Source organism: Adiantum capillus-veneris, chromosome 3, assembly GCF_014529385.1.
Source record: "Adiantum capillus-veneris isolate H3 chromosome 3, ASM1452938v2, whole genome shotgun sequence".
NCBI classification, from domain to species: Eukaryota; Viridiplantae; Streptophyta; class Polypodiopsida; order Polypodiales; family Pteridaceae; genus Adiantum; species Adiantum capillus-veneris.
This window is the reverse complement of record NC_140933.1, coordinates 169,049,345-169,193,523: the sequence shown is the minus strand read 5'-3', so window position 1 is coordinate 169,193,523 and position 144,179 is coordinate 169,049,345. Positions and strand designations below refer to the sequence as shown.

The 144,179-nt window shown below is 43.8% G+C and overlaps 2 protein-coding genes across 9 annotated transcripts; one reads left to right on the top strand and one right to left on the bottom strand.

Moving 5' to 3' along the window:
- Positions 1–45,283: 45,283 nt before the first annotated feature.
- Positions 45,284–138,095, bottom strand: LOC147462162 (zinc finger protein BRUTUS-like). 8 transcript variants are annotated; one of them, XR_015187677.1, is made up of 15 exons: positions 137,350–138,093; positions 130,606–130,827; positions 130,067–130,261; positions 129,567–129,970; positions 95,324–95,561; positions 95,060–95,228; positions 93,190–94,864; positions 92,877–93,101; positions 92,655–92,792; positions 92,318–92,552; positions 92,176–92,235; positions 92,005–92,076; positions 91,800–91,911; positions 90,855–90,999; positions 45,284–45,908 (listed from the first exon to the last, which is right to left on the bottom strand). XR_015187677.1 is itself a non-coding variant. In XM_086509576.1 (15 exons), exons 1-14 carry the CDS (start codon positions 137,614–137,616, stop codon positions 91,810–91,812), a joined length of 3,933 nt encoding a protein of 1,310 aa, XP_086365702.1. In that variant the 5' UTR covers positions 137,617–138,092; the 3' UTR covers positions 45,284–45,908; positions 91,800–91,809. The 8 variants fall into 8 exon arrangements, 3 of the variants coding, with proteins under 3 accessions (XP_086365702.1, XP_086365698.1, XP_086365699.1); XR_015187676.1 differs by lacking the exon at positions 90,855–90,999 and adding an exon at positions 46,371–46,539; XM_086509576.1 differs by lacking the exon at positions 90,855–90,999 and having other exon boundaries at positions 93,190–94,574; positions 94,644–94,864; positions 137,350–138,092.
- LOC147462163 (uncharacterized) lies at positions 86,455–89,835 on the top strand. Its single transcript, XM_086507152.1, has 5 exons — positions 86,455–86,655; positions 86,803–86,938; positions 87,431–88,045; positions 88,157–88,395; positions 88,567–89,835. The coding sequence occupies exons 1-5, from the start codon at positions 86,455–86,457 to the stop codon at positions 89,833–89,835; spliced, it is 2,460 nt and encodes an 819-aa protein (XP_086363278.1).
- Positions 138,096–144,179: the final 6,084 nt, after the last annotated feature.

Here is a 144,179-nt window from a genome sequence, read left to right as displayed (position 1 = left end):
GCATTGGCAGTTGCGAGGAACCCAGTTTTTCATGCTCGCACAAAGCACATTGAGGTGCATTACCACTATGTCAAGGAGAGGCTCTCAACAGGAGAGATCAGCTTGGCTTATGTGCCAACACAGGACAACCTTGCAGATCTTTTCACAAAGGCATTATCTCGTGAGAAGCTTGAAGCTTTCCTCAAAGCTTTGGGCTTACTCCCCTTTGTGGACTGATCCTGTCCTCAGGGCTTGGCACTTCCCTTTACTCATGTGCCAGCTCTCGTTCACCGCATCACTCCAGGGGGGATTTGTTACCATATACATGTGGTAGTGATGTGTGTGAACACACTAGGACCGCCGGGGCATTTTTTCCCTCTTTAGGAGTTTTTTCCCCCCGTGCATTGTATATACGCCCATCACTCTAGGGCTATCTATCTTTCCATTGCACACTAAGTAATACACTCTCTATTGTGTGCCTTGAGCTTCCTTCGTCTTCTCCAAGCTGTGTGTGTTTCTCTGCAACCCTAATTCCAACAAAAACAAGCTTTTGCTGATGGAATATCTTCTTATTAATGTACACGTTTACATACATGTGTTGCAAGAAACGAAAAGGAAAGACTTATGGCTGATTGTTGTTATCCATGTTGGGTGTAGGGAAAGGCTTTGACCACTAGAGTTGCATACCTTAAATGTTGACAAGGTGACACCTTCACCACATGCCTCTACCTCTTGTTGAAGTCCACATGATCCTCCATATTGGGTTCAAAACAGACTCGGCGAGAAGTTGTTCGCACAAGCAAAACTCACCGTTCTTTCTTCACCTCCTTTGTGGGCACTCTTTGACAAAATTCTTTGGTTGACAACAGTGATGACATTTCATAGCCCTCCCTCTTGATGCTCTTGATTTGCGATCAGCACAAGCAATGTGACATGGGGAGCTTACCTCTTGGATATCGACGACGCTACAACTTGGCAGAAGCACTTCAATGAAGGCCTTGAGTGCTTCTACAGTCTCGTCTTCTTAAGTCCTCTAGTTTGAAAAATCTTGTAGCCACTCGTCCATGATTGATGGCATGCATGGCTAATCTTTGTTGACTGAAGGTCTTTGCAAAACCCTCCTCCATTGGGGCACCAACGGAAGCGCAAAACATACCCGATGGCCTCTGCACCAAGACTATGCACAATGGCCTCATCATGGGAGGTACACAATAGGGGAACCACCTAGCAAGATATGCGGCTAGGATGCATACATATACACAATCAAACATGCCATGGAAAACAATTTCAAGATCCACGCCCAAGTGTGGGATGCGGTGGTCAGAAAACAAGATGAGAGGAAGAGTGAGTGAGTGAGAATGGGCTTGCTACTCGTGCATGTAGTAAGGAAAATAATATGCTCACTTCTCATACCATAGGTGGCGAATCCGCACACCTCAACATAAGCAAAATGGAAAGAAACAAGCATAAACCATACTCACAATGAAGTATATCCCAAACGACACAAGGTATGGCACCAAGATGGAGTGTGTCGATTGCTTTCAAAAGATGAATACAATAGGTAGCATAGAGAGAGAAGATGAGAAGGGGACAAGACCGTAGGAAGCATAATGGAAGGATGGGAGTTGATGGCGAGGAATATCATGAGTGTAGCCGTCATTCTTCTTCTTGAAATTGTGCCTTCAATCCTTCATTACAAGTGTGTGGAGATATGGTGCTCATTTTGTGCATGGTGATGGTATTGTGATTATGTGATTAGGGTTCATGCTACTAGCATGTAGCGCAAGGGTGTGTATGTGTAGGTGTGTGGGTATGTGTGTATAGTGTGTCCATTTACAAAAGAAAAGGCCTCCTTTTATAGGCTAAGAGAGTGATTAGGGAAGAGATTATGAGCAAGAGGCGTTATTACAGAGTAACCTCAATTAGAGGCATTCCCCCAATGAGAGAGCTCTGTGTGCCTTGCTTATTGACCACTTTCCTCCTAATCACCTTCATCATGGCAAGCTTTGTCTCCCTACTACCTTCCATAGCTTGAGTCCAAGAGAATCTTGATAAAATAAGAAAAAAATACAACAATAATGGAGAGAAACCTATAAGAAATTGTGTGTGTGGAGTTGGATAACCATTACTTTTTCCAAAGTGGACAGATAGGCTCCACCATTCCAGCCATACCTCCCAAACCATAGCTCCAAAAATTTTAAAAAAAATAGGGACTGAAAGATCAGCTCAACGCCTACAACTTTGCTGTTGAAAACTTTTTCCAATTTGGAATGGAAAAAATAGAGAAAAATCCCACAAAAATATGTGTTCGTCTTTTCCTTTCCAAAAGTCTTCCCGGTGGTCCCCTCTTGACTTCATGTGCAAGCCTTGTGTCCACGAGTGAATTATGCTTGAATTTGATAATATTTTGTTAACTCCAACTCCATAATGCATAAGATTCTCCTCCCTTTCACTATTGACTTTTACACTTCACCTGTAGTGACCGTCAGGTAGTGACCATCCGATAGAGTCAGCATCTAGTGATTTTTTCTTTTTATAGGGTTTGTTCCTACCTCTCCTTATTCCGAGATCCAAATGTGTCAAAACCATAGCTATGCACAAAATAAACACATAGGTTTTTTTTGTAATTTTCATGCGTCAAGTGTATAACAAGAAAGAGGTGGAATAAAATTTGAAAAATGGCCCTCAAAAGCAAAAGGGACACTTGTCAAGTTCCTCCTCATGTTGCCCTTATGGTGTGCATGAAGCCTATTGGTTGGCCACCCAAGAGGTCCAACGATATTTTAAAAATTTTACATTTATCAAGTCCTCTCTATCAAAGGGGAAAGGGGGACACTTGTCCCAAGGCTACCCTTGTTACTTGATTTACCTCCTGCTTGTGATTGGCTAGGCCTGGAGGGGTCTAATGAGCTTCAAGCATGAGCTACAAGGGGGGGTCGACCAAGGAAGCTAGGGGCCTGCTTAGGGGGTATACCTCCCACACACACTCACACACACTCTCATTGTGTGAAGTGCAAAGTGCAAGAGCTCCCTCTCCTTCTCCAAGCAAGTAGAGATGTTGAGAGCCTACACCAGCACTCTTGGCTATGGAATATAAGTCCAACCAAGATCCATGCTTCAATGCTTAAGCTTGCCATTTTCTCCATCTTCATTACTATGCTATTATGTATGCTAGCAAGAAGAGTGATGATAAGTGAGGAACTAGTTCTTTCTTCTATGAAATGTTTCTTCTTCCTCTTCCCTACCCTCATTCTTTGCTAGATCTCTCCACCTCCTTTGAAGGTGTTTGAGGTCTTGAGACTAAGGCTTGAGATAGTTAAAGCTTTCCACAAAGTTTATGTTATGCTTGTGACGCATGAAGCTTTCCATCTTCATTGCATCACCTAGGTCACAAGGAACACAAAGATTGTATTGTAACAAGTCTCTCTTGATGGGAGAAATCATAATACAAATGCCTATTGGAGGGGGGACGGGCTCCACATAAATCCAATCCTCAATTGTTGTCATGTTCTCTAAATTCTCTCTCTTGCAAAAGTATTGTTCATGCCAAGTTAACTAAATGCTATGTTTATGTTGCTACCATTAATTATGTTCACCCGCTATGCTCACAAAGCAATTTCACAAAAGTACTCTCTTTAATTTTCGCTACTCTCAAGTTCATAGGCCAATTTCATTACATCTGATTGGAAGAGGTTTGTCCCTTTTTAGACTACAATTACTGACCATCTCCTTAAAAAACTACAAACACTCAATTGAAAATATAAAACTATTCCCATTTTGGGTTTAACACCTGGCACAGCCCGATGGTAGAAAGTTTTTCCCAGCAAAAACTTTCGACTTGATTCCCACAAATCCCCTGTTTAAAAAACTTTGTGCTAATAACTATATAGAGTGCAACGTGAAGTGCCTGTATAAGACCTAGGAGACTGAGATGCCGGATCCACCGCCCTACCCCCCTATATATAGGCCGACTCCTAGCCCTAGCCATAATACGGATCCCCAATCTCCACTGGTCTAGTCCGAGCCCCTGGCTCAAGTCCCTAACCCCCTAGGTCAAGCCTTGCTCCTTAAAATCCTTGTCCTTACATTACTCCCCCCTTGGAGAAGCGTTTTCGTCCTCGGAAACAAGAGTGTTGATACACTAATATTTTCCACCTATATATAGGCCGGCTCCTAGCCCTAGCCATAATACGGATCCCCAATCCACAATTGTTCAATCCAAGCCTTGGCTCAGATCCCTGACCCCCAGGTCGAGCCTTGCTCCTTACACTAGTACTATTTGTACATTGTCCAGCTAGTGAGCCACTTTTATCCTGATTTTGGCAAAAAGGGACATGGATCGCGATCCATGTTGGGATACATTTTTGAAAATCCAATCATAGGAGTTTGTTCTTGGCCCTCAATTGTTGCTCCTGTAGAAATTGCCATGATTTTAGGGTTTGGGGATCCATGTTCCACCACTCTTTTATGTTGTTTTTACCTTGGATGATTCTATCAGTTAGTTGGGGTCTACTGATGAAATATTTTTGGTTTTTGATGGGTTTTGGACTTCCCCATTGGCCTTGTTAGTTTGCCAATTTTGTGACCTTGTACTGCTTTGATATGTTGTTTTGGCACTGTTGATGCAGTACGGGACACATACACATGCTCTTGCAAGGTTAATGATTATACCTATCAAATCTGGTGTAATAAGATCCACCAAAGTGGTCGCAGTGGGCAGAAGCAACTGCGGAAACTCTATGCTCCTGTGGATCTCTCTCTCTCTCTCTCTCTCTCTCTCTCTCTCTCTCTCTCTCTCTCTCTCTCTCTCTGAATGCAAATGAGCTTATGTTGCCCCATTTGACTATATGTTCCCAGTCTACCCGGAATGCCCCCTTATACTTACCTTCATTGATATCTTGTTGTTCATATCACCTGCGATTCGAACCGTTCGTCATTCAGACTCGGTTTACAAATGGCGTTTGATCTGCAGTTTTGATCCTTTAGAAGTTGGCTCAAAATTCATCTTGTGTCGAATCTTTCCATATTTTCCATGTTCGAAGTCCTTGTTTTGAAGTTTTGGCGTTTGCCACTTCAAAAGTCAATTCAGACTTTCTTGGCTCAACTTATCAATTTTTTGTTTATTATCTATCGTTTTTTGCTTTTTTGTAAAAGAAAATTATTTACAATGATTATTAGTTGGCCAAAAATTAGCCAAAATTAGTGTCGCCTCCCTTATATACATACTCTTATTCTGGTATTAGATGGTGACAGTATGGCTCATGATTATGCCAACTAAGAGTCTATCAGGCTCTGAAAAACTTGTTGTATGTTTCTTAAAGAAATAGAAAGGAAAGGAACAAAAAAAAAGAAGTAAGATGATAATAATATTATATACAAATGATAATCCTGCTGCATTTCCCCCCTTCCTAGAGTGAGTCGTCCCCAACGAACATGTGTCAAAGTGCTTGGGAACAAAGCGTGTGTCTATGCATAACCATATAGTGTGGCTCTAGATGCTGATGGAGGATATACAAATGTTGTGCAAGAGAGAGGTGATGAACAATATGTTCAGTGGCTGTTGGAGGCGAGGTCCCCTGGAAGCTGCGCGGTACGAACAATAGTAAGTGGATAAGACGTGCTCTACCAGTCTTGAGTGGGTCCTCTTTATGAGCATGGTATTTTATGATATCAACATCAAAGTTGCAAAGTTATATTTTGTCATAAGTCTTTAGGTTACATATTGAAACTTCTCAAGAGGTTACTTAAGATACCTTTCCTATTGCAATTAGTATTTAATTTCAATTTGCCAAAAAAGGATTGTCTTGTTCTGTTACCAAACTAGTGTTAACCCCCTCCTTTGCACTTACGTGGTATGGTAAGTTTTCCATGATTGATCCCGTGAGGTGTTATTATGGTATTTGTACTCATGTACCATATCTTAAGATGGGACTTAAAGCTCTCCCAAGCATTTTTAGAGTCTAGCTTCAACCAAACATGCTCTAACAAGATGTAGAACTTTGATGATGGGCATAAACCAAATGCATTGACACCAAAAGATTGTTTACAAGTTCCAAATGATCAAAGCAGAATGGAACTTTGTTTACTTATGGTTAGAATGACCAAAACAAGGTTAGAGATGGAAAATAATTAGAAACCAAAGGTAAATGGGATCAAACTTCATGTAATTTTGGGTCTAGTCAAACAATAAGAACACATAGAAACTAGTTCGATTGCATTTGGCTTATTTGCATGGTTCATGATCCATTGTTCAAACTCAAGTAAAATTTTGACCTCACTGGTTGCTTGAGCTAGCAAAAGAATAGAATCACAAGAAAATTCCAAGTGAAGTGGAGAAGGCAGAGTGAATTAAAATCCATGAAAAATATTGCCAAGAATCTCCATATCGAACCGAATTGAATTGGCAAGATTGTCCAAAATGGAAAATAATTTAAGAGAAGCCTCTAGAATACTACGCGAGCACATGCATATGATCAAAAGTGAAAAATGATGTTATCCATGGATTTTGATGCATCATCCACCACCAAATTTGACTATCATCAATTCTATGATTTCCTAGAGTCATGATTAGGTTGAGTGCTTGATTTTGAGTTCATTTTCTCGTGTTTTCAAGATTATTTATGTGTAAAACCAAAAAAAATTGTGACAATGATGCAACCATTAAGCAAGATTAATGTTGCCAATGCTAAACCGCACGTGTTTACCTTCTTCCAGCAACCTTGTCTCCCAAAACTCAAAGGCGAAAGAAGGAATGGGCAACTCCTCCATATGATGTCATAGAATAATCATCCCATGAAGCTTTTTTTCCAACTAATGAACAATTGAAAAAGGTGCCCGTGAATGTGTTCATGAGAAACTATATGGTTAGAGGGGGAAGACTACCATATCCCCACAAGAGCTCTCGATGATCAAGCATGAAAAACCAATTTTAGAGCTGTTCAAAAGGATTCAACTAGACAAATGCTTATAACTACCACCATGGAGAACTAATAATCTTTGAGCACATGAGCTAATGTCCACAATCCAATATGATGGAATGGCTACCATTATTGATACATACGAAGAGCCTGCAAAATTCAAAATCACCAAAGAACTTATCACGAAGGCCTTGAGCATTCCAAAGGTCATGTACAACTTGGTTGGCCGCTCCCAACCACTTGATAATGAAAGAGCATTCCTAAAGATGATAGGCAAGAACTTTAAGGATTTAGTAAATGAGGATACGTAGATTCCCTTAAAAATTATATTACGATATTCCCAGGTGCCAAAGCATTAGAGACACAAGGCCATTAAGGTATCTAGAAGTGACAATGATAGTGGGCCTCTCTGAAGACAAGATAGTCCATTGTGGTTTGCAAGATACCTTTTGGACTCCTTAGGTGATGCCCGCCTTAAAGAATTTGATAGATAATAGACATGCATCACTGGAGACCTAATGCTAATGTGCATTTCCTACCAAGTAGTGAGTTTGATAACAAATTTACCACCTTCAAGATCCCAACTCAAAGTTGATCCAAGCAACAAACATCATGTGAAGCTTGTGAAAGGATTGGCAGACTCATTCATTGTTGTGATTGGATAGTAGACAATACCTATTGACTCTTGAGGGATGTCAAGCTCCTTGCATAAGAGAAAGAGAAAGCAGGAGCTCCTCTAGCTTTTGGAAGTAAAAGAAAGATATATGACCGAACCAACTACCAAATATGTCAAGTTACGAACTTAATGAAGTATGAACAAGAAGATAGAGAAAGAATCATTGAGCACAAATCTAAACTTCAATTGAAAGTCTCCACTCTTGATGGCATTGAAGCATGAAGCTACATGGGAATTTTCTCTAAAGGTTGTAGATATGAGATTAGGTGTGAAGGAATGATAGCATGACAATTCAACCTCTATAGCCAAAGATTGTAAGGCTAGAGGCCTATTCTAATACATTTGTATGTATTTTTTAGTTTATCTTGTGTCTATTTTCATTTCCTGAGTGATTGTCTAAGTGCTTCTGTCTACTTTCATTGCCTAATTGATTGTCTAGGTGCTACACACTTTTGCGCTTATATCATCAACATCGTGAAGCTTAGGTTCCATCCACCATAGAGTGGGCACAGATCCATGTGTGCACATGGTGTTGCGATAGCAAGATCCCATCATTTTCATGGTATCAGAACTAGGTTGCCCTCAATATTATTAGCTAATTTCTATACTTCCTTTATAAAGTTCTCAATGATTTGAGGTTTAGTCTCTTCATTAGCTTGTTTTCTTGTGTGTGTGCACAATTCTCCTTTTGCTTTTAATGAAGATTGTGCATGCCCATGTGTATTGAGAGGTAGCAAGGAGAGTTTGTTTGAGATATTTAGGAGAGAGAAAGGTAAGAAGCAACGAGAAAGAGGGAGAGACTTTGAAGTTACTTGTCAAAGGGATGGTGCTAGCATTCAATTATCTTCACCAAGCTACTTTCACTTGCTATATCAATCAATAATATATACTTGTACCGCTAAAGACTCGCAATTTTTTTGCTACTCACGCAAATGTGTCATGGAGGGTGTTGCTTGTTCCTACCTGTTTGACTCAACTTTTATCTAGACCCACCATGGTAGAACAAAACCCTCTTTGTCTATCCTCGTTTCTATGGACAATGCCAAATCAAGAAGCCTTTGGGGCTCCACGTGCATGTGCATTACCACCTATCACAATTATTTGGGAGAAGGTTTATTGTGCAACCACTCTGAGCTATGGAAGTCCGTGTGACAAAACTTGACACGTAAGAGCCACCATCGGCTCCTTCATGAAATAGCATACTACAAGCAGTGTGAACTTTGGGGTTGGAATATGCTCACAATGTAAGGATGATGAGATGAAGAGGATTTCTATATAGTTGTAGCATCCACTACAACAATTGCTAGTGTGCATCTGGGTTGTTGTCCCTTCACTTTGCTCCATCTCTTGGGGTATTGAGCAGGAGGGGAGGTGTGATAATGCAAGCACAGCAGTCGACTTCACCCGCCAAGCCACCCAGGTTGGGAGATGCCTTGGTTGAGCTGACCTTCAAAATTTCTTTGGAACACAGGAGTGTGCCCAAGAACGACCACATCACCTACATCTACCAGGATTGTAGACATGCCTATAACTTGGGATCCGACCTACCTGTGCATCTTTGGTAGGCCACTTGCATATTTTTCTTTTTTAATCAAATATTGGCCACCCTTTTTTAGATTTGGAAGCCATACACACAATCATTTCTCAAAAGAACCAAATATCAATAGTTGGATCTTGCATCTAAGACACTATCTAGAGCACAACCTGAACCATTGTTGCAAGATAACTTTCATTTTGTAAATAACCATTTAAATTCTTTGCATATTCTTACATGCCATGAAGGTGCACATTTCATTTTTTTTAAAAATAAGATTAGACACTATCGTCAATGGTAAGACCTTCCCATCATGCACTTTTTTCATTTTTTTAACCTATGCGAATCATGAAGGTAAGACCACCCATGCATGTATTTATGATGCATAATAATTATCTCCAAAGAGAAAAAGGCTTGCATTTGATTGGTTAGGGAGAAGTTGCATTCATGAGTAAGGGGGGATGCAAAGCCCCAAATATATGGTCACTTAGACATACAGACAATGATTGAGCCAAGGCCAAGACAAAGATTGAGAGGAGGAGTAGCAGATGACCGCTATCAAAGCTCTACATTTTTATCCATTGTATGAGAGTGCACTTGGATAAAGTTTAAGCCAGTCATTGTTGAACTGAAGGAACATGGGGCATCATGGGTGGTTATGCGCTCAAAGTTGACAATGCACAAGCGTAGATCAATAAGGGGAATACACGAGAGAGAGAGAGAGAGAGAGAGAGAGAGAGAGAGAGAGAGAGAGAGAGAGAGAGAGAGAGAGAGAGAGAGAGAGAGAGAGAGAGAGAGAGAGAGAGAGAGAGAGAGAGAGAGAGAGACTGAGAGAGATTGCTGGACCAACCAACCTTGGCAATGAAATAAATACCTAAAAGCCAAAATAAAAAATGGGATCACATTGGGTAGTTCACTTGAGATTCCATAACTTTAACACCCTCTTTACAGCTCATAATGGACATAAATGGTGAGACCAAATCAATGAAGAAGATACCATGTCATCTTGAGCACCGGTTGCCTCTTAGAAAATTGAAATGTAGACCACACTACATTTGAGAATCCCCATTCGTGAACTGTGAATACATCACATCCATAATACTCCAAGATAATGAACTTTGGAACACATCCTGTCCATAATCTGACTAACAACAATGGATTGGTTTACTCATCTATAGTGTTTTAGATATGTCTAATTGGTTCCTTGCCAGATGCATGTGCCTTGAACTCCAACCCACACGTTCAAACATCGATATAACCTGAACTCCAACACAAGGGTCCAAATCAATTATAGGAGCACTATTTTCCCCTCTCTCCCACTCACAAGCCTCTCTCTAGTTGAAGCTAATGGCAGCAACAACTGCCATTTGACTGGACATCTGGTGTCGTGGCCACTGTGGTTGCCACCACATGTGCCATGTCGATCTCCTCTTTCAAATATTTATCACCGTTATCTCTGTCTAGCTTGAATTTGATTTTGTCTCTTTGTGAGTTCCTGCTTTTGTCTCTGGCCTCAAAATCCCGAGCCAAACAATCCTAGTCAAGCTTGTCTGTTTCTTTTCCCTCTAGCAAACTCGTGCATTTGCTTTTGGCTTACAATCTTGAGCCAATCAAATCAACAGTTTCCTTGATAATTTGCATGTGCATAGGCCACTAATTGGATGGTGGTCAATCTGCTATTCATAGCCTTTAGTTGGGTTTAGTTGATGATATTTTTCGTTCTCGAACAAGGGGGGTCCATGTTGAAGTTGCCAAATTTGAGAATAACTCCTTGTTGCACTCCAAAAGGGCGGTGACACAATCCCTAAGCTGCTCCACAAGCTCTCCAAAAAATTGAGCCTCGAAATCCTCTCCTTCCAAGCTCCTCCAAAACACCTTTGACACCCTTTGAAAGACGTCTTCCCAAGGCTTCTCTAGAATCCCTCCTTCCAAGCCACCACTCCAAGGGGAACTTTTCCCTCTTGACGTCCCTAACCACCCTCCTCTTCCACAGCTACAACGTTTTAAAATGGTAAGTCCTTGGGTGATAAGAGGGTGTGTCAACGCTACAAAAAATGGGGAGAGGGGGGTTGTTGTCCATGGGCATGCCACAGATAGCATATTAAAACACAAGACCGTTTTTTCACCTTGTTGACCACGTGTGTCCCTGATGTTGTTGGCTTGCGGAGCGAAGTGTTTCAAAATGTAGGCTACAGCACGGGGCCAAGGCCCACTGGTAGGCAGAAATGGAGGAAAAAAATACTCACAATATCGTAGCATTTCAAAACACCACAAGTAGGGGGAGAGTGTTGTGAGAGGGTGTCCTTACCTCCAGTTAGGCATTTCAAAATGCACGAGCTTGAGGCTAGTAAAAACACATATGTAACACACCTTGCGAACAACTTCTCAAAATGTCATCGAAGCTATTGTCGACAACACCCTCGCCTCCTAGCGTTTCAAAATGCCGAGGTTGCTCCTCCTCTACCTCACTATTTCCCATGACTCTTGGTGCCCAAATTTGGAGAGTGCTTTAAAACACCTATCATTGACACAAGCACGCCTTGATGCTTTCCTCTTGCTCCTCCTTGCCGGTTACAAAGGGCGCCACTCTTGTTCCTCTTCTCACTGTGGTCTCCCAAGATCAACAAGCCTAAATCTCTAATACAATGTCAAAGTCAATGATTCAAGAGCGTAGAGCAATGGGCATAATACACTAGAGAGAGAGAGAGAGAGAGAGAGAGAGAGAGAGAGAGAGAGAGAGAGACTGTTGAACCAACCAACCTTGGCAATGAATTGATGCTTGTACAATGGGGGTAATGGCTTGCATATATACCCATCTAAGTAAATTTCCCTACCCAGACTTTGACAAATAAGTAAAATAAATACCTAAAAGCCAAAATAAAAATTGGGATCACATTAGGTAGTTCACTTGAGATGCCATAACTTTAATACCCTCTCTGCAGCTTATAGTGGACATAAATTGTGAGACCAAATCAATGAAGAAGCTACCATGGACACCCTAGAAGTGACCACCAACTTGGTACACCTCAATATTTCTACCCTCTTTTTACCTTACAAGAATGCCATCTTGAGCATCAGTTGCCTCTTAGAAAATTGAATTGTAGACCACACTACATCCAAGAATCCCCATTCGTGAACTGTGAATACATCAGATCCATAATACTCCAAGATAATGAGCTTTGGAACACATCTTGTCCATAATCAAACCAACAACAATGGATTGGTGCACTCATCCATATTGTTTTAGATATGTCTGATTGGTTCCCAGCCATATGCATGTGCCTTGAACTCCGACCCATGGGTTCAAACACCAATAACTTGCACTCCAACACAAGGGACCAAATCAATTATAGGGAGCATTTCTTACCCCTCTCTACCACTCACAAGCCTCTCTTTGGTTGAAGCTAGTGGCATCATTTGCCTTTTGATTAGACATCACTGTGGTCACTACCACATATGCCATGCCAATCTCCTCTTTCAAATCTCTATCATCGTTATCTTTGCCCAGCTTGAATTTGCCTTTGTCTCTTTGTGAGTTCCTGCTTTTGTCTTTGGCTTCAAAATCCCAAGCCAAACAAAGCATCATGTCACATTTATAACAATTATTGTTTGACCTCGTGGGTAACGAGGTAGCTAACTGAGTACTGGCACTATCATCCTTGTCAAGCTTGCCTTTGCTTTTTTCCTCTAGAAAACTCGTGCATTTGCTTTTGGCTTCACAATCTTGAGCCAAACAAGTCAACGGTTTCCTTGAGAATTCGCCCGTGCATAGTGTTGGAATTAGGGTTGCAGGAAAACACACACAGCTTAAGATGAAGGAAGCTCAAGGCACACAACAAAGAGTGTTTTACTTAGTGTGCAATAGAAAGATATATAGCCCTAGAATTAATGGGCGTATATACAATGCACGGGGGGGGAAAACCTCCTAAAGAGGGAAAAAATGCCCCGACAGTCCTAAGTGTGTTCACACACATCACTACCACATGTATATGGTAGAAATCCCCTCTGGAGTGATGTGGTGAATGAGAGTTGGCACATGAGTAAAGGGAAGTGCCATGCCCTGAGGACATGATCAGTCCACAAAGGGGAGTAAGCCCAAAGCTTTGCGGAAAGCTTCGAACTTGTCACGAGACAATGCCTTTGTGAAAAGATCTGCAAGGTTGTCCTGTGTTGGCACATAAGCCAAGCTGATCTCTCCTTCTAAGAGCTTCTCCCTGACATAGTGGTAATGCACCTCAATGTGCTTTGTGCGAGCATGAAAAACTGGGTTCCTCGCAACTGCTAATGCGCTCTCACTGTCAGTGTAGATAGTGTTGGCAGTGTCCTGTCCAACACCCAAATCAGCCATAAGGACTCTGAGCCATACACACTCAATCATAGCTGTGAAGACTGCCATGTACTCAGCCTTGCAACTAGAAGTGGTCGCAGTAGGTTGCTTCTTGCTCAACCATGATATACATGAACTTCCAAGCATGAAACAAAAACCACTTGTGTACACTCGCGTGTCAAAACAGCCAGCCCAATTTGAGTCTGAAAAAGCATTTAAGTCTGGCGGCAATAAACCCCCCCCCCCCCCCCCCCCTTTGCGATAAAATAAGCCACGATATAAAGTGCCACTCAAGTAATGGAAAATCCTCTTGACAGCCTGCCAATTCTTAGACCCTAGGCTATGCATAAATTTTTTGACCTATGAGACTGCAAACTAAATATCTAGCCTCGTGTTGCATACATAAATGAGGCATCCAATAGCATTTTGGGTAAAGAGTGACATCTGCAGGATCACCAACATCATGAATACTTAATTTCAAATCTTTTTTGACACGAGGCAATACCACCATCACACTACTTAAACTGTATGCCCAAGTAATGATGCAACAGCCCCAAATCTTTCATCTTGAAAGTAGCATTCAAATCAGCCTTAAATCATACAAGTGGAAGCAAAAGTCTATTCATAATCCATGCCTTTTTGTTGTGCATAACCCTTTGCAACAAGTTGAGCCTTATAGCGATCAATCTCACCATCCGGCTTGCATTTCAACTTGTAAACCCACTTGGTACCAATGGCCTTTTTGTCAGGAGGCAAATCAAATCAAGTCCCTGTGTCATTTTCTATAAGTGCATCATATTCTGATTGCATGGCAGCCATCCAATTTTTTGAATTCTGTTGTGAGGACAAGGGTTCTATACCCTAAGAACTAGGATAGTCATGGACTACGACCAAGGGTCGGCTAGGCAGTGTGGATAGGGGATCCGTCTAGGGCAAGGGGCTAGGAGCCCGCCTATATAAAGGGAGGTTGGGAGGAGGATCTCAGGTCTAGTTTCCCTAGTTCTTACACTGATATCAGAGCTTAGGAGTTTCTCTTCCACTCTCTCTCTAGGCGTGGTCACTTTTAGCTCCTAAAAATAGGGTCTTTAGGAGAGAACCGTAGCTTTAGTGGGGTTTTTTCAGTTTTTAGCAAAGCACTGTCTTGCCCATTTTGGAAACCACTGTGTGTGCACGGAATCGCGAGGGGTTGGGCTTGAAGGAAGCGCCCTGGGGAGGTAGGAGGTTTGCCAACATCTCGCGGCCGCCACAGGCCTGAGCAAGCCGCACCGAGTTCTTTCTCTCTCCTCGCGCTGTCGACTGCTCCCTGGGTATTTTTTTCGTCAAAAAAGTCCGCCAAGTTCATATTGCAAGGCCTTTTGGCCATTGTCTTTGAGCCTTGGCCATTTTAGGTGGCCCTTCCCATAGGCAAGGCAGCACAAGGACGAGCCTTCGAGTGCGGGCAAGTTACAAGCCGTCTCGGTTTTTCCCTCGAGCTTCACGGCTTAAGGTTCAACTCACTTACTGTAGGAAATTCCAGAACCTGCATATTTTTCCAATTGCGACGAATTCAAGTGGCGTTCAAGCAACATCATAGCTGAATCTTTCAATAATTAAGCTTCTTTTCAACGGTGATGCTTCAACCAACTACACTGCACATGTTCAGTCATCTTTTGAACCACGGGCAACTGTGCGAAGTTCGTCTGTTTACGCCGTAAGTGCAAATTCTTCTTTTTCGACGGTCAAGTGCTACGACGCGCAAAGGGGAGTTAGCTATACTTGGCAAGCGCTACCATAATCAGGTATTTTTTTCTGAGTACTTCTTTCATTGCACTGTGTAGCCATGGATTCGGATATCAACATGACATTCGATTTTGAGCAAAGTACTCCCGATCCTGCCAGTGACGGCTTGTGGCCGGATCCTCTCAAGGAGAGTACCCGCGACTCTACGACAAGAGTTGAAACTTATGAATTGCTCGATATTCAATAATTTTTTGCACTTCAGACACGCATGACAGTCATGGATGAAAATTTTAAGGCTTTAAATGAAAATGTTACTAAACTTTCCACATTAGTCATTCAATTACTGCAACAGCAGCCTAAGAGTACTGTTGACACCCACATGCATGAGCACGTTGGAACACAAAGGCAAGGCCCAATCAATGAACCATTGCATACTCTCACTGCCAAAGAGGTAGATGATTTGTTGAAGAATTTTAAACCACCAGTTTTCAAGGGCGAAGACTGGGACCGCAATAAGGATGCAGTGAACATCTTTCTCAGTAAACGGGATGGAATTCACGCCTTACGGCAAACTCCGGATGCAGTAAGAGCTCTGCAAACGAGCTTAACTCTAGAAGGCTAGTCCATGTACTACAGCCAGCATGGTCTCTGTCATGGCCGATACTGACTGATCTTTATCAGTCGATTGGGCTAATATCTTCTAAATGACTCTAGCTTCAAAACTTTCTGGCTACTCTGGCAGCTTCTTAGCTAAATCCTCTGTGATTTTAGCTGCTAGTTCTCGCTGCTCTTGCCACTCATCTACCACCTTTTCTTTACCTTTGGCCTTCCAAACTTCCCTTTGTTGATCCCACTTGCTGCTATTAGGATTGACTGGTACTTCTGAAATGTCTGAAATTTCTTCAATAATCACTCCCTTGCTCCTGGTAACCACCCTGACTGGGACTGGCTCTGGTGCCTTAACCTCAGCAGCAGTCGTTACCGGTGCATCTGGACATTGGGCTGCAAAATGACCATACTTCCCATAGGTATAGCAATTCATGCTCCTGGTCTGGAAGTTGCTTCTTCCTCTTCCTATGCCCATTCCTGGTTGGTATCTGCCATGTCCTTGACCAGTACCACTGGTACCTGGTCTTTCCTCTTGAGCTACTTTGATTGGTTCTTCCTTCAATGGTTCAGTGTAGGCAACCACTGATAGATCTTTTCCTTTCTTAAAATGGTGAATTCTGATGCCACAATTATTCCATAGGTGACCAAAGTCCTTGCAGTAGGTACATTGTGGGACATTTAGTGGAGATGTGGTCCTTGGATTTACATCTTGAACACCAAGTCTCCATTTTTCGGACTGGCTGTCTTGTGTGGCTAATTTCTGCAATCTGCCTAGCCATTTCTTCAATCTTCTTGGTCCATGATCCCTTCTTTGATTTCTCCTTTGTTCATTCATTGGAGCTACTCTTGGAGCTGCTGGATGTTGCACTGGAATCGGAAGCTTCAATAGCCGAGCTACTGCTACTGGTCCTTCGCTTCTTGTGGCTCTTCTCTTTCTTAGCCTGATGTTCCAGCTTTAATGCTCTTTGGACTAGATCATTGAATTTCTTTGTAGGGGCTGGTACTTCTTGTTCCCTAAGCTTCTTGCTTCTGAACCCATTCAGAAACCATGCCCTCAATCTCTTCTCAGACGGCGGTTCTTGCAACTGCCTGGTCAGTTCTTTTATCTTTTCTACATAGCTGCGAACTGACAAATTCCTCTGTTTGATCTGATCCAGTTCACAGAGAATATCCTCGTCCCCTCTATTGTCGGAATATTCCAACCTGAAGGCCTTAAGTAATTTGTTATATGATCTCAGCTGGCATGCAAAGTAATGGTAATACCATTTCCCCGCTGCCTCCTTCAAGGTTTGTGGAAAATATTCCCCCCAATCATCTTCATCAATGTTTTAGTTCAGCATACTGCTCGAAAGCTTGTATGTGAACATCTGGATCATCCTTTTTCCCTCCTTTGAATATGGGAAAGGAAATCTTCAGGGAAGCTGTGTAATCATTTCGATTACTGCTGATCCCACCACTTTTCTTCTTGGCTTCAAAATGACGCTTGGGAACCTTCTTGCAATTGTCAGTGTCAGCATCCCAATCAATCTTTGTCTCAGTCTCAGTATCAGTATCTTCTCTGTTTTGTCTGTTAGCAGTACGGTGACTTCCCTTTCTGCCCTTAATATGCTCATCTCTCTGGCGAGACTGAGAATTCTTGGAACTCTTTGCCTTTCGTGCTTCCCGTTCTGCCCGTCGGCGTCAAGAATGACTGGAGTGCTGTGAGTCCTGCGCCTCATCAGCCTGACTATGCTCCTCCTGAGCCTCAGTGTCAGTCATTTTCTCTTGCTTAGGGTCAAACTCTCTTCCTGACTCCTCGGTAATGGGGTCCACACGAATGGTAGATTTCCGGCCACGATTGGATTTTGGTGCCATTGCTGAAAACTTCAACTGGGAGAATAGTCTTTCAGTCAACGAGCTTCAGCTCGAGCCACCGTGATCGCCAAAATGGAATTGGAGCTAATCTCTTGAGACAGCTAATTCCAGTGTTGAAGGATTTCAGCTACTAGTGTGGGAAGATTTCCAACAACAGACTAGATAGAATTCAAAGACTAGACTAAAATATGGATACTGAAATAAGAATCAGACTTATAGACTGGAATAAGGTTCAGATTCAGATTCAAATTCAGAAGACTGGACGAGAAATAAGTATCAGTGAAATATATGCCATGATTGAGATTACAGATCAAGATTATAGTGAATGTGATTACAGAGAGAGAGAGAGAGAGAGAGAGAGAAAGTACAACCGAAAATACTGCTACTGATACTCAAGTACAAGTATAGCCCAAAGCGCTAATACAAGTGATAACAATTGCCAACCCGAAAATAATGTAATGGGCCCTATTTATACACTTCGGGTTTACTGTAGTAATTACTCTAGTAATTACTGAATAATTCGCTGCCCATCGTCTAAGAACACGTTCCCACATGGTGATTATCCAGCCGTCTACAACCTTCAATACAGGACACTGCTTGATCAAGTGATCATTAGCTTTACAATAATGGCAACGCATCTTCTTTTTGCCCTTATCACCAAAATATCCAGACAAATTGCTGCCAGCAGAAGCATTAGGAACATGTGATTTTCCACTCGCAGAAGAATCATAAGAAGTGGCTGCATTGTTGTTACCACCCTTTCTTTGAGTAACAATAAAAGCCTGCTCAACTGCACGCTATCTAGTCTTTCTTGAAAAGTGACTCTTGCAACATCAATGTGCATAATGCATCAAACTTGACAACTTCAGGATTTCCTTGGGTCATAAGTCTCCAAGTACTATCAAAAGTCTGGTAAGAATCTAGTAAGGCATCAAGAATAGTCTACACAAGGGAACTGTCTGAAATGACTTCACCTACAGATATAAGTTGCTCATTGATATCTTTGACACCAGCAAGGAAACCGTCCATATCATCTTCCTCATGCATAATCTTTGACTCCAGCTCTTTACACAACAATGCAATTTTTGCCTCATTGCGGCTTGCATAAAGACCAGCCAGAATATCCCAAGCTTGTTTGACAGATTTTGTTGAGTGAATGTGAGGAGTAATGGTGTGCTTCACAGAAAATGCAACCAATGCATGAGCCCGTGAATCCTTTAAATCCCAACGAGCTTGTTTTGTCGTAGGCAAAAAAACTCTAATAGCAGCAATCCTTGCAGCAAGACCTGCAACATGCTTAACATCGCCTACATCCTCCAAACTAGACGTACGTCAATGCCCTGCACAATATTCTAGACGCCCTTTGACGCAAGAACATGTTGCATCATGTAAGCCCAGATAGGGTAATTGTCCCCATCCAATCTGTCCTTAGCAGCAAACATCTTGAACACATCTGTGTTGTTGTCAGCCATGGTAAATGTTGCACCTGATGTGAAAACTGCAAGAAGAGAACAACACGTGCTATATAGCACAAACCGTAGAAGACTGTAAGTGACAAAAATTCTACACAAAATGACAAAATAGCCTGTGCAGTATTGTTTGTAGTGGAAATGGAGGCCAAAATGAGCCTGAGTCAAAAATATGAGCAGACTAAGATCTACAAGCTTACCCGAAAGTTTTGTCGACCTGCAACTCTCCAAAGCTCACAAAAATCGAAGAAAGTGAGAAGGTGTGTGCTGGAGCTACTGGCAACTAAGCCCGAGAGGATGCAACCTGCTCTGATACCGATTGTTGGAGTTAGGGTTGCAGGAAAACACACACAACTTGGAGAAGATGAAGGAATCTCTAGGCACACAACAAAGAGTGTTTTACTTAGTGTGCAATAGAAAGATAGATAGCCCTAGAATTAATGGGCGTATATACAATGCACGGGGGAAAAAACCTCCTAAAGAGGGGAAAAATGTCCCGACGGTCCTAAGTGTGTTCACACACATGACTACCACAAGGATATTATAACACATAGGCCACTAACTCGATGGTGGTCAATATGCTATCCATAGCCTTTAGTTGGGTTTGGTCGTTGATAGTTTTGGTGCTCGAGAAAGGGGGGTGTCCAAGATGAAGTGGCAAAATCTAGGAATAACTCCTTCTTGCAGTCCAAAAGGGTGATGACACAATCCCCAAGATGCTACACAAGCTCTCCAAAAAAATTGACCCTCAAAATCCTCTCCTTCCAAGGCGCTCCAAAACACCTTTGAGGCCCTTCGCAAGACGTCTTCCCAAGGTTGCTCTAGAATCCCTCCTTCCAAGCCACCACTCCAAGGGGAACTTTTCCCTCTTGTCATCCCTAACCACCCTCCTCTTCCACAACTACAACGTTTTAAAATGGTGAGTCCTTGGGTGATGAGGGGGGGGGGAGAGAGAGAGAGAGAGAGAGAGAGAGAGAGAAAGAGAGAGAGAGAGAGAGAGAGAGAGATGAACCAACCAACCTTGGCAATGAATGGATTCTTGTAAAGTGGGGTCAATGGGTTGCATATATACCCATCTAAGTAAATTTCCCTACTTAGACTTTGACAAATAAGTAAAATAAGTACCTAAAAGACAAAATAAAAATGGGATCACATTGGGTAGTTCACTTAAGATGCCATAACTTTAACACCCTTTCTGCAACTCAGAGCGGACATAAATGGTGAGACTAAATCAATGAAGAAGCTACAATGGCACCCTAGAAGTGACCACCAACTCGGTACACCGTGATTTTTCTACCCTCTTTTTACCCTACAAGAATGCCATCTTGAGGAATGGTTGCCTCTTGGAAAATTGAACTATAGACGACAGTACATTTGAGAATCTCTATTCGTGAACTGTGAATACATCACATCCATACTACTCCAAGATAATGAACTTTGAAACACATCCTATCCATAATCAGGCCAACAACAATGGATTGGTGCACTCATCCATAGTGTTTTAGGTATGTATGATTGGTTCCCTGCCGATGCATTTGCCTTGAACTCCGACCCATGGGTTCAAACACCAATAACTTGAACTTCAACACAAGGGTCCAAATCAATTATAGGGAGCACTGGTTGCACCTCTTTACCGCTCACAAGCCTCTCTCTGGTTGAAGTTAGTGGCAGCAACTGCCTTTTGACTAGACATCTGGTGTTGTGGCCACTGTGGTCGCCACCACGTGTTCCATGTTGATCTCCTTTGTCAAATCTTTATCACCATTATCTCTGTACAGCTTGAATTTTCCTTTGTCTCTTTGTGAGTTCCTGCTTTTGTCTTTGGCTTCAAAGTCCCAAGCCAAACAAAGCGTCATGTCACATTTATAGCAATTGTTGTCAGACATCGTGGTTACCGAGGCAGCTAACTGAGTATTGCTACTGTCATCCTTGTCAAGGTTGCCTTTTCCTTTGTCCTCTAGCAAACTCATGCATTTGCTTTAGTCTTCACAATCTTGAGCCAAACAAATCGATGATTTCCTTGAGAATTCGCCCGTGCATATTCCACTATTTGGATGGTGGTCAATTTGCTATCCATAGCTTTTAGTTGGGTTTGGTTGTTGATATTTCTGGTGCTCGAGCAAGGGGGGTCCATGTTGTAGTTGACAAATCTAGGAGTAACTCCTTCTTGCACTCCAAAAGGGTGACAACACAATCCCTAAGATGCTCCACAAGCTCTCCCAAAAATTGAGCCTCAAAATCCTCTCATGCCTAGCCGCTCCCTTTGCAAGACATCTTCCCAAGGCTGCTCTAGAATCCCTCCTTTCAAGCCACCAATCCAAGGGGAACTTTGCCCTCTTTTTGTCCCTAGCCACCCTCCTCTTCCACAGTTACAACGTTTTAAAATGTTGAGTCCTTGGGTGGTAAGGGGGGGGTGTTGACACTAAAAAGAATGGGGAGAGGGGGGTTGTCGTCCATGGGCTTGCCAGAGATAACATATCAAAAAACTAGAGGGTTTGTCCACCTTGCTGCCATTGCCTATTGTGTCCCTATGTTGACGTTGTCGGCTTACGGAGTGAAGTGTTTCAAAATGTAGGCTACAGCACGGGGCCAAGGCCCAAGGGTAGGCAACAATGGAGGAAAAAAATGCTCACAACATTGTAGGCTTTCAAAATGCCGCAAGTAGGGGGAAACTGTTGTGAGAGGGTGGCCTTGTCGTCAATCGGGGGCATTTCAAACCGCATGATCTTGAAGCTAGTAGAAATGCAGATGTAACACGCCTTGCAAACATCCTCTTAAAATGTTGTCGAAGCTACTGTGGAGAGTACCCTCGTCCCCTAGCGTTTTAAATGCCAACGTTGTTCTTCCTCTACCTCACTGTCACCCACGGCTATCGGTGCCCAAATTCAGCTAGCGCTTTAAAACGCCTATCCTTGGCACATGCACGCCTTGAGACTTTCCTCTTGCTCCTCCTTGCCAGTTCCAAAAGGCGCCACAATGGAGTGAATACATGAGAGAGAGAGAGAGAGAGAGAGAGAGAGAGAGAGAGAGAGAGAGAGAGAGAGAGAGAGACTAGTGAACCAACCAACCTTGGCAATGAATTGATACTTGTACAATGGGGGCAATGGGTTGCATATATACCCACCTAAGTAAATTGCCCAACCCAGACTTTGAAAAATAAGTAAAATAAATACCTAAAAACCAAAATAAATAATGGGATCACATTGAGGATGGGAATGGAGAGAGCTTTTGGAGGGAGCTGTCGAGAAAGCTTTTTCAAATCCTTTGACTTGAGTAGTGTTTGCAAGAGAGCTTTTTGGAGGGAGCTTTCTATGTTATTTCTCAATCCAATTGAACCTTGAAACTAACATGTACATCGGAAAAAATAATGCTTCGAACATAGGGGAAGGAGAAGAAGACACAAGTCATGTATTAAATCACGAAATTCTCCAAAAAGAATTACAATATTAAATCAACAGCTAACATGTTATAACCAAAAACTATGCTTTGCACATAACAGAAGAATAGGAAGACACAAGCTACCCTCTCAAATCATGAATTCCCTCAAAATTATACTCCATTAAATTTGCAGTTACAATTCATGTCCTACAATTACAATTGGGCACTAGGGGATGTGATATCAAGACAATTTAATTTCATTTTTGTTTTATGTTGTATGACGACAGTTGAGCACACGAAGCAGATCCTCATTTTTCACCTTGCTTTGATGGATAAACATATCGTGGTTTAAATCCAAGCCAAAGTAGCAAGGGAAGTAAATATGCTTGCATGCCATATATGGTTTGCTTTGTGCCACTTGTTCTACAAAGTCTCCACATGTACACATCATGCTACTTGCAATATGAACTGCATACCTTTCGCCTCGGACTTGTGAAGAAGATGTCTCCACCATGAATTTTTCATGCATGCCTACCTTCACGACAGTGTGCTGCACAATTAGGGCTTCCATAGTTACTGCCTATGTTACGCAGGATTGTAGGCATGTGTTGCCATTGTTGTCCACCCCACTACGTTGCGTACGTGATCGAAGCAAACCTAGCTTCTTCTCAAGTCTCCATTCCCGTCTTTCCGCATTCTATTTACTAGCTTGACACCATATCCAAGGCCATTGATCAACATTTTGAACACATGACATCTTTTATTACGATCTGTGGATTGCCCTGGAAATAGCATACTATGGAAAATCTTGTAGCCGCAATTGTTTTTCAGCTGAATCAATTGGGACTCCGCACCGACCCCAATCCATGTAGTAGTTGCCTCTCTCATCCTATGTTTAAACTTGAGACTAATATTACATACATACATGTTAGCAAAGAAGAAGTGTCTTTCTTTATTTATTCCTTACAATCATCTGCCATTGTTTGCTGGCAACTACCACATCTAGTGTTTAAACCTAAGATTAATATTATACATAAATGCTAGCAAAGAAGAAGTGTCTTTCTTTTCTTCTTCCCTCCAATCATCTGCCATTGTTTGCTGGCAAGTAGAAAATGAGTCCTGATATTTCTTGGCTAAGGTACCAGCAACAAAGCCTTCTTTTTCATCAGTAGAGCTGTCAAATAACTCCACTATTGCCACACTTGATCTTCATGACATATCCACACCCTTGTTTATGACTAATAAAAACTTTGTAGACAAGGTTGAATCCAACACAAATTGAAATTGATGACTTAATGTCACACCATCTTTCACCTCAGTCTAAACGCTGCCATCCGGAGTGGAAATGATGGCAAACATCTCGTTATTACCACTAACCCCATAATCTCGAGGATTTACCATGGAAAGTATTGATGGGTAATTAAGCAACAAAGGTTCACCACCAACAGTATTCAAGACCAAACTCACCTAGCATGATGAAGAGGAAGCCATCACTCGTTGAATTTTTTAGAGATTATTAGTTGTCTAAATATATTGATTACTATATTTATAGACAATCGACACACTCAAATACATACATTGGAGCCCTCTCAATGTTACCCTAGTAGCAAGTATATCTCGAAGAAAACCTTGTTGGTCTAGAACTCAACTAGTATCAATTCCTCATCTCTTCTTCCTATTGCCCCCCTTTCTATACCTCATCTCTTCTTCCAGTTGCCCCCCTTCCTATACCTTTATCATCACTTTCCCTATCCCTCTCGTGCCATTTCTCTCTCTCTCTCTCTCTCTCTCTCTCTCTCTCTCTCTCTCTCTCTCTCTCTCTCTCTCTCTCTCTCTCTCTCTCTCTCTCTCTCTCTCTCTCTCTCTCTCTCTCTCTCTCTCTCTCTCTCTCTCTCTCTCTATGTTCCCTCTCTCTAACTCTATATCTTCTTCCTATTCCTTTCTCTCTCTTTCTCTCTATCCCAAAGGCAAAAATGACACAAAGGCGCAGGCAACCTAGAAGCACTGGCAAAAATGGCACAGAGGTGTAGGTAGTCAAGCAGCACAGGGTGAACGAGGGACTCTGAGGAAGGACAGGGCAGGCGCTCGCACGGTGAGCAAATGATGGTGTGTAATTGCAGGTGCACAGGAGCCATGCTTTCTTTATTTTAATATGACGAATCAATATTGCCATCAAGTCCAGGCCTTAGCACGTCTGGTTACGTGAGCTCTGACAATTTAATGATAAGATGAGAGTCTCGAGTTCGAATTCATTCCTAACCCTTTTAAAGGGAAGCAAAAATGGTAAAAGTACTCCTCATAGGAGGAGGAAAGTAGCAAATTCCAAGGAATCTGTTGCTGAAATATGAATAAAAATAAGGACGAGCGAGTAGTAGGGTGGCACCCATTTGAGCTAGATAGAGATAGAGAGAGGAACGAGCTTTGTGAGAGATTGACATATATTTATAATTACTTGTAATCTCATACATTGAACACGATGCCCAACATGAAAATTGCCATCGCAATAGGAACCCATTCTAGCCACTTGCGGAAGGCGGGCCCGTTATCTCTCTTGCCCTCTTCCTCTTCTTCTTTGTCCATGCCACACCTCGGTTCCTCATCATGGATGCCTGCAGAATGATGAATGATCAAGTTGTCCCCCGTTCTTGTGACTACCATGATGATACAGAAGCAGAACAAGGTCAGCCTCTTTCGCTCACCCTCTCTATCTCCAAATCTCCACCCTATCTCTCTCACTTGCAAATGGGAATTGAACTCTGATGTGACCGAGAAAGAGCATGCGTCCTGACCATCCCACCATCAAGCACTTGATGTCCGCCGATCAAAGCTTTTGTTATAAAAAATTAACATGTTCTTCCTAGGCTTTTCACGTAGCGGGCTGGCGCTGCATCCCTTCTTTGCTTGAAACTTTGCAAGCCCTTGCGACGCCTCATGTATACAACTACGGGAAGGCCTGTTGGTCAACGTCCAACCATCGCCCCCCACACATGCACATTCCTCGTACCCACATCAATTGATGTCTGACAACCTTTATGAAATCTAGTAGATTCCCACTAATCGTCACTTTACAAAGATCGTAGGCACATACTCTCTCTCTCTCTCTCTCTCTCTCTCTCTCTCTCTCTCTCTCTCTCTCTCTCTCTCTCTCTCTCTCTCTCTCTCTCTCTCTCTCTCTCTTCTCTCTCTCTCTCTCTCTCATTCTCTTTCATCTGTGAATGTGAGCGCTCACATTCACAGATGAAAGAGAATGAGAGAGAGAGAGAGAGAGAGAGAGAGAGAGAGAGAGAGAGAGAGAGAGAGAGAGAGAGAGAGAGAGAGAGAGAGAGAGAGGGAGAGGGAGAGATGGAGAGAGGGAGGATATTAGAAAAATAGAAAGAGATAGAGTGGGGATTGGAGAGAGAGAGAGAGAGAGAGAGAGAGAGAGAGAGGGGGGGGGGGGGGGGGGGGGGGGATTGGATAGAGAGAGAAAGAGAGATGGAGAGAGGGAGGATGTGAGACAGAGAGAAAGAGATAGAGAGATAGAGCTGGGATTGGAAAGAGCGAGGCAGAGAGAGGGGTTTGCAGGAAGAGAGAGATAGGGGACTTAAGGAGGGAGCAAGGGTGAGAGAATGAGAAAAAGAGAGATAAAGAGCTAGAGAACAAGGAAGTGAGCAGTTGGTTGAGTGAAAAAAACAAAGAGGGAGTGATAGGTTGGTATGGAGGAGGGAAAGTGAGAACGGTAGGGATGAGCTAAAGTGTGTGTGTGTGTGTGTGTGTGTGTGTGTGTGTGTGTGTGTGTGTGTGTGTGTGTGTGTGTGTGTGTGTGTGTGTGTGTGTGTGTGTGTGAGAGAGAGAGAGAGAGAGAGAGAGTGTGTGTGTGTGTGTGAGAGAGAGAGAGAGAAGACTGGTAGAATAAGAGTTGGGAGAGAGAAGAAGAAAGAGAAATAGAGGAAAAAGAGAAGAGAGAGGGAGAAGATAGAGAGAGTGAGTGACATTGAAGAAGGAGGGAGAGAGAGAAAGGGTGATAGGCAAAAAGATAGAGGGAAAAAAATTTATAAAAAGATAGAGTGGCATTGAAGATGGAGGGAGCAAGGGTGGGAGGGTGAGACAGCTTGCTCGACTTGCACTTGCAACAACCGATGACAAAGGCGTGTTTGTAGTTGTTTTCCAGTCAGATGATTATAGCATGGTTCGTGAAATTGCTACTGCTGTTGGATGGCGTGAAAGCCATCTAAACCTAGTTATCTGCAATACACCAATTTGCAAAAAAGAAACTAGGAGTGTGCACACAATTTTGGTGTTGGCAATGAGGAAAGAGCAGACTTGGACATCAGAGGCCATCGACAAACCGTCATGCAACACTTGGTTCAATGGGTTAGAGGAGAATGATTGGACGAAAGAGGAGGATGGGACACCTATGCGAGGTACACTTTGGCAGCTTATCTCCAAAATTAATTTTTTTCTTTTTTCTTTGACTTTTGTTTTTTGTGAAGGAGGAATGGAACATGGGCATTGGCTTTGTTTGGCTATTTCTCACGCAACATACAAACAAGAACGATGTTGTCGTACAGTATGGAGGAGACTGTGGGGCATTAGCTTTGTTGGGGAGCCAAATGGGCCGTATGGTGACAATATTCGAGAGCAACAAAGAGTTCTCCACCAAGCTACGTGCCGTTTTGGAAATGCAAGTCCTTCAACTTAGAGAGATGCATGAGCGAGACAAGATGCATGCAGATGAAGTGGATCCTTCCGGTAAGGCAATATCTCTATTGGGGCCGCTACAAAACATTGTGGAGTTAGATCCACCAGTCCATGGCTTAGAGTAGATATTTAAGTCTGCACCTCACATTTAGTGTACAATGCAATTTTTGTAAACCGTTATGAACGATCGCTTTTAAGAAGCTTTTGAATATAGATATACTTATACTCAAGTGATCTGATCTTGTAATTAAATGGATTTTTATGTTCTTGTAACCCTTTCCGTGAAATGTGAGACAGATATATGGAGTTGACATGTACCAAGGACAGCAACAGAGAGAGAGAGAGAGAGAGAGAGAGAGAGAGAGAGAGAGAGAGAGTTCTATGAACTTGCAGTCATTGTGGTTGTCCTTTCTTGGTAGTTGAGCTTACCACTTGCAAGTTCCCAACTCTAAGATTGTGATTCATCGTCTCTCCTCTCATTGTGGTTGTCCTTTCTTGGTAGTTGAGCTTACTAAGCTTACCACTCGCAAGTTCCCAACTCTAACATCCTGATTCATCCTCTATGTGTGTGTGTGTGTGTGTGTGTGTGTGTGTGTGTGTGTGTGTGTGTGTGTGTGTGTGTGTGTGTGTGTGTGTGTGTGTGTGTGTGTGTGTGTGTGTGTGTGTGTGTGTGTGTGTGTGTGTGTGTGTGTGTGTGTGTGTGCGCGTGCGCGTGCGCGCGTGCGCGTGCATTGCGGACATAATACTTGCTCTTCTTTCCAATGACCAGCATTTTGTGTTTGTGGATTGCTTTGAACGCTCATGTTGGATGTTTAGGGTGCTCCTAGTGAATTTCATATGTTCTCTATGCTCTTCTTCGGTCTTATGAACCAGAAACATGAGACCTCCAACCACCCAATCGCCACTCTATAGCGATGTTTGTTGATGTTACGACACAATTTTGGGTGAGAGGCTACGACATTCACCCAAATGCCATGAAAAGAAGCACACTGGTTGTCATTTATCTAAGCACAACAACAACAACCTTGCTTTACACACTTCCCACCATTAGATCGCTGCTCTGTTAGTGCAATAAAGCAGGGTCACATGACCTTGCCCTAAGTCATTGTGGAGAATTGATATTAGAGAAATTACTAAAAAGAACAATTGTAGAGGGAGCATGAAGGTCTTACTGACACTCACACCTGCTGCGACATGCCAATTGAGGTGTGTTTTTCTCTCTTGATTTGTTAAGTACATCCACCCCCCCCCCCCCCCCCCCCCCCCCCCCCATTGTGTGCATTGCATCCTTCAATAGTTGAATTGTCTTTGGCTAACCTCTACAATGGATCAAATGTTGCATCAGAGAAGTTCTATCCAGTACCATTTACTTAGATGCTCGTATTTTAATTCTATTGTATTCCAAGGTGAAGAATCTATTGCTTGTTTTGATGTGGCATCACAATTTTGGGTGACACGTTGCGACATTCACCAACATTTGGTAGAGGGGGCTTTTTGCATAAGATTAGGGAATCCATCACAAAGTTAATAGAGAGAGATTTTTCAATAAATTTGCCCAATGGTCCATTTTCCATAAAAAGCTCCCTCCGTTGTCCTACTTGATCACATTGGGTAGTTCACTTGAGATACCATAACTTTAACATATGCTATCAACAAAGTAGATGTGCAAAGATGTTATCTTTGAGGGGGATTCAATGAAGCATGAATCTACATGGGAATTACCTCATAGGTTGTAGATATGAGATTAGGTGTGATTGACCAATAGAATGAAAGTGCAACCTCTTGTAGCCAATGGGTGTAATGCTAGGAGCCTCCTATTCTATTGTGAGACAAAGGCAAAAATAGCGGTGAAAGAGCTATTGGACCAAGGACCCCCCTTAAGCTTATAGTATCAACCACCACCACCACCACCAAAAACAAAGAAGAAGCAAAGGTGGAGACTGGGAACAATAGCACTTCACAAAATTCAAAAGTATTAAAAGAGCACAAACCTTATCATCCCCAGGGGCCCCTTTGCTTATTTATTCAAGGAGATTATGTATGCATATGAAGATAGTATCACTAGAGTATAAAGTGCGGTACGAGGGGCCTTGCATGAGACATCAAAATATATAATCGTCTCCATTATTGTAGATTTGGGTTTGTGTATGGTGCATGCCAAAAGAGTAACTATCAGACCAAGGGACATGCAACTAACTGCAATTGGAACCATTCCCAAAGGAAAGCAAATCCATGATGAGATTTTGGCTTAGGGGTTTCTGAAGCAGCATATTGTGTTGGGTTTGGTTCTTGTGAATATATATCCCAAGAGTGGTTTTTTTGGCCAGGCCCAAAACAAATCCTTTGGTAATTGGAACCATTGCCAAAGGAAATCAAATCCATCATGATATTTTGACTTACAGATCTTGAAGCAACATATTGTGTTGGGTTTTTCTCTTTTGAACATATATCCCAAGAGTGGTTCTTTTTGACAAGCCCAAAGAAAATCCATGATTTTAGCTCAGTTCAAGAGTTGTTTGGATATCATGCTGCACTAAATAACGTTTGCAGCACATGTAGGTAAAGAAGATGGATTGCTTGAGTGAATGCAATAGGTGACACAATGGGGAGGCAATGGAGGCCTTCCGAAATCAGGTGGCAAAAGGAAGGCACGGGACGAAGGCTGAGGTAGTAGTTGCTATCGAATGGTAGCATAGAGGAATAAAGGTGCATCAACAACAAACAAAGCTGCACCAAGGAGTGGAGCTGTAATTGGAACCAGTGACAAAGGGATGAAAATCCATGATGAGATTGTGATCCTCGCTTCATGCAACATTGTCTCTGAAGTGCACTAATTGCATGAGGAGTTGAAAGCTGGGAAGTTTTGATCGTTTCAAGTTGATGCAACCTTCCTGATGAAGGACCTATGTGACCATCTTCAAAACCTGTGTTGTGGTTGGAGCCATCAATAAGGGAGTGCAAATATAGGACAAGAGTTGTCGAGGCATCATGTTGGTTTGGGTCGATATCACATGGACATGCATGCTAAGTGTAGCACTCTTCGCCATGCGTACAATGTCCTAGAGAAGCTCCCTTCTTGCAACGTCATCTCTTGGAGTGTGCTGATCAAAGAAGATGTCAAAAATAGCCAAGCCCACAAGCTTTTGATCATTTTGATCAAATTCAACATGAGGGCAGCCTTCCGAAAGATTTGTGCATCATCAAAGCCTGAGCTGTGATTGGGAGCATCGACAAGGGAATGCAAATCTATGATGAGATTTTGACTTAGGTGTTAAAAACATGCTGCTCTCTGTTTTGCCCTTGTGAATATATATGTCAAGTGTGGTTCTCTTCGCTAAGTGCAAACTGCCCTACAAAGGCTCACTTCCTATGACATTTGGGGCATCATGCAGTAGTAGGTGGTGCTCTCACGGATATGTTTGTGAAGTGTAGTACTTGTTTCTGGGTGCAAATAGTCGTAGAGAAGCTCCCTCTTTGCAATGTCATCTCATGGAGAGCTCTAATTGCTAGAGCATTTTGTTGCGCTAGATAATGGTCTTGTCATAATAGCTAATATCTATTTCTCCTAAATGATTTTCTCATGTTAAACTGATCATTTAATATGGGGAAGTACCAGGGGAGAAAAAGCTAGATTATTAGTAAGGCTAGCAGACTGGTCACAGTAGGGGGGCCCATTGTAGGGATCCAAAGGGGTACCATCTGCAGAAGAGCAATGTGCAATGTGCAATGTGCAATGAATGGGCTCCAAATACCTTAGGGTTCAGCCCATTAAGACTTCCAAAAGGTTAACTTCCAAAATTTCAAAGTGTAAGTCCAATGGTCAATTGTTAATGGAATTGGATGCTTTGTGTGTGTACAAAAATCCAAATAGCTAGAGGACAAGTTAGAGGGCGAGTTGGGAAGATGACAAAGCTGGAGAACTGACTAGACACACACACACACACTATACACCTAAGCTTACCCTTTCCACAAAGTAAAGAGGACACATGTCAGGCATGCAAAGAAACCCCCAATTCTTACCTGAATCCTGTTGGATGGGCACAAAGGTGGACCAATGAGAAGTTAGCTAATGTAAACTAAAATTTTATTTTTATAAATTCTCAAAAAAATAACCAATAAGAAATAGTCTCCCTAAAAGACTATTGGACAGTCAAAAGGTCCTATGATAATTAAGCAGTTCCTAAAATTGCTTAATTCCTATTGGCCAAAGGACTAAAAGGTCCAATAGCAAAGCAGATAATTAAATTAATTATTTGGCATTTACAAAATGGAAAAAAGGATGGACACTTGTCACAAGGCTCTTGACTGGGCCTCTCAAAGGCTATTGGCCAAATTATTTTCGGGCCAATAGGAAGCCAGCAAGATTAAAACTCATACTCAAATACTATTGACTAGGCTTTTCAAGGGCCAATAGGAATGAAGCATGAGTAATTGGCAAGGGGGGTCAACCAAGAGGAGAGAGGGGGTTGTTTTGAAGGGCATTATTCCACACACACTCACACAACTCATGTGTAGAGCAAGAAAATCATCTCCTTCCCCAAGATTTAATGGAAAGCTCATCTTCTTCTCCAAGTTTGAGAATGGAGGCCTACACCAACAACTCTTGGATATGGAATGCAAATCCAACCAAGAGCTAAGCTTCAATGCCATGCTTCTCTCCTCTATTATCTAATTACTAAGCTAAGCTAAGCTACAAGAGTAATTAAGTGAGGAAATACTTCTTTCTCGTAAGAATACTCCTTCTTCCTCTAGATCTACTCTCATACCCCGCTAGCTCTCACCATCTTCAAAGGTGTGTGAGGTCTTGGGTGTGAGACCAACGAGTAATTGATGTTATGTGTTATCACGTGTAAGTTTTTTGCATGAAGCTTCCATCTTCATAGCACCGACGAGTTTTTACCAATTGAAAATTGTCTACATGGTCATTGCATGTTCGACTCCACATTGTCCAAAGCATCAAGATTTCATATGTTCAATTTTACTTGCCATTGTTGCATTGGCCTCCTTCTCGCCTCTCCTGGCTTATGTCTAATATTGTATCTCATTTGTGGTGCACTAGTTCTCACAAGAAAGGCCTCCGTTTGTTATCAATGGAGAAACCTTGCACTCCGAAGCGTTCTGGGAGGTTGAATATTTTGGACCTTCGCCGCCATGCCTTAGTTAGTAAGGCCATGTTATTGCCTACTCTTGCACAATAGTCTCAGCCATGGACGATTATGATTGTTGCACTATGTCAACATGCTACAATTTCTGCCTTTGGTCACTCGTAGACTTTCCTCTGGGAGATTGTATTTGGCAAAATGGTTCACCAGATCCTTAGTTGCTCGATCACCTCTAATTTCTCTTTGCTTGGAAAGCCGTCACAGATCATCTTTCTTGGCATGGAAGACAATAAACGGATGGGAATTTGTTGCGCTTGGAAAGAATTCACTATAGTAGGGCATTCTCTCTTACTCTTGCTGACTGCTTTCCTCGCCAAACATACTCCTATTCTAGTGTTGGACGGGAGCGACTCACACACCCATGAAGTGCATGCAAACACTACCTAGATCAACATAATGTCAATCGAAGACACAGATGACACGATAGGCACACGGAGGAAATCTCTTTAGATTGTCAAGCTGAGACCATCCTACACATACAACACTCTGGAAGGCCAACTAAACCACAATCAAGAACCTCACTACCCTCAACTACACCACCTAGCCACATACACACATACGGAAGGTAACTCACCTAATCATGCCAGATTCGTACGAAACTTAAGGAACACCATCCCCTCACTAGGATACACCTGTCCCTAAGCTTCTACACTCAAAACCCTCACTCTAAACCCATCTGCCGAAAACGCGTAGGATGACAGAGCCGAATTAAGAATGTGCCCGAAACTGATATTTATGAGTACCTATGCGTAGCTTATGTCGCCACGATTCTATAGACTACTAGCACGCAGAAAACAGACATCGTTTGATACACTTACGGCTACAAATAGCTCGTAGATGCGTCGGCGTGTGCGCTTCGTCTCGCATAAAATGCTTGGCGTTGTCGCGTAGCTCTCCTCGAGCCTACAGCAATGGTGCAGTCGGATCTCCAATGTGTTGAGCGAGCCGGGCGTAGCAAGAGGATGAAGCTCACGCTCACTCTCTTTCTCTCTCACACACAGTAGACGGCAGCGCTAAAATTTGATTATGATAAAAGTCCTTTTTTACAAAATGACCTAGGTACCTTATATACTAAGGCTACCTTAGGTTTAACCAAAAATGGGGTTGAAAGGGTCAAATGGCTTTGTATTTACAATTTGGAAGTGCCATTGCACCCTGGCTTCTGAAACTAAAATAACTACTCATTACAAATGACATTTATAGCCATAATCCGCAGCATTTCATAACTCGCAGAAGATAAGACTTTGGTACGAAACTTGAGTTATTTTGTGTTGTTGACCCTACGGTCAACATTCCCCCCTTCCGCATTCATGTCGTCCCTGACATGACCTGATTGTCGATGGCGATGTGGTCTTTGCTGTCATTTTGTTGTTGTAAAGAAAGTATAGACTATAGCCTTTGCAGTAGCTTGTCTTGTTCGTCCAATCCGATGTACATAGTCTTCTCATGATTCAAGAAAATCATAATTGATGACGAACTTTATGTCTTTCACATCCACGCTTCGAGCTGCAGCATCTGTTTCTGTCATTATAGGTCTGCTGTCTGATCTAAATTCAAAAAGAACCCAATGTCGTTTAACTTGACTCTTATCATCATGGATAGAGAAAGCTCCATACATCATTTGCTCCAGCAAATCTATGAATTTCGAGTATTTGTGATTCTCAGAAACAACTTCTACAATTTGTAGAATTGAGGCTTTCTGATCTTGTGAGTCAATGACAACTTTGTAAGGTTTTTGTAGAAATTGTATGGCTAAACCCTTAACTTCTTTAGGCCAAGTTGCACTCCAATGCAAAGTCTGTCTGTCAGGCCGAATCCAGGACTTAATTATTCTAATTTGAGGTTCAAAACGCTGCCGAGCATTCGATGCGCATTATCAAGAACAAGATTTTGAGATCCTCTGATTACCCTTATGTCTGCTCTTTATCATTGAGGACTTCTTTATTCTTGTGAAATCATGTTGTTAGTGTTGTCTGCAGCTTTGTCATTGTAGGCCATTCTTCGACTCGCCATTGAGGAGAAGTATGCTATGATCTGAAATTGGTGTTCCAATTCATTTGAGTAGCATTTCCTTATTGTTTATGTAGAAGGAATATGTACAAGAGGATGGTGATAGGTGTCTTTAGATTAGGGTCTAAAACGTGGATGACCAAAGGGAAAAAAACCCGGTGGGAAAAAAATGCCTTTGGTATACGCTCTTATTGGAGTTGAGCAGTTGAACGTGAAGTACATGTTCATGAAAGGTGAGTGCTTGGGTGAAACACGGAAAGAGTGCCTGATGCAAGTGCCAATTATGGGACACTCTATATGCATATGAGAAATTTGTCGACAAAAGCATGCAATGTGAAAGAAGGAGATGATGGGTGTTTCGAGGAATAAATGTAGCACATGTGACATCAAAAGATGTCTCAATAGCTTCCACATTTTCAAGAAGGGTTTTCAATGTAGAAGTTTCTCCACTCGTATCTAAATGCTATGTACACTATACACATGTCCCTAGGGGCTCATATATGGATTTTGTCCCCATACTCCTCTGTAACACTACTATGAGGGCATATACTCTAAATTTTGTCAAAAAATTATCACAATAAAACGCAAAAATTCAATGCATCTCACAAAACATTGCCCCTCTAATAGTCATAATGTTAGGTTCGCATTCAGAATGCCTCCCCCCGTCCTATTTGGAGTCATCCTTTACGACAGGGTATCGCAAAGGGTATGTGTTGTGCTTGGGCAATTAAAAGTTGTGCCTATGCAGGCTTTGTAATGTAGCCCTATTATGCATACACAGTCAATGCATGGAAAAGATTTATGTTGTGCAAGATGTGGGTATAAGCAATTTTCTTATTGGAATTTGTTGGCGAGGCTTTCTATTCTAAGCAATGTAATGGTCTTTGAAGCTCCTGTATCGTTGCTTGATTGAAGCGACTTGCTCTCTTCTAACTGTACTGTAATCGTAGGAAGAATTGTAAGAATTCAAGCGGCGATGCACTGACAGCAGTTTTGTTGTTCTTCTTTGGGACCCATTTCTTTGTGATTATTGGTTGTTTTGTTGCTGACGCTCGTTTGGGAACCCATACTTGCCCGTGATTCGTTTGTGTTTGAAGAGACTTCTTTGGGATCCACCTTTTTGTTGTGTGAGTCGACAGTGGTCTTTGCTTCAGCCCTTGTACGCTTGGTTGGGGACGGAATTCAGGCTTTGAAAGTTGATATTGTGGTTGTTTTGGAATCCAAATGAATTCCTGACTTTTTTGTGCTTGAATCAACTTCTTTGGAGCCCAAACCTGAGTTGTGAAAGCTTGCAATTTTGTGATATTCTTACCCGTTCATGCACGCTTTCCTTGTTTTTGTTTTGGTGTTGGATCTTGTGATTTGTCATTAAAGATCTTTGTCTTCTTGATCCATATCTGTTTTTGGCCGATCTAGCTTTTTGGTATCCAGATTTGTCGAGCTTTTTGGCTTTGACTTGTTGTCTTGTTCTTTTGACCTGTCATGGTTGTTGCTGAAGGGGCTGGTGATAGTGATGGCCTGAGTTGATGATAGGGGATGTCGTAAGATTCATCACTATCGCTACTATCCTCAACAAGGTTGACTTCTTGTACTTTCCCTTGATTTTTTGGCTGGTAGTGGAAAGTTACTGTCTGTTTGCTCGTGGGTGGTAGTTTCTTGGAGGACTTTTCTAGCCCATTGATTGGAGCATTGTTAGCTCGTTGCTTTGGTCGTATTCCTCCTAGCTGAGTCTTTCATCCTTATTAGGAACCATGTATGAGGATGCTTGTGGTGGTTGTGTCTTCACCGAGGACTTTGGAATCCACTTTTGATGCACTTTATTCGTGTAGTGATGACATTGATTCCTGGGTCGTTGATCTTCTTGAAGCTCGAAGTGTTCTACAGAGTCATAGAACTCGTCGTTTTCTTCATCTTTTGATTCTCCACATTTCTTTGTTTGCTCCTTATTTTGAGAGCTTGTTGATGTCTGGTTCTCTTTGTTTTCCTGGATTACACTCACTACAGAATAAGAAACGACATCATAGGCATTTTCATCACAAAACTTTGTTGTGGGAGCATCCTCCACGACGCACACGTCCAGAGTAGCCAAGATGTGTTCCCATCCAAAAGGCTCTAACTCTTCTTCAAGAAATGGTTCTGGGATATAGTCCTTATCCTCTATAACCCGCTCTAGGATACATTCCTCATGTTTCAAGCTACCACATTGTGAAGCTCCACACATCCACAGTTATTTAGGCTTACCTAACCAAGCTGGAAGTTCTGATCATGCTACTGTGGCGGAATCAAACTCCTCAACCGGTGTTCTCGTCACATCCCTATAGCTATGGTCCCTCAAGTTTATCTTTGTTATGGTTTCCATATGTCTCAGGTATATATGGTCATAACCCCAATCTTGGACCATTTTCAATTGTCGCATGAATGGTCTTCCCAGAATGATTTCATAGTTTTTCTTCTTGCCAAAGTCGACAACAGCAAAAGTGTGTCATATTCAATGCCACAAGAAGTAACAAGTACTTTTTCTAGCAGTCCTAGGGGCTTTTCCTTGTGTCCGTCTGCAAGCTGCAGGGTCATTTGTGTGGATATCAAGGTAGGTTTTCCCCATTTTTTCCAAACCTCTTTGGTTGCAATGGCCACACCAGCTCCACTATCAAGGATTGCCATGGTTTTTACATCATTGAATTCCACAGGAAGGGTGGTGTTTCCATCTTCTCCCTCATAATACTCGCCTACCTTGTTTAATGGCACTGGCCTAGTATTTAGTTGAGGCATTTCAAGCTCTTTGATGCCTTCCTCGATTTGAGTCATTGGGGTTTTTACACCAAATTTCTCTAGACATTTACCCACATTAGCCCACATGTTTGGTCTTATTCTGAGCAACTCGGCTAACATTATTGTACAGGTGACTGGGGTAGATAGAATATCTACTAGCCCCTTTGAATCAATGGCCTTGTTGGGAGACAATCTCTGTGATGGGACTGCAACCACATCTGACTTGGTCTCGTACGCTTCCATGTAGGACGATAGTGTTCTTAGCGAATGGGGTTGACTATCCATAAATTGTAAGGATCCTTTGTCGCCCCAATACGATCGCACGTTTAGATTCATTGAGATCCAATCTCAAATTCCTCTATTGGTGGTAGAAACACTCCTCGTTCATCACCAGTCTTGTCTACTCGTCTTCTTAGGTCATCGGCTTCATTGGCCTCTCTGACTTGTTTCCACAATTCGTCAAGACCATCTATCTCTTTACAATCCTCAGGTATAGCTTGGTGAAATCCCTCGGAAGAGTTATCAATGGTATTCAGTACTATCCTTGGTTCTAATGCTGGGTCTCTGAGGTTTGGTCTGTGCTCATGACTAGAATCTGTCTCTTTTAGTTCTTGGTTTGGTGGAATTACTTGTGTAGGCATGACACGGATCACATCCTCAGGTTTTGCAACTGATGGTTCTAGTAAAGCTTGGACTATTTGAATCATTTTATGGCACATTTCAAACCTTTGCTTTTCTAGTTCCGTATAGGGATATGTCATCCACCTGTGTTCTTGGGTTTGGTTGTTTTTTATCCTCGCATCATAGGCTTTCAAGAGGGCATCTAATGTCTCATTAACCTTCTCTGCCAACACAGATCCTCCTGAACTAGCACTTCTCAGTTTCTCATACGTGGATGGTTCTTCTAGAGGTTAAACCATCTGTGTAAGAGAAGGTGCCTCCTTTTCCTCATGTTGTTTTATCTTCTCCTCAGCTTCGGTAAGCTTCTTAGCTAGGGATTTTTGCTCTCGTTCCCTGCGTGCTTTCATCCTAGTCTTTCTAGCTTTCCAACTATTTCGTTTGCTCTTGGTTTTCTAACTAGATGCGTCTGTCTTTGGTCCATCATCTGTCTTTGGACTCATGTCACTTTCCGTATTCTTTGTCTCTGAATTCTCATCAGATTTCTTTTGAGCTTGTGCTCTCGTAACCACTTGAACTGGTACGACATTTTTATTTTCTGAGCTACTCGGTAGCTGAACAATCCCTGATACATTTGTCGTGATTTTCTTGATTTGGTTTGGTTTTTTTGGGCAATCGGGGATCAAGTGAGTGATGCCACACTCAAGACAATAGGCATTTACTTCAGTGATCTCCGTATGAGGACATTGTTTGACCAAGTGGTTGTCACCACTTTTATGACAATTTGTCTCTGGTTGAGGAGATTCTTTTAGCATTTCCTCTTGTCTATAAGCAAGCTTTGACCTAGATAAACCACTATTTGCAATGAATTGCAATGTCCTTTCATCCATTTCATACCTTCTTTCTTTCGACTGAAACCCAGGAGGTGGAGCTTGTACCGGCCTCACCACTCCATGTGTTTCTCTCACATTTTGTTGCTCCGAAGGGTAGTACTCAGTTTGGTTGCTATACCACATTGTAGCTGATATTGGCGTTGGTTTATTTGATGTTTCCATCATTGGCATGTATCTCATGTCTACCGGCATTCTAGCACCTGGTAGCGGATGTTGTTGTCTTAAGACAAGCTGTGGCCTTAAAACTCGTACTGGTCCTGGCGCATTCCTCGTAATGTATCTAAGTGGAGTAGGTGCTTCTGGAACATGTTGTATATACCTTTCCCTAACATTTTCCATGCTATAATAGCACTCTTCCCCCGTATGATTCGTCCATTTTCTCTCAATTTCACACCACTTCGGCTCTCCCGAATCAGACCTTACACGAGGAATCAACCTCTTGACCAAGTCGTCGATAAGCTTTTCTTGATCAATAGGTGCCGTTGGCTTGGCAATGGACTCACTTATCTGTGAAACACTGTACTGAGAGGATGTGTCATCTCCTTGACTCTTTAAGTCCGTTTCTTTGTATGCCTCACAGTTATCCACTAGATAAAGAGCTTCTTTGATCAACTCGTTTAGCGTCATCCTCCTTATCATATGCAGATCCCTCTGAAGACCCTCATCTCTCATTCCCTGGATAAAGATTAACATCAATCGTGCTTGCGTAGGTAATTCCACTCTCGGACAGAGCTTAACATATCTCTTGAGCCGTAATGATGCTTTGCGTACTGATTCATTCTCTTTCTGTTTGAATCTATGGATTTGCGAGACCGTGTTGTGAGAAATGCCTTTTGGCAATAATTCTTCAATAAACTCCTCAAACAGCTCATCTAGGGTCTCAAAATCCCATTTTTCCACCGAGTCGAACCATGTAGCTGCATCATCTTCTAAAGTCAATATAAATCCCGCAAACTCTGTCGCAAAATCTGAAACTTCCTCTGCTCTAATCACTCTTCTAAAAGCCGCTACGTGATCTCTCAGATCTTTATCTCCAGAGTATTTTCTGTTTACCCATTTTTGGACTTGGGATGGTCTAACTCGTCGATTGTCTACAAGTCTAACCAGCGACTCTCCCAATTCTTCTCTCGTTATCGCTCTTGAAGGAAATCCTGGTGGCTCTCTTCTTGGAATTCCTATAGGAATTCTCGTGTTTGGTGGAGGCATTTGTGGTCCTTCATTGAACAAATATCCACCTCTTTCTAGTACAATCTGTGGATTTGTGCTTTCTACAACTCTGTATTCTCGTCCATACTTGTCGACAACTATAGATCTCCATTGACAGTCGACTCCGTATGTGTAGACATATAAGAGCTTGTAATCCGTTATCTCTTTTAGGTATGGATCTGAGCACCTATAAAAATTGACCTCATTGTCGTCAATGTAACTATATAGTCCTTCACTCTCATGACCAATCATCCAAACTCTCTCAACAAGATGGATCTTTATCAATTGCAAGTTTCGAAGATCCATTGTGGGAGGATATTCCTCTATCGTCGGGATCTCCAAGCTTGTGTAAGCTGCGTTTGAATCTAGGGTAGACATGATTTCTGGGCTTAAGAGCTTTTGCTTGGTTCAAGTAGACTTAGTCCACTGTGTTCAAGTGCTCTGGTTAGGGAAAAGTCGAAACTATGTCCAAAACCGCAACCGTTTCGTCACAATTCTCGCAAATTGTCGCTTTTAGACACCCCTAACTTGCGGATGTATTTTGAGGCCTCAAATGATGTTTTTTTCAAATTTGAACTAAATGGTTGCCGTTGGCATACATTTTGATATAAAAACTTTTCCAATCCGATACCGTTTGTGAAAGTTATGGCTAAAACAGTGAAATGCAGTTTAGAATGGTCAAAATGAGTCCAAATTCAATTTTGAAAACAGATTTGGGATCTCTGTGACACTGTGAATACTTCTGTATGGTCAAAATTATAGTTGGGCCCTAAAACTGGCATAGAGACATCCTACGCGTAGGATGTCTATATGCACAGAATTTAACAAAATTTGGTCCAGAGACTCCCCTTAAGTCCACCAACACAATGGTATGCTCAGAATTTCATTTGGATTTAAAATTGGCCTTGAGACATCCTACGCGTAGGATATCTTTTTGCTCAGAATGACTTGAAATTTTCACCCCAGCTTCTCCTTGATGTGCCAAACTCACAACTATTTTTACTTTTTGTATTCTGACACCTATAGGTTGATCAAATGATCAAGAATCTGTTCCAAAAGCTTGATGTCTGTTCTGATGAATTCCTAAGTCAAATCAACTCCAAATTGGACCAAATTTGACTAGGAGGCTTGTCTAAGGCTATATGATAGCATGGTATAGTCACATGAGAATTTTGGTCTCTGAATCATGCAGTAGACATCCTACGCGTAGGATGTCTTTTTGCGCAGAATGAACCCAAATTTGAACCACAGACTCTCCTTAAGGTGCTGATCACTGTGGTATGCTCAGATTTTGGTTTGGAGTGCAAAATCACACATATGACATCCTACGCGTAGGATGTCTTTTTGGCCTGTTTGACCCCAGACTTGACCCAAAGCTTCTCCTTGATGTCAGCAACCCAGTGGTATGCTTAGATTTTGGTTTGGATTTCAAAAGTCCCAAATTTTAGTTGTTCTTGCCTTTTTCAGTCAAAAGTGCTAAAGTCCGTTTTGAACCTAATTTTCTTACCCAAATGAGATGAAATTTATTACATGCACTCAATACAACATTTAGAACATGCCTATGAAGTCATCCTATGGTTTGGTCTCAAAATTAGGCCTTGGGCACAATTTGGGTAGGATGTCTGACAATTTTCGTCTTTTGGCTTTGATCTGTCAAAATTTGGTCAAATTTTCACTTTCCAGGTGTAAGTAGGGTAAAACCTACCTTCTAAACACACTGGTAACCTCAAATTTTCAAAATTTCCACCAGATCACCCTGTAGACATCCTACGCGTAGGATGTCTACTGCTAATTTTTTGAGACTGAAGTGTCCCTGATGCTTCCTTATGCTCTCAGCAAGTGCAAGTATGCTTCACAATTGCAAAAACATGCAAAAATCACTCAATTTAAGCCTTTTCTGAAATTTTACGTTTTCTGACTCCGCCTTTTGGCTTTTGGTCAACAAAAATAGGGAAAAACATCCAAGTCACTATGTTACTAGGGTAAAACGTACCCTCTGAACACACTAGTAACCTCAGTTTTCCCAAATTCCCTGCCAAAAGTGCCCTAGAGACATCCTACGCGTAGGATGTCTACTGATGAAATTTTTGGCAGAATTCATCCACAGGCCTCCGCAAGTCTTGAGCACTACTTTTCCAGCATTCCTAGCAGTTTTTATGCAAAATTGTGCTCAGAATCTTAAGTTTCTTGTTTTCGCATTTTTGACACTCCGTCTTTGGTCTTTTGGGTGTCAAGAGTTGGTCAAAACTCTAGTTTCAATGTATACTTAGGATAAACCCTCCCTTCTGAACACACTGGTGCAGTCAAAATTTTCAAATTTGGTCTCCAGAACCCCCTTGAGACATCCTACGCGTAGGATGTCTATTTTTACAGAATTGCAGGTTTTCTTCACAGAACCCTTGCAATTGCTCTTTTATATGCACAGCATCAGTCAGTCATACAAAAATATCCACAAAAGCTTGTTTAATGCATTTTTACCCTCAAAAGCACACTTTTTCGTGATTTCAAATGCAATCAAGCACTTTAGCGAATAATTCAGTGTTGAATAGCTCTAGATCAGAATCGGATCGTTTACCTAAAGCTACTCCTACAAATCATATGGGGTTTTGCATCTATGAGTAGAAAAACGCTTCACTGTCACACATAGACTAGTAAACGCTTTTATCACCTCACAAATCACTCGACCACCAATAACTACTCTAATCCACAGATCCTAACTAAACCTATCTAGTCGCAGACCCTCGTTAAGACACACGCTTCCTGGCTATCCACTTGATCACCGAATATCCTCTTCCGGATCCACTTAAGAAAAACGCTTTCTTTAGCCGAAACTAAATCAAGCAACCATCACACGAGTGTTAGTAGGAAACCTACTTAGGTCCTTGTGTCCCCGGCAGCGGCGCCAATGTTGGACGGGAGCGACTCACACACCCATGAAGTGCATGCAAACACTAATGTCAATCGAGGACACAGATGACACGATAGGCACACGGAGGAAATCTCTTTAGCTTGTCAAGCTGAGACCATCCTACACATACAACACTCTAGAAGGCCAACTAAACCACAATCAAGAACCTCACTACCCTCAACTACACCACCTAGCCACATACACACATACGGAAGGTAACTCACCTAATCATGCCAGATTCGTACGAAACTTAAGGAACACCATCCCCTCACTAGGATACACCTGTCCCTAAGCTTCTACACTCAAAACCCTCACTCTATACCCATCTGCGGAAAACGCGTAGGATGACAGAGCCGAATTTTGAAAGTGCCCGAAACTGAAATTTATGAGTACCTATGCGTAGCTTATGTCGCCACGATTCTATAGACTACTAGCACGCAGAAAACAGACATCGTTTGATACACTTACGACCACAAATAGCTCGTAGATGCGTCGACGTGTGTGCTTCGTCTCGCGTGGAATGCTTGGCGTTGTCGCGTAGCTCTCCTCGAGCCTACAGCAATGGTGCAGTCGGATCTCCAATGTGTTGAGCGAGCTGGGCGTAGCAAGAGGATGAAGCTCATGCTCACTCTCTTTCTCTCTCACACAGTAGACGGCAACGCTAAAATTTGATTATGATAAAAGTCCTTTTTTACAAAATGACCTATGTACCTTCTATACTAAGGCTACCTTAGGTTTAACCAAAAATGGGATTGAAAGGGTCAAATGGATTTGTATTTACAATCTGGAAGTGCCATTGTACCCCGGCTTCTGAAACTAGAATAACTACTCATTACAAATGACATTTATAGCCATAATCCACAGCATTTCATAACTCGCAGAAGATAAGACTTTGGTACGAAACTTGAGTTATGTTGTGTTGTTGACCCTGCGGTCAATATCTAGCCGAGGCATACGCACGGTGGATGATGTAGTGGATTCATCTCGGAATATGCTTCCCTTTTCTCACGCAACTGCATGCTATGGGTTGGGGTGCATTATCTTCCGATTTGGGGTGCGCTTGAGTATATGCTAGCTGTGTTCCTCGTTATTCTGCCACTAGCTAGTGGATGTCGTGTGCTAGATTGGACTATGGGACACCCCTCCTGATTACATTTCTGCCTATAGGATTCATGTTTCTCTTCTGCAGAGTCTTTATTAGCTTATCATTGTAATGCGCTTTGGTCTTTGCATAAATCTGAAACAAGTTGGAAAAGGGTTCTTACTACAATTTGGAAGTGCCACTTGCCTCTTAAGGAGCGTCTCTTTCTTTGGCGTTGTTTTTAGCGAGTTCTCCCAGTTGGAACTCTCCTTGCAACGCGTCGCATCAGCTCTTATCATTGTGTCAGATGTTTCGTCGATGATGAGACTGTCAAACATCTTGGGGTTGTCACTTCAGCAAGGCTTTCTTGGACCCCATATCTGCGTGATACAACTTTAATTTCTTTCGGTGGTTTTCCACAAACAATTCTGGGTTTTTGGCATTCTCTTCTGTACATGGGTCAAATTTTGGCCACTATGGTCTTTCTCGTGCCAACACAATTTTCGCACGTTCCATCAGTAAGAGATGGATCCTTTTCCTTCATTGAAGATTTCACTTAGGCAATCCTTACATTTCACCCTGGCATATCCTTGTACATCTTACAACTCTTCTATGTTTGCTTTTAGAGCTTTGTATTTAATCTTTCTCATGGGCTTTGCCTGAGTCTTTTCTAAGGCCACTTTGACCTTCTGGTACATTTCATCCATGTCCTGAACATACTTATCTGCTTCAAATATCTTGTCATTTGTATGCAGTATGGGAGGAACTTTCTTGCCACCTTCTACTATTTCAAAAGGTGCCTTGCCAGTTGATGAATGCATTGTATTATTGTATGCATACTCCACCAATGGCAAATACTGCTCCCACTTTCCTTTATGCTCTAACACATAGCACTTCAGCAGATCTAGGACAGTAGAATTGGCCTCTTCTGATTGCCCATCTGTTTGAAGATGAAATGACGAAGTTGCTTCAAAACTGTAGTTGCTTTTGGTGCACGGGTAATGAGTAAGCAACACCAAGAGGAGGATGTCGTTGAAAAAACTGAGCCCTCACAGAGTCTTTATCGCACCCACAAGTGTATGCAAGACCGCATGCTCCTACAGGTGTATGCAAGACCATGTTCAAGGCATCCTTAAAATTCTATGAGTATCTGGTGATGCCTTTTGGTCTCACAAATGGTCCTGCAACGTTCAACAGGATAATGGATAGGAAGAATCGAGCATATATACACACCCTAAAGATTGGTAGCTAAGAAGCAACATGGATACAACTCGTTGACAGAAAGTAGCTTGTGTCACATCGAGAAAATTCAAAAAATACTATGTGATGTCTCTTTGTATTACAACTAGGGGCCAAGAGTGATGGACCAAGAGCTTTCAAATTGTATTAGAAACTTTCAACCAAGAGTCAAAGCCACTTCTTACCTGTATCCCTTTCTCTAGTCGAATTACAAAATACACATGATTGCCAAAAGGTGAAACTCAACAAATACACTAAAACGAATGGGCGGCTCATTGATTAGACAATGTTTTATACAAAATGAATAATTAATAATATCCCCTGGCGGAGGACTGAAGGTTCAAAAAAATATGAAGTGGGAAAGAGACAGCTCTACAAGTACAGAGCAGTCAAGGAGATGAAGTACAAGGCCCGACCATTGAGCTACCAAAGCCGCAATTGGGCAAAACTGATACTGTCATGACTCCATCTTCTTACATCAAGTTGCCCAAAAGAGACTCTAGCAACCAGATTTTGAAGGTTTTAGATTTGAGGTATGCTAAACCACTGGGCCCCTCAAATCTTCTCAAAACCTGGGCAATTACCTGATGCTTAATCTTCCCAAGAAAGTCACCAAATGCCGAGTACTCAGCTGCCTTCCGTGTGCTCACTATCTATTGAATGTTGCCACTTTCTTTGCTTGCTATGGACTCATTAAAAGTTGTCAGTAAAAGCTTGGTGTATGCATACCCCCATAAGGGAAGCCCCTCAGCACACCACCTACTAAATGTTGCCCTTTCTTTCCTAGCCTGGACTGGTTAAAAGTTGTCAGTATAACATCAGCATATGCACACCAATGAGGACAACCCCTCTCCATGTTCCAAAGTTATCGTACAACCATCTGCAATAAGAACAGCAAGTGAATCTCAGAGAACCGCCAACTTGCGGTCGAAAGCTGTGGTGTCTTGTGCTAGAAACAAAGAGAACACTTCTGCCATAAAAACTCTCAAAAGTGCCAGACTGTCTGTTTCCAAGCAAACAACTAAACTCTGTATACAAAACTAAGGGGGTGCACCTCCAAAAATGTAAGCAGAGCATGTGAGTTTAAAATAAGGGGCAACTTTTTAAAATTTGAAAGTGTACATTTATAAAAGGGGTTTTTTACTTCATTGCATGTAAAAACCCTTACGTTTTTTAAGAAAAAGGACTCCTTTTATTCTGTCATAGCATGTAAATAAAGGGGTTTTCTTGGCACCCTTTGAAAGCATGTTTGGGGAAACCCTCAAGACCCAAAAAGCATGAAGAGCACCTTAGAAAACAAAGTACTGCCAGGAAAAAGTATTGACATGGTCTCTTTGTTTACCCTCATGTAGCCATTGGAGACTTCAAACAGCCTGCACGACATTAATCTCGTCCTTCGCCTGTTTGATCATGCATCCTGGCACCCTTGCCTCGCTACTCGACATCAGTCTCATCCAAAAGAAAAGTGCTTCGTGTAGCAAGTCATCAATCCTATGTGGCAGATAAGCATCCTGTAAGGTCATCCATGTGAGTGGAGATATGCTACTCTAGCTCTACTTAAGAGCATGCTTTGTACACACTTCTATCAATCCATAATCCAAGTCTACCTTGTGCATCGACACTCTCTCTAGACTAAGCATGTGTTAATGTATTAGGCCATGAATGCTTCATTGGCATATCCACCATACCTATATCAATTGGTATGGGCATACAACGGCTGATTATGTGGAAAATCTTACGCATAATTTTTGTGCTGAACTTTGTAAATAGGAGATGCTTTAAGTGCTTTTAAGCAGTGCTTGTAAGTAGCAAATGCTATTTAAGTTGCTTTTTTGCTAGGTGCCTATAAATTCATGGTCAAGGGCCAGTTGCGAATCAGAACTTCCAAGGTGGGATGAGCAGTTGTCCTTCTTCAAGTCCACTTCCCGCTCTAGTTTCCGCAAACTCTCGCTTGAGGGCTGAGACTTCTTCCCGGAGCGCTTGGACTTCTACCTGAAAGTGTTCTTTCTCCTTTTTCCATTGCTTGCCCTCGTTGAAGACCATTTGGATGAGGTTAGCCTTTTCTTTCCACCATCCTCTTTTTCCACTCTTTCATCTCTTTTTCCACCTCTGTTATTCTCTTGTTCGTGACCATGAGAGAGAGAGAGAGAGAGAGAGAGAGAGAGAGAGAGATGAAATGGTATATTAACGTCTTCAAAAGGCCAAAATGGCCTATGAGATCAAAACGTTACAATTGGTGAATCTGATACCATGTCTAAGTACGGAAATTACAAAGTTACAAAGAACTAACACTAAAACACTAAGGAGAAAGGAAATAGGGGGGGGAGGGGGGGTTTTGTGGGTTCAGATGAAATCTCTCATCGGTCGCTGTCGGATTTCATCGACCTCCTCGATGGTCAGTGCTCTGGTTGGGCATCTTGCATGTTGAGCTAGAGTGATCTCTATATTCTGTTGCAGCCTTCATCAGAGAGTGGGAGATGCCCCAAGGTCGTGGGCGTCTGGATCTGCTAAGCTCAGTGGCTCGGTCAAGCAACGTACCTCTAGTATGAGTAGGCTCAGAGATCTCCTGTAATGACTGCTCCATTGGCTCTCCTCTGGCTGGTGTAAAGAAATATGTGATTCGTCTCTGAGACCGTCTTTCCCTCGATGTCCTCAGCAAGCTCTCCCTAAGTCTGTGCAGCTCTAGCAGGAACAATCCGAGACATCTCTGATCCTTGTATCTCATGATGTCATGTGACACATCCAACCCTATGTGTCCGTGGACAAGCTACAGCGTGACCAAGGTTCAGTCAGTCAAGTCAATCTAGAATAGAAAGTGATCTGGCACTTTTGTGAGTCTGTTCGCAGACCATGCATGTCCACACACTTAGATTAGATGCATATCCTCCGGTTGCACACAGCATGATCATTAACAGTCCCATCAAAATCCATCAAGGGAATTTTCCTGTGCATAAAACCTATTTTCCTATTTTTGACATTTTTCACTTATTTATTAAGTGACTTTTGTTGGGAACTAGGTAGGGCAATTTTGCTAATAAAATATATAAGCAAACCAAAGCTAGCACTTTCTGGCAGAGGAGGCAACAGGAGCATTGCTCAGCAGGCCGATTCTCAAGCAAGACAAGAACCCCCATAGCCAGGCGTTTTCCACTCAAAAGGCCAGCGTTTTCAGCCTAAGACATCAGCGATTTCCAGCCATTGGTACAGCCTTTCAGAGCCTACATTTCAGCGTTTTCTAAGCGTTCAAGACAGCGTTTACAGCAGCTAGCCATTACGTTTTTGTACCACAGCAGTTGGCATTTTTCAAGCAGCCTAGCCAGCGTTTTTGAATCCAGCCGATCAGCGTTTGTAGCAGCATAAGAACAGCGTTTTCAGCCATAGGAAGCAACGAGTTTTCAGCCATCAAGTTAGCAGATCGGCCTCCGATTTGGTGCCACAGTTACCAGTTCGAAGCATTCAGTTTCCAACCATAGTCTCGTCCTCGTCGTCCACACCATTGGCCTCAACATAGCCCCATTAGATTTGCATCAGCCATTGTACCAGATTATGAAATCAGTAGTAGACCACTCTCGCCATCGAGAGTGGGGCCCTTGGAGGAGGGTTTTACAGCGTCTCTGGTGTCGTATTCTCTTCCCTCTCTATCTCTCAGTCTCATGCACCTTCACGCACAATGTCCATTCACTTTGTTTGTGCCCATTGCACTCTCTCATTAAATAACAGAAGGCTCTCCCTTCCCTAAGTAAAAGGAACCTTCAGCACAGTTCGGAGCACTCATCTTGAGCAAAGTTCAACATTCATTCCCCTACACCAATACATTGGTATCAGAGCTTTGGCAGTGTTCTGTATCACTCAAGGAAAGAACCACAAGAACCACATAATTTTTTTTTGCTTGTTGCGCTTGTACGTAACCCAAGTCCTCTTGGGCGTGTCGGTTCCTGATCGTGTTTTTGAAGAGTGACAGGAAACCCAAGAAAGAAGGGCTTGTCTAGCCTCCCCTTGTGCCTCTTTTCACTCATTGAGAGCGGACCGTGCACTTAGCGGCCGGCCAATCGACATGAGGTGGGAAAAAGCAACCTTGGTGTGAGCCCAAGGCTGCCAAGGGGTGCGCCCGTGGAAAAGAGCAGAACTCGGGTGAAGAGAAGATCCTTCTCTAACACAGATTGCAAGCGAAAGAAGAACCTCAAGAACTCAAGACCCCCAAGAACCCAAGAACCACAAGAACCCAAGTTCCTCGAGAACTTAAGAATCACGTTCACAATGCATGGTCATCACCAGAAGCGGAATGGATAATTCGAATGGGAGTGGCGAACAAGTGTTTTTCCCCCGAGGAGGTTTTCCCAACCCTCTCCCTTCCCCATCTACGCCATGGATTGTACCAAATCCTATGGAGGCTTTGGTCAAGACAATGTTGGACATGATGGCACAACAAGAAGCCAATCGTTTGGCGGCCGAAGAAAGACAGGCAGAGCGGGCGGCACAGAGTGAACGACACATGCAAGAGTTGATCCGACATGTTCTCACCTCGAAGTCCGAGCCCACCACAGATGTTGGTAGTTCACCAAGTAGCGCAAGCCGAGATTCGGACTCCAACAACCCAGTCACAGAGAACATACAGTTCAATAAGTATGATGGTAAGATGGATGCTACGGTTATTCATTCTTGGTTGCATCAATTTAATGCTTATTTTGTGACAACTAAGAAGATAGGAAATAGCAAGGTTTTGACGGCAGCTATGTACCTTGCCAGTGATGCCATCAATTGGTACCATGCACGGCAAGAGACACAGTTAGTCGCACACTTAGAGGAAGCCGACGAATTCACGCCCCTTTCCTTCAATTAGGCCGATTTCCAATACAAGCTCAAGGCGCGGTTTATGCCACCTCAGTATCTCGCACGATTGAAGGACAATTGGCGCGGTCTCAAGCAAAATGGTATGCTAGTTATGTCTTTCTCTAATTGTGTTTTGCAGCTCGGCACGCAATTACGCAAGGAGGCATTCCTTTATGGATTGGACGAGTATACCAAGTATGATGTCGAGGTGCTCGATCCAATCGATCTCAACAAGGCGGTAGCAACTGCTCTCGCACAGGAGATGAAGCACAACAAGGGAAAGCCTAAGGAAAGCAAGACTTCAACAAGTACCTCTCAGAACAGTAAGAATGGTAAGAACGGTAACTCTTCTAACCAATCTTCCAATAGTCTCTCAGAAAAGAACTCTTCCAAAGAACCTAAGGGTAAGGCTAACACAATTGCTAAACCTAAGGTCACTCCATATGAAAAGTTAGCACAAGGAATTTTAAGAGGATACATCACGTCGGAAGAGCAAAGCACTTATTCTAAGGAAGGTCGTTGTTTTCATTGTCACGTTAAGGGTCACATAAAAAGAAATGTCCTAAGCTTGAATCGAATGAATCTAAAGAACTTATAGACCCCACTTCCTCTGTCAATGCAATAAATGACAACACGAGTGTGCCCAAAGTTTCTTATGCTCAAATTGGAAAGAATGCAAAGACGACTTCTAGCCCCATTGATGAGTCTCTCATTAAATGTTATGGTCATATGACGGGGCAACGTTTTGTCATATTGTTTGACCCAGGGAGTATGCATGATGTGATCAGTCCCTCTCTTGTTGAGAGAGCCCGCCTAGAGGTTAGTCAAAAATCTCCTCTCGAGGTTTCTGGCTTCGCTCCTAGTATGGGCTCTCTCATCACGACAGAGTGCTTTGATGTGTTGTTTACAGTTCAACAAGCTCCCTTCCATAGAAAATTTTTAGTCTCTCCTCTCTCAGGATGTGATATGATTTTGGGCATTCGATGGTTTCGTGAGCATAACCCTCTCATTGATTGGGCGGAAAATACATGCACTTTCAATGCCAAAAGTGACTCTCCCCTTGTAATTCATGGACAGCAAGTTGTTCATTCTCCATCTCTCATTTCTAATGTGCAGGCGAAGATTGAAAGGATTCAGGAGAAGGAGACTCTCTCAGTCTCTTCTTTGCAAGATTTGCATGATGATCATGATGTGATTATTCACGAGCATGATGATTTGCATGATCAAGATGTGATTATTCACGAGAATAATGATTTGCACAAAGAAGCTGTGATTGTTCACAAGGATGATGATTTAGTTGATGCTTTTTCTAGCGAAGCTAACCTCGTTGCAAATTCGATCAATCACGAAGAATCGATCTTGGCTTTCGAGTCGGGGTCCACAACACCCCACCTCCCCCCCCACCCCCAGGGCAAATTCGATCAAACACGACGAACCGATCTTGGCACTCGAGCTTAGGTCCAAAGAACCCTTACAGGAAGTACTATGTGTTCGAATGATTCGTCAGCACGCATTGTTCGAGAGTTTCATTCGTGATCGTTTCCTGTATTTTAGTCAGCATCTTTATGTGATCCCTTTTCCTAGGTATGACATATCGTATGTTGAGCATGTTTCCCTCATGAACAAGCACCGATGTATGCGGATTGTTCATGAAAAGCTGAAAAGTATGCATTCAAGGAAGTCACATTCTATGTCTCTTCCTTCGCAGGACACAATTGTAGAAAGAGCACATGAAAGTATGAGCACCAAGCATGGGCATTTCTGTTGTGAATTGCCACAATTGATTGATTTAGATCAGAAAGAAAAGATTCGATCTCATTGTTTGTGTATGTTTGATGAACGGTTTGGCACTCCGTCTATTTGTTTATCTACATTGCATGCACAGTCTTTTAGGAAGACAATATTTTTTCTAGTCACTTTACATGGAATAGATATGTTCATGCTTTTGTGTTGGAAGTGGTTTCAAGATTTTTCAGCCATGGAGATTCTTAAAGAAGGTGGACCTACATCCATAAACGAAGTTGAAGCATTGAAGGAACTACAGATGATTCTGTGTCGCTTTCGACGCAGCCCAAAGAAGCCAGCGTTGCAGACCTTTATCAAGTTCAAGTATCGCACGACCCACACCTCAGAGTGGACGCGAGTCCTTTCGAAGATTCCGGATGTTGTTGGCGATCTCCCTCGACGCCATACCGTTCGGTACCAGTATCTCACTTTGAAAAGGAGGGGATGTCACGTGACACATCCAACCCTATGTGTCTGTGGACAAGCTACAGCATGACCAGGGTTCGGTCAGTCAAGTCAATCTAGAATAGAAAGTGATCTGGCACTTTTGTGAGTCTGTTCGCAGACCGTGCATGTCCACACACTTAGATTAGATGCATATCCTCCGGTTGCACACAGCATGATCATCAGCATTCCCATCAGAATCCATCAAGCGAATTTTCTAGTGCGTAAAACCTATTTTCCCTATTTTTGACATTTTTCACTTACTTATTAAGTGACTTTTGATGGGAACTAGGTAGGGCAATTTTGCTAATAAAATATATAAGCAAACCAAAGCTAGCACTTTCTGGCAGAGGAGGCAACAGGAACATTGCTCAGCAGGCCGATTCTCAAGCAAGACAAGAACCCCCATAGCCTAGCGTTTTCCACTCAAAAGGCCAGCTTTTTCAACCTAAGACTTCCGCAATTTCCAGCCATTGGTACAGCGTTTCAGAGCCTGCATTTCAGCGTTTTCTAAGCCTTCAAGACAGCGTTTACAGCAGCCAACCATTAGCGTTTTTCTACCACAGCAGTTGGCGTTTTTCAAGCAGCCTAGCCAGCGTTTTTGAATCCAGCCAACCAGCATTTGTAGCAGCATAAGAACAGCGTTTTCAGCATAGGAAGCACCGAGTTTTCAGCCATCAAATTAGCAGATCAGCCCCCGATTTGGTGCCACAGTTACCGGTTTGAAGCATTCAGTTTCTAGCCATAGTCTCGTCCTCGTCGTCCACACCGTCGGCCTCTGTAAGGTGCAGGGGAAGTGAATGTTGAACTTTGCTCAAGATGAGTGCTCCGAATTGTGCTCAAGGTTCCTTGTTTTTAGGGAAGGGAGAGCCTTCCGTTCTGTAATGAGAGAGTGCAATGGACACAAACAAAGTGAATGGACACTGTGCTTGAAGGTGCATGAGACTGAGAGATAGAGAGAGAGAAGAGAATACAACACCAGAGACGTTGTAAAACCCTTCTCCGAAGGACCCACTCTCTATGGCGAGAGCGGTCTACTTATGATTGCACAAATCTCTACAATGCTTGGACTTGCCGACGATGTCGACGACGATGAGGAGGACGACGAGACAGGCTGAAATCTGAAAATGCTAATGGCTGAAATCTGCAAACCTTTATCTGCTGAGTTCTGACTCTATGTCGGGGACGATGTCGATGACGACGATGCGACGACGACGCGCTGAAAACGCAAATGCTGAAATCTGCGTTTTCCGGGCTGAATCTGTAAACCTTGCGGAATCTGACCGTGCGGCGAGGAACTCCTGCGGGAAGCTGAGATCTGCAAGGTTCGGGGTTTCTACTGTGGAGTTAGACTGCTGAAAACTGAAAACGCTAATGCTTGTGGGATTCCGTCACGAAGATCTGCAAAAACGCTGAAGTGCCTTGCAGATGCAAAAACGCTAGGGCTGAAATGGTCTTGCTGTGGAGAATTTGCTAGCGTTGGGGAGTCTGCTTGTTCTGCTATCGCCAGGAATCTGCAAGAGCAAAAACGATGGCTTATCTGGTCCAAAAACGTCAGCCTTCTGCTATGATGCAAAAACGCTAGGCCTCTTGGGGGTTCTGCTTAGAAGTTGCCTCTTGAGCATGTGCTCCTGCCACCTCTTCTGCCAGAAAGTGCTAGCGTTAGGTTTCTATATATACTTAATGAATTTGCCCTACCCAGTTCCCAACAAAAGTCACTTAAAAATAATGAGTAAAAAATGTCAAAAATATAGAAAATAGGTCTATGCACTGTAAAAAAGCTACTAATGGGTTCTGATGGGAATTTGATGATCATGTTGTGTGCAACCAGAGGATATGCATCTAATCTGAGTGTCTGGACATGCACGGCCTGCGAACAGACTCACAAGAGTGCCAGATCACTTCCTATTCTAAACTGACTTGACTGAACTGAACCCTGGTCGTGTTGTAGCTTGTCCACAAACACATAGGGTTGGATTTGTCACGTGACATCCCCTCCTTTTCAAAGTGAAGTTCTAGTACCGAACTGTATGGCGTCGAGGGAGATCGTCAACAGGGTCTGGAATCCTGGAAAGGACTCTTCGCCGGCCCACTCTGATGTGTGGGTCATGTGATACTTGAACTTCATAAACGTCTGCAATGCTTGCTTCTTTGCGCCGCGCCAAAAGCGACAAAGTCATCTTCAATGTTTCCACTTCGTCTATAGTCATGCGTCTACCTTCTTCAAGAATCTCCAAGGCTGAAAAGTCTTGAAACCACTTCCAACACAAAAACATGAACATACTCATTCCATGTAAAGTGATTGGAAAAAATATGGTGAAACCGGTCTGTTCAATCCAATAAGGGCGGTAGACTTTACTTTAAATATTGATTTAGCTTTCACCCATTATTAGTCGTCTATTTTACCTATACTTTCAAGACACAACAAAGGGGAGAGGGATACACGCTGCTAGATTGCACCTGTTTGAGTAGACGGACACCAGATTGGCCCCTAACTTAAGCGCCCCTTTCGGTATTTCTTTATTGTTCAAAAGAGGGAATAAACGATGTGGTTCCCTACAAGCTGCCCCGCACAAACTCGGCTGAATTTCCACTGTTCCAGCCTGATTTCGGCAACATAACTGTACTAGGACACTTCGCAGTCAGTATTCCCACGCATTGACTGACTTTCCCGACGCATACGGGCACTTTGCAAAACCTGGCGAGAATCTGCAGCAATCTGAATTCTCTGTTTTCAGCCCTGAAAATGCGCCAGATCGCCTGTACAGCGGTCCCCTTGCGTCCCCGAACCTCCTGGGGGTATTAGGGTCCGTTTAGGGCCAAAACCCTAAACCTGCAAAAATACACAGCAGGCTGTAATTTACTTTTCGGGCTCCGTTTCGCGTGCCGGTCGCATCCGTAGCAAGTCCTCGAGTTCCCGCACCTGTAGGGCTACTTGCCCTTTGAATCGGACAAGATTTTTGGCGTGAAACCTCTCCGAATTCACCTGTACTTGCGGGGGATTAGCCGCTAGCTAATCCAGTACCTGTGCAAGAGGCTCTTGCCTCGGCAATCGCACATGAACCCACACAACTGTACATTGGTCAAATGAAAAGCCCACTAGTGGGGCATAACATACTGCCAAAGGGGAGAGAGAGGGCAATGCGTAGCGTGCAGGGCATCACTCCTGGCACCGCACTGTGCATAAGAGGGAAAGCAAGCACTCCATAGCTCTTAACCTGTGACAGAAACTGAAAATGAGCCTCTCCCTCCTTCAAATTCAGCGCCACTTCTTGTTGCATGAGGAAAGTGCACCAGAAGGTGCCACTTGGCACATTTACAAGCATTTTCCCGTTTCGGGGTTGCCGCCTAAAAATCTCCCAACCGGTTGCCCAGTTGACTTCACGACAGAGTAAGAAAATGTTCCCTTTGTCATTCCGGAGGTAATGACGCCAACACATTTTCAGGTCCCAAAATAGCAGTTCCCTAAATTTTAGGAGATGCTGCCATTGTATCTTTCTAGGTCATCCGACCCTGTTTGTACACTGCAGCCACACCCAGAACTGAAATGTAGCCTGTGTAACAAAGGATTTCAGTTTGGCTAGTCAATGACCCCACTTTGGCTACCCATAGTCCTTGTCCAACCTTAGTGCTCTCTTGCCCTCAGGCCTGGACTCCCTCTGGACAGTTCCACACTAGTTATGCAATGCAGGGCAGTTAGATTTCCCGAGGGGTGTTTCCAAAAAGTGAAAGTAAATAGATAATAAGAAAGAAATCAACAAAAAGGATAAATAGTAGTCACACGCTGGTGACATACCCCCCTCTTGAAATCTCAAACGTCCTCGTTTGCATCTATGTCATACATGCTCACAGTCAACACTGATGTATTCAACACCTGTCGACACATATACGACATATACATGCTCATTGTCAACCTTGGTGTATTCAACACCTTGTCGACTCATGTATTGCCTGCGTGTGAACCCTGTCCCAATGACATAGTGGTAGCTTCGCACTATGCCATTGCTTTAAGTCACTGACTTTCCAATGACAAAATGGTACCTGCACATTTTGCCACTGTCTTATAATACACGTTGGATCCCGTAACACTTTCGAGCATACCCAAACCGACAGTTTAAGAATGCAGTTACACATGTACTCTTTAATAGAAGCAATTACTGTATCCTTGACAAACTGACAAGAAATACTCACTTCTATAGCACTAATCAAACTTTTGGACATTCCATAAGAGCAATTGGCAAACTGACAATCTGTACAGCTCTAACATTCATGTAACAAGTATTCCATTTGAGCTCACTTTAAATACCATGTACATCATTTGTTTCAAAATCCATTGTCACACTGACAATCCATGTAGCTCTGAAACTCAAGGGGTCAAGGTAGGTTGCAAATCGAAGGCTTCAAGGTAAAGTGATAACACAGTTGGTGACTCTGCAAGTTCACCTTCTTCCATCCACTTAGCATCCATTGGTGGATAGTTTCTGAACTTTACCAAGTAGCGCCTAGCAACCTTGCCTTTCACTTTCCTTTCCTTGTGTGCCAAAATCTGTTAAGGGACCAAGATCTCATCAAGTTCCTCGACTTCCGGCTGATCTTCAGTTGACATATCTTCTGGCACATCACCCACATAGGGTTTGAGAAGACTCACATGAAACGCATTGTGAATCTTCCAACTGTCAGGCAATTTCAGCCTATATGCAACATCACTGATTATGTCGCATACTTGAAAAGGCCCATAGTAACGCATGTTGAGCTTTGGAAACAGTCTTTCCTTGCCCTTCATCTTCTTTAACCTTGCCTTTTCAAAGCGTAAAAGCACCCAATCACCAAGTGAATATACCACTTCATGACGGTGATGATCAGCTGCTTTCTTTTGCTTTGCCTGAGTCTTTTCTAAGGCCACTTTGACCTTCTGGTACATTTCATCCATGTCCTGAACATACTTATCTGCTTCAAATATCTTGTCATTTGTATGCAGTATGGGAGGAACTTTCTTGCCACCTTCTACTATCTCAAAAGGTGCCTTGCCAGTTGATGAATGCATTGTATTATTGTATGCATACTCCACCAATGGCAAATACTGCTCCCACTTTCCTTTATGCTCTAACACATAGCACTTCAGCAGATCTAGGACAGTAGAATTGGCCTCTTCTGACTGCCCATCTGTTTGAGGATGAAATGACGAAGAGAATTTGAGCGTGGTGCCCATATTCTCAAACAAGCCTCTCCAGAACAAACTTGTCATGCGTGGATCACGGTGGCTAACAATCGACTGTGGCATGCCATGATACTTGAAAATATTGCTCATAAACAAACGTGCCATCTGATCTGGCTTTATCTTCTTCCTGACAGGAATAAAATGAGCCTGTTTGCTAAATCTACAAATAATAGTCCAAATACCATCGTTTCCTGTCTGCGTTCTCGAAAGATCAAAGATAAAATCCATAGCAATACTTTCCCATGGTTTATCTGGAATAGGTAGTGGTTGCAATAACCCTGGTGCCTTTTGCCTGTCAAACTTGACCTTGTGGCATATTAGGCATTCTCGCACAAAGGCATCCACATCTCTTCTCAATGTAGGCCAGTAGAAGAATGTCTCAACCGCTTTAACTGTAGCATCGATACCACGATGCCCTGCATACGGTGGGACATGACTCTCTTCCATAACTTTGCGTCGCAATGGCTTTGTGACACACAATCTGCCATGCATCATCATGAACCCATCTTTGAGAAGATAGTGTTCATGACCTTGTCCATCCATTAGCTGCTCGAAGACCCTTGCAAAATCTTCATCATTTGCATACTGTTCTCTCATATCATCAAGTTTCATGATGATAAGGAATTGACAGCTGAAATTTGAGGCTTCCTTGACAAGGCATCAGCCACAACGTTCTTCTTGCCTTCCACATGCACAATCTGAAAATGGAACATGGACAAGAAATTTGCCCATCGCATATGCTTCTCAGATAACTTTGTCTGTGTCAAGAAGTATCGCAAGGTCTGATGGTCCGTTTGGACAACGAAATCTGCACCTAGCAGGTAGTGTTTCCAACTTAAGAGCACATGAATCACAGCCAGTAACTCTTTCTCATAGACCTGCATGGTCATCTCTGGCCCTTGCAAAATTCTGCTCTCATAGGCTACTACCCTACCATCTTGCATTAGCACTGCACCAATGCTACTACTGCAGGCATCACACTGGACCACAAATGACTTCCTAAGATCTGGCAACACAATGACTGGATCTGAAGTCATCTTTTCCTTTAAGAGATTAAAAGCTGAAATCTCTTTCTGTGTCCATCTACAGGTGACTGCCTTCTTTTGAAGAGCATGTAAAGGTGAAGCAATCTCAGCGAAATTTCGGATAAACCTTCTATAATAGGAGCATAGTCCCAAGAAACTTCGGACATCGTGCACCGTCTTCAAATTTGGCCATGACTTGATCGCTTCAACTTTTGCAAGATCCATTCTGACACCATCCTTTGAGACAATGTGTCCCAGAAAGTGAATCTCTTCCAGAAAAAATTCACTTTTCTTTGCATTGATGAGCAACCTATGACTGCGTAGCTCTTCGAACACAATGGTCAAGTGATGCCTATGCTCCTCTTCATTCTTTGAGTAGACTATCATGTCATCAAAGAATGTACCAACAAACTGCTGGTGTGGACGGAAAATTATGTCCATCATCCTATTGAACGTAGCAGGAGCATTTGTGAGACCAAAGGGCATCACTAAAAATTCGTAAAGGCCAAACGTCGTTCTAAAAGCAGTCTTGTGCACATCCTCTGATCTAATGCGGATCTGATGGTACCCACTCTTTAGATCTATCCTGCTAAACATAGCTGCTCCTTCTAATTTGTCCATAATATCATCAATTCTAGGTATAGGGAACCTATTCTTGATGGTATTCTTGTTCAGTGCACGGTAGTCGATGCACATACGCCATGAGCCATCCTTTTTCTGCACCAACAACACTGGAGAACAGAATGGAGATGTACTGGGCTGAATCAGCCTCTTTTCTAACAGCTCTTGTACTTGGCCCATTATCTCTTTCTGCTGAGCCGCACTAACCCTGTACGGAGGCTTATTTGGTGGGCTATTGCCTGGCACCAAATCTATCGCATGGTCCTCGGGTCTCTCTGGCGGTAATTGAGACGATAATGAATCGGAAAAACAGTCACTGTACTATTGTAAAAACATTGACCTTTCTTTATCTAGCACAGATAAATTTGATTCATCACAATCTGACACTTCACGTGCAAAAACCAAGTACGCAGAAAGATGCTTTTTCATGACAAAAGTAATAGCAGAAGCTGATACAGTGGGAATGAACTCCCCTTTAAGCTTTACATCCAGAATGTGAGTCTTTCCCCTGCTCTGTACAGTGATCTTTTTGTTGTAGGCATCCATGATTCCCTGTACACGAAACAACCAAGGAATACCTAACAACACATCACATCCGTCCAATGGCATGATGTAAAATTCTTCAGCATCTACATAGGATTGGATATGTAGGCGCAACTTTCCAATGATGGGTGTCACAGCCTCTGTATGGCCACGACATGCCAAACCTGCCTCTCCTGTATACCCCATCTCTTCAGGTCTGATTCCCAACTTTGAAGCCAATTCTGGGGAAATGAAGTTGGCTTTGGCACATGGATCAAAGAAGATAAGCATTGTTTGATCCCTGACCTTTCCCCATGCTCTGCAAAGCTCACTTGCATCTGAATTTGGCTTGTCGCCCACCATATCTGGCACTAGACCAACCATGGGCTTCTTTCCTTTCTTGTCTTCCTTGTCATCAGAATCAGCTAGCCTTTTCTTTGTAGGAATATTGTAAGCAATGTGGCCAGGCTGCTCACATATAAAGCATTTGTTCTCTGTCCTCAGGACCTTCTTTTGCTCTTCTGACTTGCGAGGAAAACGTCTTTTCCATTTCTTTGCTGGTCCCTTTTCTGATTCAGCCGTAGCTTTGCCTTTCCCTGCGTTGGCTGGCTCCTGAGTCACTTTCAGAGCCTCCTTGGGAACATACTTCTTCGCTGAATTTTTCTTGGCTGATCCTTCCTTGACGCCAGTATTGAATTCACAATCTTCTCCCTTGAGCAAACCATTGCCAGTGTTTGCTACCACGATGAGCTGCGTCAAGGTAGTGACTTTGGTCTTCGTGCAGTACTTTCTCAATCCTTTGGGTAGGCCACAACAGTATTTTTCAATTTGTTCTGTCAATGGCACAAACCTATAGGAAGTTACTGGAGGTAGAGCTTTCCAAAACTTCCGATTGTAATCGTCCAGATTCTTGCAAGTAGCAGCATTAAGCTGGTGCCATTCTGTCATGACATCTGCTTCAAAATCATCAGATAACCATGCTGCTGCAAAAATCTGCTTGAAATAAATCCATGTGGACGGAGCTTGCCCTTGAAGCGATAAAGTTGTCCACCATTGTCCCGCATTCCTTGTCAAGAAAGTGGCTGCCTTGCGAACCTTTGAAGCCTCTGTAAAGTTTCCCCTTGCATAGGCCTTGTCAAACTGCTGGAGGAATGAGAGAGCCTTCTTCCTGTCATCAAACCCTGTAAAGGTCGTGAAAGACACACCTTTGCCACCTTCTTTGTACGGAGTTGGCCTCTCCAGCGGCGTCAAATTGTCATATGGAAGTGACTGAAACATGGGAACACTATTAGGGTTCATCTGTGTTCCTGGGCCGCTATTAACTTGACCTGGAAATGCCATATTTGGCTGCTGATTTGTAATTCCAGCCATACCAAAATTTGCCTGTGGCATCCCAAATTGGCCCTGAGTGCTCTGAAACCCTGGTTGCATACCCATGACACTGTACATGGGGTTAGGCATCATCATTTGAGCACCCCAAAACACTGTTCCTGGCGTGTAAAACTGATTTCCAGGTGCATGACCAGCCATGCTCTGGAATACCGATCCACCTCCAAAATAGCCAGGGTGTACTGAAGGTGGTGGGAAGACCTGTTGCATAGCCTGTAGGTTGCTTCCCTGCCCATTAGAACCAGCTATAGGCTGCTGAAAGGTGACGGGCTGAACTGGTACAGCTTGAAAGACTGGCATCTCAACCATCTGTTCTTGCACCTTAGGCACCGGTTGTGGAGACTGCATGTTCTCCGTCAAGTGTACAGGTGTTTCCATTGACTGTGTAGTATGAATCACCTGTGTCCCCTGTGTCTTCAAGCCCAAACTGACCAAGGCTCACTTCTATGGGAAAAAGTGATTTAATCCCGGCGATGGAACCATGAAACCGGCCTGTTCAATCCAAAAAGGGCGGTAGGCTTTACTTTAAATATTTATTTAGCTTTCACCCATTATTAGTCGTCTATTTTACCTGTACTTTCAAGACACAACAAAGGGGAGAGGGATACAGGATGCTAGATTGCGCCTGTTTGAGTAGACCGACACCAAATTGGCCCCTAACTTAGGCGCCCCTTTCGGTATTTCTTTATTGTTCAAAAGAGGGAATAAACGATGTGGTTCCCTACAAGCTGCCCCGCACAAACTCGGCTGAATTTCCACTGTTCCGGCCTGATTTCGGCAACATAACTGTACTAGGACACTTCACAGTCAGTATTCCCACGCATTGACTGACTTTCCCGACGCATACGGGCACTTTGCCAAACCTGGCGAGAATCTGCAGCACGCTGAATTCTCTGTTTTCAGCCCTGAAAATGCGCAAGATCGCCTGTACAGCGGTCCGCTTGCGTCCCCGAACCTCCTGGGGGTATTAGGGTCCGTTTAGGGCCAAAACCCTAAACCTGCAAAAATACACAGCAGGCTGTAATTTACTGTTTCGGGCTCCGTTTCGCGTGCCGGTCGCATCCGTAGCAAGTCCTCGAGTTCCCGCACCTGTAGGGCTACTTGCCCTTTGAATCGGACAAAATTTCTGGCGTGAAACCTCTCCGAATTCACTTGTACCTGCGAGGGATTAGCCGCTAGCTAATCCAGTACCTGTGCAAGAGGCTCTTGCCTCGGCAATCGCGCATGAACCCACACAACTGTACATTGGTCAAATGAAAAGCCCACTAGTGGGGCATAACATACTGCCAAAGGAGGGAGAGAGGGCAGTGCGTAGCGTGCAAGGCATCACTCCTGGCACCGCACTGTGCATAAGAGGGAAAGCAAGCACTCCATAGCTCTTAACCTGTGACAGAAACTGAAAATGAGCCTCTCCCTCCTTCAAATTCAGCGCCACTTCTTGTTGCATGAGGAAAGTGCACCAGAAGGTGCCACTTGGCACATTTACAAGCATTTTCCCGTTTCGGGGTTGCCGCCTAAAAATCTCCCAACCGGTTGCCCAGTTGACTTCACGGCAGAGTAAGAAAATGTTCCCTTTGTCATTCCGGAGGTAATGACGCCAACACATTTTCAGGTCCCAAAATAGTAGTTCCCTAAATTTTAGAAGATGCTGCCATTGTATCTTTCTAGGTCATCCGACCCTCTTTGTACACTGCAGCCACACCTAGAACTGAAATGTAGCCTGTGTAACAAAGGATTCCAGTTTGGCTAGTCAATGACCCCACTTTGGCTAACCATAGTCCTTGTCCAACCTTAGTGCTCTCTTGCCCTCAGGCCTGGACTCCCTCTGGACAGTTCCACACTAGCTATGCAATGCAGGGCAGTTAGATTTCCCGAGGGGTGTTTCCAAAAAGTGAAAGTAAATAGATAATAAGAAAGAAATCAACAAAAAGGATAAATAGTAGTCACACGCTGGTGACATATGGTCTTCTCTAAAGACTGTGCATGCAATGTAGATGAACAAATAGACGGAGTGCCAATCCGTTCACCACACACACGCAAACAATGAGATCGAATAGTGTCTTTCGGATTGAACTCAATCAACTGTGGCAATTCACAACGGAAATGCCGATGTTTCGTGCTCATACTTTCTTGTGCTCTTTCTACGAATGTGTCAGGCCAAAGAAGAGACATGGAATGTGACTTCCTTAAATGCATACTTTTCAGCTTTTCATGAGAAATCCGTATACATCCATGCTCATTCATGAGTGAATCCTGCTCAACGTACAATATGGCATGCCTTTGGAAAGGGATCACATAAAGGCGCTGACTAAAATACAGGAAACGATCACGAATGAAACACTCGTACAATGCGTGTTGACTAATCATTCGAACACATAATACTTCCTGTGAGGGATCTGTGGACCTAGGCTCAAGAGCCAAGATCGGTTCTTCGTGATTGATCGTCTCTGCAATGAGGTTAGCTTCACTAGAGAAAGTATCAACTAACACATCATCCTTGTGAACAATCAGATCATCTTTATCTTGCAAATCATCATGCTTGTCCTTATCATCCAAATCATCATGCTCATCATTATCATGCAATTCATCATGCTCATCATCATGCAAATCCTGTGTGTCATGCTTTGGAGAAGAAGAGACTGAGACAGTCTCCTTTTCCCGAATCTCTTGCATCTGTGTTTGCACTTGAGAAAAGAATCGGAACAAGGAGGCTTTCCTTTCGTTGTGCTCATGATCTATGGCCGACATTCTTTCTTCGTGTTCACGCTCTATTTTTGCTTTTCTTTCTGCATTTCTTGCTTCGCGTTCTAACTTTCTGTCCATAAACATCTGTTCCAAAGCCTCCATAGGAGTTAGTACAATCCTTGGAGAGGGTCCGAAAAACCTCTTGGTAAATTCTTCTTCGCCACTTTCATGCTCATCACCTCCATGCAAAGTATCCATTCCGCTTCGGGTGATGACCATTATGAAGTCGTGGGTTCTTGAGGGTTCTTGTGGTCTTGGGTTCTTAAGTTCACGAGCAACTTGGGTTCTTGTAATTCTTAGTTCTTGGGTGTCTTGAGGTTCTTAAGGGTCTTGAGGGTCTTGGGGGTTCTTGAGGTTCTTGAGGTTCTTCTTTCGCTTGCAATCTGTGTTAGAAAAGGATCTTCTCTTCACCCGAGTTCTACTCTTTTCCGCGGGCGCCCCCCTTGGCAGCCTTGCGCTCACACCAAGGTTGCTTTTTCCCACCTCACGTCGATTGGCCGGACGCTAAGTGCACGGTCCGCTCTCAATGAGTACAAAGAGGCACAAGGGGAGGCTGGACAAGCCCTTCTTTCTTGGGTTTCCTGTCACTCTTCAAAAACACGATAAGGAATCGTCAAGCCCAAGAGAGCTTGGGTTACGTGCGACTTCAACAAGCAAAAAAAATTCTTATGGTTCTTTCCTTGAGTGATACAGAACACTGCCAAAGCTTTGATACCAATGTAAGGTGCAGCGGAAGTGAATGTTGAACTTTGCTCAAGATGAGTGCTCCGAACTGTGCTCAAGGTTCCTGGTTCTTAGGGAAGGGAGAGCCTTCCGTTGTTTAATGAGAGAGTGCAATGGACACAAACAAATAGAATGGACACTGTGCTTGAAGGTGCATGAGACTGAGAGATAGAGAGAGAAGAGAATACGACAACAGACGTACGTTGTAAAACCCTCCTCCAAAGGCCCCACTCTCTATGGGGAGAGCGGTCTACTTATGACTGCACAAATCTCTACAATGCTTGGACTTGCCAACGATGTCGACGACGATGAGACGGGCTGAAATCTGAAAATGCTAATGGCTGAAATCTGCAAATCTTTATCTGCTGAATTATGACTCTATGTCGGGGACGATGTCGATGACGACGATGCGACGACGACGCGCTGAAAACGCAGATGCTGAAATCTGTGTTTTCCGGGCTGAATCTGTAAACCTTGCGGAATCTGACCGTGCGGTGAGGAACTGCTGCGGGAAGGTGAGATCTACGACGTTCGGGGTTTCTACTGTGGAATCTGACAACTGAAAACTGAAAGCGCTAGTGCTTGTGGGGATTCCGTCGCGAAGATCTACAAAAACACTGAAGTGCCTTGCAGATGCAAAAACGCTAGGGCTGAAAATGGTCTTGCTGTGGAGAATCTACTAACGCTAGGGAGTCTGCTTAATCTGCTATCGCCAGGAATCTGCAAGAGCAAAAACACTGGCTGATCTGGTCCAAAAACACCAGCCTTCTGCTGTGATGCAAAAACGCTAGGCCTCTTGGGGATTCTGTTGAGAAGTTGCCTGTTGAGCGTGTGCTCCTGCTGCCTCTTCTGCCAGAAAGTGCTAGCGCTAGCTTTGCTTATATACAAACTTAGCAAATTTGCCCTACCTACTTTCCAACAAAAGTCACTTAAAAATAATAAGTAAAAAATAGGGAAAATAGGTCTATGCACTGTAAAAATGTTGCTGATGGGTTCTAATGGGAATCTGATGATCATGCTGTGTGCAACCAGAGGATATGCATCTAATCTAAGTGTCTGCGAACAGACTCACAAAAGTGCTAGATCACTTCCTATTCTAGACTGACTTGATTGAACTGAACCCTGATTATGCTGTAGCTTGTCCACGGACACATGGGGTTGGATGTGTCACGTGACAGCCTCGACATAGCCCCATTAGATTTGCATCAGCCATTGTACCAGATTGTGCAATCAATAGTAGACCACTCTTGCCATCGAGAGTGGGGCCCTTGGAGGAGGGTTTTACGTGGTCTCTGGTGTCGTATTCTCTTCCCTCTCTATCTCTCAATAAGTAAAAGGAACGTTGAGCACAGTTCGGAGCACTCATCTTGAGCAAAGTTCAACATTCATTCCGCTGCACCTTACACATGACTCTAGAAAAAGGTTCGAAACCTTCTCTGAACAAGCAGTGGAAGCGGCTGCGTATCTCATAATATGCCGGGCAATGACATGTGTAGTGCAGCTTTGTCTCTGGCTCTAAGTTACATAGGTGAGATATCCTGGCCCCTGCTGGCACCCCTCGAAAACGGCCAATCTCGATCTGGAGCTCATGTGAGGATGTGCGTATCTGTCCAATCATGAGAGAGAGAGAGAGAGAGAGAGAGAGAGAGAGAAATGAAATGATATATTAACGTCTTCAAAAGGCCAAAATGACCTATGAGACCATCAGATACAAAGTGGTGAATCTAATACAATGTCTGAAATTCAAGTACAAAAAGTACTGAAAGTACAAAAAATGAAAAATGAAAAATGAAAATGAAGTGTGAAATGTGAAATGTGTAATGTGAAAATGTAGAATAGGCCCTCAATGACAATCTGGGTGTCGTGCTAGAATGCCTTTGATCCTCTGTTGCAGTCTCCGTCGATGGAGTGTGCTCTTGTGTCTCGGTCGTGGTCGTCTCGATCTCCCGAGCTCACTCGCCCAGTCAATGAGGGTGCCTCTGGTATGAATGCGGGTGCAACCGTGTGTTGGTGGTTGGTCTCTTGGCTCCCTCGATCCAAAGAAGTTTGTGATCTGTCTCTACGACTGTCGTACTCCATGTCTCCCCAACAGACTATCTCTATGTCGGTGTAGCTCAAGTAGATGTAGCTCAAGTAGATATAAGCCAAGGCATCTCTGGTCCTGATACCTCATGACTCTATCTAGGGGTCAAAAACCCTCCCTGAATAAGCAATGGAAGCGCCCTCGTATCTCATAATACACAGTGCAGTGGCATATGTAGTGTAGCTCTGTCTCTGGCTCTCTACCGCATAGTTGACATATCCTAGACTCCGGTGGTATCCCTCTGAATCTACCTGTCTCAATTTCTAGTTGGTGTGAGGATGTGCGAATCTGACCAATAGCACATCGCAAACCATGAGATAAATGAGTGTCCATGTAGCTCGGACGAGTCACAAACCCATCTCCCGAAAGTTGGAGAAGGTGCTCTTTGTAGAAAACCATCTTCGTGCCCAACTCCTGCATCGGCTCTACCCATGTCCTCCTGGTGTCCAACTGTATAAGATCCTGACGAATGAGTCTAGTGATCTCCGTCCGTGTGACTGGCAGGGAGGGTGCATCCAAGGAATACTGAAAGGGAGGCAATCTATCCATGCTGAGACCATGCCTCTGAAACCATGAGGTCATCTGCGCATACCAACATGATGCATCTCCCTGTATCGCTAACTGTCTAGAGGACTCGAGAGCCAATCTAGTATATCTGCCTCTATGTGTATCCCATAGACTGTGCATAAAGGACACTGATCTGGTAAGAGCCTCAATCTCTATAGGAGGGGCGACTACCTCCGCTCGAATAATCGCATGTGGTACGGAGGCCTTGGCTCTAATCATCCGAGATATCATAAATACCAAGGGTCTCTCCATGTTCCTCCAACTGTCATGATTCACAGATGGTCCCCACACTTGGACCCCATAAAGCATAGCTGAAGCAACCAAAGTATCAAAGAGCCATAACTTTGTTCGTGGTTCTTGAAACTGAACCTGCGAACACATCCTCTCTAGCCCTCCCAATGCCGCATAGGCTCTGGACAGTCTAGTCTCTGCTGCTCTCCTCAGAGTAAACCTTGGTCCCGTGAATACCACCCCCAGATATGTATATTCATCTGTGTACTCCACAGTGTCCTGACCATATATGAGTGTAGGTGCCGATCTCTTAACCCACTGTGGTGTGGTGTTAAACACCATAACCTTGGTTTTACCAAGGTTCACAGACAGTCCACTATCCTCTGCAAAGTTGTGCAATGCATCCAAATGTCTCTGCATGCCCTCTGGCGACTCTGATATCAACACAATATCATCAGCACATAATAATAAAGGGATCCATGTCCCTGCTAGCTGAGCGCCTCTGTCACCCTCTCTGTCAATGTAGTCAGAGACCTCATCTACATACATACCAAAAAGTGTAGGGGACAAAGGACACCCCTGTTTCACTCCAATAGTGGAATGAACAATGTCAGAAATCCCCTCAAGAGTGCGTACCTGGACAGTCACTGAGCCGTATAAAGCCATGATCCCACATATGATCTCTGTGGGTACTCCCAACTTCAGTAGCCTGTGCATCAATCTGGCCCTTGGTACTGTGTCAAATGCTTTGCGGAAGTCCACAAAGCAGCAATACATCCGTCTCCCATGTTTCCCGACTCTCCTCAATAATGGCTCTGAGTGTAAGAATATGGTCCAAAGTGGAGAAACCCCTCCTGAATCCAGCCTGTCCTGCTGCTCGTATGCCCTCATTTTCTGCCCATTTACTCAGTTGCTATTCAAGAATGGATGCATACAACCATGCCAATGTGTGCCCTATCATAATAGTACGGTAGTTCCCTGGCATTGTGGGGTCCCCTGCCTTGAAGAGAGGTACAATAGTAGATAATCTCTAGGACTCGGGTAGTCCCTCACACATGACACGGTTAAACAACCGCGCAAGAACCTCTAACAGTAAATCTCTAGCATGTATCCAGTGCTCTGCCACCAAACCATCATGATCATATGCTCTCCTAGTCCTCATCCTGTCAATGGCGTTCTTCACCATCTCAGTGGTAAAGAAGGTACTAGTGGCTGGACATGGATCTAGAGGGTCTGGTAATGGTGGTTGTCCAGGTACTGTATATAATGATGCTGCATACTGACCCCAAGTCTCAGGAGAGGTAATCACTAGAGGAGGTGAGTGCTCATGGAAGAGACGCCAGGCCTCACCTGAATCTCGACTCAAAAAGAGCTGATACAAATCACGTTCCATCTGGGCTAAAAAGGCCCGCTTCTTCCGTCACACTAAACGCCGAACGGCAATCCGAGACTATCTATATGTAATGACTCCAAGTATAAGCTCGCTCTGAATCTGAACTCCATCTCTCTGCATTCCTCATCATACCAACTATTATGAGGCATATTCCCAGAACGTCTTCTCTGATCTGGTTGAGTGTGTGGGTATGCCTCTGCTGCTGCTGCCCCATGCAAGATCTCCATCAATAAAGTGGTGATCTCCTCCACTGTATATACAAGCTCGACTACCCACATCTGTTTGTAAATCTCTTCCACATAAACTGAATCCGTCTCTGGTGTAAAAGTATACCGTGTGTGTGCAATCCTCCGTGGTGTCTGAGAGACACTATACTGGAAAGAGACTGAAAAAGTCAGGAGAGTATGGTCCACTGCTACTCCAACAGGCCTAGGGCCCACACTGAAATCCTGAATATTAGAGATGAAGCTCGGTGAAGTCATGACATAGTCCACTGTACTGGCCCCATGTCTGTGTGGAAAGCATGTGAATCCCCCAGACGAAGGAAAAATCTCTAGACCATTAAGTATGGGCAGACCATGTGTAGTCACCATCTCTATGAGATATCTCCCATACTCTGTGTGCTCTCTATCCTGTGAGTGTCTGTCAAGCCCCATCTCCGATATATCCATCTCTCTAAGCATCTCCTCCGAGGTATCATAAAATACCGTTTGGGAGTTGGCCGTCCTGGCATTAAAGTCTCCCAAGAGAATGATATCTCCATCTCTAGAGAACTCCCATATGTCATCATCAAGTATAGAGAAAGGGGATTGCCCTCTAGGTGAGGTATAGACTGATGTGCTAGGGGGAAAGTAACATATAGCAATGTATAAGAATCTGCCTGTCTCAGCTCTCACTCTCACCCACATGTATCTCGCCTTGTCATCTCTCCGGACAATCTGTAATAACGGCTGCAACTCCTTGAATAAGATTGCTACCCCTCCTGAACCTCGACTCCCATGCTAGGATCTGGCGTCTGGCCGACAAGCTGTCTCCCAGAAATAACCAGTCACACTTGGCATCAACTGTCTAGATTTTTGATGTGTGTCTGAGTAAAAGACAATGTCTCTATCTCTGAAGCTATCCTCAAAGGCACCCACATCCAGCCTATATGATCCATTACAATTCCATGCCGCCATCCGGAGTGTGGTCCCATATGTCTCGCACCGTCATGTTGTGCGTTTTTCCAAAACCACTACTTTCCCTCCCCTATAAAAGGCAATTTTTCCCTTCTCCCTTGCTGCCTTGATCTCTGGCATCAACTCTTGCATATGTGCTAGTTGTGCTAAAGTAAGGTCATCCCCCATAAATATTCCAGTTTTCTTAAGTGTTGGTCTCTTCTTCAGGAATTCCTTCCTTGTTTCCAAAGTCGGGAAACGCAAAATAAGTGCTTTCTCTTTGGCGTTTCCCTTCTCATCCACTCCCTTCTTTCCTACTCTCCAAGCACCTGTGTGCATAGGTTCCGGGATGCCCATGCGCTGCAAGAGTTCCTTCATTCCGTCTTCTACATTTTCGGTGTCTTTGATACCAGTAATACGCACATGGAGGGCTCTAGTCCTCCTCTTCTGTTCCTCCTCAATGGTCATATTGATGATGGTAGAAGTTTGTGCGGCTTCTAGCATCCGGGCCTTCCCTTTCTTTGCACCTTCAATCCAGAGAGAAGAAGAAGAAGAAGAAGAGAGTTTTAAAGTTGTAGGAAACTATCCCAAGAGACCTTAAAGATCTAGCCGACGAGGAGAGTTGAACACAAGACCTGTTATTCAAGAGGGAAATGGCATAACCAATCTACCACACTTGGGTGATAGAAAGGTTATACCATTTTCCTCTTTTTATTAGCACACGCTCACACCCACACGCACACCCGAGAAGAATAGAGTTTTAACGTCGTAGGAAACTATCCCAAGAGACCTTAAAGATCTAGCTGACAAGGAGAGAGACTCTAAAACAACCAAAACTACAAGAAACCCTAAAAAACAGCAACAAACGCTTTTGAAACCCTTAAAAACGGATCTTTGAAACCCTAAAAACAGCAAAAAACAGTTTCGAAACCCTTAAACTACACGAAACAGTGACGAAACCCTTAAAAACAGTAAAAAAACAGTTTCAAAACCCTAAAAACAGCGCACACAAAAATAATGATGAAACCCTAAAAACAGTCCCAAAAAAAATTCAAAACCCTAAAAACAGCAAAAAAGTGGTGACGAAACCCTAAAAACAGAGAGAGAGAGAGAGAGAGAGAGAGAGAGAGAGAGAGAGAGAGAGAGAGAGAGAGCAATGGCAGCTACGAGAGATGGCACGGTCGTGAATAACATTATCTGCTTACTTTCAAACCCGGAAGAAAACCCTCTTGGAAACCCTCTTGACCTACCGCAGAACACTGGTCCTGCCAAACTCTATACCGTCGTTAACAGTCTCCTAAACAATAAAGAAAAAGTTCCTTATGCCTTTTATATAAATGACAAACAACTCGTCGGTCAACTTGGAACATACACAAGGTTTCGGTGGAACAAGTATTGCGCATCGTTTATAAACCTCAACCTGTTTTCCGAATTCGCCCTGTAACGCGCTGTTCTGCCACTATAGCAACAATGGAGACCAAGAGCAGCTCAGCGGTGTGCAAGTCTCCCTCAACGGTACCAAAGGCAACATTCATGGTCACAAACAAGAGGATGACACAAGTAAAAAAAAGAGATGAAAGAGTGGAAAACGGAGATAGGAGGATGGTGGAAAGAAAAGGCAAACCTCATCCAAATGTGTCACGTGACACATCCAACCCTATGTGTCCGTGGACAAGCTACAGCATGACCAGGGTTCAGTTCAGTCAAGTCAGTCTAGAATAGGAAGTGATCTGGCACTTTTGTGAGTCTGTTTGCAAACCGTGCATGACCAGACACTTAGATTAGATGCATATCCTTTGGTTGCACACAACATGATCATCAACATTACCATCAGAATCCATCAGGAGCATTTTCCAATGCACACAACCTATTTTCCCTATTTTTGACATTTTTCACTTATTATTTTTAAGTGACTTTTGTTGGGAACTAGGTAGGGCAATTTTGCTAAGTTTGTATATATAGAAACCTAGCGCTAGCACTTTCTGGCAGAAGAGGCAGCAGGAGCACTTGCTCAACAGGCACCTTCTCGGCAAGACCCCCACCAGTAACAAGACCTAGCGTTATCAGCCAAGGACCAACTTAGCCCAGCGTTTTTGTATTGCATCAGCCTGGCGACAGCAGTACCCAGATCAGCCCTAGCGTTTTTACATTGCAGAGCAGCCCGGCAACAGCAAGATAACAGATCTCTAGCGTTTTTGCAACAAGGACGAATTTAGCCCCTAGCGTTTTTGGTTTGCAAATCAACCTCAGCGTTTTTGCAGATCTTCGCGACGGAATCAGACCTAGACTCAGCGATTTCAGTTTTCAGCAGTCAGTTTCCACAGTAGTACCCCAAACCTCGCAGATCTCACCTTCCTGCAGCAGATCCTCGCCACACGGTCAGATCCAGCGTAGTTTGCAGGCTCAGCCCGGAAAACACTGATTTCAGCATCCGCGTTTTTCAGCGCATCGTCGTCGCATCGTCGCCATTGACGTCGTCACCGGCATAGAGTCAGAATTCAGCAGATAGAAGATTTGCAGATTTCAGCCCTTAGCGTTTTTAGATTTCAGCCTGTCTCGTAGTCGTCCTCATCGTCGTCGACATCGTCGGCAAGTCCAAGCATTCTAGCGATTTGTGCAATCATAAGTAGACCGCTCTCGCCATAGAGAGTGGGACCTTCAGAGGAGGGTTTGACAACATTCTGGTGTCATATTCTCTTCTCTCTCTATCTCTCAGTTTCAGCACCTTCATTCACAGTGTTCATCACTTTGTTTGTGTCCATTGCACTCTCTCACTAAAGGAACGGAAGGCTCTCTCTTCCGTAAGTAAAAGGAACCTTGAGCACAGTTCGGAGCACACATCTTGAGCAAATTTCAACATTCACATCCGCTGCACCTTACATTGGTATCAAAGCTTTGGCAGTGTTCTGTATCACTCAAGCAAAGAACCATAAGAATTTTTTTTGCTTGTTGCGGTCGCACGTAACCCAAAGTCAACTTGGGCGTGTCATTCCTAATCGTGTTTTTGAAGAGTGACAGGAAACCCAAGAAAGAAGGGCTTGTCCAACCTTCCCTTGTGCCTCTTTTCACTCATTGAGAACGGACCGTGCACTTAGCGGCCTGCCAATCGACGTGAGGTGGGAAAAAGCAAACGTGGTGTGAGCGCAAGGCCGCCAAGGGTTGGGCCCGCGGGAAAGAGCAGAACTCGGGTGAAGAGAAGATCCTTCTCTAACACAAATTGCAAGCGAAAGAAGAACCTCAAGATCCTCAAGACCCTCAAGAACGTCAAGAACTCAAGAACCAAGACCCACAAGAACCCAAGTTCCTCGTGAAGTTAAGAACCCACGACTTCAGTGGATGGTCATCACCCGAAGCGGAATGGATATTTGCATGAAGGTGGTCAGCATGGAAGTGGCGAACAAGAGTTTTCCCCACCAACAAGTTTTTCCGACCCTCCCCCTTCCCCATCTACGCCAAGGATTGCACTGACTCCTACAGAGGCTTTTGACAAGATGATGATGGACACGGAGTTAGAACGCAAAGCAAGAAAAGCAGAAAGAATGGCAGCCATATCTCGTGAATCCACAGAAAGAAGGGCAGCCATAGATAGTGAATACGAAGAAAAAATGGAAGCCATAGAGCGTGAGCACGAGCAAGCACCCTTGGAAGCCAAAGCAAGAGAAGCAGAATTTGATCGCGAGAACAAAGCAAGAAAAGAAATGAACGACCGACACATGAAAGAGATGTTGCGACTCTTTTCTCAAGTTCAGACACAAAGGCAAGAGATTCGGGAAAAGGAAACTCTCTCAGTCTCTTCTTCTCCAAAGCAAGACACACGGGATTTGCATGCTAATGATTTGTATAATAAGGTTAAGCATGATGATTTGCATGATCAAGATGTGATTTCTCCCAAGCATGAGGATTTGCAGGAAGATGATGTGATTGTTCACAAGGAAGATGTGTTAGTTGATACTTTCTCTAGTGAAGCTAACCTCATTGCAGAGACGATTGATCACGAACACCCGATCTTGGCTCTCGAGCCTAGGTCCAAAGAACCCCCTTAGGAAGAACCGATCTTGGCTCTCGAGCCTAGATCCACAGAACCCCCACAGGAAGTATTATGTGTTGGAGTGATTAGTCAGCACGCATTGTTCGAGTGTTTCATTGTTGATCGTTTCCTGTATTTTAATCAACGTCTTTATGTGACCCCTTTTCATAGGCATGACATATTGTTCGTTGAGCACGATCTACTCATGATTGAGCATGAATGTATGAGGATTTCTCATGAAAAGCTGAAAAGAATGCATTCAAGGACGTCACATTCCATGTCTCTTCCTTGGCACGACACAGTCATAGAAAGAGCACAAGAAGGATTGAGCATCAAGCATCGGCATTTCCATTATGATTTGCCACAGTTGATTAATTTAGATCAGAAAGTTAAGATTCGACCCCATTGTTTGCGTGTGTTTGATGAACGGTTTGGCACTTTGTCACTTTGTTCATCTGCATTGCATGCACAGTTTTTTCGAAAGAATAGTATTTTTCCAGTCACTTTACATGGAATATTCATGTTTTTGTGTTGAAAGTGGTTTCAGGAATTTTCCGCCTCGGAGATTCTTGAAGAAGGAAGAAGCATGGCTATCGACGAAGTTGAAGCATTGAAGAAGCTACAAAAGACTTTCTATCGCTTTCGGCGCGGCCCAAAGAAGCAAGCATTGCAGACCTTTATGAAGTTCAAGTATCGCATGACCCACGCATCAGAGTGGGCCAACGAAGAGTCCTTTCCAGGATTCCAGACCCGTTGGCGATCTCCCTCGACGCCATACAGTTCGGTACCAGTACCTCACTTTGAAAAGGAGGGGATGTCACGTGACACATCCAACCCTATGTGTCCGTGGACAAACTACAGCATGACCAGGGTTCAATTCAGTCAAGTCAATCTAGAATAGCAAGTGATCAAGCACTTTTGTGAGTCTGTTTGCAAACCGTGCATGACCAGACACTTAGATTAGATGCATATCCTTTGGTTGCACACAGCATGATCATCAACATTACCATCAGAATCCATCAGGAGCATTTTCCAATGCACAAAACCTATTTTCCCTATTTTTGATATTTTTCACTTATTATTTTTAAGGGACTTTTGTTGGGAACTAGGTAGGGCAATTTTGCTAAGTTTGTATATATAGAAACCTAGCGCTAGCACTTTCTAGCAGAAGAGACAGCAGGAGCACTTGCTCAACAAGCATCTTCTCAGCAGGACCCCCACCAGCAACAAGACCTAGCGTTTTCAGCCAAGGACCAACTCAGCCCAGAGTTTTTGTATTGCATCAGTCTGGCGACAGCAGTACCCAGATCAGCCCTGGCGTTTTGCATTGCAGACCAGCCCGGCAACAGCAAGATAGCAGATCCCTAGCGTTTTTGCAACAAGGACAAGAATTCAGCCCCTAGCATTTTTGGTTTGCAGGTCAACCTCAGCGTTTTTGCAGATCTTCGTGACGGAATCAGCCCTAGACTCAGCGTTTTCAGTTTTCAGCAGTCAGTTTTCAGCAGCCAGTTTCCACAGTAGTACCCCCAAACCTCGCAGATCTCACCTTGCTGCAGCAGATCCTCGCCGCACGGTCAGATCCGGCGTAGTTTGCAGGTTCAGCCCGGAAAACGGAGATTTCAGCATCTGCGTTTTTCAGCACGTCGTCGTCGCATCGTCGCCATCGACATCGTCACCGACATAGAGTCAGAATTCAGCAGATAGAAGATTTGCAGATTTCAGCCCTTAGCGTTTTTAGATTTCAGCCCGTCTCGTCATCGTCCTCATCGTTGTCGACATCATCGGCAAGTCCAAGCATTGTAGAGATTTGTGCAATCATAAGTAGGCCGCTCTCGCCATAGAGAGTGGGACCTTTAGAGGAGGGTTTGACTACATTCTGGTGTCGTATTCTCTTCTCTCTCTATCTCTCAGTCTCAGCACTTTCATTCACAGTGTTCATCACTTTGTTTGTGTCCATTGCACTCTCTCACTAAAGGATCGGAAGGCTCTCCCTTCCGTAAGTAAAAGGAACCTTGAGCACAGTTCAGAGCACTCATCTTGAGCAAAGTTCAACATTCACTTCCGCTGCACCTTACAAAATGGTCTTCAACGAGGGCAAGCAATGGAAAAAGGAGAAAGAAGACTTTCAGGCGGAAGTCCAACCAAGCGCTCTGGGAGGAAGTCTCAGCCCTCAAGCGAGAGCTTGCAGAAACTAGAGCGAGGAGAGGCCTTGAAGGAGGAGAAATCCAGCCCTCGATGATAGAGGAACTCAAGGGCATCGAAGAACAAGTGCGGAAGATCAAAGAAGAAGAGAAGCAACATGAGGTGAAGACGTCATCGTGGGTAAATGTAATCACGAAAACACAGAAGAAGGTAGATGAGGCCGAGAAATGGATAGAAGTCGCCAAGAAAGCCAAAGGGGAAGAACCAACAACCATCCCCACTCCCACAATCATCAACATGACCCTAGAGAAGAGCAAAGGAGGAAGGCTAGAGCATTACATGTATGAGTGACCGGTCTAAAAGACCGTGATGATGTGGAGGGGGAAGTCAAAGAACTTCTTAGTACGATGGGTAGTGAGGCCACTCACACAAAGGCATGGGGACTGGGGAAGAAGCGAGAAGGAAATGGGGAGACTTCAAAGAAAAAAGCATTGATCCTTCGCTTCCCCTCCATTCGAAGCAAAGAAGGATTTCTTGAAGAAGCGTCCTACACTAAAGAAGACGGGGATATACTTGGGGAGACCTCACACTCTCACAGCTTGCTCATATGCAAGAAGTTATGCCTGAGATAAGGACAGCTTGAGAGAAAGGAAAATTGGCCTCCTATACAGATGGAAGAGTGGTTATTATGGAGAGGCGCTCCGCATGACGGCGCGAGACCTGTGGGACCACACTCAAAGTTGCTAATTGGAATTGTCATGGATCTCTACGCCTTGATGTGGGTGCTTTGGAGGATAGTTTCATTGGGAGGGACATCATCTTCTACTCTAAGACACATCAGGCCCCTAGGCAATCTATGCCGTATGTCAACGGATACAAATGTGAGACAGCTTGCAGACAGGAGAATCGATCAGAGCACAAAGGACGGGGCTCAAGGAGAATGGCAATTTTATTCAGGGAGGAGTTGCAATCATTACATATAGCCCACAGGGATAAGCACGCTAGGTACATGTCAGTGAGATTGAGAGCAGAGATAGGCAAATACCTCTACATTGCTATTTGCTATTTTCCTCTGAGCACGTCAATATATGCACCACCTAGAGGATAGTCCCCCTTTTCTATTTTGGATGATGGCATATGGGAGTTCTCTAAGGATGGTGACATTATCATCCTAGGGAATTTCAATGCTAGGACTGCCCATCACCAAACAGTATTTTATGATACTTGAGAGGAGATGTTGGGGGAGCTAGATGTTGCAGAGACTGGTCTATCTAGATTATCACAAGATGTGGAGCATACAGAGTATGGACGACACTTGATAGACATGGGGATTGCACATGGATTGGCCATTTTGAATGGCCTAAAGAGATTTCCCACTCCGAGAGATTTTACATGCTTTCCACACACACATGGAGCCAGCACACTAGATTATGTCATGGCACAGTGCCCCAAAACAACTCATATGATGAGGAGTGCCGCGAGACGAGAGCCAGGCTTCAGAGAGAGGTGCTTTGGGGGGGCATCACTCTCAGACAGTCACGGATTGCCTTCCGACGCCTAGTGCGGCGAAAGAAGAGGGCATTTTTGGCTCGACTAGAGCAAGTTCTGTATCAGCTATTCTTGAGTCAAGACTCAGGTGAGGCATGGTGAAGAAGGCCATTGATAGGATGAGGACTGGGAGAGCATATGATCATGATAGCTTAGTGGCTGAGCATTTTATACATGCCAGGAATCTGCTCGCAGAGCTTCTAGCAGTGATGGTCAACTGTGCCATGTGTGAGGGCTTGCCTAATACTTGGAGATTATCTACTCTTGTACGTATCTTCAAGTCAAGAGACCCACGCAGCTTGGGAATTATCGCACTATCATGATTGGACACACATTGGCTCACTTGTACACATCCATTCTTCAATAGCACCTAAGTAGATGGACAAAGAGGGAGGGTATAAGCGCAGCCGGGCAGGTAGGGTTCAAGAGAGGTTTTTCTACTCTTGGCCACATTTTGACACTCAGAGCCATTATTAAGGAGGGCAGATCACATGGAAGACTGATCTATTGTAGCTTTATGGAATTCCACAAAGCATTTGACACACTGCCCAAAGCTAGATTGATGTGCAGATTACAGGAGATAGGAGTACCGCCAGAGCTGATTTGGGGGGATCATGGCATTATACAGGTCAGTAGTGGGGCATGTACACACTCTAGAGGGGTTATCTATATTAGTTCACTCCACTATCGGGGTGAAGCACGGCTGCCCACTCTCTCCTACTCTATTTGATATGTATGTGGATGAAGTTTCTGACTATATTGAGAGAGAGGGTGAAGAGGTGCACTCAAAGGGGATGCAACATCACTTGGATGCTTTGCATAGGTTTGCTCCGACAATGGTTTGTCTCTCAACCTTGGGAAAACCAAGGTTATGGTGTTTAACACCACCCCACAGTGGACCGGGCGACCAACACCCGCATTCACGTACGGCCATGAGACAGAGGAATATACAAATGCTTACACCTACCTTGGGGTGGTCTTTAGTGGACCAACATTTTCATTGAGGAGAGCAGCAGAGACTAGACTGACCACAGCATATGCAGCATTGGGTGGATTAGATATGGGGGCCTTGATTGGAGGTCGGGTCGTGCTTATGGATGGGGAGACATGGAGAAGCCTCTGGTCTCTATAATCTCGCCGCTTATTAGAGCCAAGGCTTCAGTACCACATGACATTATTCGAGCAGAGCTAGCTGCCCCCCCACTAGTGGTTGAGGCGATTACCAGATCAGTCTCCTTCATACATCGCTTGTGGGGCCTCCCCAGAGACAGATATGCCCGCCTAGCTCTCGAGTCCTCTCAACAGTTAGCTATACAAGAAGATACAGCATGTTGGTATAGGGAGATGACATCATGGTTTCAAGTACATGGTGATGAGTGCGGAGCGGTGTGTGCAAGTGAAAGAGCACGCGAAGAAGTGCAGGGTGTGCACCTTGGAGAGGGGCGAGTGCAAACAGACAGGAGGGCGCTACCAGAACGAAGAGGGAGAAAGAGGGAGCGCTACTCGATGGATGGGGGTATAAGTGAGTGAGTTGAAATTAACTCACATTCCCTTTATTAAAATGTATAGAACCAATTTTAAAGTTAGTGACCAAGTTCAATGTGAACTTGGCAAAAGGTTAATAACCTTTAAAACTATACACAAAGGGGACCATTTGGGCCTTTAACCCAACAACCTCCCACTTAAAGGCATAAATGGCGCCTCTAAGTTACGTGACTCCCACCATCTCTATGCATAGATGATGTTGTGCTTTGGATAAGCACTTAGTGAGAGCATCTGCTAGATTTTGTGATGTATGGACCTTAGCCAATGTAATAAGGCCATCCTCAAGCACTTCTCGTATGAAGTGATACCGCACATCAATATGCTTTGTGCGTGCATGAAACATGGCATTCTTTGTCAGACATATGGCACTCTGGCTATCATAACCAAGCATAGGTGCCTTCGCAAGCAAACCAAACTCATTGCATAAACGTGACAACCAAATGGCTTCTTTGGAAGCTTCAGTGACTGAAATATATTCAGCCTCTGTCGTAGACAATTCAACAATCTTTTGCAATCGAGAACACCATAAAACAACACCTCCCGCAAGAGTAAACACATAGCCGCTTGTGGATTTTCGGGTATCCACATCACCAGCCATGTCAGAGTCACAAAATCCCTTCAACTCCAATGGTCCTTTACCATAGCAGAGGCATTTGTTTTTAGTCCCTTTCAAGTACCTCATAATGGCCTTCATTGCATCCCAATGCAACCTGCCTGGATTAGCCATAAACCGGCTCACAACTCCCACTGCGAGGGCTATGTCAGCCCTAGTAGCAACCATAGCATACATAAGTGAACCACAAGCTGAAGCGTATGGCACACTTTGCATGTCATTGGCTTCTTCCTTTGACTTGGGACAATCATCCTTGGAGATCTTGACATATGGCTGTAATGGCACGCCAAGAGGCTTTGCTTCAGCCATGTTAAATCTGTCCAGCACCTTTTCAATGTACGTTTCTTGCGACAAATACAATAGGCGCTTGTCTCTTTGCCGTGTAACACGCACTCCAAGTATATGTTCAGCTGCCCCAAGGTCTTTCATTGAAAACGCAGATTTCAGCTACCCTTTAAGAGCATCAACAATGCTTCTTTTCTTTGCAGCTATCAACATATCGTCTACATAGAGCACAAGAATAATAGGGCTGCCATCCTCATCACGTTTGGTATACAAACAATGGTCTGCATGGCTGCTTTGTAACCATGTTTAAGCATGAAGCGATCAAACTTCTTGTACCACTGTCTACATGATTGTTTCAGCCCATACAAGCTTCTATTGAGCATACATACCAAATGTTCCTTGCCAAGGATGACAAAACCCTCGGGTTGCTTCATGTAAAGCTCTTCTTCCACATCACCATGCAAGAAAGCGGTATGTACATCCATTTGGTCCATTTCCAAATCAAGAGCAGCCACAATGGCAAACAATACATGCAAAGTGGTCATCTTCACAACAGGAGAGAACACTTCCTCAAAGTCTATGCCCTTAGTTTGAACATATCCCTTTGCCACAAGCCTTGCCTTATACTTGGGTTTTGCATCAACAGTTTTGATTTTATACACCCATTTGTTAGGAATAGCCTTCCTTCCTTTGGGCAATTCAACCAAATCCCAAGTATGATTAGCATGCAAAGCTTTAATCTCTTCCTGCATAGCAAGCTCCCACTTGTCTCTGTGCTCACATGTCTTTGCCTCTTTATACGTAAGAGGCTCTCCCTCATCTGTCAACATAGTGTAATGCAAAGAGGGATCATATCGACTCACAGGCCGTCTTTGACGAGTAGACCGCCTCACCCAATGATCCACATTATCCGGAAATGGGTTTACATCAGGTGGCACTACAAAATCATCAACAATGGGCTGCTATACATCATTTTCAGCACTGTTTCGTGGCTGCAAATGCCCTTCAGGAGCCTCAATTTGCTGCCCAACATCATCTGGCTCAAACACCACTGGATCATCTACATTTTCAGCCATTTGTGGTGCATCCTGAGGGTCAAAAATAGACCTAACAGGTGGCTGGTCATGCTGAAATTTCACCCTTTTATGGTCATGTTTTGAGGCACAATTGTTTTGAAGCAGCCTTGCCTCATTAAAAACAACATCCCGGCTGCGTACAACCCTTTTGAGCTGAGGTAACCAAATCTTGTAACCCATTTCGCCTTCTTCACCATATCCCATGAAAAGACCTTTAATGGATTTGGCATCTAGTTTACTCCTCAACTCAGGTCTAACATGCACAAAAGCTTCGCAACCAAAAATGTGTTAAGTGATCATATGAAGCAGGCTTGCCAGACCAAACCTCTTCAGGGATGTCACCTTTCAAAGACATGTGAGGGGATCGATTGCATATATGCATTGCAGTTTTCAAAGCTTCTCCCAAAAATCCATGAGAGAGATTAGCTGTGGACAGCATGCATCTCACCCTCTCACAAAGTGTCTTATTGGAAGAGGGCCTGTATGGCACACTTAGCTCCCTCTTAATGTCCAAATTTTCACAAAATTTGTTAAATTCAGCACTTGTGAACTCCCCCCCATTGTCCGTACACAAGCATTGTAGCTTTCTACCTCTTTGGGTAGTCACAAATGCATGAAATTTCTTAAACGCAGCAAAAGCTTCATCCTTAGATTTAAGCAATTAAACCCAAATTTTCCTAGAATGATCATCAACAAAACAGACAAAATAGCATGCACCTCCCATAGACTTAGTAGGCATGCTACATACATCAGAATGTACAAGATCAAGCACACAAGATTTACGAGACACCAGAGTAATAAGAACGCTTTACTTGCTTGCCATATTGACATTCATTACAAAAGTCAAGTTGTGTGCCTTTAGCATCAAGCTTGTTCAAATACAAAGCTTAGAAAGGCCCTTTTGGCTCATATGGCCAAGCCTCTTGTGCCACAACTCCATGTGAGAGTTAATTTCAGCCAATGCAATAAACTTGCCCAACACGGCCTTTCCATGTATGCAGTAAAGTGTCCCTTTCTTTGTGCCCTTTACAATCAGCCTTGAGCCTTTAGTCATTTTCCATGATCCTCTCTCAAACAAGATGTTGTAACCATGCATATCCATCTGACCAACAGAAAGCAGACTCTTCTTTATTCCCGGCACATATCTAACATCATGCAAGACAAGCTCATTTGTGCCATCTATGGAGAGATGCACAGTGCCAATACCCTCAATGGAACATGCATGATTGTTTCCAAGGTATACGTGGCCACGCTTGCCTGCATCAAAAGTAGAGAAACACTCCTTGATAGGAGTCACATGAAATGAAGCACTGGAATCAACAATCCAAGTCTGGGATAATGCATCATTGACAGCCAACAAAGCATCAATAAGATCACTCTTGGTGATCTGCATGTCTTGTGAATGAACATTAAGCGAGGCATCAAAGTCATAAGCATCATCATCTGACGAAGTGGCACACAAGATGTCCTCTTCATCTGACAGCTCCTCAATCACAACACTAGAAGCCACATTGGCCTTCTCTTTGTCCTTTGAGCTATCATGTGGATCTGTCTTGACTTCCTTCTTCTCTTTCTTTTTGTCTCCGTCATTCTTTTTCGTTCTAGCTCAGCTTTATAGTACCTGCAATCGGGTTTCTTGTGACCTTTCTTGCCACATTGATAGCAAGTCACATCACCCTTGCCTTTGCTTGCATTTCCCCTTTCTTTACTCTTACTCTTACTCCTTTGTGCATAGGCATTCTTCTTTTTGTCCTGCCTCTAACCATGTTGGCAGAGATACCTCCCTCTCCACTTGCTTTCCTCCTGATTTCCTCATTCAAGATAGAACCCCTAACACCATCAAAGGTCAAATTGGGGTTATTGGACAATGAAACCACCAATGTTTCCCATGACTCAAAGGTCATAAGCAAGAAGATAGCTTTCAGCTTATCATCAAAAGGGGGCAAGCCTGAATCCTGTAACTGCGACAAATTACCTGCGAACAACGACAAGTGCTCTGCAGCGCTCTTGGACTCATTTAGTTGCATGCCAACAAGTTTTCACATCAAATGCACTTGGTTAACAGGCGTTGTATTCTCATACATTCCCTTTAACTTCTCCCACACATCAAAAGCACTTGTGAGACCTTTCACATCAATGACTGTTTCATCGGTCATGGCCATTTTAATGTATGTAACAGCCTTCCTTTTCAGGCTAACCCATGCTTCATTCGTCATATTATGTGGCTTTACCTGTTCAAGTGCCCCTTCACAATCCTTAAGAAATAGGATTCCCTGGATCCTGTCTTTCCAAACGTCGAAGCCTGTTCCATCGAACCTCGTAATCTCGAAGAGATTCTTCACATCCGAAGAAGATGAGGCCATAGTTGCACGAGTAAGAGGGCTACTACGCTGAATTTTTGGGCAAAATGCACAAAAAATCGGAGTATAGCCTCACAGAGGTGTACACTGCAGCTCCAAATGGTCACATGAGCAATTTGGGGCAAAATAGGTCGATTTAGACACAAAAACAATTTCTGAAATTTATGCACAGGAAATTTCAGCGAGCGAATTTGTGCTCAAAAACAACAATTTTAGTTGTTTTTAACCTCATAGCCTTTAGAAGCATGTATGAGCAAAAGGCACAATTTGTAGCATCAAATTGCACGAAATTGAGCCACAAATGGTCATACATAGCCAAAACCTGTCAAATGTGCATAGATTGCATCAATTTGCACTTTCCCCAATGTAGTCGTATCATAAAAAAACTTGCTAAAACCTGCATAAATCTGAAATTTGCTGAAAATACCTGTTTTGGGACCTGTTTTTCGGCAATTCCAGTGTTTTCGGGTAGCGAGGACTTAGCAAAGATGTTCCCACACCTCAATACATCATTTACAAAACCTGTATTTTGTTGTCATAACCTGTAATTTGTTGATTTTGACCTAATTTCAGCCTGTTTTAGGTCAATTCGACTTGTCGGGAGCTCTCTAGTGTCCGGGGACGAGTCCTCTGGCGATGAAATTGCAAAATCTTGCGTGAAAGTTGACCTCCTTGGCTGAAAATCAGCGTTTGCAGGTTTGGGAGCAAACCCTAATTATGCTCTGATACCAGTTGATGAGTGCGGAGCGGTGTGTGCAAGTGAAAGAGCACGCGAAGAAGTGTAGGGTGTGCACCTTGGAGAGGGGCGAGTGCAAACAGAAAGGAGGACGCTAGCAGACGAAGAGGGAGAGAGAGGGAGCGCTACTTGATGGATGGGGCAATAAATGAGTGAGTTGAAATTAACTCACATTCCCTTTATTAAAATGTATAGGACCAATTTTAAAGTTAGTGGCCAAGTTCACATTAAAGTTAGTGGCCAAGTTCAATGTGAACTTGGCCAAAGGTTAATAACCTTTAAAACTATACACAAAGGGGGCCATTTGGACCTTTAACCCAACACATGGGTTCAGCATGGACAGATTGCCCCTCTTTCAGTACTCATTGGATGCACCCTCTCTAACTCTTACACAGTCTAAGATCACCAAGCTCATCCACCAAGACCTGACTCAGCTAGATACTAGGACTTGGATATAGCCGGCACAAGAGCTGGGCAGGCGCAAAGATGGATTTCTATAGAGAGCATCTTCTCCAGCTTATTGAGGATGGTTTTGTGACAAGGTCCAGAGACATGGACACCCACTTATCTCATGGGATACGATGTGCTATTGGCCAAATACGAGCATCTTTACACCACCTTCGGATTGAGACTGGTAGATACAATAGAGGACAGGACATGTCCCCTATGTCACATGGAGCCAAAGACACAGTTGCACTACACATGCCGCTGCCCAGTTTACTATGAGATCCGAGGCCGCTTTCATTGCCTGTTCAAAGAGGGCTTTGGACCACTCTCTAGAGTCATGGGGTATGAGGACCAGAGATGTATGGGACTGTTATGCTCGAGTTGCACAGACACAGTAAGAGCTTGATGGTTCAAAGAGGGCTTTGGACCACTCTCTAGAGTCATGGGGTATGAGGACCAGAGATGTATGGGACTGTTATGCTCGAGTTGCACAGACACAGTAAGAGCTTGATGAGAGGAGAGGCTAGCCAGTCACGAAGACGGACTCACAAACTCCTTTAGAGTGGACACTGGGCAGCCGGAGGTGCAGCTACCACAACAGAGCTCACATTCTCCTCACACCAGAGGCACGCTGATCAATCGAGCAACCGAGTTAGGGAGATCCAGACGCCCACAACTGCTGAGGACTACACAACATCGACGGAGGCAGCATCAGAGGATTCGGATCACTTTGGCGACGTCAATCAGACTACTGACCATGGAGGAGATTGATGAGATCCGCCAGTGAGACCGATGATGGATATCCTCTCATTTAGCTCTTTTGAGGATTGTACACCCTGCTCATCTTATACTAGCCTTTGTATCGACCTTTGTATTGGCCTTTCTATCAACTCTTAGCCATTATATCCAAACACACACACCCACATTCTGTTGTATTAGCCCTCAGTCACTACTTTCACCCCCCTACCTAGCTGGAACTGTGTAGTATCCTACATAGTACACAGTTCCAACTAGCTACTTAGTTCACATCTAGCAGTTTAGAATTCTATAATACCCCGCAGAAACAGTACCAGATTCACAAGTTTGTAAAGGATTGGTCTCATAGGTCATTTTGGCCTTTTGAAGATGTTAAAATATTCTCTCTCTCTCTCTCTCTCTCTCTCTCTCTCTCTCTCTCTCTCTCTCTCTCTCTCTCTCTCTCTCTCTCTCTCTCTCTCTCTCTCTCTCTCTCTCTCTCTCTCTCTCTCTCTCTCTCTCTCTCTCTCTCTGTGTGTGTGTGTGTGTGTGTGTGTGTGTGTGTGTGTGCGTGTGCGCGCGCGCACGCATGCGTGCGCGTGCATATTTGTGTGTGTGTGTGTGTGTGTGTGTGTGTGTGTGTGAGAGAGAGAGAGACCATCTTGGTGTGTGTGAGCTAACAGATGTGTGTGTTAATGAAGTCTACGCGAGTCTGTTCTCCGCCTGTGCGAGCCAACGCCTGAGCCTGCACCTCCTCCTGCGCGAGATTGCAACCCAGAGGCAGTTCGCCATCTCTGTGTTCTGCCTGTGTGACAGACTTTGCACCCATCAACAGGCTCTCTCTGCATCACCTCATTTGGTAGTGTGCGCACTTTGCAACCCTGCGGGGGTGTAAATTGAAGGGTGTGACACAGTTTGTGAAGGTGATTTCAGCCAGCACGTGCTGCCGTTTCTTTTCTCGACTTATTCGAAAAACTTTGTGGACACTCACAGTTCGTTATACTCAAAAGTGGGGCAAGGACAGTGTTGGGTTGATGTAGCGCTGTTGTGGTTTTCTGTGTACATAACTTCAATTTCCTTCCACAATTTTTTGCAGATCTTTTAAGACGTTTGCTTTTGTTTGGCGAGATTTTCTTGATTTGTGTTCGACACGATGTGTGTTTTAAGTGTCAGAGAGCTATGGAGCCTGCTTCGGAAGCTGCTTCGAAGATCAAGGCTTGCCTATATGAGGACTTTCAAGAGGCTCGACAAGCTTGGAATGGTCAGGTGCCTGCTCTTGAGGTGCACATTCCCATGCAGGACCTCATGGACCCAGTTGCGCAATATGCTATGAATGAAGTCATCCTGTTTTTCCCAAGGAGAATGCCTACTGCGCAAGATGTCGGACAATAGGTTGATTTTCTCCTTAAAAGACAAGTTGTCCGTGGTGTTTACTTCGGGGCACGTGGATTTTATGAAGTTTTGTTAGCAGATATGGAAGCCAAAAATCTTTTGCTTGAGATGTCTCCCCTCTTCTTTAATACGCAGATGCTGCATGTTTTGCCGTGGACTCTCACTAAAGATTATCAGAGTCTTATTCGTCACAAATTTCCGGCGTGGGTGGAAATTGTTGATTTCCCTCGTACATGGAGACATTTCCTGCCATTGTTGGTTGCGCAGCTCGGTAAGGTGATTTGCCCCCCGAAGTTGGATGCGAACACCAATAGGTTTTGCGTCCTTTGGGACATTGACAAACAATCCCCCGAAGGGATTATGGTTGACTCAGGAGATCCATGGGTGGGCAAGCGTCCATTTAAACTTAAATGGGGTAAATTTGCAAATTCCTACTTTCGATGTGGTAAGTTTGGCCATATGCAATCTGAATGTCCAGAGCCAGTCTTGCAACCCCCTCTTTCAGCTACTCCTTCGTCCACCTCTATCCCTATAGGTAAACCAACCAATGAAGCTAAGCAAAATGGAGCCTCTACTGCTTAGGTGGTTTCGAATGTGGAGAAAGGGATTTTTCGAAGCAATTTTTCAAGCATTTGCATCATACAAGGGTCTCCCAAACAATCAAGCGGGTTATGCTTCCCTCGGGTGCTTGGACTTCTTCGAAACAGGACTTGCTAAGGTTATGGCTTCACATTATCGACAAGTGTTTGTTGCTCCTTCTCAGCCATCTTCAACTATTTGCCAAGCGGTGTTCATCCAATTCTGTCTTCACAAGATGCACAATGCCTTGAGGATCCTTTCACTTACTGTGAATTACTTAGTGCGTTGCTTGCATTGGGCCGTTGGCGATCTCCCGGTTGGGACGGGCTTAGTATGGAATTTTTCCTCTCCTTATGGGATGCTCTCGAACAGCCACTGCTTTTCATGTTGAATACAGCATGGGAGAAACAGGATTTGCCACTATCATGGAAAGAGGGTTTACTTAAATTGCTGCCTAAGCAAGCGCTTTGCGAGCATTTCACTCATTGGCGGCCTATTACTTTGATGCCGGTGGTTTACAAGATATTGGCTAACACTACAGGACTTCATCAGGCTCAATATGGTTTCATTCCGCGTCGTCAAATCATGGACAATTTGGCTAATGTTATAATTGGCATGGAGTATGCTAAGTACATGCAGCAAAATGTGTTGGTCATGCAAGTGAATATTGAAAAGGCCTTTGACACTATGCAGTGGGACTTCATTGTTGCCACGATGAGGTGTCTAGGGTTTGGTCCTAAATTGGCCAATGTGGTTTTTTTCTTGTATGCTTGTAGTACATCTTATGGGATCCTAGATGGTACTGATAGAATCGTGGCCAGTTGGTTGTTTGGTTAGGCAAGGCTGCCCTCTTAGTGCTTTGTTGTATGCTATTGCCTCTCACCCTTTGTTGATGTATCTTGATCTGCAGAGTGTCTTCATGGTTTGCAGTTACCCTCGGGTCATACCTTTATTGTTCAGGCTTATGTGGATGTCTCGTTGTTTAAGCCTCGCAACCAGCAACGAGATGTCCAAGTGATTATGGAAGCTTTGGAATTGTTTGGGATTGCGGCCGGTCTTAAAGTCAACTTTCATAAATCCAAGCTTCTGCTACTTAGTTCTTGCGATTGGCACAGTCTATTGTGGCCAGGTGAGATTGTTCCTCCAAATGTGATCACCAGGCATTTGGGATCTCCAATTGGATGGAATGTCACTCACACTCAAAAAGTGGATTGGGTTATGCAACACTTGAATGTCAAACTACATTACTGGAAGCTATCTACATGGCCACTGCATGTTCGCCTGCAAATTGTTTAGTGTGTTCTGATGGCATATGTTCAGTTCTTTCTACCAATATTGCATTGCCATTTTGTCTCATTTGTGGCGAACTCATGCACACAAAAAAGGTTTGGGTTGATGTCAATGGAGAAGCTTTGTACACCTAAACGCTTTGGTGGTCTGAACATTTTGGACTTGCGCAAGCATGCGCTTGCGAGGAAAGCTATGTTATTGCCTACACTTGCGCAACAATCTCAGCCTTGGACTCTTATGTTTGCATATCTGAGTCAGCATGTTGTTACATCCTCATTTGGCCACTGGCAATCAACTATCTTGGAGATTGTATTTGGTAAGATAGACGGGCATATTCCTGGATGTCCACTTGCTTCCACTTTTTCTCTCTACTTGGAAAGAGGTTACGGTTCGTCTTTCATAAAATGCTCGGCAAGAAGCAAATTCGCTTCGTTTGGAGAGTCTTCAATGGAGCGGGCTTTCTCTCTTACTTTGGTTGACCGCTCGCCTCGACAGGCGTACTTCCTCTCTTGCCGTGGTATTCGAGTAGTTGAGGATGTGGTGGATGCAGCCAGATTCACTTTGGAGTTTCCCTTCACCGCTCGCCGTTTTGGATTGGGCATGCATTACCGTCAGCTCTGGAGAGACTGCAGCAAATGCTGGTTGAATTTTTTGCCCATTTCACCTATGTGTGATGGTGATCGCTTGTCTAACTGGAATCTCCGAGAAACGCCCTTTCAAGATATTTATGCTGGTCGAGTTTATGCTCTTCTTTTGCCTCAGCCTTGGCTTGTTGATCATTGTAATGCTCTTCGGCACATGCATAAATCTGACATTTGGTGGAAGCAGCTTCTATCTGCTTTGTGGAAAAGCCATTTGCCCTTGAAGGAGCGGTTGTTTCTTTGGCGTTGTTTGCTTGGTGTGCTTCCGGTGGGTACTTTTCTTACAGCACGTCATATTCGCCCTTCATCTTGTTTCCGTTGCTCGATTGCGGAAGAGGATGTCTGTCACTTGTTGTGGGATTGTTACATTACTCGAGATTTCCTTCGCCGTGTATCGGTGTGCATGCGGCTCCGTTTTCCCACGGTGGTTTTCCATAAACTGTTTTGGACATTTGGCATTTTTTCACCGGCGTTGCAGCACTTCGCGGTCTTCATCATGTGGGTCAGATTCTGGGCTTACTGGACCTTATGGCGACAGCGTAATGGCTATATGTTCCATCGCATTAAGGCAGATCCCTTCCCATTCTTCAAGCTTTCTCTTAGGCAATCCTTGCAGTTCGCCTTGGAAGTTGGTGATATCACCCCAGAGATGCATTAGCTTTCTTATGAATGCTTTTAGCCTTTTGTACAGCCGAACAAGTTTGTGTTCCTTCCCTTGTACATGACCTTTTTGGTGGGTTTTCCTTGCTTTGAGGTTTCCCACTGGTAAATTACTCAAATTGATTTACAAAAAAAGTGTGTGTGTGTGTGGCAAAGAAAGAGTTCTATTACTTAAGAACACCCAAATGGTGCCGATTCTGAGGGCACGTTACGAAGTGGCCCGAAGGCGACAATTTGAAAACTACAAAAACTCGATATAACTAGCCACATGGCAAACTGTAGAAAAAATGAACGCTAGGGTTAAAGCCTCTCCTAAAGAGAGTAAAAAGTGCCTTGGCAAGCTAAGTGGAGAGGACAACAACTACGTTTAAAAGATAGGCACTCCCACCAAAAGCTTACTCTGCTACTGCATATTACCAAAAGTCACCAGGGGTGAAAAGACAAGAACATCTGCACGAGTTCGAACATCGGGCAAGGCCCGCCAACTTGTAAAATCTGACAGCAGAAGGTAATGAGAAGGAGAAAGCAGTTGATGATGAAGATGAGGGAGAATAGTAAATGACATCACCCAGAAACTGCAGGAGGATGCTAGAAGAGGAGCAACAAGGAACTGCACTGGAGCTAACAAAGAGCTATCAACCAGAATAAAAACCAGTCCACTTGCTGAAGGTGGTTCCTGAAGATCAGAGCTGGGGAGGCAGCTCCAAGAAGACCATGAAGGAGGCTCTGAAAGCAACACCCTCTAGAGACCTGATGTAGAAACCTAGAGAGCAGAACAACAAGTCGACAGCAACAAGCCAAACAACTAACCCAATACGGTAAACACCAGAAATCAAGAAATGCGAGAAACACAATGAAGAATACAGAAAATAAAGAAAACAATGAAATGAAGCGAGAAAATGCTCTGAAAACAGACTTCATTCATACACACACACACACACACACCCAAAAGTCGATTTACAGAGCAAAAGGAAACAAAGCTTGCTTGAAAAGGCCAAACTCTATGCACACACAAACCTGACACACACTGCACGGAAGAAGTCTTCGACACAACCTAAAGCTGTAAGCATGCATTGCCGGGTAAGAGTGATCCAAGCTGGCCAAAAAATGGAAGAGCAAGCCGTAGACAATAATGAAGGCCACCTTCTCCACCATCTTCGAACTGCAAATTGTAATGATGAGCGGATGAGGAGAGGAAGAGAAGTGGGCTGAAGTGCTTATCTTTCACAGCACATTCTAAATCAAGGAAATGTTCCATCCAACCACAACTTCAACATGGATTTGTAAGTCACGTTAATTAATGGGGATAGTATTATGATTGTGCTATTGTGACAAGGTCAGACTTACCCAGAAAACCATGCTAGAAGGATAGCTTAAATATCCTTATTAGAAAGCAGGACAAAAGATATAAAAATCCTAGCACTTTTTCACTAGAAGATGGTGCATTCCCTATGCCACAAGCAGACGATGTTTCAGAAAGGAGTTTTGCCATTACGAGCACGCTTTGAAGTATACAGCAGATTGTTGAGAGTGTGACTAGCTCATGACACATTTCAAAAGCATAGAAGTTAAGTAGAGACCATTTCACAAGAACTCATTTTCGTCTGTGAAAGCAGCCTAATGTGCATAGATGAGAGTATGCACCTCCATAGTAACTCCTGATTCACATTCCTACACTCCCTCTTCATCTCTTCTATTCGAGATCTTATGTGTCATCTCTTTAATTTGACTGGATGTGTTTACCTCCAAAGAAAGATGCTTCTTCTTCGAAAACCAAGTAGTGAACTCGTAGAACCAACAAGTGAACTCGTAGACCAAGATGAAGGCGTCTTAAACTCAAACAAACTCTACAAACAACTGATGGATAGGTGACAACATTTTCAAGTGCAAAAGCAACGAGAGAGAGAACTCTGCATATATGAAGCCCAAGAGACACCATGAAACCAAGCGAATGGTTGTTACCATGTATGGCTCAGATTGTTCGTGTATTATAGGAACCACATTGGCAACACTTGTGGTAAAGCCAATGAAATGCAGCAGTGCCCTTCTGCCCACAATCGTTACAAAGTATATTCTGTGTGTATCATTTGAAAAAAACTACTTCATTAGAGGATAAAACCATAAGGAGGCTCATATGTAAAGACCAAAATCACTGATAAAAGCATGCCTGTTGTCTGTCCCTATACTCCTCCGGAAGTTGCTCTGAAGCCAATAGAGCATCAAGCATACCAAAGTAAACCTACATACAACAGCATGGAAGGACTGAGATTTAGAATAAAAACAAGCATATAGAAAGCATTTATACATTAATAAAAACATAAAATCTCCTAAAACTTACATTCATGTCCCCCAATGATTTAGTGCAGATTGGACACGTATAATGACTGTATGTGTATGCCTGTAGCCAGAAACCCGCATAAATATCAGGCACTACTTATAAAGTTTCAATCTTATGAATGAAAGGAAGGCAAAATGAATACCCTATAGCACGCAGAGTGCATGAAGTGGCCACAGGAGAGGGCCTTTACTGGGGTGTGTGAGGTGAAAAGGTAATCATGGCAGATTGGGCAGTTTGATTCCAGCCCTTTTTCCCGGCATTTATGGCTAGTTAAAGAAGTAGACATGCATGCATTGCATGTCATGCAATGGAAAAAGTCTTTTCCCAGTCCTTTGCCTACCCTGCATAAATTGCAGGCTGGGCAATGGTAGATTTCCCTGCGGGCATTCGTTCATGTCGATTGCTCCAATTAGAAAAAAAGGTAACACTACCAAATTCCAAAAGGTGTAGCACACAAAAACAAAAATACCTCAGCTTACCTTTTATCATCAAAAAGTTTACAAATGCTGCAATAGTATTTTGCCATGCTGAAACTTTCACAAGAAGGAGTGGCACAGTTTTGGGCTACTGGTTGTATCTCCAAACACCTCATGCACAACATCTCTTTTGTTGCCTGCCTGTGATACAGATCACGTCATTGCAACCCTCACTAACTGTTGTCTAACGGTATAGAATCAAGTAAAGAGCGAACAGAAGATTACCTGTCCATTGAGTGATCGCTAGCTTTGTCATGGCAAAAATGGCAAGGAAACAAGACCCCACAACAAGATGCTCTCAATTTGCAATTGCGTTTATAATGCTCACAGCCAAAGATCTGTTCGTTAGCATTGGTATATGATGGGCAACGGTCTGAAACCTCTTCCTGCCCACCTGTCATAGATTCGATGATAGCACCAGGTACGTACTGTTGAGCTACAATCCAACGACTATAACATCACGAGTCTTAGTTGCTGGAATGGAGTTCTGTAAAAGCACAAACTGACGCATGCATTGCAAGAAGTTTATGTGCAATACCTGGTCAAAAGATTTTGCATAAGATACGCTTTGCGACGGGGATCAAGGGAGGCATCGCCAGATACTTTCCTGACTGCCGCTTCCAACTCCTTTTCGTTCATTCTAAAGATGTCTTGCCAGCCTGGTTTGAATTTTGCAGACACTTCTTCAATTTTCCCAGTGAAGGCTTGCAAACAGTCATCATTTGACAACAATGAGGCTTGTTCGCCTCCCACCAGTTTTATGTCAAAGCAATCTTGCTGCTCTTTCTTTCTCAAGCTACCATCCAGGTCCAAGGAATCTTCACATAAAACTGTCTCCACTGTCATACAGTCAGAGGTTTTAGACAAGCTTGATGTGCTACCCTCTCTCTCAAGCTTACCGTTTGAGAGATAATCTGCGACAAGTTGTAAGCTCTCTGGAGTCCCTGATTGAGGTATATCATCATCAGATACATTTGGATCAGGTGTTCCAGACGGAGATCCTTTCCACCATGCCTGTAACCATTTGTCGAACATGGTGTTTCGAGTTGCCTGTCGCCAAGTGTACATCATTGTGCTTTGCTCCTCCTGTGATAGTGCTGTAGTCACCCAAGGAAGCATAGCCTGTAAAACTTCTGCTCCAGTTGTTCCTATAATCTGGCCAATAATCTTCTCTTGTTCCTCTGTGGTGAAATGGAGAGCAAACAAAGGCCATAACTCGATCTCCTCTCTGGACACATGCTGATCTAAAGTAACCCGTACAGATTTGCACATTCCCTGCAACTTCGCAGCAAGGGCTTGCTTCTGCACCGTAAGGCCGTGGCATTGGTTGGTTGTGTTTTTTTTTACATTGCTTAAAATCGTGGAAGCTTCCTGCCTGGGCATATCGCCCAATAAATGTGAGAGCTCAGATAACACGTTTGATATTTCCTTGAAAAGTTTCTCCTCATGTTTATGATCAATAGTATATGAATGACTGACATTGTGAAGAGCTTCTTTTGCTTCTAAAGCTGGAAAAACAATCTCATCCTCAGCATTACTGTGAGCACGATACAAACCCCATAAAAGCAGAAACCTGCCATTGAACTGTCTTAAAAACTCTAAATCACATTCCCCAAGTTTTGCAGACTCACAATCCAGGTACTCCAAATCTTTCCGTATTGCTTTATGAAACTGAAAAATCGTATCAATCGGCTTGGGAGCTGCACAACAACCCGGCGATTCTAAATTGTTACCTAAACCAAACAGACCTGAACCAAAATAGCTTTTTGACAAGGACTCCAAAAAGGAAGACTGAGGGGTCTCTTTCATGGCAAATCCGCCTTTGCGGCTACTTCTGCCCACTCCCAGTGCAGGTACGCAGCAAGACCCGGTTTGTCTGGAAACTTTTGACTGAGCAGCTACCACAAAATTACTTTGTTCGATCTGCACAGCACCAACATTTTCATTTCTTGCACGTTTTACAGAATCCTCATTTATTTTGGCATAATCAACCTCTCCATCCTGCTTGACATGATGTTCGGACTGGCAGCAAGTCCCTCCAAATGCCCCAGTTAATTGAGTTAAAAAACAATCCTCCATTGAATAAAAGCATTTAAAATCTTTTGTCGGCGTAGATCCTCCACGCCCTGCACAAGCCCAACCTAGCAACAAAATTGCTAAAGCTGCATCTTTTTCCGGTGCTGAAATAAAGCCAAAAATTGACTTTTGAGCATCTGCAGGAAATATGCCAACATGGGTGCATTGATGTGTACATGCAACTAAAATTCGAAATGCCCCTGTGCAATCACTTTCTGTGAGTCTGGCTTAGCATTGCTAACGCAACCACCTACCTAAACCAACAACCAATCCAAAGCTGCTAGAACTTTACCCGTAAACAAAGGAACTTGTGTATTAGAGAAGCAACTAACCTGCCAAGCGTATATTCTCAAGGACATTTTTAGCTTCCTCCTCCTTGAGTGCTGATACAAGCCATGGAAGAACTCTCTCCAGCAGCTTCAAAGGCATGACTCGGAAACTTCTGTATACCAAATATCGTTGCACATTTTTGCTAATATTCTTGCGAGCAAGCGGGAAGATCTGCAACAAGCAAAGCATGATATGATTAAGCTTCACAATTCAGTCAAAATCCAAATCCTAAACAACCAATTTAAGCAGAGACGTGTGATAATAACCTTGGCTTCTTCATCCAAAAAATGCTGCTGGATGGTCTGACACGCTTGATTCACGTGTTCATGGAGTTTTCCATAGAAGGCGTCTAAAGCTATTGCCTCTCTTGTCAACTGAAAACCTTCAATATGCTCCCGAATTATCTCCAAACAGCGCACTTCCTCAGCATGTTTGTGAGCAAACAAAATTTGCTGGTTTGCCTTCTGTGAGATTGCTGGAAATAGAACCTTATCTTCAGCAGCACTGTCAAAGTGGAAGATTATGAATGCTAAAAGCTAATAATGAAAACGCACTACTCTGAAGTACAAGTAAGATTTCAAGAACAAAAGTTGACATTTATGTCTCTCTTCCTGGCACTTGTAACACTAATACAAAATATTTTTTCACACAGTGATAAGACTAGAGCGCTCAAACGGGAGCTCTCACAAAGGCAAAGAAAGGACAAGGATTGCACAGTCACAGCCCCTAATTTAAAAATTATGATACATGAATATAAACCTCCCACACAGTATGACGGTTGTATCATCACATTCGAGGAAGGCCTATCCCCCATGAGGCAAAATTCTGCACAGTTTACACTGTGCAGACATGATGGTGAGAGTATCAGTTGTCGGGACTCAGCAGATGCCCTCTCTACTTGTGTATATGCCAAGATGCCCCACATAATTGATCTAGAGGGATATTACTACAGTTAATGATGATGGCTCAGGATTACAGACGCTTGAGCGTTTCCACTTAACATGTACAAACATAGAGCGGTGGTCCCCATGGGACAGCGGATATGCACGGCCAATTGATTTTTCCAGCTAGCAGATACGACAGGCCAACTAGGGAATTATTTACACGAGGAGTGGCTCTTTGAACAGCAGAAGAGATTACAGCCAGAATGAAACCACAAGTCCCTGGATACAATGCATCATACAAACGCCAGAGGTAAATTCAGGAGATCCCGATGCATCACCTGTATTGTATCCAAAGAGGCTGCCAGAGACCTACCGACACTCCAGGGAGATGTATCTGATGGAAGAAGTGAAGAAAATACATGGAGAGATTGCAACCATCAAAATAGAATCAATCAAGAAAGAAGAAAAAAGAAAATCGTACGAAGCTACAGACACAGCTGAATCTATTTAGGTAAAGCACAAATTCAAAAGAGATCGGACAACTCTCCCCAACTGTTGGATACAGGAAGAACAAGATTCAGGACAACACTTGAGAGAAAAACATGCTGAGGAAAGATTAAACAAGGTTATCCACTTTGTCGACCTTGGTGATCCAATGGTCATGGAAGTTAAGAGCAACAGGCAAAGGGTAGGGTACTTTGATATGATAGAGAAGATCAAAGTAAGAGGGGAACTTCAGAAGGGATTGCAGATGAGCTTACTCCACTTCAACTGAAGGATAGACCGACAATGTAGAAAGTTGAAACAGTACAAGAAGCGAGGAATGGAGAGAGAATGGTGGACAGACGAGGAAAAGCTGTCATAAGGGAATTCATCACTGCACCACCAAAGAGATGAGGAAAACGTTTATTGTATTATCATGTCATCCATATTTTCTTATGCATGAGAATTTTCATACCTTTTGTAAAATGTTTCTCACCATATCCAGAGCTTTGAGTTGCAGTTCAGTTTTCTTCTTGTGATGGCACACCCAAAGTGGGACGTATCATTTGTCCCATTGGCAGACTCCAACCTCTAAATAAATGTAATACTCTCTCCCATTCTGCAGCAAGACAGGTTTCTTCATTCTGCAGCGTTCAGAACTTCAGTGGTCCAGTAGGCTACATTTAGGCTTTCTGCAGCAAGACTCTCTCTTCCTCTATCTCTCTCTTCCTCAGTCTTGTTCGAAGAGAAGAGCAAGCTAGAAACATGTGGGTGAGATTGAAGGCAGAGACTGGCAAATACCTATATATTGCTATATGCTATTTTGCTCCCAGTACTGTTGGGTTAAAGGCCTAAATAACCCCTTTTTGTACATTTTTTTACTTTGTCCAGGTTCATATTGAAGGTTCAATATGAACCTGGACACATTTTTTAAAGGTCACTTATAATAAAAGTGGGAAAACCCAAAACTCACTTATTGAGTTTTCCCCAAAAACGTGAGCCCTCTCTCTTCTGCTAGCGCTTCCTCTCCTGCTTGCCTTCGCCTCCCCTCTTTGCACACACACTGCACTTCCTCGCATGCTCTTTCACTTGCAAACACCGTCGCGCGCTCGTCAGCTGGTATCAGAGCCCGATTAGGATTTGCCCTCAAACCTGCAAACGCTGAATTTCAGAGAAGAAGGTCAACTTTCACGCGAGATTTTGCAATTTCATCGCTAAAGTACTCGTCCCGGACACTAGAGAGCTCTCGGCAACCAAAATTGACCTAAAACAGGCTGAAATTAGGTCAAAAACAGGAAATTACAGGTTATGACAGCAAAATACAGGTTTTGCAAATGATGTATTAAGGTGTGGGAATACTTTTGCTAAGTCTCCGCTACCCGAAAACCCTGAAATTGCCGAAAAACAAGCCCTAAAGCAGGTGTTTTAAGCAAATTTCAGATTTACGCAAGTTTTTGCAAGTGTTTTTATGGTGCGATTACATTGGGGAAAGTGCAATTTGATGCAATCTACACACATTCGACAAATTTTGTCGATGTATGACCATTTGTGGCTCAATTTCATGCAATTTTGATGCTACAAATTGGGGCTTTTGTGCTTACATGCTTCTAAAGGCTGTGTATTAACCTTATGTATGTCTTCGAGGCTAAAAACAACAAAATTTGTTGTTTTCAAGCACAAATTCGCTCGCTGAAATTTCCTGCGCATAAATTTCAAAAATTGAATTTTGTGCCCAAATCGTCCTATTTTTCCCCAAATTGCTCCTGTGACCATTTGGAGCTGTAGTGCACATCTCTATGAGGCTATACTCCGATTTTTGCGCCTTTTGCCCAAAAATTCAACGTTTTATCCCTCTTATTTCGTGCAACTATGGCCTCATCTTTTTCGGATATGAAGAACCTCTTCGAGATTAAGAGGTTCAATGGAACAGGTTTTGATCTTTGGAAAGACAGGATTCAGGGAATCCTATTTCTTAAGGATTGCGAAAGGACACTTGAACAGGTGGAGCCACAGAATATGACAGATGAAGCATTGGTTAGCATGAACAGGAAAGCCGTTACATATATTAAAATGTCCATGAGCGATGAGACCGTCATTGATGTGAAAGGTCTCACGACTGCTTTTGATGTGTGGGAGAAGTTAAAGGGAATGTATGAAAATACAACGCCTGTCAAACAGGTGCACTTGATGCAAAAACTTGTTGGCATGCAACTAGATGAGTCCAAGAGCGCCGCAGAGCACTTGTCATTGTTCGCAGGTACTTTGTCGCAGTTACAGGATTCTGGCTTGCCCCCTTTTGATGATAAGCTGAAAGCTATCTTCTTGCTTATGACCTTACCTGAGTCATGGGAAACTTGGGTGGTTTCGTTGTCCAATAACCACAATTTGACCTTTGATGGTGTTAAGGGTTCTATCTTGAATGAAGAAATCAGGAGGAAAGCAAGTGGAGAGGGAGGCAGCTCTGCCAATATGGTTAGAGGCAGGATAGAAAAGAAGAATGCTTATGCACAAAGGAGTAAGAGTAAGAGTAAAGAAAGGGGAAATGCAAGCAAAGGCAAGGGTGATGTGACTTGCTATCAATGTGGCAAGAAAGGTCACAAGAAACCCGATTGCAGCTACTATACAGCTGAGTTAGAAAGCAAAAAGAATGGCGGAGACAAAAAGAAAGAGAAGAAGGAAGTGAAGGCAGATGCACAGGATAGCTCAAAGGACAAAGAGAAGGCCAATGTGGCTTCTAGTGTCGTGATTGAGGAGCTGTCAGATGTAGAGGACATCTTGTGTGCCACTTTGTCAGATGATGATGCTTATGACTATGATGCCTCTCTTAATGTTCATTCACAGGACATGCAGATCACCAAGAGTGATCTTATTGATGCTTTGTTGACTGTCAATGATGCATTATCCCAGACTTGGATTGTTGATTCTGGTGCTTCATTTCATGTGACTCCTATCAAGGAGTGTTTCTCTACTTTTGATGCAGGCAAGCGTGGCCATGTATACCTTGGAAACAATCATGCATGTTCCATTGAGGGTATTGGCACTGTGCATCTCTCCATAGATGGACAAATGAGCTTGTCTTGCATGATGTTAGATATGTGCCGGGAATCAAGAAGAGTCTGCTTTCTGTTGGACATATGGATATGCATGGTTACGATCTTGTTTGAGAGAGGGTCATGGAAAATGACCAAAGGCTCAAGGCTGATTGTAAAGGGCACAAAGAAAGGGACACTTTACTGCATGCATGGAAAGGCCGTGTTGGGCAAGTTTATTGCATTGGCTAGAATTAACTCTCACATGGAGTTGTGGCACAAGAGGCTTGGCCATATGAGCCAAAAGGGCCTTTCTAAGCTTTGTACTTTGAACAAGCTTGATGCTAAAGGCACAAAGCTTGACTTTTGTAATGAATGTCAATATGGCAAGCAAGTAAAGCATTCTTATTACTCTGGTGTCTCTCGTAAATCTTATGTGCTTGATCTTATACATTCTGATGTATGTAGAATGCCTACTAAGTCTATCGGTGGTGCATGTTATTTTGTCTCCTTTGTTGATGATCATTCTAGGAAAATTTGGGTTTATTTGCTTAAGTCTATTGCTTAAGTCTAAGGATGAAGCCTTTGCTGAGTTTAAGAGATTTCGTGCATTTGTGACAACCCAAACAGGTAGAAAGCTAAAATGTTTGCGTACAGACAATGGGGGGGAGTACACTAGTGCTGAATTTAACAAGTTTTGTGAAAATTTGGGCATTAAGAGGGAACTTACTGTGCCATACAGGCCCTCTTCTAATGGTGTGACTGAAAGATTCAATAGGATACTTTGTGAGAGGGTGAGATGCATGTTGTCCACAGCTAATCTCTCTCATGGATTTTTGGGAGAAGCTTTGAAAACTGCAATGCATATATGCAATCGATCCCCTCACATGTCTTTGAAAGGTGACATCCCTGAAGAGGTTTGGTCTGGCAAGCATGCTTCATATCATAACTTACGCATTTTTGGTTGCGAAGCTTTTGTGCATGTTAGACCTGAGTTGAGGAGTAAACTAGATGCGAAGTCCATTAAAGGCCTCTTCATGGGATATGGTGAAGAAGGCGAAATAGGTTATAGGATTTGGTTATCTCAGCTCAAAAGGGTTGTACGCAGCCGGGATGTTGTTTTTAATGAGGCAAGGCTGCTTCAAAACAATTGTGCCTCAAAGCATAACCATAAAGGGGTGAAATTTTAGCATGACCAGCCACCTGTTAGGTCTATTTTTGACCCTCAGGATGCACCACAAATGGCTAAAAATATAGATGATCCAGTGGTGTTTGAGCCAGATGATGTTGGACAGCAAATTGAGGCTCCTGAAGGGCATTTGCAGCCAAGAAACAATGCTGAAAATGGTGTTGAAAATGATGTACAGCAGCCCATTGTTGATGATTTTGTAGTGCCACCTGATGTAAACCCATTTCCGGATAATGTGGATCATTGGGTGAGGCGGTCTACTCGTCAAAGACGGCCTGTGAGTCGATATGACCCCTCTTTGCATTACATTATGTTGACAGATGAGGAAGAGCCTCTTACGTATAAAGAGGCAAAGACATGTGAGCACAGAGACAAGTGGGAGCTTGCTATGCAGGAAGAGATTAAAGCTTTGCATGCTAATCATACTTGGGATTTGGTTGAATTGCCCAAAGGAAGGAAGGCTATTCCTAACAAATGGGTGTATAAAATCAAAACTGTTGATGCAAAACCCAAGTATAAGGCAAGTCTTGTGGCAAAGGGATATGCTCAAACTAAGGGCATAGACTTTCAGGAAGTGTTCTCTCTTGTTGTGAAGATGACCACTTTGCGTGTATTGTTTGCCATTGTGGCTGCTCTTGATTTGGAAATGGACCAAATGGATGTACATACTGCTTTCTTGCATGGTGATGTGGAAGAAGAGCTTTACATGAAGCAACCCGAGGGTTTTGTCATCCTTGGCAAGGAACATTTGGTATGTATGCTCAATAGAAGCTTGTATGGGCTGAAACAATCATGTAGACAGTGGTACAAGAAGTTTGATCGCTTCATGCTTAAACATGGTTACAAAGCAGCCATGCAGACCATTGTTTGTATACCAAACGTGATGAGGATGGCAGCCCTATTATTCTTGTGCTCTATGTAGACGATATGTTGATAGCTGCAAAGAAAAGAAGCATTGTTGATGCTCTTAAAGGGCAGCTGAAATCTGCGTTTTCAATGAAAGACCTTGGGGCAGCTGAACGTATACTTGGAGTGCGTGTTACACGGCAAAGACACAAGCGCCTATTGTATTTGTCGCAAGAAACGTACATTGAAAAGGTCTGGACAGATTTAACATGGCTGAAGCAAAGCCTCTTGGTGTGCCATTACAACCATATGTCAAAATCTCCAAGGATGATTGTCCCAAGTCAAAGGAAGAATCCAATGACATGCAAAGTGTGCCTTATGCTTCAGCTTGTGGTTCACTTATGTATGCTATGGTTGCTACTAGAGCTGACATAGCCCATGCAGTGGGAGTTGTGAGCCGGTTTATGGCTAATCCAGGCAGGTTGCATTGGGATGCAGTGAAGTCCATTATGAGGTACTTGAAAGGGACTAAAAACAAATGCCTCTGCTATGGTAAAGGACCAATGGAGTTGAAGGGATTTTGTGACTCTGACATGGTTGGTGATGTGGATACACGGAAATCCACAAGTGGCTATGTATTTACTCTTACGGGAGGTGTTGTTTTATGGTGTTCTAGATTGCAAAAGATTGTTGAATTGTCTACTACAGAGGCTGAATATATTTCAGCCACTGAGGCTTCCAAAGAAGCTATTTGGTTAGCACGCCTATGCAGTGAGTTTTGCTTGCCTACCAAGGCACCTATGCTTGGTTGTGATAGCCAGAGTGCTATATGTCTGGCAAAGAACGCCATGTTTCATGCATGCACAAAGCATATTAATGTGCGGTATCACTTCATACGCGAAGGGCTTGAGGATGGCCTTATTACATTGGTTAAGGTCCATACATCACAAAATCAAGCCGATGCTCTCACTAAGTGCCTACCCAAAGCACAACATCATCTATGCATACAGATGGTGGGAGTCATGTAGCTTAAAGGCGCCATTTATGCCTTTTAAGTGGGAGGTTGTTGGGTTAAAGGCTTAAATTACCCCTATTTGTACATTTTTATACTTTGTCCAGGTTCAATATGAACCTGGACACATTTTTTAAAGGTCACTTATAATAAAAGTGGGAAAACCCAAAACTCACTTATTGAGTTCTCCCCAAAAACGTGAGCCCTCTCTCTTCTGCTAGCGCTTCCTCTCCTGCTGGCCTTCACCTCCCCTCTCTGCACACACACTGCACTTCCTCGCGTGCTCTTTCACTTGCACACACCGTTGCGCGCTCATCAAGTACTTCAATCTATGCGACGTCATGAGGAAAGTCCCCTTTCTCGGTTTTGGATGATGAAAAATGGATATTTTCCAGGGAAGGAGATATCGTCCTTTTGGGAAACTTCAATGCCAAGAAGGGCCACTCCCAAATAATAATCTATGACACAACATATGAAATGTTGAGAGAGCTAGATGTCGGTGGCATGGGACTGGCTAGATGTTCCCAAGATAAGGAACAGACAGAGAATGGGAGATACTTGACAGATATGCCGAGTGCACATGGGTTGGCTATACTAAATGCATAGTCACAGGGGACGCCCATTTTTGGGCTTCCCGTCCCCACTTGCCGTCCCACCCTCTTTTTTACAGTAAAAATCCATTTGAGCCCCATCCCCCGTTCCCCGTCCCCAAACGCATCCCTTGTGACTATGACTAAATGGCCTACAAAGATTCCCAGCAGCAGCAGATGGTTTCACTTGATTCCCAAATAGACATGGGACCAGCACAGTTAGTCATGACTCAGCCCAGCTTTTACACCTTCTATTCAGGACTTTACATCGGCCCGGCATAGCAGTGGACCATGCATTTGTCACACTGACCATCTCTTTTCAGTTTAGCACAGCTTAGGTGGCACAAGTATTTGCACCTACTCGCTACACCTTCACTCCGGAGAATGACTGTGTTTACCCAAATGGGATTTACACACAATTGTGCATAGAGGAGCCAGAACAACCACTTGAGGAGCTCACCCAGATAATGCTAGAGACATTGAACGATGCAACAACAAAAGCGTACTCACACACTCAGCCAGAGTATCGACAACGTCTGGGAGCATGCCCCAAAATAGTTGGTATGAGGAGTGTAAAGAGATGAGAGTGAGACTTCAGAGGGAGGTACTCTTGGGAGTCACCACTTACAGACAGTCATGGACTACCTTCCGACGCTTAGTGCGACAGAAGAAGAGGGCCTAGCTTGCTCAGCTAGAGCAGGACTTGTACCAGCTATTTTTGAGTCAGGACTCCGGTGAGGCATGGAACCCACCTCCAGCCATTACCTCCACTGAGACTTGGGGTGAGTATGCAACATCTCTCTACACAATCCTGGACAGCCACCCTTACCAGATCCTCTAGAGCCATGCCCACAAACATGCACTTTCTTTACTGCCGAGATGGTAAGGAAAGCTATTGACAAATTGAGGACTTGGAGGGCATATGACCATGATGGCCTGGTGGCAAATCACTTTATACATGCCAAGGATATTCTTGCAAATCTTTTAGCAATGATGTTCAACCACACCTTGTGTGAGGGTCCCCTGGATACTTGGAATATGTCCACTATTGTACCTATCTTCAAGGTAGGAGATCAAAAATTGTACTCGCAAGAAGAATTTGATGTTGCTCTTGAGCATAAGTTCAATAAACTGATGGAGACTACGAAAACTTCTCGGAAGAAGAGCCATTCAGCAAACTATCCCAGCTATTTGGGTGGGAAGTCTACTTTCAAGCAAGCAATCAAATCCAAGAAGCGTGTCCGCTTTGAAGATGATCCAAGTTCATCATCTGACATTTCAAAGAGTTCCTCTTCCTGTGACTCCAGCGAGGAGGACAAAAAGCATTAGAAGCGAGAAAAGACTCAAGAGAACAAGAAAAGCAAGAAAAACAAGAAAAGAAGATCCCACAAAAATTCTAGAAAGCATCGCAAGCATTCTAACAATTCCGACGAGGATACCTCATCCTCCGACAGTTATGACTCTGACGAGCCCATGTATGGGAAGAAGAGAAGCCATCTGAATCAATTAGACCATCTCGAGAAAAAGGCCAAGAAGGCCAAGGATAGAAAATCACCTTCAAGAAACACATTGAGCAGTTTGATTGTGATCTACCCAAAGAGATTCGGCGATATTGCCTCAAACAGAAGTCCGTTGCCATTCAACAACTTACAGGGTGTGCCAAGGAGAAATTTGGAATTCACGCCGACAATATATTGTATCCTTCGGACAAGCCAGTGGCCACCGCAACAGGACAAGATTTTTCCAATGGAAACAAAAAGAATGGCAAGCACCAAAAGAAAACCCACAAGCCCAAAGTTATCAGTAGAGCAGCGTGCAAAGTACTATGAAGTGGGCAAGTGTTATAGTTGTGGGGAACAAGGGCACATTCTTGCAAAGTACCCTAACAAAGCATAGGTTGAGGACAAACCAGAGAATTCCAAAGCAGTAGATGAGCATGCAAAGAAAGGTAAGACAAAGGCAGAATTGGTTCCAGATTTTGTGGGGGAGAGCCCAAAACAGATAGATAAGAGTACGAAGCTCTACAGAGCGTGGGGCAAAGTATGTGATCAGGAAGTCCTTATCTTCTTTGATTACGAAGCCAAGTCCAACTTCATCTCACCTGAATTGGTGGCTCGACTTGAAATAACACTTGAAGAAATGGGGCCACCAATGGAGGCAGTTTTAGAGGCACCAGGGAGGGTATCGCCATTAGACTTGTCATAAGCAAATTGTGGTTACATTGTCACAGGTATCTAGGGCACGAGGACCTCTACATCATGCCTCTAGAGGGGTATGACATCCTTTTGGGGATCCCTTGGTACCACAAGAACTACGTCGTGGTCGACTACTCGGAAAGAAAGGCTACATTGAAGAACGAAAAGAGCAATGAAATAACAATTGATGTAAAATGAAAGGGCGAGCCTGTCCCTCTTGTATCGGCTTTGGCCATTTCTAAATTATTGAAATCCAATCTCATTGTTTACTCAATCTACTTGAATGAAGTCGATGAAAATAAGAACGAGAATTTTTACAAGCTCAAGCTGACTGTTTCTCTAAGGGTTTCCTGGAGAGCTACCTCTTGAGAGACCTGAAGATCACACAATTGATTTGATTCCCATCAGTTCGCCACCAAACCGGGCATCTTACAAGAGCCCACACTGAGGAAATTATGAAGCAAGTGAAAGAGCTTCTTGAAAAGGGTCTAATCCAACCAAGCACATCACCTTATTGTTCACTAGTGCTTTTAGTATTAAAGACAGATGGATCATGGAGAATGTGCATTGACTACAGAGCTCTCAATAAAATCACCATCAAGAACAGGTTTCCAATACCCACAATCAATGATGTACTTGACAAGTTACAGTGTTCTACATGTTTCAACAAAATCGACCTAAAAAGTGGCTATCATCATATCAAGATCGCTCCTACAGATGTATGCAAGACCGCATTCACGATGCCCTTTGGATTGTACAAGTATTTGGTGATGCCTTTCGGTCTCACAAATGCTCCTACAACGTTCAATAGAATGATGGACAAGATTTTTATAGAGTACAAGTCATTTGTGGGCACCTTTTTCAACAACATCATCATATTCTTCAAGAGTGAAGTTACTCATTTACACCATCTCTTACAGGTTTTTGAGGCACTTTGGGTTTACGCTCTTACAACATGCGGTTCATTAGAAAGTTTGCGGAGATTGCTTCTCCATTACATACCCTGACTCAAAAAGAGGTTCCGTTTGCTTGGGGATCTTCAGAAATTACAACGTTTAAGACACTCAAGGAAATGATGACGATTGGTCCTGTGTTGACTTTACCAAATTTATAGAAACATTTCGAAGTTTACTGTGATGCTTGTGGTAGTAGTCTGGGAGCGGTTCATGCAGAAGGGCCATGTCATAGCTTATGAGAGTAGAATGGACTCAATAGAGATATTTCCTGCTTGGAGCATATTTCACGATGTTTACAGATCATCAGAGTTTTAAATACTTCTTGTCCAAGAAGCAGCTTTTTGATAGGCAAATGAGATGGGCGAACATTTTGTCGTAGTTCCATTTTTAGATTGTTCACGGGACGAGAAAGAAGAATTTGGTGGCAAACCCATTGTCTCGGAAGCCGCCATCAGATTTTGAAGATATGCTTCATCAGTATGCTACAGATCCCGACTTTGCAGACATCTTTGACCGGATACAGAGTGGGGAGACAATTGCAAGTCATACCATCAGTGAAGGGTATCTCATGAGAAAGACTATGTTGTGTGTCACTAAGGATTTGCAGATAAAGGTGTTAACAGAGTGCCATAGTCCACCTTTTGGTGGGAATAGAGGCATCGAGAGTACCTTGAGAGGGGTGGAAAAGTATTTCTAGTGGCCTCGGCCCAAAAAGGATGTGGATGAGTTTGTATACACTTGTTTGGTGTGTCAAAAGGTCAAGTTTGGCAGACACAAAGCACCAAGATTCTACATCCTTTACCCATTCCACATCGACCTTGCGAGAGTATAGCAATGGATTTTATCTTCCATCTTTCTAAGACTCACAATGGGCATGATGGCATTTGGATAGTGGTGACACGTTCAGCAACCAGGCTAACTTCGTTCCAGTAAAGAAGACAGTAAAAGAGGATCATTTAGTCAAGCTGTTCGTCTCTCAAATTTCCCAATTATATGGCATGCCTGAATCTATAGTGTCAGATAGAGATCCTTGATTTACGCGCTTGTTTTGCAAAGCAATATGGGAGAATATAGCCACTCCGCTTAAATTCTCATCCTGATTTCATCCGCAAACAAATGGGCAATCGTAGTCAACCAATTTAGTGGGTTTTGAACTTGTTGAGACCTATTATCTCTAATCATAAGACTCATTGGAAGAAGTACTTGCCTCTAGTGGTGTTTGCTTACAACACGGTTCACACATCTACAAGGAAGGATCATTTAAGATCGTCGAGGGTGTCAAAAAAGGTTCCACCGATTATGAGCACCTAGGACAAGATTTTTGAAGTAGATCAATATACACAAGATCTAGACACTACTTTTGCCGAAGTAAGGGAGGCTTTGCGGAAGTCTCAAGCATGGCATAAGAAGGCAGCAGACAAGCATCGAAGTGACTGACAATTGAAGGAGAATGGTTGGGTGCTGCTCCGGTTTGACAAAGGACAACTACGAAAGCGGAAGGGTAAGAAGAGGATTTTTCCAAAGCTTAGTATGCAATACTATGGATCCTTCCAAATACAGGAACAAATAAATGGTATATTGTCAGTGACACATCCAACCCTATCCAACCCTATGTGTCAGTGGACAAGCTACAGCATGATCAAGGTTCAGTCAGTCCAGTCAGTCTAGATTTAGAAGTGATCTGGCACTTTTGTGAGTCTATTTGTAGACCGTGCATGCCCTGTCCATGCCCAGTCACTTAGTGTAGATGCATATCCTCTGGTTGCACACAGCATGATCATAAGCATTCCCGTCAGAATCCTTCAGGGAAATTTTCCAGTGCATTTAGCCTATTTTACCTATTTTTGACATTTTTCACTTATTATTTTTAAGTGACTTTTGTTGGAAAGTAGGTAGGGCAAATTGAGTAAGTTTGTATATAAGCAAACCTAGACTAGCACTAAATGGCAGAAGAGGCAACAGGAGCCAAGCTCAGCACGCAACTTCTCAAGCAAGATCTTGGTGGTTCTCCCCTCTAAGCAAGACTCAGCACCTAGCGTTTTGCATCATCAAGCATCATCGCCCTAGATCTGCATCAGCCTGGCATTTTCCATCAGGAGATCATCGCCCACACACCCCCAGACCTAGCATTTTCCAGATTGCAGCCCTGGCGTTTTTCATAAGGCCAGCTCAGCATGCAGCGTTTTTCAGCCATAAAGAACCTGCAAATTCAGCCCTAAAAGAGTAGCAGTTTCAGCCCTTAAGACCCTGCAGTTTCAGCCCTAAGGAAGTGCAGATTTTCAGCCTTAAAGACAGCAGGTACCAACATTTTTCCTAGCGTTTTCATTTCAGCCCATAGCGTTTTTGGACAGCAGATAAAAGATTGCAGATTTCAGCCCTTAGGTCGGTCTCGTCATCACCGTCGTCATCCGCCGACATAGCCTAGACTTGCATCAGCCCATGCATTCAGTTTGTACCAATTTGTGCAATCATAAGTAGATCACTCTCGCCGACGAGAGTGGGGCCTTCGGAGGAGGGTTTTACAACGTCTCTGGTGTCGTATCTCTCTTCTCTCTCTATCTCTGAGTCTCATACACTTGTACGCACAGTGTCCATTCACTTTGTTTGTGATCATTGCACTCTCTCATTAAGAACAGAAGGCTCTCCCTTCCATAAGAACAAAAGGAACCTTGAGCACAGTTCGGAGCACTCATCTTGAGCAAAGTTCAAACATTCATTCCGCTGCACCTAACATTGGTATCAAAGCTTTAGCAGTGTTCTGTATCACTCAAGGAAAGAATCACAAGAATTTTTTTGCTTGTTGAGGTCGCACGAACCCGAGTTCACTTGGGCGTCTCGATTCCTAATCGTGTTTTTGAAGAGTGACGGGAATCCCAGAAAAGAAGGGCTTGTCCAGCCTCCCCTTGTGCCTCTTTTCACTCATTGAGAGCAGACCGTGCACTTAGCGGCCGGCCAATCGACGTGAGGTGGGAAAATGCAACCTTGGTGTGAGCGCAAGGCCACCAAGGGGTGCGCCCGCGGAAAAGAGCAGAACTCGAGTGAAGAGAAGATCCTTTTCGAACACAGATTGCAAGTGAAAGAAGGAACCCAAGAACTTCAAGACCCGCAAGAGCCTCAAGAACCCCAAGAACCAAGACCCCCAAGAACTCAAGTTCCTCGTGAACTTAAGAACCCAAGACCACAAGAACCCACGACTGCAATGGATAGTCATCACTGGAAGCGAAATGGCTACTTCGCTTGGAGGTGATGAGCATGAGAGAGGCAAAGAAGAATTTTCCCCACCAGGAGGTTTTTACGACCCTCCCCCTTCCCCAACTACGTCAAGGATTGCACTAACTACTATGGAGGCTTTGGATCAGATGTTTATGGAAAGGAAGTTAGAACGCGAAGCAAGACATGCAGAAAGAATGGCATAAATGGAACGTAGACACGCAGAAAGAAGAGCAGAAACAAAAGCATAAATGGAGTGTAGACACTAAGAAAGAATGGCAGCCATAGTGCGTGAGCACAAGCAAGCACGCTTGGAAGCCAATGAAAGACAAGCAAAATTTGATCGCGAGAACAACAAAAGACAAGCAGAATATGATCGCGCGAACATAGAAAGACAAGAACACAGCGACCGACACAGCAAAGAGTTCTGACGACTCTTTTCTCAAGTGCAGGCACAGATGCAAGAGATTCAGGAGAAGGAGACTCTCTCGGTCTCTTCTTCTCCAAAGCAAGACACACATGATTTGCATGATGATTTGAATGATAATGATGAGCATGATGATTTGGATGACACTAACAAGCATGATTGTTTGCATGATCAAGATGTGATTTCTCACAGGCATGATGAGTTGCATGACGATGATGTGATTGTTCACAAGGATAATGTGTTAGTTGATGCTTTTTCTAGCGAAGCTAACCTCGTTGTAGATTCGATCAATCACGAAGAATCGATCTTGACTTTCGAGTCAAGGTCCACAGAATCCCCATAGGAAGATTCGATAGATTCCAAAGAATCGATCTTGGCTCTCGAGCCTAGGTCCAAAAAACCCTTACAGGAAGTATTATGTGTTCGCATGATTCATACGCACGCACTGTTCGAGTGTTTCATTCGTGATCGTTTCCTGTATTTTCGTCAGTGTCTTTATGTGATCCCTTTTCCTAGGCATGACATATTGTACGTTGAGAACGTTTCACTTATGAATGAGCACGGATGTATGCGGATTGTTCATGAAAAGCTGAAAAGTATACATTCAAGGAAGTCACATTCCATGTCTATTCCTTGGCACGACACAGTTGCAGAAACAGCACATGAAAGTATGAGCACCAAGCATGGGCATTTCCGTTGTGAATTGCTGCTTTAGATCAAAAGAGAAAGATTCAATCTCATTGTTTGCGTGTGTGTGGTGAACGGTTTGGCACTCCGTCTCCTTGTTCATCTATATTGCATGCACGGTCTATTAGGACGACAAGATTTTTTCCACTCACTTTACATGGAATGGGTATGTTCATGGTTTTGTGTTGGAAATGATTTCAGGAATTTTCAGCCATGGAGATTCTTGAAGAAGAAAGAAGCATGACTCTTCACGAAGTTGAAGCAGTGAAGGAGCCACATAAGACTTTGTGTCGCTTTCGACACCGCCCAAAGAAGCAAGCGTTGTAGATCTTTATGAAGTTCAAGTACCGTACGACCCACACATCAGAGTGGACCGGCGAAGAGTCCCTTCCAAGATTCCGAATGCTATTGGCGATCTCCCTCGACGCCATACAGTTCGGTACCAGTACCTCACTTTGAAAAGGAGGGGATGTCACGTGACACATCCAACCCTATGTGTCAGTGGACAAGCTACAGCATGATCAGGGTTCAGTCAGTCTAGTCAGTCTAGATTTAGAAGTGATCTGGAACTTTTGTGAGTCTATTCGTAGACCGTGCATGCCCAATCACTTAGTGTAAATACATATCCTCTGGTCGCACACAGCATGATCATAAGCATTCCCATCAGAATCCTTCAGGGAAATTTTCCAGTGCATTTAACCTATTTTACCTATTTTTGACATTTTTCACTTATTATTTTCAAGTGACTTTTGTTAAAAAGTAGGTAGGGCAAATTGAGTAAGTCTGTATATAAGCAAACCTAGACTAGCACTAAATGGCAGAAGAGGCAACAGGAGCCAAGCTCAGCAGGCAACTTCTCAAGCAAGACCTTGGCGGTTCTCCCCTCCAAGCAAGACTCGGCACCTAGCATTTTGCATCATCAAGCATCATCGCCCTAGATCTGCATCAGCCTGGCGTTTTCCATCAGGAGATCGTCGCCCACACACCCCCAGACCTAGCGTTTTCCAGATTGCAGCCATGGCATTTTTCATAAGGCCAGCGTTTTCAGCAGATGGAACCTCAGCATGCAGCGTTTTTCAGCCATAAAGAACCTGCAAATTCAGCCTTAAAAGAGTAGCAGTTTCAGCCCTTAAGACCCTGCAGTTTCAGCCCTAAGTGCAGATTTTCAGCCTTAAAAACAGCAGGTACCAACGTTTTTCCTAGCGTTTTCAAGCAGGCCAGATTTCAGCCCATAGCATTTTTGGACAGCAGATAAAAGATTGCAGATTTCAGCCCTTAGGTCGGTCTCGTCATCACCGTCGTCATCCGCCGACATAGCCTAGACTTGCATCAGTCCCATGCATTCAGTTTGTACCAGTTTGTGCAATCATAAGTAGACCACTCTCGCCGACGAGAGTGGGGCCTTCGGAGGAGGGTTTTACAACGTCTATGGTGTCGTATCTCTATTCTCTCTCTATCTCTCAGTCTCATACACTTGCACACACAATGTCCATTCACTTTGTTTGTGATCATTGCACTCTCTCATTAAGAACGGAAGGCTCTCCCTTCCATAAGAACAAAAGGAATCTTGAGCACAGTTCAGAGCACTCATCTTGAGCAAAGTTCAGACATTCATTCCGCTGCACCTAACATATATCCTTAAGACTGAAGTTACCAGATACTTGGAAGATTCACAATGCATTCCATGTGAGACTCTTGAGGCCTTTCAAGGGTGAATTGCCAGTGGACAGGGAGCCATGTGAGCAACTAGAAGTGGAAGAGATAGAACAGATTCTCATTCCATCGCAGGTTCTAGCACCCGGTTCTTTATGCCAAGTGGATGGAGGAGGAGGACTTAGCAGATACTCGTCACATACAAGAGCTTTACCTTGATACTTTTGGGTTAACTCCGACGTTACCGATGAATCAACACGTTGAATCTCATGCGCTATGGACTGAACAAGAGGGAGCTACTCCACTCCTTTGTCACAGGTTACCTCGAATGGAATAATGTCACAACTTCATTGAAATAGAACTTGTACCTTTTCCTAAGTGTTCTTTATAATTTCTATCAAAATTGTTTTCCTCCATAAATTCAAGATATGTAGAATAGTGCATTTAGGGTGTCCACTGATGAGTAGTCAAAGGTTAAGGTGGAACCACGCAGTGGGTTAGAACATTGATAATGCACACTCTCATCCAGATAATTTGAAAGGACACCTATGATATATAGCTTATGTCACAAAGTGGTGACGTGGTTGCACAGTGTACACACACACACACTACCCCTTGGTGCGGGAAAGACCTTCTATGAAATGGTGACGTGGCTGCAGCCACAAGCAGACAGTTTGCTGTCGTGCCCGCGAATCGCGGCGCAGATTGTGGAGGCTGACGTGGCAGCGCTGGCAGCTTTTGGGCGATGCTTTTTGGCTGCGCCATGGCAGAGAAAGAATTTGCTTTATTCTACGTAAGCTGGAGAGAGAGAGAGAGAGAGAGAGAGAGAGAGAGAGAGAGAGAGAGAGCTTTAATTCTTTGAGGTGCTTTATTTTGAAAGCCTTTAGAGGCAGCTTTTTAAAGAAGCTTTTGGGGCTCTGCTTTTGGCATCCCTTGTACTCTTTAAATACGTGAACAGGCCTCTCACAACTCAGAGCATCTGGATGCAGAGTCTGAATGTGAGCGCCTGCCTGCACTCTTGTACTTTGAACACAGATTAATACAAAAAGAAATACCGAAAGGGACGCCAGTCTTTGGGGCCAATATTCTAGGCACGGAACTCCGCCGGACCAGTGTCGAATAAATTGTGAATTGTGAATTGTTTTGAAGTGGTTATTTGGTGTTGTCGTGGTAGATTCTTGACTTGGAGTGCCCAAGTTTGTTAAAGTAATATCAGAGCACGGCCAATTTCTCTTCTACGGGAAATCCGATCCCTAATTTTTTTCCGCGGCACCTATGGCTTCAGGCAAAGATCAATCGACTCCCTCTGCATCCAGATATGCGAGAAGGGATCACAACGAAGATTCACGCGAGGAGTATGGCCCGCCTCGGCCTACTCAGGCGGAGCGTCAAGAGATGGAGCACCGACAATTGATCGACGATGCAACAAAGATGATGCTTAATTTTGCCAAGGACCCAAAATTGGCTAAATATATGAGCAAGACTTCTTTTGAAGAAGTGCACACGCAGTGGCAGAAAACCACAAAACCACCCCGAAAACCCGCTCTCAAGAAACTTTCTACTCCCAAGAAGTATACAAAGAAGGAATTAGAAGAGGTTGTTGATGCGCGAATTGCACAGCTTTTTGATGCGCAAAACAAAGTTAAAAAGCACAACATAAACTAGAAGACGGGCACTGAATTCCCGGGTTATTTGGGTCGTCAGTCGACATTTGAAAAGGCAAAGAAACAGAAGAAGCGTGTTCGATTTGAAGGAATACCCAATTCTTCTTCTTCTTCTTCTTCTGATAGTTCTTCTAGCTCATCTGACTCGAGCGATGAAGACAGAAAAGGTAAAAAGCGAAGCAAAAAGCAACGCTTTGAAAAGAAAAAGGCAAAGAAGTCTAAATCTCGCCCCGTGAGTGACAGTTCTACAGAGGACTCATCTTCAGACAGTTCGGACTTTGATGCCAGCAACTGTTATGCAAAGAAGAAGAATTTTTACAAAACCAACCAGTATGCCTTTTTTGAAGACAAAAGCAAGGAAGTCCGAGAGTTTAAGGAAGGTGGACATTCAATTAAATTTGATACGTTTTTTAGATATAGAGATGCTTCGAAGGCTTTGTCTTTTGTTCAGCAGTTTGACATTGCTTTCGCGGGAGGGCGTTACTCAGAGCACTCTAAGATCCGTAGAGCTGCCTCTTATTTTAAGGGGAATGCTCGAACTTGGTGGTCCACGCTTCTATTAAAAAAGACTGCGCAAATTAAATGGCTGAAATTCAAGAGGCTTTTTATTTCTTCTTGGCTGACTCGAGAGTATGAACGTTATATAAGAACTGCTTGGAACCCATCTTCGGATGACCAAGAAGGATACAGTGGACGCTTATTGCGAGAGATTCTGGAGCTCTTTTCTACCCGCCTCTTCATTTAAGAAGATCTCGTTTAAGGAACAGATTGAGCGGTTTACCTTGGGTCTACCTACAGAGATCCGAGATCACTGCTTGGAACAAAAGTCAGCTTCCATTCAGGAGTTGATGAGTCATGCGAAACGAGGTTTTGCCATTCACCCTGGCAGTTTGACCTACCCCACAGATGAGATCATGACACAAAGAGCTGAACAGACTTCGACAAATGAAAGAAGAGCAATCCAGAAAAGAAAGATGCACAACCCAAGCTTACTCCTCAGGAGCGAGCTCGCTACAGGGAAGGGAAGTGCTTTGGATGCGGGGAAACTAGACATATCTCCGCGAAGTGCCCTAAAAAGGCACAGAAAGAACAGAATGACAAGGACGACAAAAGGCCTGAAGTTCGAGAGAAGTTGAGGAACGTGGACGAAAAGGCAAGATGAAAACAGGATTGGTTCCAGATTGCGTGGGTACCGATCCCAACGAGAGTACAGAACTTTGCCGAGCTTGGGGCAAAGTGAAAGATCAAGAAGCCTTGATCTTCTTTGATGGAGGAGCCAAGGCCAATTTCATTTCACCGGAATTGGCGGCGCAGCTCGAGATCACTCCCGATCGGATGGGACCACTTGCGGAGGCAGTTCTAGAGGCACCCGGCAAGGACGTAGCCATTACACCTGTCATTGGCAAACTTCGGTTGCATTGTCAGGGGTATTTGGGGATGAGGATTTTTACATAATGCCTTTGGAAGGTTGTGATGTCCTCTTGGGAATTCCCTAGTACCACAAGAACAACGCCGTGGTCGTCTATCAGGCGAGGAAAGCGACATTGACTACAGAGAAGGGCAAAACCATTGTACTCGATATAAAACTGAAGGGCGAGTCTATCCCTATTGTATCGGCTTCGGCCATTTCTAAATTAATGAAATCCAATCTGTTTGTTTACTCGATCTTTTTGAAAGAGTTGAGCGATGAGGATAGGACAAATATGTATGAACTTGATAAAGAACGCCAAGATTTTCTCCACTCTCATGCCGATTGCTTCTCACAGGGCCTGCCAGGCGAGTTACCACCTGCTCGTCCTGAAGATCATACCATTGATCTGATTCCTGGAAGCACACCACTGAACCGGCCACCTTACAGTGTGAGCCGAGCACAGAACGAAGAGATTATGAACCAAGTGAAAGACCTCTTGGAAAAAGGTCTTGTCCAGCCTAGTACTTCACCGTATTGCTCTCTAGTGTTGTTGATTTTGAAGAAAGACGGATCTTGGAGAATGTGCATCGATTATAGAGCTCTCAACAAAATCACCATCAAGAACAGATTTCTGATTCCTAGGATCAATGATATACTCGACAGATTACAGGGATCCTCGTGCATTAGCAAGATTGATTTGAAGAGTGGATATCATCACATCCGAATCGCGTCGGGAGACGTCTACAAGACAGACTTTCGCACGACTTTTGGGTTATTTGAGTTTTTGGTGATGCCTTTTTGGCTTAACCAATGCTCCTACGACATTTAACTGGATGATGGACAAGATTTTTCGAGAGTACAGGCTATTTGTTGGCACTTTCTTTGACGATATCATTGTTTTCTCCAAGAATGAAGCAGAACATAGAGATCATCTGCTTCACGTCTTTCACGCATTACGAGTTTACAAGTTAGTGATTAATGCGAAGAAAAGTGAATTTTTCCTACCAGAGATACACTTTTTGGGACACATTGTGTCAACAGCAAAAGTGCAAATGGATCCGGCCAAGATAGAGACTATCCGTGATTGGCCCGATTTGAAGAATGTCCATGAAGTTAAAGGCTTCTTGGGATTGTGTTCGTACTACAGGCAGTTCATTCGAAAGTTTGCAAAGGTTGCTTCCCCTTTGCATATCTTCACACAGAAAGGAGTCCCTTTCTCGTGGGACCCACAGAGGTGATTGCCTTTCAGACTTTGAAAGAGAAATTGACTACGGGACCAATTTTAACTTTGCCGGACTTGCAAAAGTCATTTGAAGTATATTCTGATGCTTGTGGTCGTAATCTGGGTGCAGTCTTAATGCAAGAAGGCCATGTCATTGCTTATGAGAGCCGATTGTTCTCAAGGCCGGAATTGACAGCACAGATTTATGAGAAAGAGCTTTTGGCGGTTATCCATGCTCTTACTCAGTGGCGGCACTACCTACTCAGAGCGGATTTTACTGTCTTACAGACCATCAAAGTTTACCCTACTTCTTGTCACAGACGCAGCTATTGGAAAAGCAGATGCGGTGGGCGAACATCCTGTCACAATTTCACTGCCAGATTGTCCATGTGCAGGGACAGAAGAATTTGGTGGCGGATGCTTTGTCTTGGAAGCCGTTGATTCTGGCTATTTTCGCGATACATCACAGGAGCTTTGAGGATATGGTCGACCAATATGCCACAAATACGGGTCAACCAGTATGCCACAGATACGGATTTTGCAGACGTTTTCACACGGATACGGGATGGGAAGACAGTAGCGGGATATTCCATTCAGGATGGCTACTTGATGAGGAAAACCATGTGTGTGTTACACAGCCGTTGAGGGAAAAGGTTATGATTGAATGCCACTGTCCGCCTTTTACGAGTCACCGCGGCATTGCTGCCACCATGAAAGGGGTAGAGAGATACTTCTTTTGGCCGAGACTCAAGAAGGATGTGGACGAGTTTGTGCGCAGGTGCTTGGTATGCCAGAAGGTCAAGTTTGACAGGCATAAAGCACAGGAATTGTTACAGCCTTTGCCCATACCCATCCGCCCCTGGGAAAGCATTGCAATGGATTTCATTTTTAATCTCCCGAGAACACAAAGTGGTCACGATGGTATCTGGACTGTTATTGACAGATTTAGCAAGCAAGCTCATTTCATTCCAGTGAAGAAAACACTCAAGCCGGATCATTTGGCGAGACTGTTTGTGGCCCAGATTTTCAGATTACATGGCATGCCTGAGACGATTGTCTCCGACAGGGACCCTACATTTACGAGTTTGTTTCGGAAGACAAGTTGGGAGAACATTGGCAAGCAGTTGCAGTTCTCGTCATCTTTCCACCCGCAGACTCTGACGGGCAGTCTGAGATTGCCAATTCAGTGGTTTTAGATTTATTGAAGTCTTATATCTCGGATCAGAAGACTCAATGGGAAAAGTATCTACCTTTGGTGGAATTTTCCTACAACACGATACACTCTTTGACGAGGAAGGCACCATTTGAGATTGTTGAAGATGCTGCGAAGGTTCCACCCTTTCTAAGCACGAAAGATAAGATTTTTGAAGCTGATGAGTATACGCGCGACTTAGACACGGCTTTTGCCAAGGTCCGCGAGGCTTTGCAGAAATCTCAGGAAAGACAGACAAAGGCAGCGGATCGCCATCGCCGAGATTTGAAATTGAAGAAGGATGATTGGGTGCTCTTACGTTTTAAGAAGGTACGCCTGAGAAAGAAAAAGGGAAAGGAGAGGCTTTTTCCAAAGCTTAGTATGAGATACTACGGACCTTTCTAGATCTTCGAAAAGATCAGTGATGTCTCCTTCCAACTGAAACTGCCTGACACTTGGAGGATTCACAATGCATTTCATGTGAGTCTCTTGAAACCTTTCAAAGGTAATGTGCCTGACGATGGGGAGCCTGACGAGCAACCCAAAGTGGAAGAAAACGAGGAGATCCTTGTTCCTGAACAGATTTTCGCACATAAGGACACAAAGAATAAGGGTAAAGTAAGAAGGCGGTTCTTGGTTAAGTTCAAGAACTATCGTGCATTGGATGCGAAGTGGATGGAGGAGGAGGACCTAGCAGACACTCCTCAAATTGTGAAACTTTACCTTGAAGCTTTTGGTTTAGCATAGTCTATTCCAAATGGAACCCAGAATTCAGCTTGGCCGCAGATCTGGTGCAGTGGGATGCACAAGAGGCGAGTTACTCCGCTCCTTTTTCAACAAATGCCTTGATTTTTAGAATACTAGAGTCATTGATGTCTCTTTGAGCTTCACGTATACTGAGAGCTGACAGTATTTTGCTATATGACTTTATGAAATGGAATTCCTCAATATGAAACTGATTTGTTCTTGACTTGTTTTTAAGTGCAGGAACTGATAGACGAAATGACTGCAGCATTTTGATCTGAATGATCTCGAATAGACATGGTTGCAATAGGGGTAGTCAATCGGGCATCTGTGAGGTCCTGAGTGGATCTAGATGCGATTGCTAGCTGCCTTGCAGATAAATCATAAGATCCGAATGAATGTTGAATGTGATTTGTCATGTGATGTCCTGATGTCTAGTGATGTCATGTGATGTCGTGTGATGTGACTTTCGATTGGTACATGTGCTAGATATGTGTCCTAGTACGTAGGTACTAACAGTCAGTGTCTGCTAAGGTAGTTTATGGCCTCTGTTTGTTTTGCAGGCGTAATCGAGAGCGATTACAATGCTTTCAAGAGAGGGGTATGTCACAAAGTGGTCACGTGGCTGCACAGTGCACACACACTACCCTTGGTGCGGGAAAGACCTTCTGTGAAATAATGACGTGGCTGCAGCCAGGCGGACAGTTCGCTGACGTGGCAGCCCGCGAATCACGGCGCAGATTGCGGAGGCTGACGTGGCAGCGCTGGCAACTTCTGGGCGATGCTTTTTGGCTACGCCATGGTAGAGAGAGAATTTGCTTTATTCTACGTAAGCTGGAGAGAGAGAAAGAGCTTTAATTCTTTAAGGTGCTTTATTTTGAAAGCCTTTAGAGGCAGTTTTTATGGACAGCTTTTTAAAGAAGTTTTGGGGCTTTGCTTTTGGAATCCCTTGTACTCTTTAAATACGTGAGCAGGCCTCTCACAACTCAGAGCATCTGGACGCAGAGTCTGAGTGTGACCGCCTGCCCGCACTCTTGTACTTTGAACACAGATTAATACAAAAAGAAATACCCAAAGGGGCGCAAGTCTTTGGGGCCAATACCTCTAGGCACGGAACTCCGCCGGGCCAGTGTCGAATAAATTGTGAACTGTGAACTGTTTTGAAGTGGTTATTTGGTGTTGTCGCGGTAGATTCTTGACTTGGAGTGCCCAAGTCTGTTACAGCTTATGCATATCGGGATCATACTTGCACACAGAAAGGATTGATGCCTTGGGAGTGTGGGCTAGATCCGCCAGAAACAAAAATTACAATCAATAAGATGGCATGATCATGAAAGATTGCTCATTGTGCATATGTGGGCTGAATGCTTTAAATGCTTATATGTTTTTACAAGCATCTTGGATTTATGTTTTAAAGCTAGAATCGTGATCTACACGAAAAGGACTTTCACTTGATACCCACATTGATATTTTTTTTCGTTAGCAGTTTTCCTTAGAAGGAAGGTTCTAAAAGCTTCTACAAGAGTCTAGAAGATCAAAGGAGGATGCTAAAAGGACAAGTAAGAGAAAACTTATTGCAAGCTTCTATGAGTTAAGACACTTGTCCACTCTTTTTGACCATTGATTGTTGCAAAGCTTTTCAAAAGTTGGGACACTTGTCCACCTTTTTTGACATCTGGTTAGACATTTGTCACAAGGCTCCTCTTTTCTCTTTTATTCTCGAGGCCACTTCACCTATAAATACAACCCTTTCCCCTCACTTGAGCATCTATTCAAGGAAGAGTTGCGCCCTCTCATTCATATTGTTCAGAGAGATGAACATGCTAAATATATGTCGGTCAAGGTGAGAGCAGAGACGGGGAGGCCACTTTATATTGCAATATCATAGTCACAAAGGACACCCATTTTGGGGCTTCCCATCCCCACTTTTCCGTCCCGCCCTCTTTTTTACACTAAAAATCCATTTGAGCCCCGTCCCCACTCCTCGGGACGCGTCCCTTGTGACTATGTGCAATATGCTATTCCCCCCGAGCACATCTCTCTATGCATGCCCCAAGGGGCAATCACCATACATGATTTTAGATGAGGACATATAAGAGTTCTATAGATATGGGGATGTTATCCTCCTAGAGGATTTCAATGCCAGGACGGGCAACTCTCAAACATCCTTCTATGATAATTCAAAGGAGATGTTAAGAGAGCTCGATGTCAGTGATCTGGGATAGGCCAGGTGCTCACAAGATGTGGTACATAATGAGTATGCAAGATATTTGACAGACATGGGGACTACACATGGATTGACCATCCTGAATGGCCTACAGAGGTTTCTGGCAGCGAATGGGTTCACTTGTTTTTCTCACAAACATGGGGCTAGCATAGTGGACTATGTTATGGCTCAGCCCAGTTTTACACCATCTATTCAGGATTTTATAGACGGACCTAGGCCTGTTGCACCAGTAATAGATCACGTCCTCCTCACATTTACAATTTTATTAAAGTCTAGTAAATCTCCGTCGGCCCAGACACCTACGCAATACTCGATACACTTTTACATTGGAGACTGACTCTCTCTACAAGGATAGTATTTACAAACGCTTAGCTACAAAGGAGGCAGGATGCCCATTACAAGAGCTTACCCAAATATTGACAAAGACTCTACATGATGCAACAATGGAGGCATACCCACACACCCGACCCAGAACAGTTGGTATGATGAGGAGTGTAGAGAGACGAGAGCCACACTCCACAGAGAGGTGCTCCTGGGAGCCATTACTCATATTTAGTCAGACATAGCCTTCAGGTGCCTAGTGCAACGGAAGAAGAGGACTTACCTTGCTCAGTTAGAGGAGGAGTTGTACAAGCTATTCCTGAGCCAAGATTCGAGCGAAGCATGGAGATTTTTTCATGAGCATTCCCCCCCACTAGCTATCACATCCACTGAGATTTGGGGCGCATATGCAGCATCTCTTTACACAATTCCACAAAAACAGTCTCTACCCAACTCTCCGGAGCCTTGCCTGCAGACATACACTTTTTGTACCACTGAGATGGTAAAGAAAGCCATTGACAGGATGAGGACCAGGAGAGCTTATGATCATGATAGATTGATGGCGGAGCACTTCATACATGCTAGGGATATGCTTGCAGGGCTTCTTGCAGTAATGCTCAACCGAGCCATGTATGAGGGTTCTCCGAATACTTGGAGCATGTCTACTATTGTGCCTATCTTCAAGGCAAGAGACCCCATGATTCCAGGGAATTACCGTACTATCATGATTGGTCACACACTAGCTAGGTTGTATGCACCTGTTCTTGAGCAGCACCTGAGTAGATGGGCAGAGAGAGAAGGCATTTGGGCATCAGGCCAGGCACATTTCATGAGGGGTTTTTCCACTCGATCATATATTGACACTCAAAGGTTTTATTGAGGAAAGTAGATCACATGGTCGGAGGATTTACTGTACCTTCAAGGATTTTCGCAGAGCATTTGATACGCTTCCCACAGATCAACTGATGCAAAGATTACAGGAGATGGGAGTATCCACATAACTGATCTAGGGAAACAAGACAATCGTGGGGCACGTTCGTACTCCCGAGGAATTATCTAAGCATATTCACTCCACAATTGGAGTGAAACAGGGATGCCTACTCTCCCCTACATTGTTTGGTTTGTATGTAGATGAGGTTTCACAGTACATTGCGAGGGACAACTAGCAGGGACATGGATTTCAATACTGTTGTACGCAGATGATATTGTGTTGATCTTAGATTCGCAAGAGGGGGATGCAGCGACACTTAGATGCATTGCACACATTTGCTAGTAATAGCGGCTTGTCGGTAAACCTTGGCAAGACCAAAGTTATGGTGTTCAACACCACAGCACAGTGGGTCAGGCGATCTTGGCCAACAGACGGTTGAGTATGCAAACGCACACACTTACCTGGGAGTGGTCTTCAATGGTACATTATTCTCCTTCAGGAGAGCAACAGAGACCAGACTGACGAGAGCAAATGCATCTTTGGGGAGGATGCACAGGATATGTTCACAGATTCAGTTTCAGGAACCTCGAGCGAAGCTCTGGCTATTTGACCCATTGGTTACTTCACCTATGCTTTATGGATGCAGATATGGGGACCATCAGTAGACCATCATAACCGAACTGGCAGTACTAATGGATGGAGATGTATGGAGGGGCCTCATTGAGGCAATTACCAGGTCCGTCTCTTTTATACATAGTATCTGGGATCTACTCAAAGATAGATATGCTCGCCTAGCTTTGGAGTCCTCTCCATAGCTTGCTTCACACAGAGACACATCTTGTTGGTATGCAGAAATGACATCCTAGTTTCAACTACATGGTTTTAGTATGGACAGACTAACCCCCTTATGCACCCTCCTTGTCCCTCACACGGACAGAGATTACCCACCTCGTCAAACAGGATTTGCTTCAACTAGACACCACAAGGACATGGACGGAGCCGACTACAGAGAGCATTTTCTCCAGCTCACAAAGGATGCATTTATGATCAGACTTCTCTCTATGGACACTCATTGATCCCATGGGATACGATGTGCTATTGGTCAGATGTGCACATCACCCCATCAGCTAGAGATTGAGATTGGTAGATTCAGAAGAGTACCAACAGAGTCCAGGATTTGCTAGTTGTGTCATGTAGAGCCAGAGATAGAGTTACATAATCACATATGTCATTGTCCAATGTACTATGAGATACGAGGCCGCTTTCACTGTCTATTCAAAAAGGGCTTTGGACCACTGGCTAGAGTCATGAGATATCAGGATCAGAGATGCCTCACGTTGTTTTTGCTAGAGCTGCACAGACACGAGGAGAGTCTCCTTAGGAGATTAGATAGTAGGAGACATTTGCAGAGGGGAATCACTGATTTCTTTAGAGCAGAGACTCAGACTCACTAGTCAGATGAGCAAGCTTCAGAACAAACTTCAAAATCCACCTATACCAGAGGTTTATTGACTGCGAGCCTTTGAACTTGGGAGAACTACACGCCCACAACTACAAGGGCCACCACGACATCAACGAAACTCCATCAGAGTTCAGGACCATTCTAGCATGGCATGGGAGATGTCCAGTACGACTATTTACCAGGCGGAGATTGCCGATATTCTTCAATGACCGGTGCAGGCATCCTCGGACAGCGCCCGGTGTCGGACATCCTCAGACATTGATGTTCATTTTGGCTTTTAATTCACTTCATTTTATTTTGTAGCCAGACATTGTATTAGATCCACCAGGATTGTATCAGTTTGGTCTCATAGGTCATTTTGGCCTTTTGAAGAGGTTTCATATAATATTTCATTTCATCACCTCTCTCTCTCTCTCTCTCTCTCTCTCTCTCTCTCTCTCTCTCTCTCCCTCCGGCAGGGCTCAGACGTCTGCTAGGGTTCCAGCCCCTTCCTCCTTGCTACCCCCCGCCAGGCGCAGGGCAGCGCCTGCTCGGGAGGTTAGCCTTAGCATCTGCCTCCCCCCCCTCATCGACGATATTGCCTTGCCTCCATCTCCTCGCCACGCCTCAACTACCCGCAAATATTTCTGTCGGCAGTATACAACTTGCTGACGGCAGTATACTCATTAGCCTAGCCCTCAAGATTCATCGCCTTTCTAATTGGCCATATCCAGCCCCCGTGCACACCTTACAGCCTCGATACAGCCCTAGCAGTCACTTTAAGCTCCACGGAGAAGATGTCCACCCCTGGGACACCGATGACTCGCCCACATAGGAGTTTCCTTGATGTGGCAGCCGCACCCAAGAAGGACCCCTTTGCTCGACAAGAAGCGCGATTTGCGGCCCTTGAAGCCCAAATCCGCGAGCTCGTAAACGTGGCACTCAAGTTACACATACACAAGCTCGAGAATGCGAAGGAAACAGAGACCCTACTTGCAAAAGCACAGGAGGTTGAAGCCTCTCTCAGCAAGTCTGTCACGGTGGTTCAAAAGCAAGTCCACGAAGTTGCACACAGCATCACAAAGAAGATCGACACGAGAATAAAGGCGGCCCTTCAGGAACGCCGACTACGTGAGTCCCTCTGCCTCAAAGTCAGAGTCGAGGGGCTTCCATCACCTTGGTACACCGAAGAAGACACCCTCGAAGATGCCATCGCCAAGCTCAATGACACTCTCCAACCAATCACTATCGAGTCAAGCAGAGTCACTTGGATCAATGACACGAGGAAACAAGTGCCACCCAAGCACTGCATCATCACCTTCAAGGACAAGGAAGAAAGGTCGAAGCTATTACGCCAATCCTGATGCTAAATTGATTTATTTGACAGAAAAATAATTCTGAATGAATTATTGGATTTATAAGTGAGAGGGTTTTCTCGCTTGGAACACCAAGAAAATAATTCTAAATGAATTATTGGAATTTTAAGTGAGAGGGTTTTTCTCTCTGGAGACATCAAGAGTATCCCTAGTGCGTCATTCAAAGTAATGACAGAAGCACTGTGAAAGGGAATATCTGTAAGGCCACTAGGAACGCGTACTTCTGATGCGTCACAACGGATGGGTGACAGGGAGCATCAGTAAGAAGTATCCCACCATCCGGGAACGAACATCTCTGATGCGTCATAGGATGAGTGACATAGAGGATCGTGAAGGGGATTGTATCGTAAGTTCGGTAGGAAAGGACTAGGTGATGGGTATTCCTGATGCGTCACAAGGTGGGTGACGGGTGCATCAAAAAGGGGATATCCATAGACGAGAGGAAATCCGAACTGGAAAGAGGAATACGCGTAAAGACGCAAGCACAAGAATAAAGATGGGTTCTGAGAAGCTTTTCTTAAAAAGCGAAAAATTTTAACGAGTTTTTCGGGAAGAGCAAACGCTTTTCCGTGAGGAATCTATGTCTGCATTGCATTTGTGCATGTGGTTGCATCCAGAGACGCCTGGAAAGTGTTGTGAAAAGCATTGTTTTAAACCTATAAGGTTTTATTGAGTTTTTGGGCAGGTACAGACCAATTTTAAAATATGCCAACCGCCCACTTAATAAGTGGGCAGCCACTTAGAAAATAAAGCAACAAAACCAACCAGCGAATTCTCTCTCTCCCTATTTCGGGTAGAACAGCAAACAAAAAAAAAACCCGAAAAAAAACGGCCACGATCTCTACACGAGCAGCTATTCGTACCGTGGCCAAGGAGCTATAAAAGCACCACATACCCTCACCGAAAAGGAGTTACCAACGTCAGCAAGAGAAGACTCTGCCGCCAGATAACGCAAAGAGATCGCGAGACTACGAAGCACGGAAGTCACTTTTCCCGCACAAGAGCGACAGGTATCTATTGTGGATTCGCCATACGAATTGTTGTCGCGTGTTTGCGTGTGTGTTTGCAGGTACTTCAGCGCGAAGGAGAAGCGAGAAGGCTTCGACCTACGCTTGGGAATTCCCGGAACCGGATACGGAAATTGTCTGTGGAGTCTCGACTCCAAGTACAGACGGAAAGGATTGAGAGCTCGTCTCTCAGATTTCCCGTAACGACCATCGAGTCAGAGAATTAGAACGGAGGGGTTTTCTCCGGTTCTTGTGCTTGTAAAAAGATTCTCCCTAATAAAGGATTCTCTTTAAGGGGGAGACACTTCTAGTCCCCAGTACTGTGTCGATCTTCCACTCTCTATCTCTCTCACTATTTATTTCTCTCCATATCCTTTGGCTCAGTATTAAGTAATAAATTCTATCTATCCGAGTATATTTTATATTGTTATGCGCTCCCATTTGTGACAAATCCCGCCTCCTCAAGGAAACCAATCTTTGGATTCCCGAGAAATTAACCAATGACCAACTCAAACGCAAAGGAATCGAGCTCAAGAAGATGCACGAAGCCCGCAAACAAGGCAAATGGGTAGTTTATCGAGGGGGCAAAGCGGTCATCCAAGAGTTCCGCAATCCAAGCCCCGCTCCCCTCCCTCCAAACCCTCCCTAGGTTTTGTCTTTGCTTTCCTTTTTCTTGTGGATGGACCCTCAGTCCTTATGATATGTATCCGATGCCTTCAGTGGAAGAAACTATTGTACTGTCATGTTTTATTTTGGTCCCATGGGTCATATTTGACCTTCGCGGACGATAGTACTCTCTCTCTCTCTCTCTCTCTCTCTCTCTCTCTCTCTCTCTCTCTCTCTCTCTCTCTCTCTCTCTCTCTCTCTCTCTCTAGCAGTCATGTTTAACCATGCCATGTGCGAGGGCTTGCCTGACACCTGGAGACTATCTACGATTGTACCTATTTTCAAATCAGGAGACCCTATGGAGCCTGGGAAGTATTGCACTATCATGATTGGACAAACATTGGTACGGTTGTCCGCATCCATTCTTGAGCAGCAGCTGAGTAGATGGACAGAGGGAGAGGGAATGCCTGCAGTTGGGCAGGCAAGGTTCAGGAGAGTTTTTCTACTCTTGACCATATCTTGACACTCAAGGCCATCATCGAGGAGGGCAGATCCCGTGGGAGACGGATCTATTGTACCTTTGTGGACTTCCGCAAAGCATTTGACAAAGTACCAAGAGCTAGACTGATGCGCAGATTACAGGAGATGGGAGTACCCACAGAGCTCATTTGGCGGATCATGGCATTGTACAGATCAGTAGTAGGGCATGTACGCACCTCGGAGGGTCTATCTACACCGGTTCACTTCACTATTGGGGTGAAGCAGGGCTGCCCGCTCTCTCCTACTCTATTTGGTATGTATGTGGATGAGGTTTTTGACTACATTGAGAGAGATGGGGATAGAGGTGCATCGCTGGCGGGGACATGGATCCCGCTATTGTTATACGCTGATGATATTGTGTTGATCTCCGACTCTCCGGAGGGGATGCAACGTCACTTGGATACTTTGTATAGGTTTGCCCATGAAAGTGGTTTGTCTGTCAACCTTGGTAAAACCAAGATCATGGTCTTTATACCACCCCACAGTGGATCAGGAGGTCAGTGCCCGCATTCACATACGGCCAGGAGACGGTGGAGTAGCATTCTCATTAAGGAGAGCAGCAGAGACTAGATTGACCAAAGCCCATTCGGCATTGGGTAGATTGGAGAGGATGTGTTCACAGGTTCAGTTTCAGGAGCCTCGGACAAAGCTCTGGCTCTTTGACACATTGGTGGCTTCTACATTGCTCTATGGAGCTGAGATCTGGGGGCCTTCATTGGATCATCACGGGAGGACAGGTCGCATTGATGGATGGGGGGACATGGAGAAGCCCTTGGTCTCTATGATCTCGCGGCTCATTAGAGCCAAGGCTTCAGTACCACGTGCCATTATCCGAGCAAAGCTAGCTGCCCCCCACTAGTGGTTGAGGCGCTCCTCCATACACTGATGTGGGAACTTCACAGAGACGGATACGCCCGCCTTGCACTTGAGTCCTCTCGACAATTAGCCATGCAGGGAGATACAGCATGTTGGTATGGGAGATGACATCATGGTTCCAGGCGCATGGGTTCAGTATAGACAGATTGCCCCCCTTCCAATACTCACTAGACGCACCCTCCATGACTCTTTACACAGTCCGATATCACCAGGCTCATCCGCCAGGACCTGACTAAGCTACACACCAGGAGGACATGGATATAGCCAGCTCAGGAACTGGGCACGAAGATGGCTTTCTATAGAGAACATCTTCTCCAGCTTACGGCGGACGGTTTTGTGCCGAGGCCCAGATACATGGACACCCACTTGTCTCATGGGATACGGTGTGCTATTGGCCAGATACGCACATCTTCACACCAGTTGCGGATCGAGACTGCGAGATACAACGGAGTACCAACAAAGGCCAGGACATGCCCCCTGTGTGACATGGAGCCTGAGACAGAGTTACACTACACATACCACTGCCCCGTCTACTAGAGATACGAGGCCGCTTCCACTGCTTGTTCAAAGAGGGCTTTGGACCACTCTCCAAAGTCATGAGGTACGAGGATCAGAGATGCCTGGGTTTGTTTCTGCTCGAGCTGCGCAGACACAGAGAGAGCCTGCTGAGAGGAGAGGCTAGCCAGTCTCAGAGACACATCACAGACTTCTTTAAAGCAGACACTGGACACCCGGAGGAGCTACTACCACAGCAAACCTTGTCGCCTCACACCAGAGGCACACTGATCGACCGAGCGACTGAATTGGAGATATCCAAACACCCACGACTACGGAAGACTACACAGCATCGACAGAGGCTACATCAGAGGATCCGGGTCACTTTGGCCCAACCTGCACGACGCCCAGTCAAACTGCTGACCATGGAGGAGATTAATGAGATCTGCCAGTGACCAATGCTGGATCTCTTGTGACTTGTGGTTTAGCTACCCGACTAGCTGCTTAGTTCACACCTACCAGCTTAGGATTTCATAATATTTATATTTCATCATGTTGTCATTTCATTTTGTTATTCTAACTCTGTATCAGATCCACCACGTTGTAACGCTCTGGTCTCATAGGTCATTTTGGCCTTTTGAAGACGTTAATATAACATTTCATTTCTCTCTCTCTCTTCCTACGATGTTAAAATACTCTTCTTCTTCTGTGTGTGTGTGTGTGTGTGTGTGTGTGTGTGTGTGTGTGTGTATGCGCGCGCGCTCATCGCACGACCATTCAAGATTCGACTACGACATGAGTAAACAATGTGGAGGGAGATAGAGTGGGCTTTCTCAAGCCTGGTGATATGTTGCAGGGACTCTTCACCCACTACCTACCTATGCATGCCAACTATACCCCCAGTTTGGTACCGGATCAAGCCCCTACGCATGTAGTTTCACTTCCATTAGTTAGAGCTCCACCCCCCTCATCCCTCATACACATCAATCTATTTTATTTTGTAGCATGTTCAATTTCAGCAGTTTGTCCTTTTTTCTAGATAGAGTGTACACAAAGGACGCACATGTACACCATTCCATCTCATAGGTAAAACTTTGGCCTCTAGAAGACGTTAACAAGGCTTTCTTTCTCTCTTTGCCTTTGCATAAAGCAAACCTGTCAGCTGTCGAAGTGGAAATGTGGATAGAACATCCATGGTACATGGTAGGCTGGCTGATCAAACATTCAACATTTTCATTTTCACAAAGAAAGTCGAAGACATTAAGAGCAGCTGTAAGGGTGGTAAGAAAGGTCACCTGTGAAAACCACATGCATCTACCAAGAACTGCAATCGCTCACGAAGAACCGATAAATTTGTACATGCAGATAGCTGTGCGCAAATCACTTCTTGAGAAAATTCAGCGAGTTCTTTCCTGATAGCATCATGCCAGTAGAGCAGTATATCAATGGGAAAGAACGTACTCTCAGCAAGAGACCCGTTGTTATATTCGTCAATACCCACATTAAGACAATCAACCTTCCTCTTGCAAGGTAAGACTTCCCCTTTTGATGCCTGAGGGCATTCTCCTTGGATCGATGATGTCACTCTAAAAAAGTTGTTCACAGACGATGTTATACTAGAGCTGTAAACAGCCTCACAAGCATTCCCAGTGTCTCCATTTATTGCAGAGCAAGGTCCTTTTAACCATGCAAATACAACCTACACAAGGGACAGCATATTATATTTTAGCTTCAGTTAGCCTTAGATAACCTGTGTAAAGTACTGTAAAGTACTGTGAAACTGGATGAATCTTGCCTGTTGTAAAAGCTTCTCTTTTGGAACCACTTGATGCATACAGGCAATCATCTCTTGATGTTCAACCTGTGATAGACAAGAAGCAAGCCAAGGGAGAAATACCTCCATAAGGTTTACTGGAATGCTACACATGAACTGCCATACGAGCCCAGCTTGTTCATGGGTACTAAAATGCTGGATAAGCAGAGGAAAGACCTGTATCCAAGAAAAAAAGGAACGATTGCAAAAGAATGCTAAGTGTCCAGGCTGGATCACGAACTTTAGTGGAGGTTAGAAAAATACACTTGCATGGCAATAGAGCTACAATCAAATGACTTCAGGCAATAGCTACAATTGCTGAAAACTGTTCAAAATTTTTGAGAGACCAACTGCTAGTGACTGCAGGCACATACAAGGGACGTACTTGGTAGCGACAACCCGAAAGGAGTCAAGAACCAATACTATCCTAAGCTATCAATTAGTCAAGATGAAGCTTAAAAGCTTGTAAAACATTTTAATTGATATAACAATTATTTAACAATAAAGCTAGCAAATTTCACCTGTTCTTCCTCCTTTGACATATGCTTGCAAAGTGTAGTCTGAATAGCTTCAGTACGACATATCAGCTCTCGCCGCAATTTTGTTGAAGTGTTTGCCTTCTCTCTGAGTGCTACATTGAGAAGCTCTAGCACCTGATTGAACAAATCACTTTCTTCTTTATGCTCCAAGGAATAAGTCTTTGCCACATTTTTTACTCTGCTATCAAGCGCTGGAAAGATAACCTGCAATGAGTACATGTTAGCTTTTGAAGCAAACCCACCTTTTGAAGATCGAAAAAATCATGAGAGTCCGTTCTAGTTAAGCATGTATGCATGGCAAAGATGGAGAGCAAATAAAATAAAAGATTGTGTCTGGTTGCAAAAACTGAGGATCAAAAACCAAATCTAAGACATTAAAGCACTAGTTTATGTACTTCAGACTTCTGTCGCCGTGCAATGGAGATTCCACAGTTGAACTGCATAAATGAGCAAGTGCCCATTGTGCTCGTCTCCACCTGGTGCGATTGTGGAGTACCTATTAGCAAAAAGTAAATAATCCTATTCTTCAAACACAAGAAACTCTGTGATTGAGAGTAAAATAGCTCGGGGGTAGGTTATGATACGAGTTAAGCTCCTTTTGTAATGATCAAATATCGATACAGATTCTCTATTTTGTCATATCTATTCTCCATACTCTGTCAATTCTCTGTTTTGTCAGTCTACTTCACTCTCCAGTGTCGCGTCACACTTCACGTATCTAGATGATACCAGGAAAAAGTGTTAATGTACAAGAAATGGAGTTTAGACCCTTGGTAGTCATCCACAAGACCATACAATCATCATCAACTCCATGCTACAGTTTATTAACTTGATACTACACCATCCCCACTAACATAATGTATAGCACTGACTAAATACTCAGCATCCGACTATCATCATCAGTAGGATCAATGACTTGGCATACATGCTCTCCCCCCCCCCCCCCCCAAAAAAAAGAAACACACACACAATACATTTACATAAAGGTCTAGTCGTTTTTAATTTGATTACATGTCCTCATTACTAAAATTATCATCTATATGTACCAAAGCGGCTAGCCGAGTACTCATCAGTGCACTTTCCATAGCCGAGAGTTATGGATATCCCCTGCCTTCATTAGGAATGACATGGAAATACAGGCTTCAAACTGGAGGTAAAATCATTATCCCAAGAGGATGACCATTCGCATCATAGAAGAGTCTCGATCAATGAGCTTTGCACACATCTAATCTCCAATGTTTGTAGAGCAGAAGAGATCGCCTTCGTAAGTGCCTAAAGTTTAAACAATTGCCAACATGGCCTTCATGTTACATCCCAATCAGCACATGAGAAAAGATACTGGTCATCTTGGAGTCGCGTGTACCGATCCTTGGCAAGACACATAGGTCTTGACTCCATGCCACTTAACAATATCCCAAAAGCCTTCGTGTTACCTATGAGGACCCAGGTGCACGGTTTGCTTCACGAATTCCTGCCTCTTTTGAAGTATGTCGTCATGTATATTCCCTGCAACGGGAAGCGGTGCAACGCAAAAAGAGAGACTTCTTGGATGTATTCACAGATGCCTTAGCGATGGTTTTCTCGACGAGAATGAGGTAAGAGGTTAGATATACTTTGATCCATCTCCAACATGAGAAATTTGAGTTCACTTCGTTTTTGTGGGAAAAGTGGTTGTATATTGTGTACAATAGAGACGTCTCGAGATCCTCCATGGCCTATCACCCAAAGGATGTACAAACAAGGACAACAATGTGAGGGCTATGTAGATATCAAGGTGGCCTGTATGAGGAATGCAAAATGAACCACTCGAGAGGAGCGTAATGCCATGTGATGTGACCATGATCCATATTGAAAAGAACTAAAGATCTTGCCCATGTGTGAAGAAAGGAGCATCTACGCCTCTCTGCTTGTCATGAGGCTGTGGCAAGTTGGCAACCACTAACCTTAGTTGCTAGTTTCTTTCCATTGATTTTTATTTAACTTTTGGGACCCTCTTTTAGAAGTCACAAATGGTCGGACATTGTGTGGCCGGTGTGAAACGACCGACAGCCAAGAGAGTCACCCGCAGCCATGAAGTGTAAGTCGCCACGAGATGGTCGGCCCGACATCGGAGCAGCACAGAGACGGTGTGGAGGGAGGAGAATTCACTCACGCTTAGCTGCAGAGTGCTCAGATGAGCTCGCATCAGAAGACAAAAGCAATCGGCACTGAAATCTAAGCTATAAAAGGTATCTAGGCTCACTTCAAAGTCATTTAGACCCCACGCGACACTTATAAGTTGGTGGGCACTAGGAAATTAACTCAAAAGAGGCAAAGTGGAGCACAAGAACTTGGAATTACACTATGGCTAATAGGACAAACGATGCCCGTGTTCCTCTTCACAAGACAGACAGGTTGTTCCTCCTCCGGTGTTCGCGCATGGCAAAAGTTCACAGCCACCCCTGTCTGTACCTTTTGTTGATTTGAATGCTCCACAAGGTCAAGGGTTTATGGCTGGGCAGCTAGAAGAGGATGAGATCAAGACACAATTGGTTGCTGCTGTGAATGTGTTTTCTCGGTTGGCGCACAACCCTAGGTTTATGGAATTTCTGCAAGCGCCACCAGAGTCACAACAAACAAGGCAACTTTCTCATGCAGGAGAGCCTGTTGAGGCTCAAGCCCAAGTCCCTTTTGCGTCTCAGCATGGCAGGGAGCACTCGCATGTTGCGGAGTCAGTTAGGGCTCCAAGACAAATTCCTTCTGTCCACGAGCAGGTGGTTGGATGCCTATTCGACAGCCTTTACCAGTTCAGCCAGCCACCTTTCAAAGTCCATATGTTGCATTAAATGGACAAGGAACCAGTTCCCACGCTATGCAACAAGTTCTTCCATCACCCACAGTACATCTTGGGTATTTCGAGGGTGGATTTGTGTTTCAGAGCATGGCTGGTTATGCACTTGGAAACCAGCAATATATGCCAGGAACAGTCTTTGGGGGTGTGCAAGGCATGACACCAAACCCCATGTATGGTAACATTGGCATGCAGCAAGGGTTTCAGTGCAATCAGGGCCAGTTTGGGTGCCACGGCGCAATTTTGGCATGGCTGGTTTTTCCGACCAGCACGCACATATGGCACCACTGACTCAGAGTGTGAATGGCCAAGGGGCGCCAATGATCCCTATTGCAGTGCCCATGTTGTAGACAATTCCCTATGATAATTTGGCTGGAAAAGCCAAAAGCATACAAAGAAGGTGGTGCAGCTGTGAAGTGTGATACTTTCAGCGGCTTTGAGGATAAGACAAAGGCTCTTACTTTCTTATGTAGGGGGGGATTTTACAAAGGACTCCAAGGTTAGGAAAGCTGCGACTTTCTTGAAAGGCAATGCGCTTACACGGTGGACGCCACTGTTGATGCAAGGACAGGGACCCGCCACATGGGTATATTTCAAGCAAATGTTTTTTGCAATTGCATGGCTGTCAAATGAATTTGAAGCCGATGTCATGACGGATATGCACCAACTTACTGTGGCTACTTGCAAGAGCCTACAGGAGTACAATCGGAGGTTCTGTAAAGCGTTGCTCTCAGTAACCTCCTACAGGTTTGTGCCATTGATAGAGAAAATTGAGAAGTTTTGTTGTGGGCTACCTAAAAGGCTTCGAGACTACTGTACAAAGAACAGAGTGGCTACCCTTACTCAACGTACGGAAGTTACCAACACTGGTCATGCATTGTTGAAGGGAGAGGATGGTAGGTTTCAGGGCAACTGAAAGGGGGTCAACAAAGAAGCCCTTTGTGAACGTGACTCCCGAGGCGTCCCAGGGGTCAGAAAAGATAGGGAAACTTGGAAAGCTAAGGACTCAACTGAGACGTATGCAAAACCAAGAAAAAGAAAAGGAAGCATTTCGTGCGCAAGTCGTTCGAGGAAAAGAAGGCTTTAATGGCTGAGAACAAATGCTTTATATGCAGCCTTGCCATTTTGCTGCAGATTGTCCCTAGGGGAGGCGGCCAATTGACTCAAGAGGACAAAGAGGACAGGAAAGGGAAGAAGCCCAAACCCACGGCCGGGTTAGTGCCAGATATGGTGGGTGATAGGCCAAACTCAAATGCCACTGAGTTATGCAGCATAGGGTAAAGTCAGAGACGAGACAACACTCATCTTCTTTGATCCAAGTACTAAAGCAAACTTTATCACACCACAGTTGGCAATCAAGTTGGGCATCAAAGCTGAAGAGATGGGGTACACAACAGAGACAGGGTTGGCATGTCCTAAAAAACTCAGAGTGCGTTATGCCTATTATTGGAAAACTGCGTCTACATATTCAATCATATGTGGACACGGAGGAATTTTATATCATGCCACTGGAAGGGTGCGATGCGCTGTTGGGAATCCCATGGATGTTCCATATACATGGAGTGTTGGATGTCTTCAACAAAAAGATTACCCTTCCGCATAGGGGCAAAACTCACATCCTTGATGTAAAGCTTAAAGTGGATTCTATCCCTATTGTATTTGCTTCGGCTATCACTTATGTAATTAAGAATCATCTTTCTACATACTTGATTTTTGCACGTGATTTTCCAAATAATTGTCAACCAAAGTTATGTGTGTTAGATAAAGAAAGGTCAACATTTTGGTGAGATTTTAGTGACTATTTTTCTGATTCATTACCGGTGCAGCTCAGCAAAAAGAGATTATGGGCCAAGTAGAGAAGCTATTAGAAAAAGGGCTGATTCAACCTAGTTCTTCACCCTTTTGCTCTCTAGTGCTTCTAGTGCAGAAGAAGGATGACTCTTGGCGTGTGTATTGATTACCGTCATTTTGAAATAAAAACATTTCAAGGTTGAAACGTTTTATGATGATAATGGGACTCATAGCCGAGTGACGTGGCCAATGACCTTGTGGAATGAAACGAGGGAGAGGATAAGCCAAGCCTAAGCCCGATCAGAGGAGCTAGACATGGCAGCCCATAAAACGCTCCTTTGGGAGCCAAGTTTATTAGAACCATTAGATTTTCATGCTGTGTGAAAGCAAGAGGCCACAGGCCTATAAATAAAGGCCTTGTGTGAGCTAAGGGTGTCCACTTTTGTGGAGCCAAGCTTACACCGGCAATTGTACTCTCAACTCGAGTAGGAAAGAAATACCACAAGGGGTGCCTAGTTGAGGGATTTTGATTCTAACAAATGCTACAAGTTCCAGAAAGTTTTAAAGAAACGAATACGTTTTTATTAAAGTAGAGCCAGTAGTTGCCAATAGGCAAGGGGTGAAGCATAATGCACATGGCTTAGTGAGTGGATACTCAACTAGATTAGTAGCAAAAGTCTATACACAAACTTATGGCATTGATTTGTTAGAAGATTTTTAGTCTCGTGCCTAAGATGGCCACTATTATGCTGTTATTATAGTGGTTGCATCAAAGGATTGGATTCTGCATCAAATGGATGTAAAGGATGCATTCTTGCACAGTGACTAACAAGGAGAGGTATTTATGGAGCAACCACAAGGTTATGAGAATTTGAGTCATCCCAATTATGTCTGTAAGCTGAAAATGGCACTACTTGCCATTTCACATTGATTGTTGTACATAGCTATCTCATTCTGTTGTACTTTTCTACTTATTTTTTGTAGACCATCTTATTATTTTGAGTAGTGAAAAGAAAAACAAGAGCCTCCACCCTCCATCTCCAATGTGTGTTCTCTTGGTTGTGTGTGTGCTTGCAGCTCGAGGCCTTTCCTTCTCTCTCGCTTTACACTAGGCCAAAGTAGATGCAAGCTCCAAGGCTTGGAGGTGAGCCAACTAGGCTCTATGACAGGGAAGTGAGTCAACGGTCCACCCTTTATGTTGTTTTATAGATCTGTTTGGCTTGTGTCATGTCATGTGTGTGTCATGTCATGTGTGCAGGATGGATACTTGGGGGCTCAACACATGGTCACCGCCCAAACAAAAGTCAAACCATTTGCATGTCCACTGAGCGAGTAATGATATGCCTTGGTAAGGTTGAAAAATTTTGACCTTACAAACTTAAGAGACACCAAGAAAATATATGTCCATAACGCTCAACATGTGGTCACCGCTCAGACAAAAATCAAATGAATTGCATGTCCATTGAGCAGCTAATGATATGCAATCTTAAGGGTGAAAATTCTTGACATGATGAACTAAAAGACGGGCTAAGATGAGTAATTATGCACACCCTCCAAACAAATATTCATGAAGCTGAAAAGCTGTCACCCCACAAACAGACATCATGTCCACTAAGTGACTAAAAAACATCCCTTCACAGGATCGAAAAAGTCTGAACTTGCAAACTAAGAGAGGGGCTAAGATGAATATCTCCATTAAATCTTACACAACCTACAAAAAAGTATCTCCTTCAAACACGCAACCCCATTCAGATATGATGAAACAGTAGAAGATGAGCATATATTGAGTAGTGCTCTCCATAGAGTTTAAATAGTCCATTATTCTTTCCATAATATCATACATGCCCGCAATGGGCTCAGAACGGTTTGGCCACTCGCTAAAGAATGCTAGGAGGAAGGCATGCCTTGAGCAGTATCATTCAAGAGTGCAATACTATTTCCAGACTGTCATACATTCTTACTAACAATTTCAGCTGATCAACAAAGCCAGAAAGTTATTTACAACGTGCCTGCAATAATGCACAGTAAACTTCACTGTGTCTAGGACAAGGCCATAGGTATTCTTCTATCAATGAGAGCCAAGAGAGATTAATGCAAAGACTAACCTCATCCTCCACATTACTATGCTGCAGGTAGACAAGGCGAAGAAATTCGTAGCGTTCATATAGAGCTTGAAACTCTCTCTCGCCACCTTTTTCAACAGCAAGCGCATCCACATAAAGGCGGCCCAATTCAGCTCTAATGGCCTTGTGAAAAAACAGGAATTCTAGTATGGGGAAGGTGGTTGCAGGTGTTGGGGATGTTCTGGTTGCTGGTTTCTGCTCAAATGGCCTTCCAGCATGCGGGTGAGCCACCTGCACAGCGCCTTCCATCACCCCTGCAAGCTAAATGGAAGCTTCTTCTCGGATACAAGCCCCGTAAACGCTGAAGAACAAAGAGCTTAGGTCCGTGTAGGCTGTTGGCAAGGCTTAAATGAATCCCAGTTGGTGCGTCCCAGTTGGTGCGACCGGTTAGATCTCTCTCTCTCTCTCTCTCTCTCTCTCTCTCTCTCTCTCCGCTGATCGTTGTCTTGTCTATGACTATGGGTGGCAGAAGTCCTTCACCATATCAAGGCAACAGCGGACAAAATGCAATCAATTCCATTATCTTGGCAGCTTGTCGGATCTCTCTCTCTCTCTCTCTCTCTCTCTCTCTCTCTTTGCCTGCCAGTGATGGGTTGCTTTCGCTTAAAGAGGGTGAAGTTTCTGTGGGCACGAGCGCCCCCATGGAGCTGGGCACTGCCTGCCTTTCGCCCCACACAACTACACACGAGTCCACCTCGTTCTGTCGCATGGCCGAATGCTTTTTACACAGTCCCACACACTCATGCCAACCTATTACCAATTTTACCGACCAAACATCATTGACACAGGGCTGGGTTCACATGGCGGCGGCGTAGTACCAAGAAACTATTGTGCCATAATTATTTAATAGGAAATTTCTCAAATTCCTGTAGTGCAAGTATGTCCCTACGATTCATTTGTAATCCCGCTTTAAGAAGAATCGTTAAGAGATGCCTTTCTCTGTCCACTCTTTATCCTTCTCTGTGTACTTTTCTCTCGTTAAGTGCCACTCTCTCTCTCTCTCTCTCCGTATTTTCTATGCATGGTTACCACTTGTGCGCTCTCTCTCTCTCTCTCTCTCTCTCTCTCTCTCTCTCTCTCTCTCTCTCTCTCTCTGTGCACGACAACTACAGGTCATTTGCTCTGTGTCAAGAAGCAATAGTCGTAGCAGGAGGTCGAGGGAAATTCAGACTGGCACAACAACTACAGGGCATTTGCTCTGTGTCAAGAAGCAACAGTCGTAGCAAGAGGTCAAGGGAAATTCAGACTGGCTCGCCAGAGAGAGAGAGAGAGAGAGAGAGAGAGAGAGAGAGAGAGAGAGAGAGAGAGAGAGAGAGAGAGAGAGATGGGTCTTGGAGATAGGTCTCTGGGGGGTGGGGTTGCAGAGGGCGCATAGAGTGCGGAGGAGGGGGGAGGTGAAAGTGCACGTGCAGGTTTTTTTGTTCGTGTGATTTTGGGGGAGGAGGGGCTAAAATAATGGGGGAATCTCACGAAGTATTGAGCACTACACCACGATGTAATAAGCCACGTGTCCACACCTTATCGTGAATTTTCTTACCCTTTTGCAGAGACGATGGTACAAGTATACGAGAGGTCGAACACCATCAAAATAGTTTTGAAGGCAACCATGTCCTTTTACGAGGAGCCAAGAGGCCAAGTTGAAAGTGGTGAACAGAGAAGCACGGTTCTAGAAAATGTGTTGTAGAGAAGATTGATTAGTGGGCAGCAAAGTCTCATCACCATGGAGGAGTTATAGTATACTGAGGAAGAGCATGTGGATGTTGACCTTACTTTTTGCTAGGTAAAGAGTGCCATACTTGGCATCCATGTCCACAAGACCTGTAACAATTACTGGTCTATAAAGCTTGTAAATAGCGGAAAATAACTTAACATAGTGAGCATTTCATTAAGAGCAAATTCCTAATGAGCATACAAGAGTGCTTGGTTGGAGATAACAACATTAGCATAACACCTAATTAGTTTGGCATAACAATACTTGAAAGGGGGAGAGAAATAGAACAATTGACAACTATTGAGGATTGGATTTACATGGACCGGTGCCCCTTCCATTAGGCATTTGTATTATAACTTCTCCCATTAAGAGAAACTTTGTACAATACAATTCTTTGTGTTCCTTGGTAAAAACTTGTCGGTGCTATGAAGATGGAAGCTTCATGCACCAAACTTACACGTGATAACACATAACATCAATTAATCGTTGGTCTCACACCCAAGACCTCACACACCTTCGAAGATGGTGAGAGCTAACGGGGTATGAGAGTAGATCTAGAGGAAGAAGGAGTATTCTTCCGAGAAAGAAGTATTTCCTCACTTAATTACTCTTGTAGCTTAGCTTAGCTTAGTAATTAGATAATAGAGGAGAGAAGCATGGCATTGAAGCTTAGCTCTTGGTTGGATTTGCATTCCATATCCAAGATTGTTGGTGCAGGCCTGCATTCTCAAACTTGGAGAAGAAGATGAGCTTTCCATTAAAGCTTGGGGAAGGAGATGATTTTCTTGCTCTACACATGAGTTGTGTGAGTGTGTGTGGAATAATGCCCTTCAAAACAGCCCCATCTCTCCTCTTGGTTGACCCCCCTTGCCAATTACTCATGTTACATTCCTATTGGCCCTTGAAAAGCCTAGCCAATAGTATTTGCGTATGAGTTTTACTCTTGCTCGCTTCCTATTGGCCCGTAAATAATTTGGCCAATAGCCTTTGAGAGGCCCAATCAAGAGCCTTGTGACAAGTGTCCATCCTTTTTTCCATTTTGTAAATGCCAAATAATTAATTTAATTATCTGCTTTGCTATTGGACCTTTTAGTCCTTTGGCCAATAGGAATTAAGCAATTTTAGGAACTGCTTAATTATCATTGAACCTTTTGACTGTCCAATAGTCTTTTAAGGAGACTATTTCTTATTGGTTATTTTTTTGAGCATTTATAAAAATAAAATTTTAGTTTACACTAGCTGACTTCTCATTGGTCCACCTCTGCGCCCATCCAATAGAATTCAGGCAAGAATTGGGGGTTTCTTTGCATGCCTGACACGTGTCCTCTTTACTTTGTGGAAAGGATAAGCTTAGGTGTATAGTGTGTGTGTCTAGTCACTTCTCAAGCTTTGTCATCTTCCCAACTCGCCCTCTAACTTGTCCTCTAGCTATTTGGATTTTTGTACACACACAAAGCATCCAATTCCATTAACATTTGACCATTGGACTTACACTTTGAAGTTTTGGAAGTTAACCTTTTGGAAGTCTTAATGGGCCGAACCCTAAGGTCTTTGGAGCCCATTCATTGCACATTGCACATTGCTCTTCTGTAGATGGTACCCCTTTGGATCCCTGCTATGGGCCCCCCTACTGTGACCAGTCTGCTAGCCTTACTAATAATCTAGCTGTTTCTCCCCCCCGTTTCTCCCCTGGTACTTCCCCATATTAAATGATCAGTTTAGCATGAGAAAATCATTTAGGAGAATTCGATATTAGTTATTCTGACATTACCTCTCTCTTGAAATCATGGTCGTCCTCGACTATGAGGTAGAGATGATAAAGCATAGTTATTAGTCTTTTGCTTAGCGGATATAGGATCCCTATTTTACCCTACGACACCATTCCACAATGGATGACTAATCCATTTGGCGCTTGAGAGCCGAAGCTGCCGCAAGCATGTCTGCGCATTAGTCCTATCAATCTTCCATAGTAGAGTGACAAGCTCTACTTGGTGTTTGGGAGACGTCGTCTCCGCAAACTTCATCTTAAGCATGCATGCTTCTTAACATTTGCGCACAATAAAGAAAAAGAGAAAGAGTCTTATAAGACAAAAACATTGATCATTTAAAACATATTTACATTTGCTTACTCTAGGGAATGATTGTAAGCATTGACAAGGTTTAGGTTATCCTTTAATTGCATGCATTGCATCCATCTAGCATCTTCGAAAGGATAATTCTTAAACTTAATAAGATACCGTCAGATAATCTTACCACCTCTCAATACCTTGTCTTCGTGTCGGAGAATGGACTCTGGCTGCAATACCTCTTCTTGGTCTTCAATCTCCGGTGGGTCTTCTATGGTTGCTTCTTGGGGTGGCTCTCCTTGGTAAGGCTTTAACAGGCTCACATGAAAAGCATTGTGTATGAGCCTGTGGTTGGGCAACTTGAGCTGATAAGCCGTCTCATTGATTGGCTTAAGAATCTGAAAGGGGCCATAGTACCTTTTTGCTAGTTTAGCATAGTATTTTTGGTGTCCCGTAGGATTCTTGCCCGTCGTGTGCCTTAATCGAGCCTTGGGAAATTTAAGCAAGACCCAATCATTTTCTTTAAAGGTCAGGGCTCTTCTGTGCTTGTTAGCAGCAGCCTTTTGCCTTTGCTGTGAGATGGATATAGCATCTTTAATCTTTTGGAAAGATTCTTGTAGGTCGCGGCTATATTCATCTACAACGAAGATCTTCCCATGTACCTTAAGTAGCAGGGGACTTTTTGATCTTCCCTCAATTACCTCAAAAGGTGCTTTTCCCGTGGATGTATGTACTGTGTTATTGTAAGCATACTCCACTAAAGGTAAGTACTTCTCCCATTGGGATCTTTGATCTACTTCAGTGACATAAGCTTTGAGTAGATCAAGAATTGTTAGGTTAGCTATCTCACTTTGAAGATCCGTTTGCGGGTGATAGGCCGAAGATAAATTTAACCTTGTACCTAAATTCTCAAAGAGACCCTTCCAGAAATTGCTGGTCATTCTAGGATCTCTATCCGACACTATTGACATTGGCAAGCCGTGGTACTTAAAGATTTGTGATATAAAGAGGGTTGCCATTTGATGGGCCTTAATAGTCTTTTTGGCAGGTATGAAATGCGCTTGTTTGCTGAACCTGTCTACTATTGTCCATATTCCCGTATTCCCATGGATAGACTTAGGCAATCCAAAGATAAAATCCATGGATATGCTCTCCCAGGGTGAATTAGGGATTGGCAAAGGTTGAAGCAAACCAGGTTGCTTCCCTCTATCAAACTTTGTCTTTTGGCAAACCACACATTTTGAAACATACTTTTGTATGTTCGCTTTCATGGTAGGCCAATAGAAGTACATTTCTATCCCTCTTAGGGTAGCTTGAATCCCTCTATGCCCCACATATGGAGGAGCATGAGATTCATACATTACTTTCTCACGTAGTGAGTTAGTAACACATAGCCTATTACCATAGAGAAGATAACCATCTTGTAAGGTAACTGGTTCCTCTTTCTTCCCTAGTGCAAGGGCCGACATCACATCTTTAAAATCGGAATCGATAGCGTACTCATCTATCATAGAAGATAGATCATTGTGAGTTGCTATGGAAACCGCATTCACTCTCGGCCGTCTTGAGAGTGCAACGTCTACTTGATTATGCTTGCCAGCAATGTGAGCAATATGAAAATGAAATTGCGAAAGGAAGTTTGCCCACCTCATTTGTTTGTCGAAGAGCTTGGTCTGCGTCATGAAGTACTTGAGGCTTTGGTGATTCGTCTGCAGAATGAAAGGAATCCCCAATAAGTAGTGCTTCCACGTGTCTAAGGCATGTAGAACTGTGAGGAGTTCCTTGTCATATATGCCTAGAGCTTGCTCAACTGAGTCGAGCCTTCGACTTTCATATGCTATGGCGTGCCCTTCTTGGAGCAGCACGGCTCCAAGGCAATCACCACAAGCATCACATTGGACCTCAAATGGCTTTGAGAGATCCAAAAGTGTAAGCACAGGTTGAGAGATAAGCTTCTCTTTAAGATTTTTAAAAGCAGTGTTCTCCTTGGTAGTCCATGCATACTTAACGTTCTTTTTTGTTAGGTCATGCAATGGTCCTGCTATGAGGGAGAATTTTTCTATGAAGCGTCTATAGTATGCACACATACCCAAGAGGCCAAGGTTCGGTCAACTCACCATCAAGAAGGCCTGAAGACGTATTGTGAGCATATAAAAAATATACAACATTGGTTAACTTTTGACCAAATCTAAGGGCTCGCATTGTAGCGGCAACGAAATCCCACTGTACTGTATCAAAGGCCTTTTCAATGTCTACCTGCATTATGAGTACATCATGCCGAGTATATTTGGCATATTCCATTGCAATCAAGACATTAGCTGAACCATCCAAAATTTGGCGATGAGGGATGACACCGTACTACGTCGAATGGATACCCACCATAGGTTCCTTGATACAATTAACAATCATTTTTGCTAGGATTATATAAATATATGGCATAAGAGTAATTGGCTACGAATGTGAGCACTGCTCACAAAGCGCTTGCTTAGGCAACAATTTTAGCAAACCCTCTTTCCAAGATAACGAAGATTTTGTTTACACCTTGCAATATTTATCATGTAGAGAAAAGACTCTTTTAAAGGCTCTCAAAAAGAGATGAAAAATTCCCCAGTGAGCCCCAGGAATCACTGCATCTCTGTAAGAGTTATCACCTTATTCCATGCATCCGCAAGAATGCAATTGTCATTGCAAGCAAGAGGTTTTTGCACCACAGATTTCACTTCAAGAGGTACATAATTGCGAGAAGAGAGCTAAGGGCGTATCTTAACAGTCTTCTTGGGGGTCACCGAAGGAGAACCCTCCCTCGAATCTACATTTTTCCTCTTATTCTTGGTCTCAAGTGCAATTAAAGAGTGACACACCCTTTGTTCTCTTGAGCTTGCTAGTTTAGGCTTGTTGTGTGCTTGGAGCCGTTTGTGGCTCGCATACGGTGTATTGGCAAGTCCCTTGCTTCGACAGTGCGGCAAGGAGCGCACATTTTTGGCGCCGCTGCCGGGGATATGCCCTACACTAAGCTCGGTTAGCACTTTACGCTT

Excerpts from the sequence above, each read along its gene's own strand:
- LOC147462162 (XM_086509572.1), bottom strand. The coding sequence starts at position 137,616 with ATGGAAGGCGCTGTGCAGGTGGCTCACCCGCATGCTGGAAGGCCATTT. Across the intron at positions 130,262-130,605 it reads TGTCAAAGGAGGAAGAACAG|GTCTTTCCTCTGCTTATCCA; the intron begins GTGAAATTTGCT and ends TCTTGGATACAG. Across the intron at positions 92,553-92,654 it reads AAACTTTTTGATGATAAAAG|GGAAATCTACCATTGCCCAG; the intron begins GTAAGCTGAGGT and ends GAATGCCCGCAG.
- LOC147462163 (XM_086507152.1), top strand. The coding sequence starts at position 86,455 with ATGGAGCCTGCTTCGGAAGCTGCTTCGAAGATCAAGGCTTGCCTATAT. Across the intron at positions 86,656-86,802 it reads GAATGCCTACTGCGCAAGAT|ATGCTGCATGTTTTGCCGTG; the intron begins GTCGGACAATAG and ends TTTAATACGCAG. Across the intron at positions 86,939-87,430 it reads ATTGTTGGTTGCGCAGCTCG|CCATCTTCAACTATTTGCCA; the intron begins GTAAGGTGATTT and ends GCTCCTTCTCAG.